The 144,179-nt window shown below is 37.9% G+C and overlaps 2 protein-coding genes and 1 non-coding gene across 3 annotated transcripts; all 3 read right to left on the bottom strand.

Moving 5' to 3' along the window:
• Window positions 1–16,066: 16,066 nt before the first annotated feature.
• LOC140803845 (probable U3 small nucleolar RNA-associated protein 11) lies at window positions 16,067–35,099 on the bottom strand. The gene is made up of 8 exons (XM_073159709.1): window positions 35,044–35,099; window positions 34,846–34,936; window positions 34,650–34,741; window positions 34,432–34,546; window positions 19,071–19,150; window positions 18,469–18,551; window positions 16,254–16,372; window positions 16,067–16,166 (listed from the first exon to the last, which is right to left on the bottom strand). The coding sequence occupies exons 1-8, from the start codon at window positions 35,097–35,099 to the stop codon at window positions 16,074–16,076; spliced, it is 729 nt and encodes a 242-aa protein (XP_073015810.1). The 3' UTR covers window positions 16,067–16,073.
• LOC140804102 (small nucleolar RNA R71) lies at window positions 21,568–21,674 on the bottom strand. Its single transcript, XR_012112061.1, has one exon. It is a non-coding gene; the product is annotated as a small nucleolar RNA R71 (small nucleolar RNA).
• A 17,358-nt stretch (window positions 35,100–52,457) lies between the features above and the next one.
• LOC140803838 (probable U3 small nucleolar RNA-associated protein 11) lies at window positions 52,458–111,396 on the bottom strand. The gene is made up of 8 exons (XM_073159705.1): window positions 111,341–111,396; window positions 94,079–94,165; window positions 93,879–93,974; window positions 93,663–93,777; window positions 93,508–93,587; window positions 63,976–64,059; window positions 52,638–52,740; window positions 52,458–52,550 (listed from the first exon to the last, which is right to left on the bottom strand). The coding sequence occupies exons 1-8, from the start codon at window positions 111,394–111,396 to the stop codon at window positions 52,458–52,460; spliced, it is 714 nt and encodes a 237-aa protein (XP_073015806.1).
• Between the last annotated feature and the right edge of the window lie 32,783 nt (window positions 111,397–144,179).

The raw sequence follows: 144,179 nt of genomic DNA, 5'->3' as shown, positions 1-144,179 counted from the left end.
TCCGTAGTGTCAAGAAACCTAGAGTACACGGACCCTTACCCGGACCTCGACACGGGGTTCGTGCCTTTGTTCTTCCGGAGTGCCTTTTTCCAGAGTCTACACGAACCACTACACGGACCTAAGCACGGGGTCCGTGTCTCCCCTTTTCTGCACACACATTTTACAGTACCTACATTGACCCGGAGCCGGACCTGGGCACGGGGTCCGTGTCTTGCATATTTTGGGGAAAATATTTTAGCATGCTTTGAGGTTTGATGTCATGGTTTAGTGCAAGGATTATCAAGGTCGTGTCATGGGGAATTTTAGAATGTCCTAAGTAATGATTGAACTCGAGAGTAAGTATGATTTCTACGTTAAGTTATGCGAGTTAAGTATGCAAATTCATGTTAGTATGTGCAGCAACGGCCCCAGTCGAAGTCCAACGAATCCCTCAACGCCAAGTAAGTATGTTGACGTGCAAAAAGAAAATATTTTAAGTTTTTGAGGTATGTTAAATGTCTTGTGACCAAATTATGTTTAGGAATGGAAAGCGTTAAATTATGAACGGGGACCAATCCGCCCGTTAAATTATGAACGTGTTAGATCGAGGTTGGAAAGCGTTAAAATATGAACGGAGACCAACCAGCCCGTTAAATTATGAACGGGGATCTCATGTATTTGGCAGTGGATACGTCCCTGTCAGCCCAGTATTGTGGTGTGTCTGATCAGGCGTTCATTATGTATGGGTCACTTGCTTTGAAACATGCATCTATGCAAAATGATGAAGTTATGTATGTTCAAGTATGCAGTATGTTTATGAAAGTTTATGTTGATGGCACGTCTAGTTATGTACGTACGTATGTTCAAGTTTATTATGCAAGTTCAAGTTTCAAGTTACGTATGTCCTATTTTAAAGTTGCATGCGATTTTATTACGTAGTACTCGTTATTCCAGTTTATACGTGTTGAGTCTTTAGACTCACTAGGCTTGATCGATGCAGGTGATTATGTTGATGAGGAGACAGGAGGTGGCGACCAAGGGGCAGGCTTGGACTGAGCGGGAGGCTAAACCCGAGGACCGCCATCTTTATGTTTTTTTTTATGCAAATGTTAATTTACTCTGATTTCATGTTTTGAGGGAAACACTTTGAGCAAACCTTTGTGAGAAAATTTTATTGTAGTTATTTTGAACAACCATGTCTTATGGGGGACTTGGTTGAGATATTTTATGGCAAACTTTGAAGGTTATTTTATGTTTAAGAAAATTTTAAATTTTTCCGCAAATTTTGAGTATGAAAAGTACGGTACGTTACAGTTGGTATCAGAGCCGTGTTCTTGTAAAGGGTTACGCCTACCGCCAGTCGCAAGAAGCTCACGAAGTGACACCTCATTTCTGTAAGTTTTAAAGTTTTGAATTATGTTATGTAGTAAGCATCAAATCATGTTTCAGCATGCTTACATGTAAAGTTCAAAGTACGTGCATCTTATGTTTTTGTATTACATTCATGCATGTTGGGTTTATGTGTTGGGTAATTTAATGGAACAGTATGCCTCCTAGACGTGTGATTAACCGGGAAGCCAGGGAGGAGGACAGAGAGACTCGAGTTGAGGAGAGGGCCAATCCTCCACCACCACCACCACCACCTCCAGATATGCAGGCGCAGATGCTTGCGGGTATGACGCCGTTCTTCGCACAACTTGCGGGGAACCAGGCTACAACAGTAGGTGCAGGGGCGAGGCCCCAACCAGAGGCGGTGTATGAACGGTTTAGGAGGATGAGCCCAAAGGAGTTTGCGGGTACCACTGACCCGATGGTAGCTAAGGGATGGATAAAGTCCATCGAGGTAATTTTTGACTTTATGGAACTGACTGATGCAGATAGAGTCAGGTGCGCCACGTTCCTTCTGACAGGGGACGCTATATAAAGGCCTAAAAATCCTTGCTTGAAAAATTTGCGGAAAAATTAAAAATTTTTCTTTTAAAATAAATGGAGTGCCTCATCCATAAAATCAACTGATGAATCAAGTTCAATGTTTTTTTTTATAAAAAAATTATAGCAGCGGAAGAAAATAAAGTTTGCCAAAAATACCAATTCAAAGAATATCCAACAACTGATAAACATTTTTGATAAATAAAATAATAACTCCTGAACTGAGGTCCTAGGGTGCCACTACTTCCGACCCAAGCTGGCTCACTGGTCCCCGCCCTCGGCCCTGACCTCATCGGTACCTAAAACAATCAAGTCTAGTGAGCCTAAAGACTCATCATGCATATATCGTAGGTAACGAGTAAAATATAATTTGCATGGATAAAATATCATGTCATGAGGCATACTGAAAATAACTTGTACTGAGCAATTATAATACGTGCATGACTGAATTAAAAACCAAGTAAAAATGTTTGCTCCTTGGAGCCCTGTACTGAAATAATTGGTAATAATTTTCTGTTGAGATTATGGTCTACGCCTGTGGCCCCTGCACTGAACTGAACTGATTGGTAACTGGCTACCGGGGGAGTATCAAACTAAACTGAACTGACCGGTCACTGGCGACCGGGTGGTACCAAACTGAACTGATCGGTCACTGGCGACCGAGTAAAATAGTGCTCCCATAATAGTGAATCGACCACAAGCAATATCGCATAAATCTCAAAAATAAACATTTTCTAATTTCATGCACGTAATATAATTAAATGGCATAATGGAAATATCCTGTATATTTTACCAACTAGATTGGATCGTTCCCAGGCTCGCTGCAACCTAAATATTTCATGAAAATATGCAATAGCTTAAACTTGGCCAATTATGTGCTTTAATTTCAAAAATGCGACTATGACGCCTAATGACTTCGTATTTAATCATGACTCCGAACCAACCCGAACCGACACTGAACCGACGTATATTCATGATTAAAATACGCTTAAAATTATGAACTAATGCTCCTAAAATGATGAGGGTACGAAACATAGGTGAAATGGAGGCCAAAACAAGAAACTCTCTTTCGAGATTCAATTTGGCACATCGCACCGTAAATTCTCGTACGACCTCAAAAATGATCCGAATCACGAACGGTCAAAAACATGACCTTCCTAACTCAATGGGGCACTGTCAGTCCAAGGACATAGGATAAAGGCCGACCGAGAACTCGAACGAGCCTCCGAACCGACACAGCAACTTGCTGTAATTTTCCAGCAGCTGTACCATCGCGTATCTTGTGTTGTTTTCGAAACTACCGGCCATTGGGGCGTGAACCACCGACCAGAGACTCTTACCAACATCCCAAGGAATGATTTGAACCATGGCTAAGGGCCATAGGCCAACCAAGATCCACACCAAACCAACCAAAGCCGAACTCATGTGCTGTCAAAAACTGAAAGCCGAGAGGGGAGGGGGCTGTTCTTGTTTTTAAATTGAAAACCGATGAGCCATGGACCAAGCCACCAAAAGGGAGACTTAGTCTCGTCTTAGAAATGCTAGGGGAGTGATCCAACCATGGCTATAGGCCCCTAGGGCAGCCATGATCAGATCCTTACCCTTGGACATCAAAACTGAATTTTTGAAGCTCAATATGACACTCATGGGGGATGTGCTGTCATTGACGAATTATAATGTGTATGGGGCTGGAACCAACGTTCTATCATGACCCTAACAAGTCCTAGTACATGTTCATATGCTGCTTCGAGGCCCTGGAACGAGCCATCCCTGAAATCGAAACAAAACATACCAATCGTGAAGCATGGTAGCACCGAAAATCTGTGCAGAATTATTCCTTGTTCTAGTTGCTTAAAATTTCGGTTTTGCTCATTAAAACATGATCATGTACTGAAAAATAATTGATAATAGGACTTGATTGAGGTTTGAAAGAAATCTAGACATGCCTGGTTACGTTTCGAAAGAAAACGAACGAAACGACGACGACGCGGCACGGAGGAGTGGAACGCTTCTTTCCTTTCTTTCTTGCTCTCGGTTTCTTCCCTCTTTTAGCTATGAGTCCCACGGTTTTTAACACTGAAAATGGCTCTCACTTTCGGTAATAGGGGAGGGGAATAAGTGGTTAGGGGAGTGAGGTTGATGGGTGCAAAATATAAGGGAGAAATCAAGACCAAGTCTCCCTCATTTGAATTTTGAATTTTAGTTTGATATCAAGTGAGTTGATGGATGTATCTAGAAGGTGGTGACCGAATTTTTGCATGCTAGTCTAGGTTAGAATGAGGTTGATTAATAATTTAATGGTGCTCCCAAACAAAAAGAATTATCCTCCTAATTAAATACCAAGAAGGGGTCAAAGGTGATGAGTTGGCAATTGAATCTTCTAGTAACTAAGGGGCCGAAATTCTCACAATTTAATGGAGGGGAATTCTTTTCTAACTAGTAGATTTATAATCCTTAAAAGCCTCACTAATCCTTAATTAATTTAATGAATTAATCCTTTAATTATTGGAACTTAAATGAACTTATTCCCTACTCACCTCAAGTAATTAAAATAAATCCTCAAACCTTCTTACTAATTTAAATGAACTTACTTGCTAGCTAAATTAACTTCTGAAAATATTTATCGAATCTTAAATTCTATCTCAAAGCTCCAACTCCAGTCCGGCCTCACTGAAATAACTGAAAAATCAAACTACTGCATGAAATAATAAAATAATTAACCTCAAAGAAATGCATTGAAATAATCATGCAATGAAGTCAATTTAATTCAAAATACTAGAATTATGCATGGCTTATACGTAGACTGATTTACGGGTTCTACAATCCTTCCCCACTTAAAAGAAATTTCGTCCTCAAAATTAAAACTCACCGAATAACTCGGGGTAACGATCTCTCATTTCCGGTTCAGACTCCCATGTAGCTTCTTCCTCTGAATGGTTGAGCCATTTGACTTTGACTAAGATTTGCAGTGGTCTCTCCTCATAAGACAAGTTCGGAGTAACTCCGGCCAGATTCGGCGGAAGAGCCACACGATAAGCTAGCGTCCCAACTCTGTCAAGGATCTCAAAGGGTCCAATGAATCTCGGACTGAGCTTCCCTTTCTTCCCAAATCTCATGACACCCTTCATAGGTGCCACTTTCACAAAAACATGGTCGCCCACTGCGAACTCTAGGTCTCTCCTTCTCTGATCTGCAAAGCTTTTCTGTCGACTCTGAGCAGTCCTCATCCGATCACGGATCTTGACTACTACATCTGCAGCCTGCTGAACAATTTCTGGACCCAACTCTGCTCTCTCTCCTACTTCATCCCATTGAACAGGAGATCTACACTTACGGCCATACAAAGCTTCATACGGAGCCATACCAATAGAATACTGGAAGCTGTTGTTATAGGTGAACTCAACCAATGGTAAGTTTGACTCCCAACTCCCTGAGAAATCAATGACGCAAGCGCGAAGAAGATCCTCCAAAATCTGAATAACTCGCTCCGACTGCCCATCTGTCTGCGGATGGAAACCTGTGCTAAATAGAAACTTCGTACCCAAAGTCGAATGCAAACTCTTCCAAAATGAGGAAGTTAATCTGGGATCTCTGTCGGATACGATCGAAACTGGAACACCATGAAGTCGGACTATTTCCCGGTTATACAGCTCTGCATACTGAATCATGGTGAATGTCGTCTTAATAGGCAAGAAGTGCGCTGATTTGGTAAGACGATCTACAATCACCCAAATAGCATTCGATCCCCTGGCTGACTTCGGCAATCCGGTCACAAAATCCATGGTAATGTTCTCCCACTTCCACTCAGGAATAGGAAGAGGCTTGAGCAAACCTGCTGGTATCTGATGCTCGGCCTTCACTAACTGACAGGTCAGACACTTGGACACAAATCGTCTGATGTCCTTCTTCATACCAGGCCACCAATACAATAGCTGCAGATCTTTGTACATCTTCGTACTCCCAAGGTGAATGGAGTATGGGGATATATGGGCCTCTGATAAGATGTCTACTCGGATAGAATCACTGCTAGGAACCCATATCCTATCTCGGTATCTCACAATACCGTCGCTGACAGTATACAAGACACTGGCCTTGGCTTCATCTCTCTTCTTCCACTGTGCCAATTGCTCATCTGCTGACTGACCACTGCGAATACAGTCCATAAGGGAAGACTGAATGTTCAAGGTAGATAGACGAGGAACTCTACCTCGAGGATAAGTCGCAAAATCAAACCTCTGCATCTCAAACTGAAGAGGTTTCTGAATCGTCAAATGGGCCATCACTGCGACTTTTCTGCTCAATGCATCTGCAACTACATTAGCTTTACCCGGGTGGTAGCTAATGTCACAATCGTAGTCTTTCACAAGCTCCAACCAACGCCTCTGACGCATGTTCAGCTCCTTCTGCGTAAAGAAATACTTGAGGCTCTTGTGGTCGGTAAAGATCTGGCACTTTTCTCCATACAGATAATGCCTCCAAATCTTCAAGACAAAAACTACGGCTGCCAACTCTAGATCATGAGTAGGGTAACTCTAGATCATGGCTGCTTCTAGGAATGTTTTAGAGTATGTTAGGGTGTTATTGGTCCATTGTTTTACATCCATACACGCACAAACAAAGATATGACAGCAACATTTTTATGAGCACAGAATTTTGGGTTCACAGTTTCTGTCATTGGATTGTTCAAAGGGGTGTTCGAATCTTGGCTGTCCTAGGGACTGTAGCCATGGTTAGAGCCCTTCCTTATCATGTCTAGAATGTGTCCAAATCAGTTTTTATAAGCTTGAGTCACGGATCCATTCGAATTTCACAACCACAAACGAGTTACTTTCGGTTTCTTCAAATTCTGGGTGTATGCATTTCGGGTTTTCAGTGTGGTTTGGATTATGGTTGGCTCCTAGCCCATAGCCATGGTTCATACAACACTACATCATGTCTAGATCAAGCCATGGTTGATGAAATGGCCACTGGAACGACACAAGACAATAAAACAATTCAATACATATCACTACACAGAAATTGAGTTCTCGGTTGGGATGTTTCAGTGTCTTAGGTAATGGCTTGGTTTATGTTTGGCTTTTAGCCCTTAGCCATGGTCCAAGCCATGCCTTAGGATGTTGGTAAGAGTCCTTGGGTGTTGGTTCAAGCCCATAGTCAATTATTTTCAGAGTTTACTACAAATACACAAGCTGCCACTGCTGCACTTTTGACAGCAGCTATGGGATTCAGTTTTTGGGGTTGTTTGAGTTCTTGGTTGGCTTTTCCATGGCCTTGGTCATGACAGTACCTCAATGAGTTAGAAAAGTCGTGTTTTTGGCCGTTTGTGATTTGGTCGAGTTTAGAGGTCGTACGAGAATTTACGGTGAAAGGTGCCAAAATGACTCTCGAAAGAGTGTTTTATGTTCAGTATGTTTTGGGTATTTTTAATCATGGTTAAACGTCGGTTTAATGTTGGTTCGGGTTGGTATAATACCATGATTGAAAATCAAGGGGTTGGTCCTAATAGTTTCATTGTTGGTCATATTGTTAGGTTTTTTTTTGGTTCTATTGTCGAGTTTAGGTCAAGATAATATTATTTGCATGAGTCACATATTAGAATTAAGTCGCAGCGAGCCTGTGAGCGATCCAAATCATCCGGTAAAATAAGGTTATAATTATATTACGTGCATAAAAATATAAAATGTTATTTCTGAGATATATGCTATATGTCTTGTGGCCACGTTATGTTTATGGGTTTGGAAGTCGGTAGGCGCAACCGAGGAACTCTCCACCCAGTGACTTACGACCGGTTTACGATTATGTATGGGTACGGACATCCAGTCCAAGGGCTGTGATTGATCTCTACCACCCAGTATACTGTGGTTTAGTCTGATCAGGCGCTCACGTTATGTTATGTGCCACTAGCTTAGAAACATTATCTCTACCAGAAAATTATGATACGCTATGACAGAGCTCTACTAAGCAAAGATTTTACGTATGATTTTCAGATATGCACGCAGTTATAATTATTCATGATACGATTTTCACCGCACGCTTTACGATACTTTATTTTTACGTTGCATGCGATTTTATGATATATTTACTTGTTATTCACGATATATACATGTTGAGTCTTTAGACTCACTAGACTTTATTGTTGTAGGTATTGATGAGGTCGAGACCGCGGGCGGAGACCAGTGAGCGATCTTGGGATAGCAGTAGTAAACCCGAGGACCTCATGTTTTAGCTTATGCACCTTTTATCATTCAAACACTATTTTAATATGTTGGATTATTTTTAAGTTGTTGTTGAAACACAACGTTGACTTCCGCTGTTATCTTTAAAGTTTAAATTATTTACATGTTTATTTTATAAATGAGGCAAGTTAATTATTTAATTACAAAATTTTTAATAATTCCGCAAAAATACAAATACGAAATACGGACCTTTACATGTTCGCGAACCTCGGTATATATAGAATCATAGCGACGGTTTTTGCCCAAACGGTCGCTATATAGCGACGGTTTTTTCGAAAACCGTCGCTATATAGCAACGGTTTGGCATATACCGTCGCCGATCTAGATCGGCGACGGTTTTTTCATAACCATCGTGGATCTAGATGGGCGATGGTTGATGCATAACCGTCGCTATTATTGCGACGGTTAGCTTGAACCGTCGCTATATAGAGACGGTTTTATGAAAACCGTTGCTTATCAATTTAAGCGACGGTTTATTTAAACTGTCGCTCTATAGCGACTGTTTTGATAAAATCCGTTGTCTTTAAAATTAAGCGACAGTTGATTGAAAACGCTCGCTAACATAGCGACAGTAGAATACAAGACCGTCGCACAATATTAGCGACGGTTGATGAAAAACCGTCGCTAATATAGCGACGGTTTTAATAAAATCTTCTCTATTATAGCGACGGGTGTTATTAAATTGTCGCTAAATTTAATAGGCGATGGTTTTAATAAAAACCGCCGTCGCTATATAGCAACGGTTTAGGAAAAACCGTCGCTATAATAGCGACTAAAACCGTCACTACGCCTTCCGTTTTTTTGTAGTGAACCGCGCTATGAATGACAGTTGTAAGTTTATCCACTCTCAAATCCAAATCACGTTCTAATAACTTCACTACTCTATTCTTCAATTCTAAAGCCATCAATCTTTGTTCCTGAAGTAACAATCAATATCTCATCCAATAATCGGACAACATAAATCTTCAATGGCTTATAAAAAAACATGGTCCGAATCTCTTTCAGCCGATACAAGATCATTTTCCACGAACTTAGGAATCTCTTTGTTTGTGTTTAATAGTAATTCTTGAACTTCCTTATCAAACCCATTAAAGTAAACATTGATCAACATCGAACTCAAGGCAGATTCCTGAGGCAGACCCCTGCCTAAACAAACCCCACCCAATTCAATGTTGATTATCTTACATTTAAACAACCTTTTTATCAAATCTAGAAATGCCTTATCTTCAATTTTCTCACCCAGTATCAAAAACAACTTATCAATATCGCTAGAACTAAATAATTCACGATCAAATTTAACAATAAATCACCAACTTGGGTTCACCACCGAATTCTTTAAATACCAAATCGATGTGTGGCGGCCCAAGTTTGCTCGCTTGTCATAGAAAAAGGTAGCAAACCCAAAAACTTATGCATAAACCATAAAACTTGTTTGAACTCTCTCCAAAGTAATTCTTTTATTACACATATATCTAAATAGAACATATTTTTAAATGTTAGTTTTCTAAATATATATATATATATATATAAACATTCAAAACAACACTCTATTTTCCCACTTTTTTCTATTATATTTTTATGGAAAAGAATTTCGACAATGAAAATATAAGCTATAAACTTTACACACATTATTGTAGTTCATCGCAGTGAAATTTGATGGATCTGAATGCTCTAATGGCAGAGTATTTTTGGGAACTTAAAATTATGAAATATCACTATATCGGTAACTATATCTTTTTCATTATTTATAATATTATATTATTATTTTATATAATATAACAATTTTCGGTCACACGATAAATTCAACATGTGTTTTTCGATTCGATCACCGGTCCGGTTATGAAGGTGATCCGGTTATGAAAACATTGAAGTATACTTTTGTTTCCAACATCAGTCACAGAAAAATTATGTTTCAACGTTTACGGTTGTTCCGATTAAAAAATCACGCAGTTTTCACAGAGTTACGAAAATTGTGCTTCCCATATGACTACAGGATATTGTTGCACATCCCCTCCTCAGGTTCTCATTCAAGAAATCTTCGTTATATAAGTATTCTATTCAACGTTTCCTTTCCTGTCGCCATTTATACACGGGTATTGAAGTGGGACTAACCATTTCATCTTCACGCAGTTTGCGTTTCCTACCCCTTTTCTGCACCATTGTTGCATTAAAATGATTACCCTACAGCGAAACAAGGAAAAAATGAAGCGTATAACGTACTCTCTGAAATATTGATACCTGTAACTCTTTCTGCATAGACATATCCGTGTATATTTTCTCTAGATCTTTTACCGTTTTTTTCTAGCCTCTAGCTCTCGATATGAAGAATTTGTCTTCCTGCATGTTGACCGTGTTTCTATAGACGATTAAACTAAACTCCTCAACCACAAATTCTAGTCTAACTTCCTTGATGTAGAAGAGAAACAAAAGTAATATGTAGGCCTAAAGCCAAGGAGAGACTGAAAAGAAATTTGGAAATCAACCAAAGCAAAACTCATCAAAAGGAAAAGGATTTGTGCACGGCGGACATATAACCAACCATTTGATTCGATGAAGTTATGTTCTACAAGAAACAGAAAAGTCATTTGGAATAAAACTAAATACCCAAAATCAAAGTAGAAAGATACAACATAGAAAAAGGATTAAATTTTAGGAAAATGCAGCAACGATTGCCAACAAGCAAGACCCTTTAGGGAATATGATAGATAATAGTTCATGATACAAGAAACGTCAGTTGGGTGTAAATGATCTAGCACTTGTGCATCAATTCGATTTCTTGAACCAAAGTTCGTCAAGTGGCAAGGATAAATGATGGAGAAAAGTATCATCCCCTAATTCCCATAAAATTTATACAAAGATACATCACTCACAATGACGGGATAGTATTGATCTCTGGGAAGAAATAGAAGCCCAGTAGAAAGTCCAGACAAGACAAAAAGGACACACGGCCATGTGCATTACACGTCAGTTGGGTTTAAATGCTCTAGCACTTGTGCATCAATTCGATTTCTTGAACCAAAGTTCGTCAAGTGGCAAGGATAAATGATGGAGAAAAGTATCATCCCCTAATTCCCATAAAATTTATACAAAGATACATCACTCACAATGACGGGATAGTATTGATCTTTGGGAAGAAATAGAAGCCCAGTATAAAGTCCAGACAAGACAAAAAAGACACACGGCCATAAATATTTATCATTCACGCATAAATGGAATTATAATTAACTCACATAGCATTCGATTGATATTCCCAATTGGTATATATTTGTGACCAACAAATACAAAAAAGTTTTGGACGAGAAAACTCGAACAATAGCAGGGAATACCAAGGAAGTATCAATTGAAAACTAAATTCAATTAGAAAAATAAGATATTATGAAAAGACGCCAAATATCACCATATTCAATCAACAAGTGAGGTATTGATAACTTAAGGGCGTAAAGTATGGGTGGTAAAGAGACAAATGAAAGAGCTGTGAGGATACGCAGACTAAAGAAAATTATTTCTGATTGTCAAGGAAAATTTGTAGTCCACTTCGTTTTTGCAATATAGCTTATGGATTGACGGTAATGATATCATTCGGTACTCTGTAGGGATCTTAATTGTGGGGAGGCAAGTAGAAACAGGTAATCAACCTGGAAATCCAATTTCGTAGGAGGCAATTGACTAAAAAAAATAGCTTTCAGTACCTCAAAATAAATTTAGGCAAGTCTTTAAAAGCTGATGGGTTCCCTTGTTCTGAAACTTTTTTGCGTACTTCTCTTGCCTCCTCCCTAGAAAGAGAATCAACAGCCAGCCAACATACTTCATGAAACACAAAAATATCTACAAAGCTCAAAATGCTATACTACTGAGCAATATTTTCCCTGCACCATTTTATGCATTAATACTTTGTGTGACCAGTACATTACCACCAAATCACTGTCTTGAATGAAAAAAAAAATCTGTCATTTGCAGACACAAAAGTGTAAACATGGAATTCAAGTGATTCAAACAGAAGTTCCAGAGAAGACAGTCTCATTGCCCCTTGGTCATTGAACTTTTGAAATTGGCCTTCGGATAGTTTTATCTTAATTGCCTAGATTACATATTATACGTTCTTTCTAAAGCAGAAGGGAATAAAATGACTTTGAAGAAATAAATTATTTGAGCTATCAGAAGCGACCATATCTAATAATGAGAAAATAATAAACTTTGGTGGTGACATAACTGTTATAACATGAAATTGACTACTCTATAAAATGGGTATGAAAACTATCAAAATCAGCAGAAAAAGGGCTTGATCACTCACCTGTTGTCGGCATAATAAACATGTTTGGATGATGACTGATTGTCAAAAGAATGCATCATACCATTAAGTCTTTCAATTTTATGCATCCAAAAAGTTAAATTTCAGAATAAAGAACCTGCATGACAGCTATCTCGAGAATCCGAGACCCAAAAAACCAGAAACTCTAAAATAAAACCATTTTTTCAGTTTGAAGCTTCTGCAAAATATATCCCATGTCTTGGGTCTTCATCAACATCAGCTCTTCGTTAGTGTACTTATTAGTCTGGCTCCTTTACGAAATCCACATTCAACAGCTGATATTCAAATTACACTCAAATAAATATCCTCAAAAGAGAACAGATAACCTCATAAAAATAAAATTTTCAAGCTTACTCAGGTTTATGGACTCCGCCAACAGTTTTTGTTTTAATCATCTTGAAGTAAAATTCATCTGGGTTTCTCAATGCTGCTTTTCCATAAGTTTCTGTTATAAACACGCAGAAGCGACTTACCATAAAATAAGAAATCGCCAAATTTTGTTCATAAAATGCTACCAAAACCAACAAGACGCAGGGTAGTAGAAATTACCAGTAAAGTCTGCTCCTTCTGGTGATAGGCTCGTGCACGAATGACATAATCTTTATGTTTTTCGAGCGGCCCAAATTTCCTTCTCAAATGCCTGGTACACACAACAAATCATCAATTGAGTGAACCGGAAATATATGTCAAAATATTTCAAAACGGGCAATAAAGAAATTAATGGCCCCAAAAAATAATCACACTTACGGCTGAGCGCGCTACTTGTGAGCTTTTCTGGGAATAGCTTTCCTTAAAGACGACATCTTTATGCTAGCAAAAAAAATTCACAGAACTTTAAAATCAATTTACGCACTTCAGAAAGGCAAAAACCACTACAGAAAACATAAAGGGCTAACAAAAATCTTGAGTTGAAATAATTTAACCGTGAAACAGCGAAGATTATCGGTACAGAAAAAAAACAACGGATTTCTTTCGTATTTACACCAAATTCAAAATAATTATTAAGCACAGAAGACTCGCCTGTGGAAAACGGTGAAGGCTTAGGGTTTAAAGGAGACACCGATGCAGAGAATCTTGATTTGATGAAAAGTATTTTATATTGTGGCAAAAAAATTATTCTAAATTAAGTAAAATTCAATCAAGCAAATTGGCTTCCGGATTGAGTGCAAAAACTTATGTGACATTTTGTGATATGGATCTCTTATTTGGATCTTCCATGAAAAATATTACTTTTTATGCTAAGAGTATTATTTTTTATTGTTAATATCGGTAGGGTTGACCCGTCTAACAGATAAAGATTCGTGAGACCGTCTCAAAAGAGACCTACTCCAGCTTGAGTATACAAATACACACACTACACAAAAATTATGATATCACAGAAATAAAAAAACAAAATCTTGATATTATATTAAAAAATTTAGAAATAATTTTTATAATATTTTCTTATAATTAACTAGAATAATTACTCAAATATGATAGTATTTTTTTATTTCAAATTTATGAAATTGTTAGAGATGATATCATATTTTAAAAGATTAATTTTGTTTATAAAAATAAGAAAATATTTATTAGCATATGATAATTATAGACGAACCACAAATTTTATAAAAATAGGCTTTGGCGATATTTTTTATTAAACAAAATAAAATATTTTATCATTTGTTTGAGCTGATTTTTGTTACATAAAAATTAGATAATGACATTAAATTTAATTACTTCAGGTCTCTTAATTTTTAATAATACTAATATCATTGTGCATGGAATTATTTGATTAGAGTTTCATTAATTTTTAGATTAAACTATGAAGATTGATATTGAAAATATTAATGATTCTTTTGTTATAGTTGGGAATTATTATTTAGATAATGAAAAGGGTAAGGCGACGGTTTTAAGGACGGTTTCGCGATCCGTCACCGGAGGCTGCGTCGCATTCTAGAAGAGACGGTTCTTTGTAAGGTTTTAAGAAACCGTCGTTAATATTAAGCGACGGTTTCTACAAAACCATCGTTAATATTAGCGACGGTTTTAAAAACCCGTCGCTATATTTAACGACGGTTTCGTAAAATCCGTCGCTATATACCGACGGTTTTATGAAAATCGTGGCTTATCAAATTAAGCGACGGTTTATTTAAACTGTCGCTCTATAGCAACTGTTTTGATAGAACCCGTGGTCTTTAAAATTAAGCGACGGTTGATTGAAAACGGTCGCTAACATCGCGACGATAGAATACAAGACTGTCGCACATGGGCGACGGTTTGTGGAATTGTTGCAATATTAGCGACGTTTGATGAAAAACCGTCGCTAATATAGCTACGGTTTTAATAAACCCGTCGCTATTATAGTGACGGGTGTTAGTAAATTGTCGCTAAATTTAATAGGCGACGGTTTTAATAAAAACCGTCGCTATATAGCGACAATTTTTCCACTACCCTATTATTCAATTCTAAAGCCATCAATCTTTGTTCCAGAAGTAACAATCAATATCTCATCCAATAATCGGACAACATAAAACTTCAATGGCTTATAAAAAAAACATGGTCTGAATCTCTTTCAGCCGATACAAGATCGTTTTCCACGAACATAGGAATCTCTTTATTCGTGTTTAATAGTAATTCTTGAACTTCCTTATCAAACCCATTAAAGTAAACATTGATCAACATCGAACTCAAGGCAGATTCTTGAGGCAGACCCCTGCCTAAACAAACCCCACCCAATTCAATGTTGACTATCTTACATTCAAACAACCTTTTTATCAAATCTAGAAATGCCTTATCTTCAATTTTCTCGCCCAGTATCAAAAACAACTTATCAATATGGCAAGAACTAAATAATTCACGATCAAATTTATCAATAAATCACCAACTTGGGTTCACCACCGAATTCTTTAAATACCAAATCGATGTGTGGCGGCCCAAGTTTGCTCGCTTGTCATAGCAAAAGGTAGCAAACCTAAAAACTTATGCATAAACCATAAAACTTGTTTGAACTCTCTCCAAAGTAACTCTTTTATTACACATATATCTAAATAGAACATATTTTTAAATGTTAGTTTTCTAAATATATATATATATATATATATATATATATATATAAAATTCAAAACAACCCTCTATTTTCCCACTTTTTGTATTATATTTTTATGGAAAATAATTTCGACAATGAAAATATAAGCTATAAACTTTACACACATTATTGTAGTTCTTCGCAGTGAAATTTGATGGATCTGACTGCTCTAATGGCAGAGTATTTTTAGGAACTTAAAAGCATGAAATATCACTATATCGGTAACTATATCTTTTTCATTATTTATAATATTATATTATTATTTTATATAATATAACAATTTTCTGTCACACCATAAATTCAACATGTGTTTTTCGATTCGATCAGCGGTCCGGTTATGAAGGTGATCCGGTTAAGAAAACATTGAAGTATACTTTTGTTTCCAACATCAGTCATAGAAAAATTATGTTTCAACGTTTACGGTTGTTCCGATTAAAAAATCACGTAGTTTCCACAAAGTTACGAAAATTGTGCTTCCCAGATGACTACAGGATATTGTTGCACGTCCCATCCTCAGGTTCTCATTCAAGAAATCTTCGTTATATAAGTATTTTATTCAACGTTTCCTTTCCTGTCGCCATTTATACACGGGTCTCGAAGTGGGACTAACCATTTCATCTTCACGCAGTTTGCGTTTCTTACCCCTTTTCTGTACCAATGATGCATCAAAATGATTACCCTACAGCGAAACAAGGAAAAAATGAAGCGTATAACGTACTCTCTGAAATATTGATACTTGTAACTCTTTCTGCATAGACATATCCGTGTATATTTTCTCTAGATCTTTTAACCGTTTTTTTCTAGCCTCTAGCTCTCGATATGAAGAATCTGTCTTCCTGTATGTTGACCGTGTTTCTATACACGATTAAACTAAACTCCTCAACCACAAATTCTAGTCTAACTTCCTCGATGTAAAAGAGAAACAAAAGTAATATGAAGGACTAAAGCCAAGGAGACACTGAAAAGAAATTTGGAAATCAACCAAAGCAAAACTCATCAAAAGGAAAAGGATTTGTGCACGGCGGACAGATAACCAACCATTTGATTCGATAAAGTTATGTTCTACAAGAAACAGAAAAGTCATTTGGAATAAAACTAAATACCCAAAATCAAAGTAGAAAGATACATCATAGAAAAAGGATTAAATTTTAGGAAAATGCAGCAACGATTGCCAACAAGCAAGACCCTTTAGGGAATATGATAGATAGTAGTCCATGATACAAGAAACGTCATGTAATGCCCCAGATTCGACGACTGTCCTCACTGTATCAAGACGGGTCTTTCCAGCGTGCTTATGTCCTCACTCACATGCACCCTGGGAAACTTCCCAGGAGGTCACCCATCCCAAAATGCCCTAAGTCAAGCACGCTTAACTTTAGAGTTCTTATGTGATGAGCTACTGAAAAGAAGATGCACCTTCGTGATATGAGTAGTACAAATCAAATCTTTTAAGTCCTCTTCAACTGTACAGTCCATTACATTGAACAGTCTCGGAATCTCTCTCATTCCCGTGTGGGTCAGTTCATTCGTGTTCCATCCAACTAGAAGCCTGCCAGAAGCCGCTCATTGTCCGTGCAACTGATGGCACCGGCGATAACCCCCCGCCCTCTTCGGCCCCGGGCCTCACATGCCCACCAGTTTCCGCTTGGTTCGTCCCCGAACCACACCGTACTAAGAGAGGTCGGCTCTGATACCACTTGTAACACCCCGGATTCGACGACTGTCCTCACTGTATCAAGACGGGTCTTTCCAGCGTGCTTATGTCCTCACTCACACGTACCCTGGGAAACTTCCCAGGAGGTCACCCATCCCAAAATTGCCCTAAGTCAAGCACACTTAACTTTGGAGTTCTTATGTGATGAGCTACCGAAAAGAAGATGCACCTTCGTGATATGAGTAATACAAATCAAATCTTTTAAGCCCTCTTCAACTGTACAGTCCATTACATTGAAAAGTCTCGAAATCCCTCTCATTCCCGTGTGGGTCGGTTCATTCATGTTCCCTCCACCTAAAAGCCTGCCAGGAGCCGCTCATTGTCCGTGCAACTGATGGCGCCGGCGATCACCCCCCCCCCCCCCCCCGCGCTCAACTGGTACCAGGATTGCTGCTAAGATCTATATAAGTCAAGGAGGTCTTGGGATGGAGAAGTTCTATGAGTAATGGGTAATGGGATAACCGTGAGGGGACTTAAGCCCAAACGGGAACAGCCCATGTGCATTACACGTCAGTTGAGTTTAAATGCTCTAGCACTTGTGCATCAATTCGATTTCTTGAACCAAAGTTCGTCAAGTGGCAAGGATAAATGATGGAGAAAAGTATCATCCCCTAATTCCCATAAAATTTATACAAAGATACAGCACTCACAATGACGGGATAGTATTGATCTCTGGGAAGAAATAGAAGCCCAGTAGAAAGTCCAGACAAGACAAAAAGGACACACGGCCATAAATATTTATCATGCACGCATAAATGGAATTATAATTAACTCAAATAGCATGCGATTGATATTCCCAATTGGTATATATTTGTGACCAACAATTCCAAAAAAGTTTTTGAAGAGAAAACTTGAACAATAGCAGGGAATACCAAAGAAGTAGAAATTGAAAACTAAATTCAATAAGAAAAATAAGATATTATGACAAGGCGCCAAATATCACCATATTCAATCAACAAGTGAGGTATTGAAAACTTAAAGGGGGTAAAGTATGGGTGGTGAAGTGACAAATGAAAGAGCTGTGAGGACAGGCAGACTAAAGCAAATTATTTCTGATTGTAAAGGAAAATTTTTAGTCCACTTCGTTTTTGCAATATAGCTTATGGATTGACGGTAATGATATCATTTGGTACTCGGTAGGGATCTTAATTGTGGGGAGGCAAGTAGAAACAGGTTATCAACCTGGCAATCCAATTTCGTAGGAGGCAATTGACTAAAAAAAGTATCTTTCAGTAACTCAAAATAACTTTAGGCAAGTCTTTAAAAGCTGATGGGTTCCCTTGTTCTGAAACGTTTTTGCGTACTTCTCTTGCCTCCTCCCTAGAAAGAGAACCAACAGCCAGCCAACATACTTCATGAAACACAAAAATATCTACTAAGCTCAAAATTCTATACTACTGAGCAATATTTGCCCTGCACTATTTTATGCAATAATACTTTGTGTGACCAGTACATTACCACCAAATCACTGTCTTGGATGGAAAAAAAAAAATGTCATTTGCAGACACACAAGTGTAAACATGGAATTCAAGTGATTCAAACAGAAGTTCCAGAGAAGACAGTCTCATTGCCCCATGGTCATTGAACTTTTGAAATTGACCTTCGGATAGTTTTATCTTAATTTCCTAGATTACATATTAGACGTTCTTTCTAAAGCAGAAGGGAATAAAATGACTTTGAAAAAATAAATTGATTGAGCTATCAGAAGCGACCATATCTAATAATGAGAAAATAATAAACTTTGGTGGTGACATAACTGTTATAACATGAAATTGACTACTCTAAAAAATGGGTATGAAAACTATCAAGAATCAGCAGAAAAAATGCTTGATCACTCACCTGTTGTCGGCATAATAAACATGTTTGGTTGATGACTTATTGTCAAGAGAATGCAGCATACCATTAAGTCTTTCAATTTTCTGCATCCAAAAAGTTAAATTTCAGAATAAAGAACCTGCATGACAGCTATCTCGAGAATCCGAGACCAAAAAAACCAGTGTTAGGATCGGTTATCGTAATCGTTGAGCTACAGTAGCTCGATTCTCGAAATATTGAACACCGATGAATTAAATCAAGTTTGGTTTTAAACCAAGCGGAAGACACACGAAATCATCCTTCGTATAAACCGATTCAAGATTTTGTAAAGCATTTAAAATATATGCAAGTTGAATGAGTAAAACTATTTTGGTTGAAGCATTTTATCAAACACTTGATATGCAATATTTTTTTATTTGATAGGACTCGTTTTTACGTGTTTTTAGTGTTGGTTTTGAGTCGCATTCATGCATCATATTAGTTTGTTTAGTTTCATTTTGCATCTTTTTAGCATTATTTAGAATTTGACTGATCTCATGTATTTTGTGGTGATTTTGTAGGAATTGAACCAAAAAATGGGAGAAAATTTGGCATAATGTTGAAGAGGATTCGCTAGGGCGGTCAAAAGTGACCGCCCCAGCGAGCATTGTGGTCTGGCAGAGGAATTGTTGCGCGAGTGTCTCGCTAGGGCGGTCAAAAGTGACCGCCCCAGCGAGCATTGTGGCCTGGCAGAGGAATTGTTGCGCGAGTGTCTCGCTAGGGCGGTCAAAAGTGACCGCCCCAGCGAAACCTGGGAAATGATCGAGAAAGTTTATTCGAGGACTACTCGCTAGGGCGGTCAAAATATACCGCCCTAGCGAGAAGCGAGATTGAGAAAGATTTGTTTCCAAATTTTGAGGGACTCTATCCTACACCAAAACCTACACACGAGATCAGGGCCGTTTTTATCATCTTTTATCAGACTTTTCATCTCTATTCTTGGAGAAGAGGCTAGGAGCAAAGGAGATTTCGAAGACCTCGAAATTTCTACGCGTCGTGGCCGTCATCCATCGTCATCTTTAGTATTTTTATTATTCAGTATTTTATTTCTTACATTGATTGTTGGTTTTTATCATGAATTTCAGTAGCTAAACTCTAGATTTGTTGGGATTTGAGGGGATCCTACCCCGTACTCGGTGTTTAACATTATTTCTCGACGTTTTTATTAGTGATTTGTTTATGCTATTGTTCTTTCTTGTTTCAATCGAAGCCTAGCTAACTTCCTTTGATTATTTCATGTTGTTAATGATTTCGATAGAATAATTAACAATACGATCAAATAGTATAAACCACAGATTTACAATTTTAGTAGATATACGAAATTGGGTACGTGTCGATAGTGATAGTTCACCCGGATGAAAGCTAGTGGATTCCATATAATATAATGCAATCTTGAATTGTTAAATACTGGAGGACACTTGAGTACTGCATGTTTATGATTAGTATTAATATAGCTCGACAGAGGATATTAATTAGTCTAGGGAATTTCGTCGAATGCATGAGTAAAAGTCGAGTGTAATTATTTAAACATGAGTGGTAGTGAACTGATAATTCCCAACAAATTCATTTCTCCTTTGATTTAATCCAAATTAATCATTGCGTTCTTGAATACATTTTCTTTGCATTTTAATTATTTTACTTGTTTATTCTACATTAGTTCAATCATCAAATCAATTTATCGTTGCTAAAGAAATTTTACTTGAAAATAAAAAGAGTGTGACGCAGTCCTTGTGGATCGATACTCGTATTCACTTACGTTTATTATAACTTGACTATCGTGCACTTGCGATATTTAAATCGAGCTTTCATTTATAAAATAAATTATGGGACTATTCACTGTGCAAGTTTTGCTCGATCAAGTTTTTGGCGCCGTTGCCGGGGACTGTTGATTCACAATTTTTTATTCTTTATTTAAATTCTTTAGTATTATTTATTTTATTGTTATTTGATACTCTCATTGTGTTGCATATTTTTCTTGTGGTGCATGTGAAGATCACTCGAATTTAAGCTTGAGCCTTTTGACCCCGAGATTGAACGCACAACTAGACGTCGACTACAGCAGCAAAGAGCAATGGAAAGAATGGAAGGCGAGCAACAAAGAGAGGAGCCAAGGCGTATACCGATGTTGGATTATGCACAGCCGTCTCTTGATGGAGCACGTCCAAGCATCGTAAGACCGGCCATCCGAGTTAATCAGTTTGAGATCAAGCCAGCTATCATTCAGATGATTCAGAACACTGTCCAATTTGGGGGAAGTGCACTTGACGACCCTAATTCTCATATAGCTGACTTTCTTGAAATTTGTGATACTTTTAAATTTCATGGCGTTTCTGATGATGCTGTCCGTTTGCGTTTATTTCCATTTTCACTGAGAGATAAAGCTAAGTCGTGGTTAAACTGTTTGCCTGTAGGGTCTATCACTACATGGGAGGATATGGCAAAGGCATTCATGATCAAGTACTTTCCTCCGTCAAAGACTATGAAGCTTAGAGCCGACATTACTACTTTTGCTCAATATGAGAACGAGTCACTTTACGAAGCATGGGAGCGCTACAAGGACTTGTTGAGGAGATGTCCACACCATGAGCTGCCTCTTGGGTTAGTTGTTCAAACTTTCTACTACGGTCTGCTTACTCCTAACCGTACGATGATAGATACTGCTGCCTGTGGTAACTTACTGAGAAAAACGGCGGAGGAAGGATATGAGTTATTGGAGGAGATGGCTGCTAGTAGCTATCATCCTCAGTCTGATAGGCAGAGACGATGTGATGGAGTTAATCAAGTTAATGATTTATCGACAGTTTCAGCCCAGTAAGAGGCGTTGAATAAAAAGATTGATGGGATGAGCATGAGTGGGTCGGCTATGCGTCTGCAAGAAATTTTCTGTGATAAGTGTGGGGGTGAGCATGACGTGCAGGATTGCCAAGATGGAAATCCATTTTATGTGCCTGAGGGAGCACCGGTAAAACAAGTGGGATTCCAGAACCGTCCTAGAAATGACCCTTATTCGAATACATATAATCCGGGATGGAGGAATCACCCAAACTTTCGTGGGGAGGTCAAAACAACCAAAATCGCCAACAAAGAGGTCCGCCATATGGGATGCACCAAGGATTCAAGCCAGAGCCGCCTCAGGAGGAGAAGTCCAATTTAGAGCAAATGATGACTAAATTTATTTCTGCAACAGAGACGAGATTTCAGAATCAAGATGCATCCATAAAGGGGTTAGAGAATCAAATCGGACAATTGGCTAAGTTGATTGCTAATAGGGAGCAAGGAGCTTTGCCAAGCAACACGGAAACTAACCCAAGAGAACATGTGAAGGCTGTGGAATTGCGTAGTGGAAAAGCACTCGAGTCTAATGAGGAAAAGACCAAGCACGGTGAGGATGAGGTGGAAACTCGAGGAGGTAAGTCTTCTAACTCTACATCTACACCTATTGCACAAAATAAAATTGTTATCCCTCCACCTTTTCCTGCATCAATGAAGAAAGCTAAATTAGATGCACAATTTGGTAAATTTCTTGAGATATTTAAAAAATTGCATATTAACATTCCTTTTGCTGATGCTTTATTGAATATGCCAAGTTATGCAAAATTCTTGAAAGATATCTTAGCGAATAAGCGGAAGCTAGAAGATCATATGACGGTGAATTTGACTGAAAATTGCTCCGCTTTAGTTCAAAACAAGATGCCTCCTAAGCTAAAAGATCCAGGGAGTTTCTCTATACCTTGCATTATTGGTGACATCAATTTTCATAAAGCTCTATGTGATCTTGGTGCGAGTATTAATCTGATGCCTTTTTCTGTGTTTAGGAGACTGGGATTAGGTGAACCCAAGCCAACTAGGATGTCGTTGCAGCTGGCTGACAGATCTGTCAAGTATCCACGTGGGATTATCGAAGATGTTTTGGTGAAAGTGGATAAGTTCATTTTTCCTGCAGATTTTGTGATACTGGACATGGAGGAAGATTTAGAGATGTCGTTAATCCTAGGGAGACCGTTTCTGGCTACAGGGAAAGCGCTAATTGATGTTGAAGAGGGGAAGTTGAGACTGAGAGTTGGAGAAGAAGAAATTATTTTTGATGTCTTTAATACTCTCAAGCACACAATGCACAATGATAGTTGTTTTCGTATTGATGTCTTAGATTCTCTCGTTTGTGATTTTATGCAGGATGGATTGAAAGAACCATTGGAGGCCACTCTCACTACTGAAAAGCAGGAGGACGAGCTAGACGAGAAAAATATGGAGATGGTAGCTCACTTGAATGCCATTCCACCTTGGAGAAAGCAAGTGAGGCTTAGACTAGAGGACTTGGGAGACAAAAAAGATTTAATGCCTCAAAAGTCAAGCCTAGAGGAGCCACCTACTTTGAAGCTCAAACCACTACCTCCACATCTCAAGTACGTATATTTAGGAGAAGATAATAAATTGCCTATTATTATTTCCTCTTCTTTGACAGATGATATGGAGAGTAAGCTCTTGGGAGTCCTTAAGGAGCATAAAAAAGCATTCTCTTGGAAGGTTTCGGACATAAAAGGGATAAGTCCTTCGATCTGCATGCATAAAATTCTGATGGAAGATAAATACTCACCTCTAGCACAACCACAAAGGAGACTCAATCCAAAGATGCAAGAGGTAGTAAAAGCTGAAACGATTAAACTTCTAGATGCAGGTATTATCTATCCTATCTCTGATAGTGCGTGGGTAAGTCCTGTACAATGTGTGCCTAAAAAGAGTGGGATTACTGTTATTACTAATGAAAAAAATGAGTTGATTCTCACTAGAACTGTTACGGGTTGGCGTGTGTGCATAGATTATAGGAAATTGAATGATGCAACCCGTAAAGATCACTTTCCCTTGCCATTTATCGATCAAATGATTGAACGATTAGCAGGTCATGAATTTTATTGCTTTTTAGATGGATATTCGGGATGCAATCAAATCACAATTGCACCTGAGGACCAAGAGAAAACTACTTTCACTTGCCCTTATGGTACTTTTGCGTTTAGGCGTATGCCCTTTGGTTTATGCAATGCACCTGCAACATTTCAAAGATGCATGACCGCTATCTTTCATGACATGACTGAAAATTTCCTTGAAATTTGTATGGATGACTTCTCTATTTTTGGCTCCTCATTTAATGAATGTTTAGAGAATTTGAACTTGGTGTTAGTTAGATGTGAGGAGAGCAATTTGGTGTTGAATTGGGAGAAGTGTCACTTTATGGTTCAAGAGGGGATTGTGTTAGGACACAAGGTATCGGAGAATGGAATTGAGGTCGACAAAGCCAAGGTGGAGGTAATCAAAAACTTACCCCCACCTTCATCAATAAAAAGATTTAGAAGTTTCCTAGGGCATGCTGGTTTTTATAGGCGTTTCATTAAAGATTTTTCCAAAATTGCTAAACCTTTATCCTCTTTGTTGATGAAAGATGTTGAATTTAATTTTGATTCTACTTGTCTGCATGCATTCGAGATACTCAAGGAAAGCTTGGTGACAACACCTGTTCTGACTGTCCCTGATTGAGAGTTACCGTTTGAGGTGATGTGCGATGCTAGTGATACAGCTGTGGGTGCGGTGCTGGGTCAAAGGAAGAACAAGGTATTTCATACCATCTACTATGCAAGTAAGACTTTAAATGATGCTCAATTGAATTACGCTACTACTGAAAAGGAATTGCTTGCTATAGGATTCGCTTTCGACAAATTTCATTCATACCTTGTTCTGTCTAAAGTAACTGTGTATACAGATCATTCTGCCCTGAAATACTTGCTTGCTAAGAAGGATGCGAAACCTAGGTTAATTAGGTGGATTTTATTATTGCAAGAATTTGATCTCGAGATTCGAGATAAAAAGGGTGTGGAAAATGTAGTTGCTGACCATCTGTCTAGGCTTGAGCATGTTAGAATTAAGGGCAGTGACGATGATATAGATGACTGGTTTCCTGATGAACAATTGCTCGAGGTAAATGCGTACCCTTGGTATGCCGATTTTGCAAATTTTCTTGTCACTGGCACACCTCCACCTAATTTATTGTTTCACCAAAGAAAGAAATTTTTTTCAGACGTGAAATATTATTTTTGGGAGGAACCGTTTTTGTTTAAAATCTGTGCAGATTATATGATAAAAAGATGTGTGGCGGAGGAGGAAACCAATCAAATTCTGAACCATTGTCATGACCGTGAGGTAGGTGGTCACTTTGGACCCATACGGACGGCATCTAAGGTACTTGAATGTGGTTTCTATTTGCCAACTCTTTTTAAGGATGCTCGTTTGTATGTTCTCAATTGTGATAGATGCCAACGCACAGGTAATATTTCCAACCGTCATGAGATGCCTTTAAATAACATTAATGAGTGTGAAATATTTGATGTGTGGGAGATTGATTTTATGGGTCCTTTTCCTGCGTCTTTTGCAAAATAAATTTATTCTGGTGGCAGTGGAATATGTATCTAAATGGGTGGAGGCAGAGGCTTGTGCCACTAATGATGCACAAGTGGTGTTAAAATTTTTGAAGAAACATATTTTTAATCGATTTGTGCACCACGTGCAATCATAAGTGATGGTGGCCACCATTTTTGCAACAAAATTTTTGATAAACTGTTGGGCAAATATGGTGTCACCCACAAGGTTTCCACTCCATATCATCCCCAAACTAGTGGACAAGTTGAAGTATCCAATCGAGAAATTAAGAGGATTTTAGAGAAGACGGTTAATGTGAACAGAAAGGACTGGTCCATTCGGTTAGATGATGCTTTGTGGGCGTATCGTACTGCTTTTAAAACACCTATAGGCACTACACCATATAGGTTGCTTTTTGGTAAAGCATGTCATCTACCAGTCGAATTAGAGCATAGAGCATATTGGGTGACCAAAGCACTAAACTTTGATTTTTCTCTTGCAGGTGAAAAACGATTGCTGCAGTTGAATCAGTTAGATGAGTTTCGGGGAAGAGCTTATGACCTTGCACTATCTTACAAGGAACGCACCAAACGAGCCCATGACAAACACATTATAAGAAGGGAATTCAAAGTGGGTGAAGCGGTGTTGGTATACAATTCTCGCTTACGACTCTTTCCGGGCAAGCTAAAGTCAAGGTGGTCAGGACCATTCACTATAGCCAAGGTGTTCCCATCGGGTACAGTGGTGCTGCATGATGGCAAGGAAGGGACATTTACTGTGAACGCTCAAAGATTGAAGCACTATATCGGTGGCACAATTGAGCCACAAATTGGAGTCACTCGGCTCCATGACAGTCATTGAGGACGTGGGTAAAAAGTCGAGCTCTAGACTATAAATTGAGAACTACTTCTACTCTTTATATTGATTTTAATTATTTTTTTCTTTAGTTATTAATCGCATCATTTGCATTTAGGTAGTGCATGGAATTGCATTCATTTTTTTAAAAAAAAAGAAAAAAAAACGACAATGTCTCGCTAGGGCGGTCAAAACTGACCGCCCCAGCGGGCACTCGCTTTTTCAAAAACAAAGTCGCCGCAAACTCCTCGCTAGGGCGGTCATAATTGACCGCCCCCGCGAGAGATATTTTTTTCTAAAAAGATTTTAAGTCGAGAACACCTCGCTAGGGCAGTCAAAACTGACCGCCCCAGCGAGAACTCGTATTTTTCAAAACTTTGTCGGCGAGAACCCCTCGCTAGGGCGGACACAATTGACCGCCCTAGCGAGTAGCGCAGATCATAAAATTTTTGTCGGCGAGAACCCCTCGCTAGGGCGGACAAAAGTGACCGCCCTAGTGAGTCGCGCAGATCATAAAAACTTTCCCTTTCTCTTTTCTTCTCCACTTCGAACCCTACTCTTTCCTTTCCAAATCTCGGCGCCCCCCTCCATCTTTTGTGCTAAATCCGTGTTATTTGCTGATTTTTCAGGGTAAAGACTCCATCTTGGTCCATACCCTCCACAAGGAAGCACTTAGGCTACAAGATTTTCTTCTTCGGTCATCTTCCACAGATTCCGGTGAGCTTCTCCGGCGACCTTTAACAATTTTCCGGCGGTTTGATACTTGTGCTCTTCTCAAATTTCCCACAATGGCACCCAAAAGATCTAAGGTAACTCACGGTGCTTCTAGTTCTCGGTCTACTCCGTCTATGTTTATGAATGATAATGCTAGGGAGAGATATGAAAATGCTAGACTACATAGGAAGCCAATCCCTGAGCGAGGATTTAGCTCGTCTATTATCAATCATTTTGCTTTGTTACAAGTAGCGGGAAGAGGGTGGACTGGCTTTGTGGCACAACCGAACGCAGCAGTGGTTCCGGTTGTGCGTGAATTCTATGCCAATGCTCCGGAGGGGAATGAGCATAAGGCATTTGTGAGGGGACATCTAGTCCTGTATGATTCCCATACGATCAATGACATGTTGGGTTTACAGTCGGTGGATGATTCGGTGTTTCAGGCGTGGGTGCTTAACCCAGATTATGATTTGATTATTCGCACACTCTGTTATCCGGGCACCACGTGGAAACAACCGGGGACGTATACGGTTTTTCTTGAAAAATTTTTGAAGGTGGACGCGGCATTGTGGTATGCGTTTTTATCTAAGAGATTGATGTCGGTCAGTCATACGAGTGATGTGCAGCGTGAGCGGGCGTTTGTTCTGTATGCCATCTATACTAGGATGGTGATTGATGTGGGCAGGCTCATTTTCGGACAGCTCAACATGTGTATAAACAGCATCAATTTGGCTTTTTACTTTCCGACGATCGTGACTGAGCTGTGTGCCCGATCGGGGGTGATTTTTGCCGATGATGATGAGTGGTTACCGCCGATGAGAGCCATTGATGAGCCTCTTTATAGATCGAAGAGGGAGAAAAGACAGGCTGAGCTGCCCGAGGAGGTATTTTTCGATTATGGGGGAGCAGCTCAACCACCTCCGGCCTTAGGACATGCACCACCACCTCCGCAGCCACGCCGCCGTGCCATGCGAGATCGCCTCGCCGAATTGGGCGCTTGGGCCACTTATCAGACTGAGTACCATACCGTTAATCAAGCCCACATTGAGAACATCGAATACTTGGTGCAAGGGATCTCCACTCATTTGGGCATCGACACTTCCGGCCGGCCACCTGCACCCGCATACCCGCCACCCTTCCAGTTTCAGTACCATTATCCTATACCCCCAGTAGCTGACGAGGGAGTTGCACCGCCTGAGAATGAGGAGGAGGACGATTTCTGATCAGGGGAGTTTACTGTTTCCCCTTTCTTTTTATTTTTCATATTCTATCGTTGCATTTGCATTCATGAGTTTTTATGTTTTTAGTGTTTGTTTCGTTTTGTGCAATGAGGGCATTTGCACAACTCTAGTATGAGGGGGTGGGTAGATTGTTATGTTTGCGTAGTTATTCGTTGCATTTCTTTTGTTTGGTGTCGTTTATGGTAAGAAGACATAGTTTATGAGCCAGTGATGAGGTTGGATTGATAGTATACAAAAGTATTGATTGGGTCACTTCATGAATGGTACTCTTGATTGTTAAAGCATGAATTTTGGCACAGAGTTTGAACTTTTTGAGCACATATGTGTGGGGACTAGAATTTTGTAGGAATAATAGTGAAATTTGAAGGTTTTGTGTGGTTAACTTGAAAGGCATCATTTATGAGTTGATTTAGCATGTAAGCCCGTGAAAATAAGTCACTGATTGGGACCTTGAATGAGAAAATGTGATTTGCCTTGAACTTTACATATACCTTTTTTTAATGCACTGAATTAAAATATCATACTCCTAACCAGCCGTAATCCAAAGTATATATTCTTAGCCTAGGGAGTACATGTGTGAAAATTGTGCATCAAAAAAAATATATCGAAAAAGAGAAAAAATGGTGGAGATGTAAGGTGAGGGGGAGCCAAAATAAAAGGAATGAAATTCTATTCCTGGGCTAAAAGTTGGAGATGTAAGGAGACGAGGAAAGTCAAACGAAAATTCTTGACGATTGCACAATGAAAATGATCGGTGTACTCCCGACTGTTAGCCACTTGAGCTTATTTTCCTTCTTTTCGACACCCTCCTCTGCACCTAAGAATCGAATAAAGTTCAAATTATGGTGAGTGATAAATGGACACGGGGGTGCATGCTAGTGAGACTTGTATTGAAGTGCTAATTGAGTGACTCACATGATTGGATGATTGATCAATTTGAAGTAAGAATGACTAGACCCATCATGACACACACACACGTTCAAATGAGTGTCAAGATTTATGTGTAGGTGAGAATGAGTATCCGTTTGTGATTTGACTTGATTATGATTTGTATGTGGGAAAGTTCACTGAGGCATGAGCATGAAAATTGTTAACTCACCATGGACATTTACTTGTGTTAGCTATTTCTTGTTTGAGTAATTTTGTGGTTGTTGTGTTTTTTTTAGAATCTCATGCTTTAACCTATTTTGCTCGAGGGCGAGCAAAAGATTAGTATGAGTGGGTTGATAGGACTCATTTTTACGTGTTTTTAGTGTTAGTTTTGAGTCGCATTCATTCATCATAATAGTTTGTTTAGTTTCATTTTGCATCTTTTTAGCATTCTTTAGCATTTGACTGATCTCGTGTATTTTGTGGTGATTTTGTAGGAATTGAACCAAAAAGTGGGAGAAACTTTGGCATAATGTCGAAGAGGATTCGCTAGGGCGGTCAAAAGTGACCGCCCCAGCGAGCATTGTGGTCTGGCAGAGGAATTGTTGCGCGAGTGTCTCGCTAGGGCGGTCAAAAGTGACCGCCCCAGCGAAACCTGGGAAATGATCGAGAAAGTTTATTCGAGGACTACTGCTAGGGCGGTCAAAATATACCGCCCTAGCGAGAAGCGAGATTGAGAAAGATTTGTTTCCAAATTTTGAGGGACTCTATCCTACACCAAAACCTACACACGAGATCAGGGCCGTTTTTATCATCTTTTATCAGACTTTTCATCACTATTCTTGGAGAAGAGGCTAGGAGCAAAGGAGATTTCGAAGACCTCGAGATTTCTACGCGTCGTGGCCGTCATCCATCGTCATCTTTAGTATTTTTATTATTCAGTATTTTATTTCTTACATTGATTGTTGGTTTTTTTCATGAATTTCAGTAGCTAAACTCTAGATTTGTTGGGATTTGAGGGGATCCTACCCCGTACTCGGTGTTTAACATTATTTCTCGACGTTTTTATTAGTGATTTGTTTATGCTATTGTTCTTTCTTGTTTCAATCGAAGCCTAGCTAACTTCCTTTGATTATTCATGTTGTTAATTATTTCGATAGAATAGTTAACAATACGATCAAATAGTATAAACCACGGATTTACAATTTTAGTAGATATACGGAATTGGGTACGTGTCGATAGTGATAGTTCACCCGGATGAAAGCTAGTGGATTCCATAGAATATAATGCAATCTTGAATTGTTAAATACTTGAGGACACTTGAGTACTGCATGTTTATGATTAGTATTAATATAGCTCGACAGAGTATATTAATTAGTCTAGGGAATTCCGTCGAATGCACGAGTAAAAGTCGAGTGTAATTATTTAAACACGAGTGGTAGGTGAACTGATAATTCCCAACAAATTCATTTCTCCTTTGATTTAATCCAAAATAATCATTGCGTTCTTGAATACATTTTCTTTGCATTTTAATTATTTTACTTGTTTATTCTACATTAGTTCAATCATCAAATCAATTTATCGTTGCTAAAGAAATTTTACTTGAAAATAAAAAGAGTGTGACGCAGTCCTTGTGGATCGATACTCGTATTCACTTACGTTTATTATAACTTGACTATCGTGCACTTGCGATATTTAAATCGAGCTTTCATTTATAAAATAAATTCTGGGACTATTCACTGTACAAGTTTTGCTCGATCAGTATTTGAAGAACACATAAGATGCTTCAACAATGCATCTTTAAAAACAGTGTAAATGATAAGTAAATGCAATAAATAAATAGACACAAATTTGTTTATGGATGTTCGGAGATTAACAACTTCTACGTCACCTCTTCTTCCCCTTGGGAAGGATTCACTGGAAGACTTTGATTTATACAACTCATTGTACAAACCCATTCAGCTAGGACTTACCCACTGCCTAAAACTGAACTCCTAGCACTCAAGCTTGTAGGCAGCACCTCACAATCAGCATACTGTTTAATGTCTCATATGCAAAGACTACAACACAATCTTTTACGTCTTTGTGTGAAGACTCTCTCAACTAAACTTTGATGCTCAAATCTCATGTATATGTGTGAGTGATTGTGTGCGAGGAATTTATCCTTTACAGTGTACATCTCAAATGTATCCTCACGCAAGGGCTTGTGCTCTCAACTAGCTGATATATTCATGCTACCTGCCCATGCTTTGAATCCCCTTGGAAAGCTCTTGTTTGATCTTCAATATGTTGTATTTATAAGCCCCAACAATGATATATACGTTAGACACAAGAATATGACCGTTTGAAAAGTTTCTGTACTGTTTCGGGAAATGCAACGGTCAAATTCGTCTTGCTGGAAAATTTCCCGACTGGTCAACTCTGGTCAACTCAACTGGTCAGCAGCTGGTTCAGTTCAGCTAATCAACTTCTGGTTCAGTTCAGTTCAGTTGGTCAGCTGCTGGTTTGGTTCAGTTGGTCTGGTTCAGTTCAACTGGTCTGGTTCAACTGGTTTTCAGCTGGTCTGGTTCAACTGGTCTTCAGCTGGTCTGGTTCAGCTCAACTGGTTCGGTTCAGTTGAGTTTTAGCCCAGTAGTTTCATTGTCATTTATCAGCATCTTAAGCTTCTATTCAGACTTTGACTTTTGAAGATGATTTGTAGATCATCGTCTTATCTTTCCAACGCATACTGAATCGCTTCGTTTCAATAACCGAGCTGAGAGATATGACCAAAATACCACAGCTGCTCAAACCCAACTGATTGCTGTTTTCGTGTCATCAGTTTGGTCATTCAGTGATCAGTTAGACCATGATAACATCCGATTTTGCCCAACTGATGTTAATATGACTTGTCCCAAATTGAGTTTTCTAATCATTTCAATTGGCGGATTGTCATTTGGATTATCCAGCTGAAAGATATCATCAGAACACCGAAGCTCGCCAGAAATTCAGTTTGTGCAGAATTCAGTTTCAGCTTGCTTCTTGTGTTTGCAACTTCACACTTGAGTAAATATGTTAGAAACACAATAAAAAGTTTAGTTAACATCAAAATCCAGATTGCGAACATGAAATGTTCCAACAATCTCCCCTTTTTTGATGATCACAAAACTTGGATAAACAATCAATTCAACTAACATATTTCTCCCCCTTTTTGTGTGAATCAAAAAATCATATTTTCAAAATATTTTGAGCACAAAATTTTCTCCTCCTCATATTTTAAAATAAAAACTCCATTAAAATTTTAATGAGTTCTCCCCCTATATTTTTGAATTTTTGAAAAATATAAAAGAAGAGGGATAACTAAACAATTTTTTCATGGCTCATTTTCTGCCGCAGCACATATGCTCTGCCTTCAACGAATAAACTGTATTTTTTGGTGCATAATTAGGCTGCAAATTTCATATTTCTGCGAACCTCTATGAGTCTAGTTTGCAACGCAAAATCCGGTTCATCATTTGGACACTCGAGCAAGGAGATATGCCATTTTTCCCATGGTCGCTGCAAGCTGCGCGAAAATTCAGTTTTACATATATATGTTTAAAAAATCTGAAATTTTTGAATTTTAAACATCAAAATCAGTTTCAATGTTCTTTCAAGAACAACCCGCTCTGATACCACTTGTTAGGATCGGTTATCGTAATCGTTGAGCTACAATAGCTCGGTTTTTGAAATATTGAACACCGATGAATTAAATCGAGTTTGGTTTTTAAACCAAGCGGAAGACACACAAAATAATCCTTCGTAGAAACTGATTCAAGATTTTGTAAAGCATTTAAAATATATGCAAGTTGAAAGAGTAAAACTATTTTGGTTGAAGAATTTTATCAAACACTTGATATGCAATATTTTGGTATTTGAAGAACACATAAAATGCTTCAACAATGCATCTTTAAAAACAGTGGAAATGATAAGTAAATGCAATAAATAAATAGACACGAATTTGTTTATGGATGTACGGAGATTAACAACTCCTACGTCGCCCCTTCTTCCCCTTGGGAAGGATTCACTAGAAGACTTTGATTTATACAACTCATTGTACAAACCTATTCAGCTAGGACTTACCCACCGCCTAAAACTGAACTCCTAGCACTCAAGATTGTAGGCAGCACCTCACAATCAGCATATTGTTTAATGTCTCATATGCAAAGACTACAACACAATCTTTTACGTCTTTGTGTGAAGACTCACTCAACTAAACTTTGATGCTCAACTCTCTTGTATATGTGTGAGTGATTGTGTGTGAGGAATTTATCCTTTACAGTGTACATCTCAAATGTATCCTCACATAAGGGCTTGTGCTCTCAACTAGCTGATATATTCATGCTAACTGCCATGCTTTGAATCCCTTTGGAAAGCTCTTGTTTGATCTTCAATATGTTGTATTTATAAGCCCTAACAATGATATATACGTTAAACACAAGAATATGACCGTTTGAAAAGTTTATGTACTGTTTCGGGAAGTGCAACAGTCAAATTCGTCTTGTTGGAAAATTTTCCGACTGGTCAACTCAACTGGTCATTCAGTTCAACTGGTCAGCAGCTGGTTCAGTTCAGTTGGTCAACTGCTGGTTCAGTTCAGTTCAGCTGGTCAGCAAGTTGTCAGTTCAGTTCAGTTGGTCAGCTGCGGTTCGGTTCAGTTGGTCTGGTTCAACTGGTTTTCAGCTGGTCTGGTTCAGATCAACTGGTTCGGTTCAGTTCAGTTTCAGCTGTTTCGGTTCAGTTCAGTTTCAGCTTGTGCAGAACCAGTAGCTTCATTTCCATTTATCAGCATCTTAAGCTTTTATTCAGACTTTGACTTCTGAAGATGATTTGTAGATCATCTTCTTATCTTTCCAACGCATACTGAATCGCTTCGTTTCAATAACCAAGCTGAGAGATATGACCAAAATACCACAGCATTGCTGTTTTCGTGTCATCAGTTCGGTCATTCAGCGATCAGTTGGACCATGATAACATCCGATTTTGCCCAACTGATGTGAAATACGACTTGTCCCAAATTGAGTTTTCTAATCAGTCTAATTGGCGGATTGTCATTTGGATCATACAGCTGAGAGATATTATCAAATCACCGAAGCTCGCCAAAAATTCAGTTTGTGCAGAATTCAGTTTCAGCTTGCTTATTGTGTTTGCAACTTCACACTTGATTAAATATGTTAGAAACACAATGACAAGTTTTGTTAACATCAAAATCAAGATTGTGAACATTAAATGTTCCAACAAACCAGAAACTCTAAAATAAAACCTTTTTTTTCAGTTTGAAGCTTCTGCAAAATATATCCAATGTCTTGGGTCTTCGACAACATCAGCTCTTCGTTACTGTACTTATTAGCCTGGCTCCTTTACAAAATCCACATTCAACAGCTAATATTCAAATAACACTCAAATAAATATCCTCAAAAGAGAACAGATAACCTCATAAAAATAAAATTTTCCAGCTTACTCAGGTTTATGGACTCCGCCAACAGTTTTTGTTTTAATCATCTTGAAGTAAAATTCATCTGGGTTCCTCAATGCTGCTTTTTCCTTAAGTTTCTATTATAAACACGCAGAAGCGACTTACCATAAAATAAGAACTCGCCAAATTTCGTTCATAAAATGCTACCAAAACCAACAAGACGCAGGGTAGTAGAAATTACCAGTAAAGTCTGCTCCTTCTGGTGATAGGCTCGTGCACGAATGACATAATCCTTATGTTTTTGGAGCAGCCCAAATTTCCTTCTCAAATGCCTGGTACACACAACATATCATCAATTGAGTGAACCGGAAATATACGTCAAAATATTTAAAAACGGGCAATAAAGAAATTAATGGCCCCAAAAAATAATCACACTTACGGCTGAGCGCGCTCCTTGTGAGCTTTTCTTGGAATAACATTCCTTAAAGACGACATCTTTATACTAGCAAAAAAAATTCACAGAACTTTAAAATCAATTTACGCACTTCAGAAAGGCAAAAACCACTACAGAAAACATAAAGGGCTAAGAAAAATCTTGAGTTGAAATAATTTAACCGTGAAACAACGAAGATTATCGGTACAGAAAAAAATAACGGATTTCTTTCGTATTTACACCAAATTCAAAATAATTATTAAGCACAGAAGACTCGCCTGTGGAAAGCGGTGAAGGCTTAGGGTTTAAAGGAGACAACAATGCAGAGAATAATCTTGATTTGATGAAAAGTATTTTATATTGTGGCAAAAAAATTATTCTAAATTAACTAAAATTCAATCATGCAAATTGGCTTCCGGATTGAGTGCAAAAACTTATGTGAGACGATATCACGAATCGTATTTTGTGAGATGGATCTCTTATTTGGATCTTCCATGAAAAATATTACTTTTTATGCTAAGAGTTTTATTTTTTATTATTAATATCGGTAAGATTGACCCGTCTCACAGATAAAGATTCGTGAGACCGTCTCACAAGAGACCTACTCCTGATTGAGTATACAAATTCACACACAACACACAAAATTATGATATCACATAAATAAAAAAACAAAATCTTGATATTATATTAAAAAATTTAGAAATAATTTTTATATGATTTTATTATAATTAACTAGAATAATTACTTAAATATGATAGTATTTTATTATTTCAAATTTTTGAAATTGTTAGAGTTGATATAATATTTTAAAAGATTAATTTGGTTTATAAACATAAAGAAATATTTATTAGCATATGATAATTATAGACGAACCACAAATTTTATAAAAATAGGCTTTGGCGATATTTTTTATTAAACAAAATAAAATATTTTATCATTTGTTTGAGCTGATTTTTGTTACATAAAATTAGATAATGACATTAAATTTATTTACTTCAGGTCTCTTAATGTTTAATAATACTAATATCATTGTGCATGCAGTTATATGATTAGAGTTTCATTAATTTTTAGATTAAACTATGAAGATTGATATTGAAAATATTAATGATTCTTTTGTTATAGTTTGGAATTATTATTTAGATAATGAAAAGGGTAAGGCGACGGTTTTAACGACGGTTCGCGATCCGTCACCGGAGGCAGCGTCGCATTCTAGAAGCGACGGTTTTTCAACTCCCGTCGCTTATAACGACGGTTCTTTGGAAGAAGACTATCGCTATTTTTGCGACGGTTTTAAGAAACCGTCGTTAATATTAAGCGACGGTTTATACAAAACCGTCGTTAATATTAGCGACGGTTTTAAAAACCCGTCGCTATATTTAGCGACGGTTTCATAAAATCAGTCGCTATATTTAGCTTGAACCGTCGCTATATAGCGACGGTTTTATGAAAACCGTTGCTTATCAAATTAAGCGACGGTTTATTTAAACTGTCGCTCTATAGCGACTGTTTGATAAAACCCGTCGTCATTAAAATTAAGCGACGGTTGATTGAAAACGATCGCTAACATAGCGACGGTAGAATACAAGACCGTCGCACATGGGCAACGGTTTGTGGAATTGTCGCGATATTAGCGACGTTTGATGAAAAACTGTCGCTAATATAGCTACGGTTTTAATAAACCCGTCGCTATTATAGCGACGATGATTATTAAATTGTCGCTAAATTTAATAGGCAGCGGTTTAAATAAAAACCGTCGCTATATAGCGACGGTTTTTCCACTACTCTATTCTTCAATTCTAAAGCCATCAATCTTTGTTCCTGAAGTAACAATCAATATCTCATCCAATAATCGGACAACTTAAAACTTCAATGGCTTATAAAAAAACATGGTCTGAATCTCTTTCAGCCGATACAAGATCATTTTCCACGAACTTATGAATCTCTTTATTCGTCTTTAATAGTAATTCTTGAACTTCCTTATCAAACCCATTAAAGTAAACATTGATCAACATCGAACTCAAGGCAGATTCTTGAGGCAGACCCCTGCCTAAACAAACCCCACCCAATTCAATGTTGACTATCTTACATTCAAACAACCTTTTTATCAAATCTAGAAATGCCTTATCTTCAATTTTCTCACCCAGTATCAAAAACAACCTATCAATATGGCCAGAACTAAATAATCCACGATCAAATTTAACAATAAATCACCAACATGGGTTCACCACCGAATTATTTAATTACCAAATCGATGTGTGGCGGCCCAAGTTTTATCGCTTGTCATAGCAAAAGGTAGCAAACCTAAAAAATTATGCATAAACCATAAAACTTGTTTGAACTCTCCCCAAAGTAACTCTTTTATTACACATATATCTAAATAGAACATTTTTTAAAATGTTAGCTTTCTATATATATATATATATATATATATATATATATATATATAAAACATTCAAAACAACACTCTATTTTCCCACTTTTTTCTATTATATTTTTATGGAAAAGAATTTCGACAATGAAAATATAAGCTATAAACTTTACACACATTATTGTAGTTCTTCGCAGTGAAATTTGATGGATCTGACTGCTATAATGGCAGAGTATTTTTGGGAACTTAAAAGCATGAAATATCACTATATCGGTAACTATATCTTTTTCATTATTTATAATTTTATATTATTATTTTATATAATATAACAATTTTCATTCACACCATAAATTCAACATGTGTTTTTCGATTCGATCACCGGTCCGGTTATGAAGGTGATCCGGTTATGAAAACATTGAAGTATACTTTTGTTTCCAACATCAGTCAAAAAAAAATTATGTTTCAACGTTTACGGTTGTTCCGATTAAAATATCACGTAGTTTCCACACAGTTACGAAAATTGTGCTTCCCAGATGACTACAGGATATTGTTGCACGTCCCCTCCTCAGGTTCTCATTCAAGAAATCTTCGTTATATAAGTATTCTATTCAACATTTCCTTTCCCTTCGCCATTTATACATGGGTCTTGAAGTGCGACTAACCATTTCATCTTCACGCAGTTTGCGTTTCTTACCACTTTTCTGCACCAATGATGCATTAAAATGATTACCCTACAACGAAACGAGGAAAAAATGAAGCGTATAATGTACTCTCTGAAATATTGATACCTGTAACTCTTTCTGCATAGACATATCTGTGTATATTTTCTCTAGATCTTTTAAGCGTTTTTTTCTAGCATCTAGCTCTCGATATGAAGAATATGTCTTCCTGCATGTTGACCGTGTTTCTATACACGATTAAACTAAACTCCTCAACCACAAATCACTACATCAAAAACGCCAAACGACAACGGATAAAATCCGTTGTCGTTGGCCATTTAAAACTGTTTTAAATAAGGGTGTTTTTGAAAGTGTCTTCAACAACAACGGTTTTAAACCGTTGTCTTTTCTATCAACGACAACGGTTTTACAACGGTGTTAAACCGTTGTAATTTCTAGCAACGACAACGGTTTTGCAAGGGTTTTAAACCGTTGTTTTTAACCGTTGTCGTAGCTATTTTAAAACTGTTGTTAAAGTCAGTGTTGTTAAATGGTCCGCTCAAACACAACGGTTTTTGACTGTTGTCGTAGCTATTTTAGCAACAATTTACAATGTACCGTCGCTACATTTAGCGACCGTATTCATGTGCAAAACCGTCTCTATTTAGCAACAGTTAAGAGATTCCGTCGCTAATATTTTAGGTAAAATAAAAAAAATTTAAAAATTTAACTAATCTGTGTTTTCAATTGATACAATCGTCTAAGAGATACAAAATTTAAAAGTCGTGAAGTGATAAAATCGTGTAAGAGATAAAAATTTTAATCGTTTTGAAGTGGTAAAAAAATCGTGTAAGAGATAAAAATTTTAAGTGTTGTAAAGTGGTAAAATCGTGTAAGAGATAAAAATTTTAAGTGTTGTGAAGTTGTAAAATCGTGTAAGTGAGAAAAATTTTATTGTTGTGAAGTGAAGTGGAAGAAATTGAAGCAAATTTGCATGTATTTATAGAGAGTGGTGAAAGAAAATGGGGGGAAGTTTAGGGGGGAAGGAATTTTTTTGAAAATGGCAACAGTTTTAGTTAAACTGTCGCGAAATTATATATTGGCGACGGTTAAATGTAAACTATCGCTAAATGTTGCGACGGTTTTTTTGTAACTGTCGCCAAAGTTAGCAACGGGTTTGGCTAATCTGTCGCTATTTTTAAACATGCGACAGGTTTTTTTTAACAGTCGCTAAATTTAGCGACGGTGTGGATTAAACCGTCGCGAAATTATAAATCGGCGACGGTTGACGTAAAACCGTCGCTAAGTTTAGCAACGGTTAAAGAAAAAATTGTCGCTAAATAGTTGTCGAATGTCTCAAATACACGCTTATTCAAATGTCGTTTACCATTTTTCTTGTAGTGAGAATCCAAAACTGTTGTCTTTAATGATTTTTTCATTAGGTAAAATTTTTGTATTAAATTTCTTTTAATTTATAATATATATAATAATAATTAAACCAAAAAAAACAATCGAAAACAAAATATTTATCACGTTAAATCCGTGACTATGTTATGTTCAAAATCCATCTTCCAAAATATGCCAACGATAAATGTTCGTCATCAACGTGGCAATGTGGCAGTAAAGTCCCACAATATCAACATTTTCCAAACAAAAACCCATTTGTTTGATTCCAAAATGGCGATTCCTTATCCAGCAACATTCATGGTTACTCGTACCTTGTGTTTACTATTTTCCGGTTCATCTTTTTACCTTATTTTTAACCGAGAACCCTTATATTACATTAAATTCCCAAATTCAAATAAATTTATTATTATCTCAATTGTTCTCCAAGCTACAAATAAATATAGATCATGTCATAGTAAGGTTATGATTTAACACGAGTAGTTTAGCCCATCATTCAGGCTATTCTCTTGAAATATAAAAATAAAACAGTAAATAAAAACAAAATAAATGAAAAAAACTTACAAAGTTGTATTCAAAACTTGAAGCTTTTATTTAATTCGTAAGAAGGGTTGTTTACAGAGAGGAAATAGAGGGGAGCAAACTTGACCGTATTCTTCTAAGAACACAATACAACCTATAAATAGATGGAAGAGCCGGACATCAAACCCAGGATTCCAACTAAAAATATAAACAATACAATGCTTTAACCAAGAAAATAGTAACATGGTTACAAAAGTCAAAAAGTCTATAGTGATATTCCACCAACTATATTAAAGAATAATATCCTAATCATCATTAATATTTTCTTTTAATGAATTTATATAATTTTCAAAAATATCACTAATATGGGAAGGAATATCTTCCTTTGGGTCTTGAGCATTTTGCATCTGCATTAGATGGATAAATTGGTTTTCACTTGATTCGGATACCATAGATTTATCTGATTTGGAGTCAGAACATGCAATGTTCTTATAAAGATCTTTCTTCAGTTTTTTAATGTAGACTTTAATCATCTTTTCTTTAGAATAAATATCAGAATATTTCGGAGTAAGAAGTTTGAAAGGACTCATTGAATCCTGCTCTTTTTCTTGTTGTTTATTAAAATCTTTCTGATATAAAGAAATTTTTTCTTCCATATGTTGAAGAATTTCGGAGCCATAGAGCTTTCCTGTATCAGGGTCTTCTCTTAATAATTTGTCCCAAAATTTTGTGAACTAACCCTCCATAAGCAAGGAAATTCTGGTTGTAACCTCCATATCCATGGGCTTCCGAATTCCATAAAGAACAGACATAAAATCTTACCATCGATTCAATGTTCTGAAAATCATTTTTTAATACTTGAGGAAATTTTTAACCGAGTATTCATTGGTTTTATGAAGAATCCAATACAAGAAAAATGCTAAAATCCGTTGTCGTAGACACTCAACAACTGTTAAAAAAGTTAAAAATAGTTTAATGACCAAATTTTAATTTAGCGGCGAATTATAAAACCGTCACTACTTTTAAATCGCTAATGTTGAAACGTCGACAGTTTCAAATACCTGTCGCTATTTTAAATCGGCGACGGAATTTTATAAAACCGTCGCCGATTTAATATTAGCGACGATTTATAATTCGTCGCTACATTAAACTTTGTGACGGTTTTAATAAACTCGTCGCTAATAGCGACGGTTTTTCGTTTAAACCGTCGCTATTTTTAACAACAGCTCTCTAAAACCGTTGTAATTTTTCCGAAAAAACACGCTAATTCAGAACAGTTCACGAAAATCGTTGTCTTTTCCCTAAAAAAAATGCTAATCCACAACGGTTCACGAAAACCGTTGTCGTTTCTCCAAAAAAAACACGCTAATAGACAACGGTTCACGAAAACTGTTGTCGTTTCCCAAAAAAAAACGCTAATCCACAACGGTTCCCGAAAACCGTGGTCGTTTCCAAAAAAAAAAGCGCTAATCCACAACGGTTCACGAAAACCGTTGTCGTTTCCCAAAAAAAACGCTAATCCACAATGATTCACGAAAACCGTTGTCGTTTCTCCGAAAATACACGCTAATCCACAACAGTTCACGAAAACCGTTGTCTTTTAGCGTGTTTTTGAGGGTCAACGACAACGGTTTTACAAAACTGTTGTCGTTTGCTGCTTTTTAACGACGGTTTTCACTAAAACCGTTGTTAAAAAGCAAAAGACAACGGTTTTTTAAAAAAACCGTTGTCTTTTGAGTGTGGTTGAATGCATATTTTGTTGTAGTGAATTCCAGTCTAACTTCCTCGATGTAGAAGAGAAACAAAAGTAATATGAAGGCCTAAAGCCAAGGAGAGACTAAAAAGAAATTTGGAAATCAACCAAAGCAAAACTCATCAAAAGGAAAAGGATTTGTGCACGGCGGACAGATAACCAACCATTTGATTCGATAAAGTTATGTTCTACAAGAAACAAAAAACTCATTTGGAATAAAACTAAATACCCAAAATCAAAGTAGAAAGATACAGCATTGAAAAAGGATTAAATATTAGGAAAATGCAGCAACGATTGCCAACAAGCAAGATCCTTTAGGGAATATGATAGATAGTAGTTCATGATACAAGAAACGTCAGTTGGGTTTAAATGCTCTAGCACTTGTGCATCAATTCGATTTCTTGAACCAAAGTTCGTCAAGTGGCAAGAATAAATGATGGAGAAAACTATCATCCCCTAATTCCCATAAAATTTATACAAAGATACAGCACTCACAATGACGGGATAGTATTGATCTCTGGGAAGAAATAGAAGCCAAGTAGAAAGTCCAGACAAGACAAAAAGGACACACGGCCATAAATATTTATCATCCACGCGTAAATGGAATTATAATTAACTCACATAGCATGCAATTGATATTCCCAGTTGGTATATATTTGTGACCAACAAATCAAAAAAGTTTTTGAAGAGAAAACTCGAACAATAGCAGGGAATACAAAAGAAGTAGAAATTGAAAACTAAATTCAATAAGAAAAATAAGATATTATGACAAGGCGCCAAATATCACCATATTCAATCAACAAGTGAGGTATTGATAACTTAAAGAGGGTAAAGTATGGGTGGTGAAGAGACAAATGAAAGAGCTGTGAGGACAGGCAAACTAAAGCAAATTATTTCTGATTGTCAAGGAAAATTTGTAGTCCACTTCGTTTTTGCAATATAGCTTATGGATTGACGGTAATGATATCATTCGGTACTCGATAGGGATCTTAATTGTGGGGAGGCTAGTAGAGACAGGTTATCAACCTGGCAATCCAATTTCGTAGGAGGCAATTGACTAAAAAAAATAGCTTTCAGTACCTCAAAATAACTTTAGGCAAGTCTTTAAAAGCTGATGGGTTCCCTTGTTTTGAAATTTTTTTGCGTACTTCTCTTGCCTCCTCCCTAGAAAGAGAATCAGCAGCCAGCCAACATACTTCATGAATCACAAAAATATCTACTAAGCTCAAAATGCTATACTACTGAGCAATATTTGCCCTGCACCATTTTATGCATTAATATTTTGTGTGACCACTACATTACCACCAAATCACTGTCTTGGATGAAAAAAAAATCTGTCATTTGCAGACACACAAGTGTAAACATGGAATTCAAGTGATTCAAACAGAAGTTCCAGAGATGACATTCTCATTGCCCCTTGGTCATTGAACTTTTGAAATTGGCCTTCGGATAGTTTTATCTTAATTGCCTAGATTACATATTAGACGTTCTTTCTAAAGCATAAGGGAATAAAATGACTTTGAAGAAATAAATTAATTGAGCTATCAGAAGCGACCATATCTAATAATGAGAAAAGAATAAACTTTGGTTGTGACATAACTGTTATAACATGAAAATGACTACTCTATAAAATGGGTATGAAAACTATCAAGAATCAGCAGAAAAAGGGCTTGATCACTCACCTGTTGTCGGCATAATAAACATGTTTGGATGATGACTGATTGTCAAAAGAATGCAGCATACCATTAAGTCTTTCAATTTTATGCATCCAAAAAGTTAAATTTCAGAATAAAGAACCTGCATGACAGCTATCTCGAGAATCCGAGACCCAAAAAACCAGAAACTCTTAAATAAAACCTTTTTTTCAGTTTGAAGCTTCTGCAAAATATATCCCATGTCTTGGGTCTTCATCAACATCAGCTCTTCGTTAGTGTACTTATTAGTCTGGCTCCTTTACAAAATCCACATTCAACAGCTAATATTCAAATTACACTCAAATAAATATCCTCAAAAGAGAACAGATAACCTCATAAAAATAAAATTTTCCAGCTTACTCAGGTTTATGGACTCCGCCAACAGTTTTTGTTTTAATCATCTTGAAGTAAAATTCATCTGGGTTCCTCAATGCTGCTTTTTCCTTAAGTTTATGTTATAAACACGCAGAAGCGACTTACCATAAAAAAAGAACTTGCCAAATTTCGTTCATAAAATGCTACCAAAACCAACAAGACGCAGGGTAGTAGAAATTACTAGTAAAGTCTGTTCCTTCTGGTGATAGGCTCGTGCACGAATGACATAATCTTTATGTTTTTCGAGCAGCCCAAATTTCCTTCTCAAATGCCTGGTAAACACAACAAATCATCAATTGAGTGAACCAGAAATATAGGTGTAGTGACCCGTTCCAGAATCACCTACTAATCAAGAACTAAGCATGCAATTACCTTAAGTAACAATAATCAGAGATAACATCGGAAATATGGCCAACAATAATAGTTATACAACCCAATCGAAATCGAAGTCTAGACTAATTCAAATGACATAACCAGTACAACCATATCGAATCAAATGGAAAACACTGAAAACTAAACCAACCAGCTACTCAACGTCCTCCTCCTGCTCCTCCTGAGCCATCCAACCTGAGGCCTGCCCCGAGGGAATGGGGTGTCCAAGAATAAACAAAACCGAGGACGTGAGCGATAAGAACGCCCAGTACAAAAGCATGAGTATACAAACCTATATGAAATGCACATGCTATGATATGATACCAGGGTAATCAAGAAACAGGAGTCACAAAGGATCTCAAAATGCTCAGTCTAGAGGCGCCAAGTGGATAGTGCCGCGCGGTCCAACCTCTAGGTCACTGCATCCACTACAAGAACAGACGTGGACCTAAAATGTCCCGGACCACCGAAGCCCTCCCGACCCGTCGGCCACTGTGTACTCTCGGTGTCCATGCGTCCACAAGATAGGGCTGAGCGGCCCCAAGATATATAGCTTATCTCAAAAGAGATACAGCTCAACAGTAAAGGCTATCTCGAAGGAGATACGGCTCAACGTGCAATGCAACATGCATCATAAAACGTGACATAATAGCATGCATCATATGACATATAACAATGCACCACATAATCATGCAACACATATATGAATGTATACTCAACCAGGATATCTCGGATAGTACTTTCGTACCTCTATCACAGCAATCCTAATCCACTGGAACAACCAGACAACAGGTCTAATCCAAGCCTACGCAACAAGAGCATACCCAATGAACAATACTACCATGCTCGACTAGCAAAACCAGTACTCCCTAGTACTACCAAAGGTTTAGGATTTACCTTCGTCCGTCGACAGCCCTTTGATGTCGATTGCCTCGAAACTCCGGCGCTGCTACGCTACCAATCCTGGCAGCTCCTGGCTATCGCTCGAACAACAACTAGCCCTAGAATCCTTCCAAAACTCTCAAAGAGTAGACTCAACTCAAGGAATGGCAAGTCACAAATGAGAAATCCGAGCACTATTTATAGGCCATGTTCGGATCCTCCGAACAACACTTCGGAACGTCCGAACACTACGTGTCCATTGGCTCTTGACAGCTCATGATCGGATCCTCCGATCATACACTTCGGACCGTCCGAACATGCATAGAAAATGACGTGTCGATCAACACTTGACACCTATGATCGGATCCTCCGAACTACACTGCGGATCGTCCGAACTCTTCGGTGCTTCCGAACCATCTTCGGTCCGTCCGATCATGACCCGGTCAAAATTACACCTTAAACCTTCTTAATCACCATTACTCCATTAATTACCCAATTTGGAATTCGGGCTACTACATTCTCCCCCCCTTAAAAGATTTCGTCCTCGAAATCAGGCTTAGAGAATGAACAAAACGAAATAACAACATCATTAATACATCTCAATTGTTGTTAAATCCAACTGATACTTATGATTACAACTGAAAACACAAACGTATACAAAGCACAACTCAAAAGAGCTCTGGATGCTCCGAACGCATACGACTCTCTAACTCCCAAGTAGCTTCTTCAGTGCCTCTGCGCTGCCACTGAACTAAGACAAGAGGAATGATCTTATTCCGCAACACCTTGTCTTTGCGATCGAGAATCTGAACTGGTCGCTCTACGTAAGACAAATCCGAATTTAATTGAACTTCAGAGGGATGCAAGATGTGAGACTCATCTGCTACGTATCGTCTCAACAAAGATACGTGGAACACGTCGTGAATACTGGATAGGTACGGCGGTAATGCAAGTCTGTAAGCCAAATCTCCCACACTTTCCAATATTTCAAATGGACCAATAAATCTCGAAGACAGCTTACCCTTGAGACCAAATCTCAAAATCCTGCGAAAAGGTGAAACTCGGAGAAACACTTTCTCACCTGGCTGAAAATAAAGAGGTCGCCGCTTGGTATTCGCATAACTAGCCTGTCGATCCTGGGCAATCTTAATCCGCTTCTTGATTACTGCAACTTTATCAATAGCCTGCTGGACTAACTCCGGTCCCTCAACATGTCGTTCCCCGACTTCATCCCAGAATAATGGAGTACGACAACGTCGCCCGTACAACGCCTCAAATGGTGCCATACCAATACTACGATGATAGCTGTTGTTGTATGCGAACTCAATCAAAGGCAAATGATCCTGCCAAGCGGGTCCGAAATCCATAACACAGGCTCGCAACATATCCTCAAGCGTACGGATAGTCCTCTCTGATTGACCGTCAGTCTCCGGATGATAAGCAGTACTCAGATTCAGTGTAGTACCCAAAGCTGACTGGAAACTACCCCAAAACCGTGAGGTAAAACGAGGATCTCTGTCACTAACAATACTGACAGGCACTCCATGCAAACGTACAATCTCCTGAATGTACAATCGAGCCATACGATCGAAAGTGAAGTCACGGTTGTAAGGCAGAAAATGAGCAGACTTGGTGAGTCGATCCACCACTACCCAAATAGCATCACTATTCCTCGACGATAATGGCAAGTGAGTAATGAAATCCATCGTGATATGCTCCCACTTCCATTCAGGAATAGGTAGATTCAGCAATAATCCTCCAGGTCGACGGTGCTCTGCCTTAACCTGCTGGCAAACTAGACACTTGGAGACAAACTGATACACGCTGCGCTTCATCCCTTTCCACCAAAATCGTGTCCTCAAATCTTTATACATCTTGTTACTTCCTGGATGAACACTTAACTTGCTTCGATGCGCCTGAGACAATATCTCGTCCCTCAAAGTGTCATCCTCTGGTACTACAACCCGATTAGACAAACACAGAAGACCATTAGACTGATAATGGAAATTACTATCTCCACCAGCCAACCGAGCTAATCTCTGAGTCTTGAGATCAGACATCTGAGCATCTCGAATCCGAGCGAACAAAGCTGGCTCAGATAAAATGGTAGCAACACAAATGCTCTCCATACCTTTCCGATGTTTGAAATTAAATCCCAACGAACAACAATCCTGGATAGTACTAATCATAGCACTGGTCTGAAGTGCAGAGGCTCTCACCTTGCGACTAAGAGCATCGGCTGTGAGATTCGCAGAGCCTGGATGGTACTTGATCTCGCAGTCATAATCTTTCAATAGATCCATCCAACGACGTTGCCTCATGTTCAACTCAGCCTGAGTGAACAGATACTTCAGACTCTTATGATCAGTGAAGATTTCAAACTTAACCCCGTACAAATAATGACGCCAGATCTTCAGTGCGAACACAATAGCTGCCAACTCTAGATCATGAATAGGGTACTTCTCCTCGTGAGATTTCAGCTGCCTGGAAGCGTAAGCGATCACATGACCATTCTGCGTCAACACACACCCTAAGCCTTGAAAAGAGGCATCGGTGTAAACACTGAAACCATCAGATCCTGAAGGTAACGCCAAAACAGGTGCAGAAGTCAGAAGTCGACGAAGCTCTCTGAAACTATCTTCGCACTCAGATGACCACTCAAATGGAACATCCTTCCGAGTAAGTTGTGTCAAAGGTCTAGCTACCTGGGAGAAATTCACGATGAAGCGACGATAATATCCTGCCAGACCTAGGAAACTACGGATCTCGGCCACCGTCGTAGGACGTGACCAATTCAGCACTGCTTCAATCTTGCTGGGATCCACAGAAATTCCTTCCTTGGAAATCACAAATGTAGTGACCCGTTCCAGAATCACCTACTAATCAAGAACTAAGCATGCAATTACCTTAAGTAACAATAATCAGAGATAACATCGGAAATATGGCCAACAATAATAGTTATACAACCCAATCGAAATCGAAGTCTAGACTAATTCAAATGACATAACCAGTACAACCATATCGAATCAAATGGAAAACACTGAAAACTAAACCAACCAGCTACTCAACGTCCTCCTCCTGCTCCTCCTGAGCCATCCAACCTGAGGCCTGCCCCGAGGGAATGGGGTGTCCAAGAATAAACAAAACCGAGGACGTGAGCGATAAGAACGCCCAGTACAAAAGCATGAGTATACAAACCTATATGAAATGCACATGCTATGATATGATACCAGGGTAATCAAGAAACAGGAGTCACAAAGAATCTCAAAATGCTCAGTCTAGAGGCGCCAAGTGGATAGTGCCGCGCGGTCCAACCTCTGGGTCACTGCATCCACTACAAGAACAGACGTGGACCTAAAATGTCCCGGACCACCGAAGCCCTCCCGACCCGTCGGCCACTGTGTACTCTCGGTGTCCATGCGTCCACAAGATAGGGCTGAGCGGCCCCAAGATATATAGCTTATCTCAAAAGAGATACAGCTCAACAGTAAAGGCTATCTCGAAGGAGATACGGCTCAACGTGCAATGCAACATGCATCATAAAACGTGACATAATAGCATGCATCATATGACATATAACAATGCACCACATAATCATGCAACACATATATGAATGTATACTCAACCAGGATATCTCGGATAGTACTTTCGTACCTCTATCACAGCAATCCTAATCCACTGGAACAACCAGACAACAGGTCTAATCCAAGCCTACGCAACAAGAGCATACCCAATGAACAATACTACCATGCTCGACTAGCAAAACCAGTACTCCCTAGTACTACCAAAGGTTTAGGGTTTACCTTCGTCCGTCGACAGCCCTTTGATGTCGATTGCCTCGAAACTCCGGCGCTGCTACGCTACCAATCCTGGCAGCTCCTGGCTATCGCTCGAACAACAACTAGCCCTAGAATCCTTCCAAAACTCTCAAAGAGTAGACTCAACTCAAGGAATGGCAAGTCACAAATGAGAAATCCGAGCACTATTTATAGGCCATGTTCGGATCCTCCGAACAACACTTCGGAACGTCCGAACACTACGTGTCCATTGGCTCTTGACAGCTCATGATCGGATCCTCCGATCATACACTTCGGACCGTCCGAACATGCATAGAAAATGACGTGTCGATCAACACTTGACACCTATGATCGGATCCTCCGAACTACACTGCGGATCGTCCGAACTCTTCGGTGCTTCCGAACCATCTTCGGTCCGTCCGATCATGACCCGGTCAAAATTACACCTTAAACCTTCTTAATCACCATTACTCCATTAATTACCCAATTTGGAATTCGGGCTACTACAATAGGTCAAAATATTTCAAAGCGGGCAATAAAGAAATTAATGTCCCCAAAAAATAATCACACTTACGGATGAGCGGCTCCTTGTGAGCTTTTCTTGGAATAGCATTCCTTAAAGACGACATCTTTATGCTAGCAAAAAAAATTCACAGAACTTTAAAATCAATTTACGCACTTCAGAAAGGCAAAAACCACTACAGAAAACATAAAGGGCTAAGAAAAATCTTGAGTTGAAATAATTTAACCGTGAAACAACGAAGATTATCGGTACAGAAAAAAAAACGGATTTCTTTCGTATTTATACCAAATTCAAAATAATTATTAAGCACAGAAGACTCGCCTGTGGAAAGCGGTGAAGGCTTAGGGTTTAAAGGAGACAACAATGCAGAGACTCTTGATTTGATGAAAAGTATTTTATATTGTGGCAAAAAAATTATTCTAAATTAACTAAAAGTCAATCATGCAAATTGGCTTCCGGATTGTGTGCAAAAACTTATGTGAGACGATATCACGAATCGTATTTTGTGAGATGGATCTCTTATTTGGATCTTCCATGAAAAATATTACTTTTTATGCTAAGAGTGTTATTTTTTATTGTTAATATCGGTAGGGTTGACCCGTCTCACAGATAAAGATTCGTGAGAACGTCTCACAAGAGACCTACTCCTGATTGAGTATACAAATTCACACACAACACACAAAATTATGATATTACATAAATAAAAAAACAAAATCTTGATATTATATTAAAAAATTTAGAAATAATTTTTATATGATTTTCTTATAATTAACTATTATAATTACTTAAATATGATAGTATTTTATTATTTCAAATTTATGAAATTGTTAGAGATGATATCATATTTTAAAAGATTAATTTGGTTTATAAACATAAAGAAATATTTATTAGCATATGATAATTATAGACGAACGACAAATTTTATAAATATAAGCTTTGGCGATATTTTTTATTAAACAAAATAAAATATTTTATCATTTGTTTGAGCTGATTTTTGTTACATAAAAATTAGATAAGGACATTAGATTTAATTACTTCAGGTCTCTTAATGTTTAATAATACTAATATCATTGTGCATGCAATTATTTGATTAGAGTTTCATTAATTTCTAGATTAAACTATGAAGATTGATATTGAAAATATTAATGATTCTTTTGTTATAGTTTGGAATTATTATTTAGATAATGACAAGGGTAAGGCGACGGTTTTAACGACGGTTTCGCGATCCGTCACCGGAGGCTGCGTCGTATTCTAGAACCGACGGTTTTTCAACTCCCGTCGCTTATAGCGACGGTTCTTTGGAAGAAGACCGTCGCTTATTTTGCGATGGTTTTAAAAAACCGTATTTAATATTAAGAGACGGTTTATACCAAATCGTCGTTAATATTAGCGACGGTTTTAAAAACCCGTCGCTATATTTAGTGACGATTTCGTAAAATCCGTCGCTATATTTAGCTTGAACTGTCGCTATATAGCGACGGTTTTATGAAAACCGTTGCTTATCAAATTAAGCGACAGTTTATTTAAAATGTCGCTCTATAGCGACTGTTTTGATAAAACCCGTCGTCTTTAAAATTAAGCGACGATTGATTGAAAACGGTCGCTAACATAGCGACGGTAGAATACAAGACCGTCGCATATGGGCGACAGTTTGTGGAATTTTCGCAATATTAGCGACGGTTGATGAAAAACCGTCGCTATATTAGCGACGGTTTTAATAAACACGTCGCTATATTAGCGACGGGTTTAACTAAATTGTCGCTAAATTTAATAGGCGTCGGTTTTTATTAAAACCGTGTCGCTACGCCTTCTGTTTTTTATAGTGAATCGCGCTATGAATGACAGTTGTAAGTTTATCCACTTTCAAATCCAAATCACGTTCTAATAACTTCACTACTCTATTCTTCAATTCTAAAGCCATCAATTTTTGTTCCTGAAGTAACAATCAATATCTCATCCAATAATCGGACATCATAAATCTTCAATGGCTTATAAAAAAACATGGTCTGAATCTCTTTAAGCCGATACAAGATCATTTTCCACGAACTTAGGAATCTCTTTATTCGTGTTTAATAGTAATTCTGGAACTTCCTTATCAAACCCATTAAAGTAAACATTGATCAACATCGAACTCAAGGCAAATTCTTGAGGCAGACCCCTGCCTAAACAAACTCCACCCAATTCAATGTTGACTATCTTACAATCAAACAACCTTTTTATCAAATCTAGAAATGCCTTATCTTCAATTTTCTCACCCAGTATCAAAAACAACTTATCAATATGGCCAGAACTAAATAATACACGATCAAATTTAACAATAAATCACCAACTTGGGTTCACCACCGAATTCTTTAAATACCAAATCGATGTGTGGCGGCCCAAGTTTGCTCGCTTGTCATAGCAAAAGGTAGCAAACCTAAAAACTTATGCATAAACCATAAAACTTGTTTGAACTCTCTCCAAAGAAACTCTTTTATTACACATATATCTAAATAGAACATATTTTTAAATGTTAGTTTTCTAAATATATATATATATATAAAACATTCAAAACAACACTCTATTTTCCCACTTTTTTCTATTATATTTTTATGGAAAAGAATTTCGACAATGAAAATATAAGCTATAAACTTTACACACATTATTGTAGTTCTTCGCAGTGAAATTTGATGGATCTGACTGCTCTAATGGCAGAGTATTTTTGAGAACTTAAAAGCATGAAATATCACTATATCGGTAACTATATCTTTTTCATTATTTATAATATTATATTATTATTTTATATAATATAACAATTTTCAGTCACACTATTAATTCAACATGTGTTTTTCAATTCGATCACTGGTCTGGTTATAAAGGTGATCCGGTTATGAAAACATTGAAGTATACTTTTGTTTCCAACATCAGTCACAGAAAAATTATGTTTCAACATTTACGGTTGTTCCGATTAAAAAATCACGCAGTTTCTACACAGTTACGAAAATTGTGCTTCCTAGATGACTACAGGATATTGTCGCACGTCCCCTCCTCAGGTTCTCATTCAAGAAATCTTCGTTATATAAGTATTCTATTCAACGTTTCCTTTCCTGTCGCCATTTATACACGGGTCTTGAAGTGGGACTAACCATTTCATCTTCACGCAGTTTGCGTTTCTTACCCCTTTTCTGCACCAATGATGCATTAAAATGATTACCCTACAGCGAAATAAGGAAAAAATGAAGCGTATAACGTACTCTCTGAAATATTGATACCTGTAACTCTTTTTTCTGCATAGACATATCCGTGTATATTTTATCTAGATCTTTTAACCGTTTTTTTCTAGCCTCTAGCTCTCGATATGAAGAATCTGTCTTCCTGCATGTTGACCGTTTTTGTAGAACCCGAAAATCAGATTACGTATAAGCCATGCATAATTTATATTAAAAATGAATTTTTATGAAAATATGAGGTGTTTTATTTATTTTAAAAGTCGATGTTTAGTTTCACCTTTTAAGGATAAATACGCGAGGTCGGACCGAAGTTTGGAGATTTGAGATAAGATTAATAATATGACAAATATTCTTAAATTTAATTTAAGTCAAGAAATAATTTTATTTGAAGAAAAAGAATGTTTTATGATTTATTAAATTAATGGGAGTCAAATTAATAAATAAATTTTATTAGGTTCAATATTTAATTAAAGTTTAAGTAAAATGTGTAAACAATTGAGGATGAACTAATATAGGGTAAATATATTCAAGAAATTAAACATAGCATCTAAACATTTAAATTGAGTTCATGTATGCCATGTCAAAGTTCTAAGCAAGATGCTAAACTAAATTAATTTGTTAATGCATTAAAATAAATATAATGAAGGTTTAAAATCTTAAACAATTAAAATGCAAGGTTTAAATAAAAATATACAATGCAAATTAATAATAATGACCAACATTTAAAATATTTCAAAGGTTGATAACTCTCCATTCAAACTATCTCTAATTACACTTCATGGTGTATTCATGTCCTATTCTAATTCTCTAATTAGTAGGAAATTTAAATGCAATAAAGCACTTCATTTCTCCCCAACTACTAACGGCAATAAGGAGTGAAGGAGAAGCAATTCAAACCCATTCAAATTTACCACTAAATGTTTTTTTATAGTGCATTCATTTTCCACTTTTAAACTCCATAATTAGGGGTAATACATGCATCATAATTCTCTTTGAAGCTCTTCAACCCCTTTATGCTAGCAAATAAACGTGAATAAAAACAAGAATAAGAACAAGTAATCGGCAGAAAGGGGAATCAAAATACATCAGCAAAACAACAGCTAGGAATCGTGCACAGCAGCAGTAACACAAGGAAGAAAACTCAACTCCGTTCCACCGCTCGTATTAGTCGTTTTGATTTGTTTTCTTCAAAACAAATTCCAGGCATGTATATATTATTTATTTGCTCTTCAATCAAGTCATATTAGATATTTGAAACCATTATATATTCATGATATAAGCAGCAATTCGAAATTTCACAGCAAACATTCTGAAAATTTAACACAGCCTTCTCAGCCCTTGGTGTTCTGCCTTACGGGTGAGTTGTTTTGATGAATCTAGGTGGTTGCTTCGGTCCAGGCACACAGGGCTGCTTCAAGGCATGATTTAGAGTGTCTTAGGAAGTTATTGGGTCATTGGTTTCCATCCATACATACACAAATGCAGAAATGACTGCAACTTTTTATTTGAGTGCAGAATGAGACACGGTTTCTGCCATTGAGTTGTTTAAGTGGAGTGTTCGAACCTTGGCTGTCCTAGGGATTGTAGCCATGGTTAGAACCCTCCCTTAACATGTCTAGGGTGTGACCAAATCGGTATTTACAAGCTTGGTTCAAGGAGCCATCAGATTTTTACATCAACAATGCAAGAGTCATTCGGTTTTTCCCTTTTCAGATTCTGTGTGAGTGTGATTTGGGGTTTTTGTGTGTTGGATGAATTGTGGTTGGCTCCTAGCCTGTGGCCATGGTTCATACAACTCTCCATCATGTCTAAATTGATTCATGGCTGCTCAAATGGCCATTGGAACGATACAAGACAACAAAACAATGCAATACATCACACTATACAGAAATTGGCTCTCTCGGTTTTGAGCTGTGATTGTCCTAGGTGTTAGCTCGGTTTGTGCCTGGCTTTTAGCCCTTAGCCATGGTCCAAGCCATGCCTTAGGATGTTGGTAAGAGTCCTTGGGCGGTGGTTCAAGCCCATAGTCATTTATTTCAGGATTTTCACCAAGTAAACTGCTACTGCTGCACTTTTCCAGCATCTTTGAGCTTCGGTTTTGGTGCTTGTTTGAGTTCTTGGTTGTCTTTTAGCCCGTGGCTTTGGACTGTACAGTACCTTAATGAGTTAGGAAGGTCATGTTTTTGGCCCTTCGTGATTTGGTCGAGTTAGAGGTCGTACGAGAATTTACGGTGAAAGGTGCCAAAATGACTCTCGAAAGAGTGTTTTATGTTTTTGGATTCCTTTCACCTATTTTCGTGTTTTGAAGTTCTTATGCATATTTTTCAGTATTTTTGGGGTATTTTAATCATGGTTAAACATCGGTTTAATGTTGGTTCAGGTTGATACAATACCATGATTGAAAATCAAGTGGTTGGTCCTACTCGTCTCGTTTTTGGTTCTATTGTCAAGTTTAATTCAAGATAATATTATTTGCATGTGTCACATATTAGAATTAAGTCGCAGCAAGCCTGGGAGCGATCCAATTCATCCGGTAAAAATAAGTTTATAATTATATTACGTGCATAAAAATATAAAATGTTTATTTTTCAGATATATGCTATATGTCTTGTGGCCACCTTATGCTTATGGGTTGGAAGTCGGTAGGCGCAACCGAGGACCTCTCCACCCGGTGACTTACTACCGGTTTACGATTATGTATGGGTACGGATATCCAGTCCAAGGGCTGTGGTAATCTCTACCGCCCAGTATACTGTGGTTTAGTCTGATCAGGCGCTTACGTTATGTTATGGGCCACTAGCTTCGAAACATTATCTCTACCAAAAAATTATGATATGATATGACAGAGCTCTATTGAGCAAAGATTTTACGTATGATTTTCAGATATGCACGTAGTTATAATTATTCATGATACGTTTATCACCGCACGCTTTATGATATGATATTTTTAAGTTGCATGCGATTTTACGATATATTTATTTGTTATTCACGATATATACATGTTGAGTCTTTAGACTCACTAGACTTGATTGTTGTAGATATTGATGAGGCCGAGACTGCGGGCGGAGACCAGTGAGCGATCTTGGGACAGCAGTAGTAAACCCGAGGACCTCATGTTTTAGTTTATGCACCTGTTATCTTTCAAACTCGATTTTAATATGTTGGATTATTTTTAAATTGTTGTTTGAAATATTACGTTGACTTCCGCTGTTATTTTTAAAGTTTAAATTATTTACATGTTTATTTTATAAATGAGGCAAGTTATTTATTTATTTAGAAAAAATTTAATAATTCCGAAAAATTATGAATACGAAATACGGGCCTTTACAGTTGGTATCAGAGCCAATGTTCTTTTAAAGGGTTGTACTACTACTGATCTCGAGAAGCTCATGAAGTCACGTCTTCGGTCTGTAAGTCTTACATTTCAGTATTTTACTTAAAGTATGAATTATTTTAACAGCATGATATCATGAAATATTCTACGTTCAAATTTTAATTATTCAGTAATTACTTATATTTAAAAATAAATTATGGAATTATGCATGTTGGTTAAGTATGGGTTATGTATGGAACAGTATGCCTCCTAGACTCCTTGTTGGACGCCCGAGGGGTGGGGGTGGGCGCCGTCATGAGGACGATGAGGATCAGAGACAGGAGAGGAACGCACCACCACCCCTCCCACCGGACATGAACGCCCAGATGTTAGCGGGGATGACTCAGTTCTTCGCACAGTTCGCGGGGAACCAAGCTGCTGTAGCCAGACCGGCGGAACCAGAGGCAGTCTATGAGCGGTTCGTGAAGATGAGACAGAAGGAGTTCACAGGGACGACAGATCCCATGGCTGCCGAGGACTGGATTAAGTCCCTCTAGGTTATCTTTGAGTTCATGGGGCTTGAAGATGGAGATAGGGTTCGATGTGCGACCTATCTGTTCGGAGGAGACGCTCGCCTATGGTGGGAAGGAGCATCAGTGGCTTTGGATTTGACTACTTTGAGCTGGGAGCGCTTAACTGAGGTATTCTACTCTAAATATTTTACTGAGGAAGTGCGTTCCAGGTTGACCATGGAGTTCATGACCTGAGGCAGGGAGACATGACTGTTACGGAGTTCGTCCGTAAGTTCGAGAGGGGTTGTCATTTTGTACCCCTGATTGCAAATGATGCGGGATCCAATATGAGGGAGTTTCTGAATGGTCTACGGCCGATCTTACGCCATGATGTTAGGGTGGCTGGTCCTACTACCTATGATGTCGCAGTTTCCAGAGCTCTAACTGCAGAGCAGGACCAGCAGGACATTGAGAGGGATCGCAATGGTAAGCGACCATTTCAGGCACCGCACCGCCCTCCACCGCAGCATCACCAGAATAAGAGGCAATTCCATGGCCCACCCAAGAGCAGAGGGCAGCATCAGCAGCAGCAGGGACGGGCAGTCCCGAGGACATTGGAGTATCCAGTCTGTGCCAGGTGCTCACGTCGTCATGCGGGGAATTGTATGTATGGTTCGGGAAAGTGTTACAAATGTGGTAATACTGACCACATTTTAAAGAATTGTCCTCAGAAGGATCTGCCTACCCAAGGCAGAGTTTTTGCACTTCATGCCGTGGAGACTAACCCGGAGACGATGCTCTTGACAGGTACCTTAAATCTTTAAATTGTATTTGAAATTTAGTGTTTTGGGTTAAGATTTTGAAATTAGAATTTGTGAAGTTCTTGTAAAACTATTGGGTTTATCATGATATTCCAATCTTTCAGGGAGAATTTTTATAGCCGATTCCGCTACGAATGCCTTGATAGATTCGGGGGCTACTCATTCATTCATTTCTGAGGTTTTTGCAAATTTCCTCAATATCAAGGCCATTGGGCTAGATATAGCGTATTCCGTAGTTCTGCCTTCCGGAGAGGAGATGACGGCGACTAATGTGATCCGAGACATAGACCTCGAACTTCATGGTAATCTTGTTTATGCAGATCTTATCGTGTTGCCGATGCCAGAGTTTGATATCATTCTGGGTATGGATTGGCTAATCTGGAACAGAGTTCTAATTGACTTCCAGCAGATATCTGTTCTAGTCCGACCACCTGGAATGGAGCAATTCTTATTCGAACCAGACAGGTATTTTAATTTACCGTGCATGATATCCTATGTACAGGCTAGGAAGCTCATTAATAGAGGGTGCCAAGAATTTTTAGCTACTCTTGTATCCGTTCCCGAGACTCCCAAACAGTCAGCATCCGATGTTCCTATCGTCAAGGACTTTCTAGATGTTTTTCCTGACGACGTCACCGGTTTACCACCTGCGCGAGAGGTGGAATTTTCTATTGAGCTTATGCCGGGTACTGCGCCGATCTCAAAGGAATCGTATCGATTAGCACCGACAGAGATGACAGAACTCAAGAAGCTGATTCAGGAACTTCTTGACAAGGAGTTCAATCGCCCGAGTTTTTCTACATGGGGCGCGCCAGTCTTATTTGTGAAGAAGAAGGATGGGTCGATGAGGCTTTGCATTGATTATCGGGAGTTGAACAGAGTTACAGTGAAGAACAAGTACCCACTCCCTAGGATTGAAGATTTATTTGATCAGTTGCAAGAAGCCTCAGTATTCTCCAAGATAGATTTGCGTTCCGGCTATCATCAGTTGCGGGTGAGAGATGCCGATGTTCTCAAGACTGCTTTTAGGACTCGTTATGGTCACTTAGAGTTCCTTGTGAGGTCGTTCGGTTTGACGAATGCGCCAGCGATCTTCATGGATCTCATGAATCGCGTATTTCAGCCGTATCTTGATCAGTTTGTGATAGTATTCATAGACGATATTCTCATCTACTCAAAGAATGAAGAGGATCACAGCAGACATCTGACCACAGTATTGCAGACCCTACAAAAGCACAAGTTATTCGCGAAGTTTAGCAAGTGCGAGTTCTGGTTAGAGAAGGTGGCGTTCTTAGGCCACGTTGTTTCTAGCAGTGGTATTGAGGTAGACCCAGCAAAAGTTGCAGCAGTCAGAGATTGGGTTGTGCCGCAAAATGCATCAGAGATTCGTAGTTTCCTTGGGTTAGCAGGATACTATCGGAAGTTTATTCAGGGATTCTCCTCTATCGCAGTTCCACTCACGTCGTTGACAAGGAAGAATGCTAAGTACGTGTGGATCGAGGAGTGCCAGAAGAGCCTCGATACTTTGAAGCAAGCTCTTATTTCAGCGCCAGTATTGGCCATGCCTTCAGGAACCGGAGATTTTGTTTTGTATACTGATGCTTCGAAACTCGATTTAGGCGCAGTATTGATGCAGCATGGGAAGGTGATAGCATATGCTTCTCGTCAGTTGAAGATTCATGAGAAGAATTATCCTACCCATGATCTAGAGTTGGCAGCCGTAGTATTTGCATTGAAGATTTGGAGGCATTATTTGTACGGAGAGAAGTGCCAGATCTTTACCGACCACAAAAGTCTCAAACACTTCTTTACACAGAAAGAGTTGAATATGCGGCAGAGACGTTGGTTAGAGCTAGTGAAGGACTATGACTGTGACATTAGCTATCATCCTGGCAAAGCTAATGTAGTTGCGGATGCGTTGAGCGGGAAAGTTGCAGTGATGGCTCATTTGAGGATTCCGAGACCTCTTCAGTATGAGATGCAGAGGTTTGATCTAGAGACATATCCTCGAGGTAGAATTCCTCAGTTATCTACTTTGACGATTCAGTCTTCTCTTCTAGACCGTATTCGTAGTGGACAGTTAGCAGACGAACAGTTGGCTAAGTGGAGGCAGAGAGATGAAGCCAAGGGCAGTATCATGTACACAGTTAGAGACGACATTGTGAGATATCGAGACAGAATGTGGGTTCCTAGCGGCGATTCGATTCGAGAGGATATTTCATCTGAGGCCCATATGTCATCGTACTCTATTCATCCGGGGAGAACGAAGATGTACAAAGATCTGCAGTTATTATATTGGTGGTCCGGAATTAAGAGGGATATCAGACGTTTTGTATCCTAGTGTCTGACATGTCAACTAGTGAAAGCGGAGCATCAGAGACCACCAGGCATTCTTAAGCCTCTTCATATTCCCGAGTGGAAGTGGGAGAATGTTACGATGGACTTCGTTGTCGGCTTGCCGAAGTCAGTCAGAGGGTCGAATGCTATATGTGTGATTGTTGATCGTCTTACGAAATCAGCCCATTTCTTGCCTATTAAGACGACTTTCTCCATGATATAGTATGCAGAGTTATATATCCGAGAGATCGTCAGATTTCATGGTATTCCCGTTTCTATAGTGTCTGACCGATATCCTAGATTTACTTCATCATTTTGGAAGAGTTTGCATTCAGCTATGGGTACGAAGTTGTTGTTTAGCACGACTTTTCACCCACTGACAGATGGTCAGTCCGAGAGAGTCATCCAGATTTTGGAGGATATTCTCCGTGCATGTGTTCTTGATTTCTCCGGGAGTTGGGAATCAAAGTTGCCATTGGTGGAGTTTACCTATAACAACAGTTTTCAGTCGTCTATAGGGATGGCTCCATACGAAGCACTGTACGGTCGTAAGTGTAGATCTCCTATTCATTGGGATGAAGTAGAGGAGAGATCAGAGTTGGGTCCGGAGATTGTGCAGCAGGCCGCAGATTTAGTAGTCAAGATCCGTGACAGTATGAGGACTGCTCAGAGCAGACAGAAGAGTTATGCGGATCAGAAGAGGAGAGATCTAGAATTTTCTGTTGGTGACCATGTTTTCGTGAAGATAGCACCGATGAAAGGCGTCATGCGGTTCGGAAAGAAATGAAAGTTCAGTCCGAGATTCATTGGACCATTTGAGATCCTCGACAGAGTTGGGACATTAGCATATCGTGTTGCTCTTCTGTCGAATCTGGCCGGAGTACACAACGTGTTCCATGTCTCTATGTTGAGAAAGTATATGGCGAATCCATCGCAGGTATTGAATTTTGAACCGTTGCAGCTCACTCCGAACTTGTCTTATGAGGAAAGACCAGTGCAAATTTTAGTCAGGCAGGAGAAAAAGCTTCGGAACAAAATGGTCAAGCTAGTGAAAGTAAAATGGCTCAATCATTCGGAGGAAGAAGTTACGTGGGAACCAGAGCCAGAAATTAGGAGTCGTTATCCCGAGTTATTCGGTAAGTTTGAATTTCGGGGACGAAATTCCTTTAAGGGGGTAGAGTTATAGAACCCGAAAATCAGATTACGTATAAGCCATGCATAATTTATATTATTTAAATTAAAAATGAATTTTTATGAAAATATGAAGTGTTTTATTTATTTTAAAAAGTAGATGTTTAGTTTCACCTTTTCAGGATAAATACGCGAGGCCGGACCGGAGTTTGGAGATTTGAGATAAGATTAATAATAAGACAAATATTCCTAAATTTAATTTAAGTCAAGAAATAATTTAATTTGAAGAAAAAGAATGTTTTAGGATTTATTAAATTAATGGGAGTCAAATTAGTAAATAAATTCTATTAGGTTCAATATTTAATTAAAGTTTAAGTAAAATGTGTAAACAATTGGGGATGAACTAATATAGGGTAAATATATTCAGGAAATTAAACATAGCATTTAAAAATTTAAATTGAGGTCATGTATGCCATGCAAAAGTTCTAAGCAAGATGCCAAAATAAATTAATTTGTTAATGTATTAAAATAAATATAATGAAGGTTTAAATCTTAAACAATTAAAATGCAAGGTTTAAATAAAAATATACAATGCAAATTAATAATAATGACCAACATTTAAAATATTTCAAAGGTTGATAACTCTCCATTCAAACTATCTCTAATTACACTTCGTGGTGTATTCATGTCCTATTCTAATTCTCTAATTAGTAGGAAATTTAAATGCAATAAAGCACCTCATTTCTCCCCAACTAATTACCTAGCAAATAAACGTGAATAACAACAAGAATAAGAACAAGTAATCGTCAGCAAGGGGAATCAAAAGCATTTCAAAATCCATTCCACTTCTTGACTTGTAACTCCCAAACTAAATGCATATTATAGCACCTTTAACATCTCATTTATCATTCACCTTCATCATCTACACTTCCTATACCCCCTTACCTTCAAAATATATCAGCAAAACAGGAGCTAGGAATCGTGCACAGCAGCAGTAACACAAGGAAGAAAACTCAACTCCGTTCCGCCGCTCGTATTAGTCGTTTTGATTTGTTTTCTTCAAAACAAATTCCAGGCATGTATATATTATTTATTTTCTCTTCAATCAAGACATATTAGATATTTGAAACCATTATATATTCATGATATAAGCAGCAATTCGAAATCTGACAGCAAACTTTCTGAAAATTTAACACAGCCTTCTCGGCCCTTGGTGTTCTGCCTTACGGGTGAGTTGTTTTGATGAATCTAGGTGGTTGCTTCGGTACAGGCACACAGGGATGCTTCTAGGCGTGATTTAGAGTGTCTTAGGAAGTTATTGGGTCATTGGTTTCCATCCATACACACACAAATGCAGAAATGACAGCAACTTTTTATTTGAGTGCAGAATGAGACACGGTTTCTGCCATTGAGTTGTTTAAGTGGAGTGTTCGAACCTTGGCTGTCCTAGGGATTGTAGCCATGGTTATAACCCTCCCTTAGCATGTCTAGAGTGTGACCAAATCGGTATTTACAAGCCTGGTGCAAGGAGCCATCATATTTTTACATCAACAATGCAAGAGTCATTCGGTTTTCCCTTTTCAGATTCTGTGTGAGTGTGATTTCGGTTTTTGTGTGTTCGATGAATTGTGCTTGGCTCCTAGCATGTGGCCATGGTTCATACAACTCTACATCATGTCTAAATCGAGTCATGGTCGCTCAAATGGCATTTGGAACGAATCAAGACAACAAAACAATGCAATACATCACACTATACAGAAATTGGCTCCCTCGGTTTTGAGCTGTGATTGTCCTAGGTGTTAGCTCGGTTTGTGCCTGGCTTTTAGCACTTAGACATGGTCCATGCCATGTCTTAGGATGTTGGTAAGAGTCCTTGGGCGGTGGTTCAAGCCCATAGTCATTTATTTCAGGATTTTCACCACAAACAAGTAAACTGCTACTGCTGCACGATATATACATGTTGAGTCTTTAGACTCACTAGACTTGATTGTTGTAGATATTGATGAGGCCGAGACCGCGAGCGGAGACCAGTGAGCGATCTTGAGACAGCAGTAGTAAACCCGAGGACGTCATGTTTTAGTTCATGCACATGTTATCTTTCAAACTCGATTTTAATATGTCGGATTATTTTTAAATTGTTGTTTGAAATATTACGTTGAATTCCGCGGTTATTTTTAAAGTTTAAATTATTTACATGTTTATTTTATAAATGAGGCAAGTTATTTATTTATTTAGAAAAATTTTAATAATTCCGCAAAATTATGAATATGAAATACGGGCCTTTACATTGTTTCTATACACGATTAAACTAAACTCTTCAACCACAAATTCTAGTCTAACTTCCTCGATGTAGAAGAGAAACAAAAGTAATATGAAGGCCTAAAGCCAAGGAGAGGCTGAAAAGAAATTTGGAAATCAACCAAAGCAAAAATCATCAAAAAGAAAAGGATTTGTGCACGGCGGACAGATAACCAACCATTTGATTCGATAAAGTTATGTTCTAATGGAGACAGAAAAGTCATTTGGAATAAAACTAAATACCCAAAATCAAAGTAGAAAGATACAACATAGAAAAAGGATTAAATTTTAGGAAAATGCAGCAACGATTGCCAACAAGCAAGACCCTTTAGGGAATATGATAGATAGTAGTTCATGATAAAAAAACGTCAGTTGGGTTTAAATGCTCTAGCACTTGTGCATCAATTCGATTTCTTGAACCAAAGTTCGTCAAGTGGCAAGGATAAATGATGGAGAAAAGTATCATCCCCTAATTCCCATAAAATTTATACAAAGATACAGCACTCACAATGACGGGATAGTATTGATCTCTGGGAAGAAATAGAAGCCCAGTAGAAAGTCCAGACAAGACAAAAATTACACACGGCCATAAATATTTATCATGTACGCATAATAAATTCAATAAGAAAAATAAGATATTATGACAAGATATTATGACAAGGCGCCAAATATCACCATATTCAATCAACAATTGAGGTATTGATAACTTAAAGGGGGTAAAGTATGGGTGGTGAAGAGACAAATGAAAGAGCTGTGAGGACAGGCAGACTAAAGCAAATTATTTCTGATTGTGAAGGAAAATTTGTAGTCCACTTCGTTTTTGCAATATAGCTTATGGATTGACGGTAATGATATCATTCGGTACTCGGTAGGGATCTTAATTGTGGGGAGGCAAGTAGAAACAGGTTATCAACCTGGCAATCCAATTTCATAGGAGGCAATTGACTAAAAAAAATAGCTTTCAGTACCTCAAAATAACTTTAGGCAAGTCTTTAAAAGCTGATGGGTTCTTTTGTTCTGAAACGTTTTTGCGTACTTCTCTTGCCTCCTCCCTAGAAAGAGAATCAACAGCCGGCCAACATACTTCATGAAACACAATAATATCTACTAAGCTCAAAATGCTATACTACTGAGCAATATTTGCCCTGCACCATTTTATGCATTAATACTTTGTGTGACCAGTACATTACCACCAAATCACTGTCTTGGATGAAAAAAAATCTGTCATTTGCTGACACACAAGTGTAAACATGGAATTCAAGTGATTAAAACAAAAGTTCCAGAGAAGACAGTCTCATTGCCCCTTGGTCATTGAACTTTTGAAATTGGCCTTCGAATTGTTTTATCTTAATTGCCTAGATTACATATTAGACGTTCTTTCTAAAGCAGAAGGGAATAAAATGACTTTGAAGAAATAAATTAATTGAGCTATCAGAAGCGACCATATCTAATAATGAGAAAAGAATAAACTTTGGTGGTGACATAACTGTTATAACATGAAATTGACTACTCTAAAAAATGGGTATGAAAACTATCAAGAATCAGCAGAAAAAGGGCTTGATCACTCACATATTGTACGCATAATAAACATGTTTGGATGATGACTGATTGTCAAGAGAATGCAGCATACCATTAAGTCTTTCAATTTTCTGCATCCAAAAAGTTAAATTTCAGAATAAAGAACCTGCATTACAGCTATCTCGAGAATCCGAGACCCAAAAAACCAGAAACTCTAATGCTGCTTTACAGCTATCTCGAGAATCCAGCTTACTCAGGTTTATGGACTCCGCAAACAGTTTTTGTTTTAATCATCTTGAAGTAATATTCATCTGGGTTCCTCAATGCTGCTTTTTCCTTAAGTTTCTGTTATAAACACGCAGAAGCGACTTACCATAAAATAATAACTCGCCAAATTTCGTTCATAAAATGCTACCAAAACCAACAAGACGCAGGATAGTAGAAATTACTAGTAAAGTCTGCTTCTTCTGGTGATAGGCTCGTGCACGAATGACATAATCTTTATGTTTTTCGAGCAGCCCAAATTTCCTTCTCAAATGCCTGGTACACACAACAAATCATCAATTGAGTGAACCGGAAATATACGTCAAAATATTTCAAAACGGGCAATAAAGAAATTAATGGCCCCAAAAAATAATCACACTTACGGCTGAGCGCGCTCCTTGTGAGCTTTTCTTGAATAGTATTCCTTAAAGACGACATCTTTATGCTAGCAAAAAAAATTCACAGAACTTTAAAATCAATTTACGCACTTCAGAAAGGCAAAAACCACTACAGAAAACATAAAGGGCTAACAAAAATCTGGAGTTTAAATAATATAACCGTGAAACAGCGAAGATTATCGGTACAGAAAAAAAACAACGGATTTCTTTCGTATTTACACCAAATTCAAAATAATTATTAAGCACAGAAGACTCGCCTGTGGAAAGCGGTGAAGGCTTAGGGTTTAAAGGAGACACCAATGCAGAGAATCTTGATTTGATGAAAATTATTTTATATTGTGGCAAAAAATGTATTCTAAATTAACTAAAATTCAATCATGCAAATTGGCTTCCGGATTGAGTGCAAAAACTTATGTGAGACGATATCACGAATCGTATTTTGTGAGATGGATCTCTTATTTGGATCTTCCATGAAAAATATTACTTTTATGCTAAGAGTATTATTTTTTATTGTTAATATCGGTAGGGTTGACCCGTCTCACAGATAAAGATTCGTGAGACCGTCTCACAAGAGACCTACTCCTGATTGAGTATACAAATACACACACAACACACAAAATTATGATATCACAGAAATAAAAAAACAAAATCTTGATATTATATTAAAAAATGTAGAAATAATTTTTATATGATTTTCTTATATGTAACTAGAATAATTACTTAAATATGATAGTATTTTATTATTTCAAATTTATGAAATTCTTAGAGATGATTTCATATTTTAAAAGATTAATTTGGTTTATAAACATAAAGAAATATTTATAAGCATATGATAATTATAGACGAACCACAAATTTTATAAAAATAGGCTTTGGCGATATTTTTTATTATACAAAATATAATATTTTATCATTTGTTTGAGCTGATTTTTGTTACATAAAAATTAGATAATGACATTAAATTTAATTACTTCAGGTCTCTTAATGTTTAATAATACTAATATCATTGTGCATGTAATTATATGATTAGAGTTTCATTAATTTTTAGATTAAACTATGAAGATTGATATTGAAAATATTAATGATTCTTTTTTTATAGTTTGGAATTATTATTTAGATAATGAAAAGGGTAAGGCGACAGTTTTAACGACGGTTTCGTGATCTGTCACCGGAGGCTGCGTTGCATTCTAAAAGCAACGGTTTTTCAACTCTCGTTGCTTATAGCGACGGTTCATTGGAAGAAGACCGTCGCTATTTTTGCGACGGTTTTAAGAAACCGTCGTTAATATTAAGCGACGGTTTATACAAAACCATCGTTAATTGTCGTAAAATCCGTCGCTATATTTAGCTTGAACCGTCGCTATGAAAACCTTTGCTTATCAAATTAAGCGACGATTTATTTAAACTGTTTCTCTATAGGGATTGTTTTGATCAAACCCATCGTCTTTAAAATTAAGCGACGGTTGATTGAAAACGGTCGCTAACATAGCAACGGTAGAATACAAGACCGTCACACAGGGGCGACGGTTGGTTTTATTAAAACCGTCGCTACGCCTTCCGTTTTTTTGTAGTGAACCGCGCTATGAATGACAGTTGTAAGTTTATCCACTCTTAAATCCAAATCACGTTCTAATAACTTCACTACTCTATTCTTCAGTTCTAAAGCCATCAATCTATGTTCCTGAAGTAACCATCAATATTTCATCAAATAATCGGACAACATAAATCTTCAATGGCTTATAAAATAACATGGTCTGAATCTCTTTCAGCCGATACAAGATCATTTTCCACGAACTTAGGAATCTCTTTATTCGTGTTTAATAGTAATTCTTGAACTTCCTTATGAAACCCATTAAAGTAAACATTGATCAACATCGAACTCAAGGCAGATTCTTGAGGCAGACCCCGGCCTAAACAAACCCCACCCAATTCAATGTTGACTATCTTACATTCAAACAACCTTTTTATCAAATCTAGAAATGCCTTATCTTCAATTTTCTCACCCAGTATCAAAAACAACTTATCAATATGGCCAGAACTAAATAATTCACGATCAAATATAACAATAAATCACCAACTTGGGTTCACCACCGAATTCTTTAAATACCAAATCGATGTGTGGCGGCCCAAGTTTGCTCGCTTGTCATAGCAAAAGGTAGCAAACCTAAAAACTTATGCATAAACCATAAAACTTGTTTGAACTCTCTCCAAAGTAACTCTTTTATTACACATATATCTAAATAGAACATATTTTTAAATGTTAGTTTTCTAAATATATATATATATATATATATATATATATATATATATATATATATATATATATATATATATATATATATATATATATATATAAAACATTCAAAACAACACTCTATTTTCTCACTTTTTTCTATTATATTTTTTTGGAAAAGAATTTCGACAATGAAAATATAAGCTATAAACTTTACACACATTATTGTAGTTCTTCGCAGTGAAATTTTATGGATCTGACTGCTCTAATGGCAGAGTATTTTTGGGAATTTAAAAGCATGAAATCACTATATCGGTAACTATATCTTTTTTTTATTTATAATATTATATTATTAGTTTATATAATATAACAATTTTCAGTCATTCCATAAATTCAACATGTGTTTTTCGATTCGATCACCGGTCTGGTTATGAAGGTGATCCGGTTATGAAAACATTGAAGTATACTTTTGTTTCCAACATCAGTCACAGAAAAATTATGTTTCAACGTTTACGGTTGTTCCGATTAAAAAATCACGCAGTTTCCACACAGTTACGAAAATTGTGCTTCCCAGATGACTACAGGATATTGTTGCACGTCCCCTCCTCAGGTTCTCATTCAAGAAATCTTCGTTATATAAGTATTCTATTCAACGTTTCCTTTCCTGTCGCCAATTATACACGGGTCTTGAAGTGGGACTAACCATGTCATCTTCACGCAGTTAGCATTTCTTACCCCTTTTCTGCACCAATGATGCATTAAAATGATTACCCTACAGCGAAACAAGGGAAAAATGAAGCGTATAACGTACTCTCTGAAATATTGATATCTGTGTAACTCTTTCTGTAACGACCCGAAAATCAGACTACATATAAGCCATGCATAATTATTACTATTTAAATTTAAAAATGATTTATATATATATATATATATATATATATATATATATATATATATATATAATATATATATATATATATATATATGAAGGGTCTAATTCATTTTGATATTTGACAAGTCATAACTATTTATTTTAAATGCAAAAGTTTAGTTTTATCCTTTCAGTTTAATACGCGAGGACGGACCGGAGTTTGGAAATTAGAAATAAGATTAATAATAAGAAAAATATTTCTAAATTTAATCGAAGTCAAGGAATAATTTAATTTAAAGAAAAAGAATGTTTTAGGATTTATTAAATTAATTGGAGTCAAGTTAGTAAATAAATCCTATTAGGTTCAATATTTAATTAAAGCTTAAATTAAAATATGTAAACAAGTGAGGATAAATTAATCTAGGTATAATATAGTCAAGAAATTAAACATAGCATTTAAATACTTAAATTTTAAACCATGCAATGCCATGCAAGATTTCATTCTAATTTAATTTGTTAATTCACTAAAACATAAAATGGTTATTTAAAATACTAAGAATTTAAAATACAAGACTTAATCAACATTATACCATGCAATATTAGTAGAAATTTAATCAACTCCTTTAGCAAATTCAAATGCTTAGTAAATCCCATTCAAGCCACCCTTAAATAGCCTTGAAGGTGAATACAATTCCTCACCTTTAACCCATTATTTATTAGTGAATTCAAATACAATAATACACCTTGATTCTTCCTTAACCCATCATGCTAGCAAATAAACGAAATCATGCAGAAAAAGGGAGGAAAAGAATCGGCTAGCAAGGAGGAATGAAAAACCATTCAAAGTCCCTTCCACTGCTTCACTTGTAACTCTCATTTTAAGGCATATAATATCACCTTTAACACCTATTAAATCATTCACCTTCCTCACCTACATTCCCCACAACCTCACCTTCGAAATTTCAGAAGAGAACATCAGCAAAATAATCATGAACATCAGCTGAAACAAGAAGAGGAACCCAACTCCGTGCCGTCACGTAGTATTCATTGTATTGGTTTGTTTTCTTCAAAACAAATTCCAGGCATGTATATGTTGTTTCTTTTCTCTTCAATCAAGTCCTATAGATATTTTTAAACCATTATATATGCATGATTCTAGCAATAAATCGAAATTGACAGCAACATTCCAAGCAATAAGCTGTATAGAATTTTTTCAGCTCCCTTGTTTTTCCACTTCACGGTTTGCTGATCTTTGTTGCTTACAAGAGGTTTCTCGATTCCAGGCACTCAAGGCTGCTTTTAGGTATAATTTAGAGTGTGTTAGGGTGTTATTGCTCCATTGGTTTTAATCCATAACCTCACAAATACAGAAATCACAGTGAAATTAAATCTTTCTTAAGTGCAGAAGTGAGTCTCGGTTTTGGTTCTTTCAATGGTTAAGGTGTGTATTCGAATCTTACGTGACCAAGGTGTCTTTTCCAAGCTTGGTTCACGGATCCATCAAAATTTTTAAATCACAAAACAAGTGAACATTTCGAATTTTCATTTCCTGTGCTAGGGGATTTCGGTTTGTAGTGTTTGTATGGATGATGGTTGGCTCCTAGCCCGTGGCCATTGTTTATACAACACTACATCATGTCTAGATCGAGCCATGATCTCTCAAATGGCCATTGGAATGATACAAGGCAACAAAACAATGCAATTCATCACAATATACAGAAAGTGGCTCTCTCGGTTATGAGCTGTGAGTGTCCTAGGTGTTTGCTTGGTTTGTGGTTGGCTTTTAGCCCTTAGCCATGGTCCAAGCCATGCCTTAGGATGTTGGTAAGAGTTTCTGGTTGGTGGTGCAAGCCACAATGGTCATTAGTTTCATAAATTGAGCAAAACAAACACCATAGTTGCTGCTGTAATTTGACAGCAACTTGCTGTTCGGTTTTGAGGTTGGTTTGAGTCCTTGGTTGGCTTTTAGCACGTGACCTTGGACTGGACAGTACCTTAATGAGTTAGGAAATTCATGTTTTTGGCCGTTTGTGATTTGGTCGAGTTTAGAGGTCGTACGAGAATTTACGGCGAAAGGTGCCAAAATACCTCTCGAAAGAGTGTTTTATGTTTTTAGATTCCTTTAACCTATTTTCGTGTTTTACAGCTATTATACATAATTTTCAGTATGTTTGACGTATTTTAATCATGGTTAAACGTCGATTTAATGTTGGTTTGGGTTGGTACGAAGCCATGGTTAAAAATCAAGTTGTTGGTCCGAATCGTCTCGTTTTGGTTCTATGGTTAAGCTTTTGTCAAGTTACGATTTATTTCATGTGTCACATATTAGTAGTAAGTCGCAGCAAGCCTGGGAACGATCCAACTCATCCGGTAAAAATAAGATTATAATTATATTACGTGCATAAAAATATAAAATTTTTATTTTTGAGATATATGCGATATGTCTTGTGGCCACCTTATGCTTATGGGTTTGGAAGTCGGTAGGAACAACCGAGGACCTCTCCGCCCGGTGACTTACGATCGGTTTATGATTATGTATGGGTAGTGACATTGTGAAAGCCCGAAAATCCTCGCTTGAAAATTTGGGGAAAATTAAAAATTTTCTTTTTAAATAATTAAAATGCCTCATTCATAATTAAACCGATAAACAAAGTTTGATATCCAAAATGGCAGCGGAAGAAAATATTTGTTTGCGAAATAACAATTTAAGAATATCCAACAACTGATAAAAATTGTTTGCGGAATAAAATAATAAATGCTGAACTGAAGTCCTCGGGTGCCACTACTGCCGACCCAAGCTGGCTCACTGGTCCCCGCCCTCGGCCCTGACCTCATCGGTACCTACAACAATCAAGTCTAGTGAGCCTAAAGACTCAGCATGCATATATCGTAGGTAACGAGTAAAATATAATTTGCATGGATAAAATATCATGTCATGAGGCATACTGAAAAATAACTTGTACTGAGCAATTATAATACGTTCATAACTGAACTGAAAATCATAGTAAAAATGTTTGCTCCTTGGAGCCCTGTACTGAAATAACTGGTAATAATTTTCTGTTGAGATTATGGTCTACGCCTGTGGCCCCTGCACTGAACTGAACTGATCGGTAACTGGCTACCGGGGGAGTATCAAACTGAACTGAACTGACCGGTCACTGGCTACCGGGTGGTACCAAAATGAACTGATCGGTCACTGGCGACCGAGTAAAATAGTGCTCCCATAGTAGTGAATTGACCACAAGCAATATCGCATAAATCTAAAAAATAAGCATTTTCTAATTTCATGCACGTAATATAATTAAATGTCATAATGAGAATATCCTGTATATTTTACCAACTGGATTGGATCACTCCCAGGCTCGCTGCAACCTAAATACGTCATGAAAAATATGCAATAGATTTTTACTTGACCAAGCTATGCAATTAAGTTTGAAATGCGACAATTACGTCTAACTACTTCGTATTTAATCATGACTCCGAACCAACCCGAACCAACACTGAACCGACGTATAGTCATGATTAAAATACGCTTAAATTATGAACTAATGCTCCTAAAATGATGAGAGACGAAATCTAGGTGAAATGGAGGCCAAAACATGAAACTCTCTTTCGAGAGTCAATTTGGCACAACGCACCGTACATTCTCGTACAACTTCAAAAATGATCCGAATCACAAACGGTCAAAAACACGACCTTCCTAACTCAATGAGGCACTGTCCAGTCCAAGGCCATATGTTAAAAGCCAACCAAGAACTCAAAGGAGCCTCCAAACCGTCACAGCAAGTTGCTGTGAAATTCCAGCAGCAGCAACTTCGCTTGCATCGCGTCGTCTGCGAGACTTTTGGCCATTGGGGCTTGAAACACCGACCAGAGCCTGTCAAAAGCATCCCAAGGAATGATTTGAACCATGGCTAAGGGCCCTAGGCCAGCCACAATTCGAAATATTCTAGCAACCACTCGAAGGGTCCAACCGAGAACACAAAATCTGCTCGTCGGGCATTGTTCTTGTTTTTCTTTCCCGGATCGTTCCAGTGGCCATTTGATTGACCATGACACAATCTAGGACTCTAGGGACATGGTATGAACCGTGACTAAGGGCCCTAGGCCAACCAAGATCCATACCACTCCACAAACTCGAAACACAAGTGCTGAAAAATGGAAGGGGCGAAGGCGAGTAGGGGCTGCTCTTGCGTGTTAATTAAAAACCGATTCACCATGGATCAATCCACCCAAAGGGCAACTTAGTCACGTCTTAGACATGCTAGGGAAGTGATCTAACCATGGCTATAGGCCCTTAGGGCAGCCAAGTTCAGATCCTTTCCTCTTGACAGAAAACAGAATTTTCGAACCACAAAAATGGCAACAATGGTGAGTTGCTGTCATCTTTGGTTTTTGTCATGAATGGGGGCTGAAATAATGGACCAAATTGGTCCTAATCCATCCTAGAAAATGTCTAGATGTAGCCTTGGGAGCCTGGGACCAAACCAATTCCTGAAACTCACAAAACCAATGAAACCGTGAAGCTTGTCATGAAACTGAAATCTGCATGTTTTTGTTTTTCTGAAACTTTCTTGCCATGTTTCGATTTTTGCATATAAAAGATGATCATGTAATGTTAAATAAATGATAATAGGATATGATTGAGGTTTGAAAGAAATATAGACATGCCTTGGTTCTCGTTTGAAAGAAAAACGAAAAGAAGAGACGATGCGGCGCGGAGGTGGTGGAGCACTTTCTTTTCTACCTTTCTATACACTCGATTTTTCTCTCCTATCTCCCACTGAATTCTCATGTTTTTTACACTCTGAAATGGCTCTGATTTTGAGATTAGGGAGAGGGGAAATTGGTTAAGGGAGTGAGGGAAGTGGGTGAAAAATATAGGGAACAAATCAATATCAAGTCTCCTTTTTTGAATTTTGAATTTTTGTTGCTAACAAATATATCTAGGAGGGATCTAGAATGTGGTGGCCGAATACTCATGCCAACCTAGACTAAGATTATGCTTATTAATTAATTAATTAAATGTGGTTAATAATTAAAAAGGTTGGCATGTTAAAATAACAAAGAATGAGTCAAAAGGGTGAGTTGGCATAGAAATGTTGCATCTCCAAGGGGTGGCCGAATTTCAACAAATAATTGGAGGGGAAATATTAATTATTTAGTAAATTTATAACCCTTAAAAGCCTTACCTATCTTTTAAATAATTTAGTGAATTAATTCCTTAATTAAGAAACTTAAATGAATTTATTTTCTACTCACCTCAAGTAACTTAAATAATTCTCTAAACCTCCTTTTAACTTAAATTAACTTATTTGCTAGTTAAAAATAAATTCTGGAAATATTTTCTAAATCTTAAATTTTAACTCTAAACTCCGAATCCAGTCCGGCCTCACTGAATTAACTGAAAAGAAACAAAAATTAAACTGCTGACTAAAATAATTAACTTCAAAGAAAAGCATTTAAATAATCATGCAATGAAGTCAATTTAATTTAAAATACTAGAATTATGCATGCCTTATACGTAGTCTAATTTACGGGTTCTACAATCCTTCCCCCCTTAAAATAAATTTCGTCCTCGAAATTAAAACTCACGGAATAACTCTGGGTAAAGATCTCTCATCTCCGGCTCAGACTCCCACGTAGCTTCCTCCTCTGAATGTTTGAGCCATTTGACTTTGACTCGCTTAACTAACTTGTTCCGAAGCTTCTTCTCCTGCCGGTCTAGGATCTGCACTGGTCTCTCCTCATAAGACAGGTTGGGAGTAAGTTGCAACGACTCAAAGTTCTGCACATGTGAAGGATTCGCCATGTACTTTCTCAGCATGGAGACGTGGAACACATTGTGTACTCCGGCCAGATTCGGCGGAAGAGCGACACGATAAGCAAGCGTCCCAACTCTGTCAAGGATCTCAAACGGTCCAATGAATCTCGGACAGAGCTTCCCTTTCTTTCCAAATCGCATAACACCTTTCATAGGTGCTATCTTCACAAAGACGTGGTCGCCAATGGCAAACTCTAGGTCTCTCCTTCTCTGATATGCATAGCTTTTCTGTCGACTCTGAGCAGTCCTCACCCTATCACGGATCTTGACTACTACATCGGCAGTCAGCTGAATAATCTTTGGACCCAACTCTGCTCTCTCTCCTACTTCGTCCCAATGAACAGGAGATCTGCACTTGCGGCCATATAGTACTTCGTACGGAGCCATACCAATAGAAGACTGGAAACTGTTGTTATAGGTGAACTCCATCAATGGCAATTTCGACTCCCAACTCCCAGAGAAATCAATGACGCAAGCACAGAGAAGATCCTCTAGATCTGAATAACTCGCTCTGACTGCCCATCTGTCTGGGGATGGAAAGCTGTGCTAAATAGCAACTTCGTACCCATGGTCGAGCGTAAACTCTTCCAAAAAGAGGAAGTGAATCTAGGATCTATGTCAGATACGATCGAAACTGTAACACCATGAAGTCGGACTATCTCCCAGTTATACAACTCTGCATACTGAACCATGGTGAAAGTCGTCTTAATAGGCAAGAAGTGCGCTGTTTTGGTAAGACGATCTACAATCACCCAAATAGCATTCGATCCCCTGGCTGACTTCGGCAATCCGGTCACAAAATCCATGGTAATGTTCTCCCACTTCCACTCGGGAATAGGCAGAGGCTTGAGAAAACCTGTTGGTCTCTGATGTACGGCCTTCACTAACTGGCAAGTCAGACACTCGGATACAAATCGCCTGATGTCTTTCTTCATACCAGGCCACCAATACAACAACTGCAGATCTTTGTACATCTTTGTACTCCCAGGGTGAATAGAGTACGGGGACATGTGGGCCTCTGTTAGAATATCTGCTCGGATAGAACCACTGCTAGGAACCCACATCCTGTCTCGGTATCTCACAATACCGTCGGTGACTGTATACAAGACACTGCCCTTGGCTTCATCTCTCTTCTTCCACTGTGCCAATTGCTCATCTGCTGACTGACCACTGCGAATACGGTCAAGAAGGAAAGACTGAATGGTCAAGGTAGATAGACGGGGAACTCTACCACTAGGATAAGTCTCAAGATCAAACCTCTGCATCTCAAGCTGAAGAGGTCTCGAAACTGTCAAATGAGCCATCACTGCGACTTTTCTGCTCAATGCATCCGCAACTACATTAGCTTTACCCGGGTGGTAGCTAATGTCACAATCATAGTCTTTCACAAGCTCCAACCAATGCCTCTGACGCATGTTCAGCTCTTTCTGTGTAAAGAAATACTTGAGGCTCTTGTGGTCGATAAAGATCTGGCACTTCTCTCCATACAAATAATGCCTCAAAATCTTCAAGGCAAAGACTACTGCGGACAACTCTAGATCATGGGTGGGGTAATTCTTCTCGTGGATTTTCAACTGTCGAGAAGCATACTCTATCACTTTCCCATGCTGCATCAAAACTGCGCCTAAACCGAGCTTCGAAGCATCGGTATAAAGGACAAACTCATCGGGCTCTGACGGCATGGCCAAAACTGGTGCTGAGATGAGAGCTTGCTTCAAGTATCGAAGCTCTTCTGACAATCATCGCTCCACACAAAATTCACATTCTTCTTTGTCAATGATGTGAGTGGAACGACAATGGAGGAGAATCCCTGAATGAATTTCTTGTAATATCCTGCTAGCCCAAGAAAACTGCGGATCTCATATGCATTCTGCGGCACAACCCAATCTCTGACTGCAGCGAATTTCGCTGGGTCTACCTCAATGCCACTGCTAGAAACAATGTGGCCTAAGAACGCCACCTTCTCTAACCAGAATTCGCACTTGCTGAACTTCGCGAACAACTTATGCTTCTGCAAGGTCTACAACACTGTAGTCAAATGTCTGATGTGATCCTCCTGATTCTTGGAGTAGACGAGAATGTCGTCTATGAATACTATCACAAACTGATCGAGATACGGCTGAAATACGTGATTCATGAGATCCATGAATGTCGCTGGCGCATTCGTCAGACCGAACGGCATCACAAGGAACTCGTAGTGGCCATACCGAGTCCTAAAAACAGTCTTTGAGACATCAGCATCTCTCACCCTCAACTGGTGATAACTGGAATGCATATCTATCTTGGAGAAAATCGAAGGTCCCTGCAACTAGTCAAACAGGTCCTCAATCCTCGGAAGTGGGTATTTGTTCTTCACTGTAACCCTGTTCAACTCCCGGTAGTCAATGCAAAGCCTCATAGAGCCATCCTTCTTCTTAACAAACAAGACTGGCGCGCCCCAAGGTGAAAAACTCGGGCGAATGAACTCTTTGTCCAAAAGTTCCTGAATCTTCTTCTTAAGCTCTGCCATATCTGTCGGTGCTAATCGGTACGACGCTTTGGAGATTGGAGCCGTACCTGGCATAAGCTCAATGGAAAACTCCACCTCTCTCTCGGGTGGCATACCAGAGACGTCTTCGGGAAAAACGTCTAAGAAATCTCTGACAATCGGAACATCTGAGGCTGACTGATTGGGTTCCTCGGGAACCGATACAAAGGTTGCTAGAAACGCCCGACACCCTCTATGCATGAGTTTCCTAGCCTGAACATACGGAATAATGCGCGGAAAAGGAAATTACATGTCCGGCTCAAATAAGAACTGCTCCATTCCAGGAGGTCGGACAAGAACAGATCTCCGCTGGAAGTCTATCAACACTTTGTTCCTCAATATCCAGTCCATCCCTAGGATGATGTCAAATTCTGGCATCGGTAGCACAATCAGATCCGCCTAAACAAGATTACCGTGCAGCTCAAGGTCTATATCTCGGATAACATTGGTAGCTGCCATCTCCTCGCCTGACGGCAACACTACTGAAAAGGCTATATCTAGCCCAATGGTCTTGATCTTGAGAAAGTTTGCAAAGACCTCCGAAATAAACGAGTGAGTGGCCCCTGAATCTATCAAGGCCTTGGTAGCGGAACCAGATATAAAAATTATCCCTGAAAGATCGGAATTCTAAGTTGAACCCAATAGTTACAAGAACTAAACTTATAGACATGCAAAGGCCAGAGTTCTTCTAACTTAAATCCCCAAAATAATACTGAGTAGAGCATCCAATCCTATCGCAGTTCTAAGTTCAAATCTTAATCCCGATTCCCAAAACACGGAAATTCAAATAATAACTTAAAGCTTAAAGGTACCTGTCAACAACATAGTCTCCGGGTTTGTTTCCGCGGCATGGAGAGAAAAAACTCTGCCTTGGGTAGGCAGATTCCTTCGAGGGCACTACAGCAACATGTGGTCTGGACTGCCACACTTGTAACATTTTCCTGAGCCAAACATACACGCTCCAGCATGGCGGCGTGTGCACCTAGGACAGACTGGGTGCTCAAAAGTCTTCGGGGCTGGGCGTCCCCGCTGCTGCTGCTGGCCTCTGTTTCTAGGCGGCCCATGAAAAAGCCTCTTGTTCTGCTGCTGATGCTGATGAGGAGGAGGGCGGTGTGGTACCTGGACTGGGCGCTTGCTCTGGCGATCCCTCTCGATATCCCGCAGATCCTGCTCTGCGGCTAGAGCTTTGGAGACTGCGACCTCATAAGTAGCAGGGTCAGACACCCTAACATCCTGGCGCAAGATCGGCTGTAGACCCACCAGGAAATGCATCAATTTGGCTTTGGCATCATTCGCGATCGGGGGCACAAAGTGACAACCCCTCTCGAACCTACGGATGAACTCTATATCCGTCATAATACCCTGTCTCAAGCTCGTGAACTCAGTGGTCAACCGGGTGCGCACTTCCTTAGCAAAATACTTGGAGTAGAAAACCTCCGTGAAGCGTGCCCATGTCAGTGTAGCCAAGGTCAGGGCTACTGACGCTCCTTCCCACCATAAGCGGGCATCTCCACTGAACAGATAAGTGGCACATCGGACTCTGTCTGCATCTCCAAGCTCCATGAACTCGAAGATAGCCTCGAAGGATTTGATTCATCCCTCGACAATCATGGGGTCAGACGTCCCAGAAAACTCCTTCGGGCGCATCTTCATAAACCTCTCATAAACAGCCTCGGGCCCTGTCGGCCTAGCTACGGCTGCGGCTGCGGAATTGTTCCCCGCAAACTGTGCGAAGAGCTGCGTCATCCCAGCTAGCATCTGGGCATTCATATCCGGCAGAGGAGGAGGAGGAGGAGGTGGAGGTGGAGGTCCCTGCCTCTCTTGTCTCTGATCATCACCGTCCTCGCGACGGTGCTCGACACCACCTCTCGGGCGTCCGACTTGACGTCTAGGGGGCATACTGTTCCAAACATAACCCATACGTAACTAACAAGCATAATTCCATAATTTATTTTAAATGAACACTGAATTACTGGAAATCTGATCGAGACTATTTCACGGAAGCATGCTGTCAAAATAATTCATGCTTTGAATAAAATATTGAAATGTAAAACTTACAGACCGAAGACGTGGCTTCGTGAGCTTCTCGTGGTCAGTAGTAGTGTAACCCTTTACAAGAACCTGGCTCTGATACCAACTGTGAAAGCCCGAAAATCCTCGCTTGAAAAATTGGGGAAAATTAAATTTTTTTTTTTTAAATAATTAAAATGCCTCATTCATAATTAAACCGATAAACAAAGTTTGATATCCAAAATGGCAGCGGAAGAAAATATTTGTTTGCGAAATAACAATTTAAGAATATCCAACAACTGATAAAAATTGTTTGCGGAATAAAATAATAAATGCTGAACTGAGGTCCTCGGGTGCCACTACTGTCGACCCAAGCTGGCTCACTAGTCCCCGCCCTCGGCCCTGACCTCATCGGTACCTACAACAATCAAGTCTAGTGAGCCTAAAGACTCAGCATGCATATATCGTAGGTAACGAGTAAAATATAATTTCCATCGATAAAATATCATGTCATGAGGCATACTGAAAAATAACTTATACTGAGCAATTATAATATGTGCATAACTGAACTAAAAATCATAGTAAAAATGTTTGCTCCTTGGAGCCCTGTTCTGAAATAACTAGTAAGAATTTTTTGTTGAGATTATGGTCTACTTCTGTGGCCCCTGCACTGAACTGAACTGATCGGTAACTGGCTACCGGGGGAGTATCAAACTGAACTGAACTGACCGGTCACTGACGACCGGGTGGTACCAAACTGAACTGATCGGTCAGTGGCGATCGAGTAAAATAGTGCTCCCATAATAGTGAATTGACCACAAGCAATATCGCATAAATCTCAAAAATAAGCATTTCCTAATTTCATGCACGTAATATAATTAAATGGCATAATGAGAATATCCTGTATATTTTACAAACTGGATTGGATCGCTCGCAGGCTCGCTGCAACCTAAATACGTCATGAAAAATATGCAATAGATTTTTACTTGACCAAGCTATGCAATTAAGTTTGAAAATGCGACAATTACGTCTAACGACTTCGTATTTAATCATGACTCCGAACCAACCCGAACCAACACTGAACCGACGTATAGTCATGATTAAAATACGCTTAAATTATGAACTAATGCTCCTAAAATGATGAGGGACGAAATCTAGGTGAAATGGAGGCTAAAACATGAAACGCTCTTTCGAGAGTCAATTTGACACATCGCACCGTAAATTCTTGTACGACTTCAAAAATGATCCGAATCACAAACGGTCAAAAACACGACCTTCCTAACTCGATGAGGCACTGTCCAGTCCAAGGCCATAGGCTAAAAACCAACCAAGAACTCAAACGATCCTCCAAACCGTCACAGCAAGTTGCTGTCAAATTCCAGCAGCAGCAACTTCGCTTGCATCGCGTCGTTTACGAGAATTTTGGCCATTGGGGCTTGAAACACCGACCAGAGCCTCTCAAAAACATCCCAAGGAATGATTTGAACCATGGCTAATGGCCCTAGGCCAGCCACAATTCGAAATATTCCAGCAACCACTCGAAGGGTCCAACCGAGAACACAAAATCTGCTCGTCGGGCATTGTTCTTGTTTTTCTGTCCCGGATCAATCCAGTGGCCATTTGATTGACCATGACACGATCTAGGCCTCTAGGGGCATGGTATGAACCGTGGCTAAAGGCCCTAGGCCAACCAAGATCCATACCACTCCACAAACTCGAAACACAAGTGCTGAAAAATGGAAGGGGCGAAGGGGAGTAGGGGCTGCTCTTGCGTGTTAATTAAAAATCGATTCACCATGGATCAAGCCACCAAAAGGGCAACTTAATCACGTCTTAGACATGCTAGGGAAGTGATCTAACCATGGCTATAGGCCCTTAGGGCAGCCAAGATCAGATCCTTTCCTCTTGACAGAAAACAGAATTTTCGAAGCACAAAAATGGCAACGATGGTGAGTTGCTGTCATCTTCGGTTTCTGTCATGAATGGGGGCTGAAATAATGGACCAAAGTGGTACTAATCCATCCTAGAACATGTCTAGATGTATCCTTGGGACCAAACCAATTCCTGAAACTCACAAAACCAATGAAACCGTGAAGCTTGTCATGAAACCGAAATCTGCATGTTTTTGTTTTTTTGAAAATTTCTTGCCATGTTTCGGTTTTTGCATATAAAAGATGATCATGTAATGTTAAATAAATGATAATAGGACTTGATTGAGGTTTGAAAGAAATATAGACATGCCTTGGTTTTCGTTTGAAAGAAAAACGAAAGAAGAGACGATGCGGCGCGGAGGAGGTGGAGCGCTTTCTTTTCTACTTTTCTTTACACTCGATTTTTCTATCCTATCTCCCACTGAATTCTCACATTTTTTACACTCTGAAATGGCTCTGATTTTGAGATTAGGGAGAGGGGAAATTGGTTAGGGGAGTGAGGGAAGTGGGTGCAAAATATAGGGAACAAATCAATATTAAGTCTCCCTTTTTGAATTTTGAATTTTTGTTGCTAACAAATATATCTTGGAGGGATCTAGAATGTGGTGGCCGAATACTCATGCCAACCTAGACTAAGATTATGCTTATTAATTAATTAATTAAGGGTGTTTAATAATTAAAAAGGTTGGCATGTTAAAATAACAAAGAATGAGTCAAAAGAGTGAGTTGGCATAGAAATGTTGCATCTCCAAGGGGTGGCCGAATTTCAACAAATAAGTGGAGGGGAAATATTAATTATTTAGTAAATTTATAACCCTTAAAAGCTTTACCTATCTTTTAAATAATTTAGTGAATTAATTTCTTAATTAAGAAACTTAAATGAATTTATTTTCTACTCACCTCAAGTAACTTAAATAATTCTCTAAACCTCCTTTTAACTTAAATTAACTTATTTGCTAGCTAAAAATAAATTCTGGAAATATTTTCTAAAGCTTAAATTTTAACTCTAAACTCCGACTCCAGTCTGGCCTCCTTGAATTAACTGAAAAGAAACAAAAATTAAACTGCTGGCTAAAATAATTAACTTCAAAGAAAAGCATTTAAATAATCATGCAATGAAGTCAATTTAATTTAAAATACTAGAATTATGCATGGCTTATACGTAGTCTAATTTACGGGTTCTACAGACATCCAGTCCAAGGGTTGTGATTGATCTCTACCGCCCAGTATACTGTGGTTTAGTCTGATCAGGCCCTTACGCTATGTTATGGGCCACTTGCTTAGAACATTATCTCTACCAGAAAATTATGATATGATATGACATAGCTCTATGGAGCAAAGCTTTTACCTATGATTTTTAGATATGGACGTAGATATAATTACTCATGATACGAGTTTCACCATATGCTTTACGATTCCATATTTTTACGTTGTATGCGATTTTATTGTATATTTACTTGTTATTCACGATATATACATGTTGAGTCTTTAGACTCACTAGACTTGATTGTTGTAGGTATCGATGAGGTCGAGACGGAGGGCGTAGATCAGTGAGCTATCTTGGGCAGCAGCAGTATACCCGAGGACCTCATGTTTTAGTTTATGAATTTTTATTATGTTTAAACTCAGTTTTAATATGTTCGATTATTTTTAAGTTGGTATTTGAAACAATATTCCTTCCGCTGTTATTTTAAAGTTAAAATTATTTACTTGTTTATTTTGAAGCAAATTATTTATTTATTTAGAAAAATTTTAATAATTCCGCAAAAAAAAATATGAATACGAAATACGGGCTTTCACAGTTGGTTTCAAAGCCTGTGTTCTTGTAAAGGGTTGTACTACTACTGACCTTGAGAAGATCACGAAGTCACGCCTTCGTTCTGTGAGTTTTACGTTTACGTACTTTGTTTAAAGCATGAAATATTTTAACAGCATGTTTTCATGAAATATTTAACGTTCAGATTTTGATTATGCAGTATTTATTTAAATTTAAAGAAATAATGTAATTATGCATGTTGGTTACGTTTGGAATTGGAAATGTCTAAGAATTCGAATATTGGGCTTTAGGAGAAGTTGAAAATGATTTGACTATATTAATTTTTTTGGGTCAATAGTACTGATGTCCTCCTTATGGGTCATAAGTTAATCTTGAAACTTGTGAATGCTTTTGGGACTTGTAGAATTTCTAAGAAATTATTGATGGTTCTTGGTTGCTAGTTGAGTAAATTTTTGAGGATTTCATATAACCAATAGCGATTCGAAGACTACGCCAATCTTTAGGATTATAAATGTACAATTTGAGGATTTTAAGTATCTATGAAAATGTAAGATTAATTATGAGAATTTATTTAGGATGCATGCTCTACATAGTTGGATTTAAGGATTGAATTGCAGGAATTGAGAATTTTAAAGACCTAATTGTAATTACAAATAATTTGAGGACCTAAGTGCAAAACAAAATTCTAATGGACTATTTTCGAATTTACCAAATTTTGGGGATTAAATTTTGAGTTCGAGAATTTAAAATTTTAATGAGGTAAAGATGGAAAATTTTATGGGGACAATAATGCAAATTTCGAAGAGTTATAGGACCAAAATGTAAATTTTAAGAACTGTAATGGCCAGATTGTAATTTTTAAAAATTTTAAGGATTAAATGCGAACTTTTGAGGAACACTTGGGATTTTGAGTATTTATAGAAATGTAAGACGTGTTATGGGAATTAATTTTGGGTTTAATAAAATTAAGGCTATTGAACCTTATGATACGGGAAATCTATAAAATGAAATTGGGAATACTGAGAATTCATGGGTAATTGTGGAATTTTCGGGATTTTAAAAAAAAATTCTTGAGATGAAAATTGAAAGGTTTAAATGATAAGAATTTTAGGTAATTTAAGCTTGGAAAGATGATTAGAACCTCGAAATAGCTGGATTATAATGTTATAAGGAATGACAATCAAGGACACTGTAGGATGAATAAATCTTGGGCTTGAAAATTTAAGCGTTGGTGATATAACGTCGAGGCAAATTAAGAATTTAAAGTGACGACAGGTTAAAGTAAAAACTTATCGGTTAGCTAAGTTAAAAGAGTAAACATTGAGTTAGCGAAATTTTTTGGGAATTTAAGTTTGATGTGTCGTAATTTTTAACCAGGATCTTAACAGTTAGAATTATACCTTTGGGGGAATTTGATTTTTCTAGAAAGTTGAGTATGATGGATGGTTAGGTTACTCGATAGACGCATGTAAGAATTGAATTAGACACCTTATCTTGAGGAATTTTGAAAGTCATTAAGAAATTTGGTACTAAGCGGATATGTGGGCTGGAGTTATACTATCAATTATTATTTGGGTTGCATAAGCTTGAATTTCAAGATTTATAAGATAGGTGTTCATACATAAGTTTTGGGTGAAATAAAAACAAAAAGAGAATTAGAGGCGTTCAACATAGAGTACCAATGAACTAACATTAAGATTTTAATTGAGTAAGAAATCCGAAATCTTGATATGGGAATTTTAGAACTCTATGGGTGATATGAGCGAAGTTGAATTATTAGAGTAAGTTTATCGCTAACATGAGATAACTTATTAAGTTTTATACACTAGACTTAATTAAGCATTGATGATACTTAAGAATGCGACATTTGTTTCAATGAGGAAAGTCCAGAGTCTTAGGCCTCAACTATGTTGTAATTGGAAAGAAAATGGTTTAAGCATATAATTGAGACTTGAAGAGCTTTAAAATATTGGTAGAAGTTCGATGTTGTATAATTGGGTTTAATGGATTAACGTTATTTGAAGTTTAAGATTTGCAACAATTTTATATTTGGGGTATACTCGTAAATAGTTAAGTTATATAAGTTTGGGCTATAAGATAAAGATTTGATTCAAGGATCTTAGACTAATTTTGTTATGGAGCTGAGATAAGATTTAACTTTTAAGTGTATCACCGAGGATAGAAGTTGATCAGTAACCTTTGGTGCTAAGAGTCTTTAAATTGAACTGCGTAAATGCTAATGTAATAGGTCGTTGAACATTACGGATATAGTATAAGGAAGGTAAGACATGATAAGTTTGAACCACCAATTCTAATATTGGGAACGATGAGAAAAGTCAGAATTCGAGGTCATAGTAAAGTAAAGCTAAGTTACCATAAGTCGTTTTAAGTTGCGATTCGCAAAAGAGTTTTGGTAGGCTATCTAATTAGGATTGAAGAAACGTAAGGACAGCCTATGACTTAATTTTTATCATAGTAGCGCAGCGGTAGCGTGGATTGTTGGGATAATAGAATTAAGAATCTAAACTTTTGGATTATCGAGGATTAGCGAATTTCGGGGACGAAATTCAATTTAAGGGGGGAAGATTGTAACGACCCGAACAGACTACGTATAAGCCATGCATAATTATTACTATTTAAATTTAAAAATGATTTATATATATATATATATATATGTATATATATATATATATATGAAGGGTCTAATTCATTTTGATATTTGACAAGTCATAACTATTTATTTTAAATGCAAAAGTTTTGTTTTATCCTTTCAGTTAAATACGCGAGGACGGACCGGAGTTTGGAAATTAGAAATAAGATTAATAATAAGAAGAATATTCTTAAATTTAATCTAAGTCAAGGAATAATTTAATTTAAAGAAAAATAATGTTTTAGGATTTATTAAATTAATTGGAGTCAAGTTAGTAAATAAATCCTATTAAGTTCAATATTTAATTAAAGCTTAAATTAAAATATGTAAACAAGTGGGGATAAATTAATCTAGGTATAATATAGTCAAAAAATTAAACATAGCATTTAAATACTTAAATTTTAATCCATGCAATGCCATGCAAGATTTCATTCTAATTTAATTTGTTAATTAACTAAAACATAAAATGGTTATTTAAAATACAAGACTTAATCAACATTATGCCATGCAATATTAGTAGAAATTTAATCAACTCCTTAAGCAAATTCAAATGCTTAGTAAATCCCATTCAAGCCACCCTTAAATAGCCTTTAAGGTGAATACAATTCCTCACCTTTAACCCATTAGTTATTAGTGAATTCAAATACAATAATACACCTTGATTCTTCCTTAACCCATCATGCTAGCAAATAAACGAAATCATGCAGAAAAAGGGAGGAAAAGAATCGGCCAGCAAGGAGGAATGAAAAACCATTCAAAGTCCCTTCCACTCCTTCACTTGTAACTCTCATTTTAAGGCATATAATGTCACCTTTAACACCTATTAAATCATTCACCTTCCTCACCTACATTCCCCACAACCTCACCTTCGAAATTACAAAAGAGAACATCAGCAAAATAATCGTGAACAACAGCTGAAACAAGAAGAGGAACCCAACTCTATGCCGTCACGTAGTATTCATTGTATTGGTTTGTTTTCTTCAAAACAAATTCCATGCATGTATATGTTGTTTCTTTTCTCTTCAATCAAGTCCTATAGATATTTTTAAACCATTATATATGCATGATTGCAGCAATAAATCAAAATTGATAGCAACATTCCAAGCAATAAGCTGTACAGAAGTTTTTCAGCTCCCTTGTTTTTCCACTTCACGGTTTGCTGATCTTTGTTGCTTACAGGGGGTTGCTCGATTCCAGGCACTCAAGGCTGCTTTTAGGCATAATTTAGAGTGTGTTAGGGTGTTATTGCTCCATTGGTTTTCATCCATAACCTCACAAATACAGAAATGACAGTGAAATCTTTCTTAAGTGCAGAAGTGAGTCTCGGTTTTGGTTCTTTGAATGGTTAAGGTGTGTATTAAAATCTTGGCTGTCCTAGGGACTGTAACCATGGTTAGAACACTTCTTTAACATGTCTAGGACGTGACCAAGGTGTCCTTTCCAAGCTTGGTTCATGGATCCATCAAAATTTTAAATCACAAAACAAGTGCACATTTCGAATTTTCATTTCCTGTGCTAGGAGATTTCGGTTTGTAGTGTTTGTATGGATGATGGTTGGCTCCTAGTCCGTGGCCATTGTTTATAAAACACTCCATCATGTCTAGATCGAGCCATGGTCGCTCAAATGGCCATTGGAATGATACAAGGCAACAAAACAATGCAATTCAACACACTATACATAAAGTGGCTCACTCGGTTTTGAGCTGTGAATGTCCTAGGTGTTTGCTTGGTTTTTGGTTGGCTTTTAGCCCTAAGACATGGTCCAAGCCATGCCTTAGGATGTTGGTAAGAGTCTCTGATTGGTCGTGCAAGCCACAATGGTCATTAGTTTAATAAATTGAGCAAAATAAACACCATAGTTGCTGCTGTAATTTGACAGCAACTTGTTGTTCGGTTTTGAGGTTGGTTTGAGTCCTTGGTTGGCTTTTAGCTCGTGACCTTGGACTGGACAGTACCTTAATGAGTTATAAAATTCATGTTTTTGGCCGTTTGTGATTTGGTCGAGTTTAGAGGTCGTACGAGAATTTACGGCAAAAGGTGCCAAAATGACTCTCGAAAGAGTGTTTTACGTTTTTGGATTCCTTTCACCTATTTTCGTGTTTTACAGCTATTATGCATAATTTTCAGTATGTTTGAGGTTTTAATCATGGTTAAACTTCGATTTAATGTTGGTTCGGGTGGGTCCGAATCCTCTCGTTTTGGTTCTATGGTTAAGCTTTTGTCAAGATACGATTTATTTCATGTGTCACATATTAGTAGTAAGTCGCAGCAAGCCTGGGAACGATCCAACTCATCCAGTAAAAATAAGATTATAATTGTATTACGTGCATAAAAATATAAAATATTTATTTTTGAGATATATGCGATATGTCTTGTGGCCACCTTATGCTTATGGGTTTGGAAGTCGGTAGGAACAACCGAGGACCTCTCCGCCCAGTGACTTACGACTGGTTTATGATTATGTATGGGTACTGACATCCAGTCCAAGGGCTGTGATTGATCTCTACCGCCCAGTATACTGTGGTTTAGTCTGATCAGGCGATTACGCTATGTTATGGGCCACTTGCTTAGAACATTTTTGTAAAGGCTCGAAAATTCGTTCTTGAAAATTTGCGGAAAAATTTAAAATTTTCTTTTTAAAATAATCAAAATTGTCTCATTCACAAATTAAATTGATAAATCAAGTTTAATGTTCAGAATTTGCAACGGAAGAAATTATTACTCGCCAAAATAACAAGTTAAAGTGGCCAACAACTGGTAAAAAAAATGTTTGAGCATAAAAATGGCAAGTGTTGTAAATGAGGTCCTCGGGTGCCACTACTGCTGACCCAAGCTAGCTCACTGGTCCCCGCCCTCGGCCCCGACATCATCAGTACCTACAACAATCAAGTCTAATGAGCCTAAAGACTCAGTATGCATATATCGTAAAAATCGAGTAAATAATATAGTAAAATTTTGCATGGGATAAAAATATCATGTCATGAGACATAATGTGAAAATAACTTATCATGAGCAATTATAATATGTGCATAACTGAACTGAAAATCATAGTGAAAATGTTTTCTCCTTGGAGCCTTGTAATAAAATAGCATGTCATAAATTTTCTGTTGAGATTATGGTCTACGCAAGTGGTCCCTGAACTGAACTGACCGGTAACTGGCGACCGGACCGGTAACTGGCGACCGGGTGAAACTAACCGGTAACTGACAACCAGACCAATAACTGACGACCGGGAACTGAACTGAACTGACCGGTAACTGACGACCGGGTGAAATAATACTCCCAGGATAGTAAAGTGACCCCAAGCAATATCGCATAAATCTCAAAATGAATATTTTGCACGTGATATAGTTAAATAACATCATTAAATATGAACAATTTCGATCTTCTTGCATTAAAATCATGTACTTGCGATATTTAAATATACCTATATGGCTTTATTGAAGAGTGAAAGAAGATATAAACATGCCTTGGTTTGTTTTGACAGAAAACAAACGAAATAACGACGCGGTGCGGGGGAGACGGAGTGTTCTTCACTTTCTCATTTTTTCTCTCTTAATTCCTTTAAACCAAGCATGCACCATAATTATTATAATAGCGTAAAAATCGTAAACGTGATGCATGAACATTAAAAAAATATCACGATTTGTGCTCAGGACGCTGCTAGGACCAAAATCTCACCTTGGGTACAAAATGACCATTTTGCCCCTGAAAACCCGAAAATTATCGTTTCACCCTGGACCTCTAAAATTGACCCGAAGCTTATCAAACTCCTTAAAATAATCCAAAATATATTTAAAAGTATTCCTAGACATAAACTTGAGCCCAAACTCAAACTTAATCAATTCGCTTTAAAACTTGGACCGAGGTCCCGTCTTTAGCCCGAATCGACCTGAAACTTAACCAAAATTTTACCAAACTTAAACCATGACTTAAAAACAATTAAATGACTCTAAAGATACCAAAACCCATCTTTTTAAGGCATTCGAATCCCCCTGGGCAGCCGCTGAAAGATCCAGCAGCTCGCCCCTCACCTCTAACCAAACCACTAGCACACAAACCCCACTCTTACACTCAAGCCGATGGCTCCAGCCCCTAGCCAGCCTATTGTGGACTTAGACCAGACCCCAAGGAGTCTACCAGCACCAAGAACCCAGCCCCATACAACCTGCACTACCCGCCTACACGCTAGAAGCAGTAACGCCAACACCGCGAGTTCCCTCAAGCTAGGTTCGATCGTGCTTGCTCGAGAGTTCGGACCAGAGGGGTTAGAGCTCTCACAGGTCGTGGTTCATACCCCTCGGGGGCATGTCCAACGCCTGGAATAACGCTGACATCGGTGGCCTCTCTCCCCAACTCACGATCTACCCGATACCCTTCCAAGCTCGCCGATCCAGCATGTATTCTCACCCTCTCGACCAACCACGCCTCCAGCAGCTACACTACTGGAGCCCTTGATAGAAACGACTCTGAAACACTACACCAACAGCCCCTTTACAACACAGATTACAGAAAACGTGAGTAGTGAACACATGATGCATGTATTTGAAAAAAAAGGTGAAAACTCCCCTGCACATGGCTAGATCAAAAAACCCTCATACATATACATACACACGATAGTATAAGGCTTGGATGATGCAGAAATAAAGGTACAAATGCGTGCCTTAAGATTGGAGGAGCAAGAACAAGACAAAACCAATGGGGACCTCTAGTTGCAAATAGTGAAACCGATGGGTCCTCAAGCTGAATGAATTCAGAAGGGTGTCGGCTGGTTGGGGAGTAAAAGATTAGGTTTAGGGTTAAGTGGGTTATTAGAGGTATAATTATATGGATATTAATTAGTTAATGGGTCACAAATTGCATCTTAAAGGTTTTAAAAAGGGTTTAAACCCGACAAGCTTAAACGTAGTCCCATTAAGTCCAAACGCATTCCCGAAAAATAATTCGTGTTGGAAGCTTTTGAAAATATTCGACGAACCCTCAAAAAGTTCCCCGAATCGATAAAAGTTGCACACCGCTACGGGTAAAATACCCAATAAATCCAAATTCTTCAAAAATACCTTTAAGACATCTTATATTAATTAATAAAAATTAATCTTGTAATAAAAATAATTTTCTTTATTGCTCGTTTGGACGAGAAATGCAACTTAAAAATCTATAATTCAAAAATCTTTAAAATTTCATGAAATAATTTCTATCATGCATGAATTATGCATAAAATGCATAAAAATAATTAGACACATAATTTATAAATAAACATGGATTTAATGCTTTAAAACAAATTAATAAAATACCAAAGAATTTAATAACTTGCATGCATGTCAATTTTTTTTTTAAAATATATTTACTAACATGCTAAATTACTACTTCTTAAATAAGTCTTTATTAACTTATCTCAATACTCCATCTCCAGTCCGGCCTCACTTATTTTACTGAAAAGATAACAACTAAACTACTACGTAAAATAAATAAATTTAAAGATAAGAATTTAAATACTCATACAATAAAAATCATTTTAATTTTAAATACTAGAATTATGCATGGCTTATACGCAGTCCAATTTACGGGTTCTACAATTATCTCTACCAGAAAATTATGATATGATATGACAGAGATCTATGGAGCAAAGCTTTTACGTATGATTTTCAGATATGCACGTAGATATAATTACTCATGATACGATTTTCACCATATGCTTTACGATACCATATTTTTGCGTTGCATGCGATTTTATTGTATATTTACTTGTTATTCACGATATATACATGTTGAGTCTTTAGACTCACTAGACTTCATTGTTGTAGGTACCGATGAGGTCGACACAGAGGGCGTAGATCAATGAGCTATCTTGGGCAGCAGTAGTATACCCGAGGACCTCATGTTTTAGTTTATGCATTTTTTTTATGTTTAAACTCATTTTTAATATGTTGGATTATTTTTAAGTTGGTATTTGAAACAATATTCCTTCCGCTGTTATTTTAAAGTTGAAATTATTTACATGTTTATTTTGAAGCAAGTTATTTATTTATTTAGAAAAATTTTAATAATTCTGCAAAAAAAAAAAAGATGAATACGAAATACGGGTTTTCACAGGATCACCTTCATAACCGGACCGGTGATCGAATCGAAAAACACATGTTGAATTTATGGTGTGACTGAAAATTGTTATATTATATAAAATAATAATATAATATTATAAATAATGAAAAAGATATAGTTACCGATATAGTGATATTTCATGCTTTTAAGTTCCCAAAAATACTCTGCCATTAGAGCAGTCAGATCCATCAAATTCTACTGCGAAGAACTACAATAATGTGTGTAAACTTTATAGCTTATATTTTCATTGTCGAAATTCTTTTATATAAAAATATAATAGAAAAAAGTGGGAAAATAGAGTGTTTTTTTGAATGTTTATATATATATATATATATATATATATATATATATATATATTTAGAAAACTAACATATAAAAATATGTTCTATTTAGATATATGTGTAATAAAAGAGTTACTTTGGAGAGAGTTCAAACAAGTTTTATGGTTTACGCATAAGTTTTTAGGTTTGCTACCTTTTTCTATGACAAGCGAGCAAGCTTGGGCCGCCACACATCGATTTTGTATTTAAAGAATTCAATGGTGAACCCAAGTTGGTGATTTATTGTTAAATTTGATCGTGGATTATTTAGTTCTGGCCATATTGATAAGTTGTTTTTGATACTGGGTGAGAAAATTGAAGATAAGGCATTTCTAGATTTGATAAAAAGGTTGTTTGAATGTAAGATAGTCAACATTGAATTGGGTGGGGTTTGTTTAGGCAGGGGTCTGCCTCAAGAATCTGCCTTGAGTTCGATTTTGATCAATGTTTACTTTAATGGGTTTGATAAGGAAGTTCAAGAATTACATTTAAACACGAATAAAGAGATTCCTAAGTTCGTGGAAAATGATCTTGAATCGGCTGAAAGAGATTCAGACCATGTTTTTTTATAAGCCATTGAAGATTTATGTTGTCCGATTATTGGATGAGATATTGATTGTTACTGAAGTAACAAAGATTGATGGCTTTAAAATTGAAGATTAGAGTAGTAAAGTTATTAGAACGTGATTTGGATTTGAGAGTGGATAAACTTACAATTGTCATTCATAGCGTGGTTCAATACAAAAAAACGGAAGGCGTAGCGACGGTTTTATTAAAACCATCGCTATATTAGCGACGGTTTTTCATCAACCGTCGCTAATATTGCGACAATTCCACAAACCGTCGCCCATGTGCAACGGTCTTGTATTCTACCGTCGCTATGTTAGCGACCGTTTTCAATCAACCGTTGCCTAATTTTAAAGACGATGGATTTTATCAAAACAGTCGCTATAGAGCGACAGTTTACATAAACCGTCGCTTAATTTGATAAGCAATGGTTTTCATAAAACCGTCGCTATATAGCGACGGTTCAAGCTAACCGCCGCAATAATAGCGATGGTTATGCGTCAACCATCGCCCATCTAGATCTGCGACGGTTATGAACAAACCGTCGCCGATCAAGATCAGGGACGGTATATTCCAACCCGTCGCTTTATAGCGACCGTTTGGGCAAAAACCGTCGCTATGATTCTATATATACCGAGGTTCGCGAACATTTCCTTGAACGATTTTTCATCTATCTCAGGTAGTAGCGAAACTCTATCAAATTTTTCGAAGCTTCGATTTTTTTTATTTCGTACTAACATTTTTTCCTATTTATTTCGTAGATTTCCTCGTCGGTGCGATCTTCCAGCGTTACGTGAAGTTGCATATCTTCGCGCAAATCAGGTTTTAAAGTTTTTTTTTACAGAAAAATTTAATACATAATTTTAATTTTTGCTTAGTAGTTATTTTTTATGGATTTTATTGATAAACACCGTCGCTTCTCAAACGACGATTTTTTTAAAAAACCGTCGATAAATATAACGACGGATTTTACGAAACCGTCACTAAATATAGCGACGAGTTTTTAAAACCGTCGCTAATATTAACGACGGTTTTGGAAAAACCTGTCGCTTACTAATGAGCAATATTCGCCCTGCACCATTTTGCCCTGCACCATTTTATGCATTAATACTTTGTGTGACCAGTACATTACCACCAAATCACTGTCTTGGATGAAAAATAATCTGTCATTTGCAGACACACAAGTGTAAACATGGAATTCAAGTGATTCAAACAGAAGTTCCAGAGAAGACAATCTCATTGCCCCTTGGTCATTGAACTTTTGAAATTGGCCTTCGGATAGTTTTAACTTAATTGCATAGATTACATATTAGACGTTCTTTCTAAAGCAGAAGGGAATAAAATGACTTTGAAGAAATAAATTAATTGAGCTATCAGAGGCTACCATATCTAATAATGAGAAAAGAATAAACTTTGGTGGTGACATAACTGTTATAACATGAAATTGTCTACTCTAAAAAATGAGCATGAAAACTATCAAGAATCAGCAGAAAAAAGGGATTGATCACTCACCTGTTGTCGGCATAATAAACATGTTTGTATGATGACTGATTGTCAAGAGAATGCAGCATACCATTAAGTCTTTCAAATTTCTGCATCCAAAAAGTTAAATTTCAGAATAAAGAACCTGCATGACAGCTATCTCGAGAATCCGAGACCCAAAAAACCAGAAACTCTAAAATAAAACTTTTTTTTTCAGTTTGAAGCTTCTGCAAAATATATCCAATGTCTTGGGTCTTCATCAACATCAGCTCTTCGTTAGTGTACTTATTAACCTGGCTCCTTTACAAAATCCACATTCAACAGCTAATATTCAAATTATACTAAAATAAATATCCTCAAAAGAGAACAGATAACCTCATAAAAAAAATTTTCCAGCTTACTCAGGTTTATGGACTCTGCCAACAATTTTTGTTTTAATCATCTTGAAGTAAAATTCATCTGGGTTCCTCAATGCTGCTTTTTCCTTAAGTTTTTGTTATAATCACGCAGAATCGACTTACCATAAAATAAGAACTTGCCAAATTTCGTTCATAAAATGCTACCAAAACCAACAAGACGCAGGGTAGTAGAAATTACCAGTAAAGTCTGCTCCTTCTGGTGATAGGCTCGTGCACGAATGACATAATCTTTATGTTTTTCGAGCAGCCCAAATTTCCTTCTCAAATGCCTGGTACACACAACATGTAAAGGCCCGAAAATTTGTGCTTGAAAATTTGCGGAAAAATTTGAAAATTTTCTCTTTAAATAAATAAAAGACCTCATTTATGATTAAATTGATAAATAAAGTTTAATGTTCAAAATGGCAGCGGAAGTATTTAATGTTTGCAAAATAACCGTAAAAAAAATATAATCCAACGACAGATAAAAATATTTGATCATAAAATAATAAATGCTGAAAAATGAGGTCCTCGGGTTCCACTACTGCTGACTTGAGCTGGCTCACTGGTCCCCGCCCTCGGTCCTGACATCATCAGTACCTACAACAATCAAGTCTAGTGAGTCTAAAGACTCAGCATACATATATCTTAAATAACGAGTAAATAATATAGTAAAATTTGCATGGGATAAAAATATCATGTAATGAGGCATAACGTGAAAACAGCTTATCATGAGTTGTAAAGGCCCGAAAATTTGTGCTTGAAAATTTGAAAATTTTCTCTTCAAATAAATAAAAGACCTCATTCATGATTAAATTGATAAATAAAGTTTAATGTTCAAAATGGCAGCGGAAGTATTTAATTTTTGCCAAATAACCGTAAAAAAAATATAATCCAACGACAGATAAAAATATTTGATCATAAAGTAATAAATGCTGAAAAATGAGGTAATCGGGTTCCACTACTGCTGACTCGAGCTGGCTCACTGGTCCCCGCCCTCGGTCCTGACATCATCAGTACCTACAACAATCAAGTCTAGTGAGTCTAAAGACTCAGCATGCATATATCTTAAATAACGAGTAAATAATATAGTAAAATTTACATGGGATAAAAAAAATATCATGTCATGAGGCATAACGTGAAAATTGCTTATCATGAGCTGTAAAGGCCCGAAAATTTGTGCTTGAAAATTTACGGAAAAACTTGAAAATTTTCTCTTTAAATAAATAAAAGATCTCATTCATGTTTAAATTGATAAATAAAGTTTAATGTTCAAAATGGCAGCGGAAGTATTTAATGTTTGCTAAATAACCATAAAAAAATATAATCCAACGACTGATAAAAATATTTGATCATAAAGTAATAAATGCTGAAAAATGAGGTCCTCGGGTTCCACAACTGCTGACTCGAGCTGGCTCATTGGTCCCCGCCCTCGGTCCTGACATCATCAGTATCTACAACAATCAAGTCTAGTGAAACTAAAGACTCAGCATGCATATATCTTAAATAATGAGTAAATAATATAGTAAAATTTTCATGGGATAAAAATATCATGTCATGAGGCATAACGTGAAAATAGCTTATCATGAGCAATTATAATACTTGCATAACTGAACTGAAAATATCATGGTAAAAATGTTTGCTCCTTGGAGCCTGTACTGAAATAACTTGTAATAATTTTCTTGGTGAGATTATGGTCTACGCAAGTGGTCCCTGAACTGAACTGACCGGTAACTGGCGACCGGGCCGGTAACTGGCGATCGGGGGAAACATATCGGTAACTGGCGACCGGGTGAAATAATAATCCCAGGATATTAAAGTGACCCCAAACAATATCGCATAAATCTCAAAATGAATATTTTTGCACATGATATAATTAAATAAAATCATTAAATATGATCAATTTCGATCTTCTTGCATTAAAATCATGTACTTGCGATATTTAAAAATACCTATATGGCTTGATTGTAGAGTGAAAGAAGATATAAACATGCCTTGGTTTGTTTTGACAGAAAACAAACGAAATAACGACGCGGCGCGGCGGAGACGGAGTGCTCTTCACTTTCACTTTTTCTCTCTTAATTCCTTTAGACCAAACATGCACCATAATTATTATAATAGCGTAAAAAAAATCGTAATCGTGATGCATAAACATTTAAAAATATCATGATTTGTGCTCAGGGCACTGCCAAGACCAAAATCTCATCCCGGGTGTAAAATGACCATTTTGCTCCTTGAAAAACCAAAATGATCGTTTTGTCCCTAGACGTAAAATTTCATTTCTTTGACATTTTCTTAATTACATTGACTCTAACATGTCCCAAATAATTATTTAAGCCTACATAAACTTTTCCATATTTTTATTTGGCTTAAATCTATGACTTTTAAATTAATCTTTAAATATAACATATTACGACGTTTTAATCTCGAATTAAACCAAACCTTTGCATAAAATTTCCCAAATAAAAAAAAATTACACTTCTAATAATTATTTGAGCTTTAATATAATTTTTCATAATTTTATCAAGCTTAAATCTAGGCGTTTCAATTAATTCTTTAATTAACCTTTCATGAGGCGACTAAATCCCAGATAAATCTAAAACTCATTATTTTGATCCGAAACTTACCAAACTCCTTAAAATATCCCAAAACATTTTTAAAGGCATTCCTAGACGTAAATTCCAGCCTAAAGCTAAATTTAACCGATTCATTTTAAAACTTGGACCGGTGTCCCGATTCTAATCCGAATCGACTCGAAACACGACCAAATTTTTCCCATCTTTTTAACACTCCTTAAAACCACTATAAAGCTCCTAAAACTTTCACCTCAGCACCTTAAACTCACGGCTGATAACCCACGCTTACAGCTCCATGCACTAACACACCCCACCCGATCGCTACCCCAAGAAGAGAACCAACCCATGGCTGTTCACACGATCGCCTACAGCTCCATGCCTAGCTATGTTCGGGCCATCCAAGGCCACGTCTAAGACCCACCAGAGTTTGATCCGAGGGTTAGGAGCAGCCCTTGCACCACATCATACTTCTAAACTCTCGGCATTACCAACCTCGAAGCACAACAAGAAAAGAAAAACGAGACCAGCGCTCGGTTCCTCCCCGATGGCAGCTCCTACGTAACACCAGCCCCTTGACAGCATAAATCCCAACATATTATGTCCCTAAACAACAAAACACGCAGCCCCTTGCACATCATAAAACAAAACATGAGTTGTTGATGGGAAAAAATGACGAAATGCAACCCAAATCGTTCGATCTCCATGCATGGTGTTGGATCGAGATTTTTACACACAAAGAAACATCTAACAGCATGTATACAGCGTATGTGATGCAAAAACGAAAGTACAATGCGTGCCTTAGATGAATTCCACACAAGAACGGCGAAGAGATGGGCAACGGGGAAGCGCCAGAGAATTTTGTTGCAAGAAAAAAAATGCTAAACCGAAGGCCCTTGTTGCTGAAAGCTCTGAAAACGAGAGGGGAAGGAGAGGGGAGGTGGTGTCAGCTGATATAATTATAAGGTTTAGGTTATTGTAGTTTAGGTGATATATTATATAGTTAAATAATAGGTAATGGGCCTAAATTGTTTAATTAAAGATTAAAAAGATAATTAAGTCCTATAAACTAAAAAATAGGCCCATTAAGCCCAAACTAACTGCCGAAAAATATTTTGTGTTGAAACGATTTTGAAAATAATAGCCGAACCATTAAAAAGTCTCCCGATTCAATAAAATTTGTGTATCGTTAAAAATAAAATCATGTGAGTAAAAATACCCAAATAAAATCCCATTTTTGAGAAATACCCTTAAAAATACCTTAACTTAATTTATAAAAATAAATCGTATAATAAAATAATTTTTCTGAAAATTCTCCGGTCTCCGATCCTCGTATGCATCTAGAAATTCTAATGCATGAATTTCATGAATTAAATCATATCATGCATGAATTATGCCTAAAATGCATTAAAATAATTAAACATAAATTAATGAAATAAACATGCATTTAATGATAAAAAAACAATTAAATAAAATACCAAATAAGTTTAATAACTTGCATGCATGTCAACTTTTTAAAATATATTTACTAACATGCTAAATTACCACTTCTTAAATAAGTCTTTATTAACTTATCTCAATACTCTATCTCCAGTCCGACCTCACTTATTTAACTGAAAAGATAACAATTAAACTACTGCGTAAAATAAATAAATTTAAAGAAAAGAATTTAAATACTCATACGATAAAAATCATTTTAATTTTAAATACTAGAATTATGCATGGCTTATATGCAGTCCAATTTACGGGTTCTACAATTCTTCCCCCCTTAAAAGAAATTTCGTCCTCGAAATTCGCTTATCCTTGATAAACAAAAAGTTTAGACTCTTAATTCTAGAATCCTAATAATCCACGCTTCCATTGCGCTACTCTGAATAGATAAATATTACTGTCCTTACATCTTCTCAATCCTAAATAAATTTGTCTACCAAAGTCTTCGTTTTTGAATCGCAACTTAAAACAACTTATGGTGACTTAGTTCTATTCAACTATAGCCCCGAATTTTGACTTATCTCGCAGTTTCTCATACTAGAGATGGATGTCTAAACTTATCGCACCTTAGTTTTCTTATACTATACTCGTAATATTCATCGACTTATTATATTAGCATTTATGCAGTTCGACTTAAGAAACCTTTGTACCAAAATTTACTGATCGACTACTATTCTCAGTAGAACTCTTAAAGGTTACACCTTATTTCAACCTCATAGTAGTATTAGCCTAAAATCCTTGAATCGAATCTTTATCTTACGGCACTAAACTTATGTAACTTATTATTTACAAGTGCATCCCGGGTGTGAAATCGTTGTAAATCTTAAACCTCGAATAACGTTAATCCATAAAAACTCAATTATACGACATCGACCTTCTACCTTAATAACAACACTTCTAGCATCAATTACCTGTTTAAACTATCATCTTCCCAATTACAATCTAGTTGAGGCCTATGACTCCGGACTTCCTCATTGGAACAAGTGTCGCATTCTTATGTATCCTTAATGGTTACTTAATTCTAGCATATAAACTTAATAAGTTAGCCCATGGTAGCATTAGACTAACTTTAATAAATCAATTTCACTTATAACCCATAGAATTCTAGAATCCTCATATCAAGCTTTTAGATTTCTTACTTGATAAAAAAAAATCTTAATATTCATCAATTGATAACTTATATTGAAAACAACTAATTCTCTTTTGTTTGTATTTAACCCAAGATTTTCGTACGAACGAATATCCCATAAATTCGAAATTCAACTTACCTAATCCAAATAGCTTTGAATAGAATAATTCCAATGACTTCCAAAAATTTTCAAGACAAGGTGTTCACCTCACCTCTTACGTGCGTCTACCAATTAAACTAACCATCATCGTACCCAACTTTCCTAAAATAAATTTAAATTCTCACAAGGTATAATCTTAACTGTTAAGATCATGACTAAAACTTGTGACACATCTGTGGGGACCCGGACGCTAATTCGTTCCTTAATCGTTTTTAAGAATAATTCAAACAATTATAATAAACAGGGTCTAATTTTTTTTTTTAAAATACAAAGCGGAAACGTAATGTAATTTACTTCAATTACATATTAAACATAAACATACAAATCTTGTGTTATCTACAAGAATTCAACTAGGTTCAACTATATCTCAGTGCTGAATCCTAAGTTGTTTGAAAGCACGGATCTCCACGCTATCTAGTCCAGCCTCGTTCTCTTCTTGACCCTGATCCTATCCCACCTGCTGCAATGCACACATACAAACAAGACAACAGCCGGATAACTCCGGTAAGAATTATATTCCCAGTATAAATCAACGAAACATGCAACCATATAAATAATCTAAAGCATGTAACAGACATTCATAACATGTATCCAAATCAAAACATAATTCATATCAAGAATAAATTCTATTCTAAACATGTACCATCATCAGGAACATAAATCAATATAAACTGTTAATTAGACTCGTGACTCCACGACTCAGACTAGACTCAATCCTAGACTAGGGATCCCGGTTTCCAGATGTGGCATTCCTATATCGCCCAATAGTAATAGAAAAGACTCCAGTTATATCCAAGTCGATATAACCAGACATCCAGTGTCATGACATATCCGTCATAGACTGTGGTCTATCGCCAATACACTATCTTGTGACATCGTGCAATGTACCTGTGGTTACCCCGTCACTATCAAGTACCTCTGTCACAAGATTACTCGTCTAATGCATGCTTCTATAAATCCATAGAACAAGCATTTAATCAAATCATTAAACATAATGATAAACAATTAATAAGTATGTGATTTAGGGAAACTCAAGTACATCCTACTTGAGTCGATGTTCCAATACCACATTGACTTATACCTTGCGTTTGTAGTCTCGGTCTAAAGAAATCGAAGTTCTGAACTCAAGACTGTCTCTGTAAATCTGAAACGATATATCAAGAATCATAATATCAATATTCTATTCCCAATTCAACACTGAATCTGGTCAATCTGAATTTAATTCAAAATCAACAGCAAAGCGGAACAATCTCGATATCCCCGTCAATACAATATCAACAGATATCAATTACAAATCATAACTCATACCCGCTACAATCTGTAATCAATCAATAATCCAAATCTGACCAATCTCAATCAATATAATCAGAAAATCATAACAATTTCATAATCAATCTGTTCTTCGATCTGACTTCGATTCTACGATGTCTAGTATATCAAGAACACTATATAATGATCAAATAATAATTCCTCCAATATCATAATTTCAAATGATAACAGAACTCAATAAAACTTATGTCCAGTTGTAGCTGTCGACGAGAGGAGTACGGTACTGTGTCCGGATCGAAAATCGGATAGACGGATCTTTAAAAATCACAATTTAAAAGTTACGAAGCAATTTGAGAATTCTTCATACTCTTCCCTCGATTTCTTGGCCAACATGTGAAGGAAAATGTTAATTTTATATATATAACTCATGCATGGTGTGACAAGTGTCACTCAAGTGCTAATTGCACTTTATCCCCTCAACTTTTCACTATTTGCAAATCGGCCCCCGCTTAATCTTTTAATTCAATTTCAATCCTAATTAATTACAAAAAATCATGGAATTTAATTCATTATTCCAAGATTCGTAAATTAAATAATCTCGGATTAAAGTGATATAATCTCGGGCCTTACAATTCTCTCCCTCTGAGACATAATTTCGTCCTCGAAATCATAGGCAATCCAATCAGATAAAGAAGAAATGTATATTCAAATTGATCAGAATACCCGTATCGGTGAATAAACCCTGGACATGGCTACCTCATATCAGACTCTGTCTTCCAAGTAGCATTTTTCAATATCCTGAAGATTTTACTGTAATTTCAACAACGGAATAGTCTTCATTCATAGATATTATTCGTTCTTGGAGTTCTTGTTTTCAATCTGAAATCATAATAAATCGAGATGAATAGTATCGTAATACTATTCAAAATAACTCTAGTAAAATCAATTTCCAAATATTGGCTATACAACATCCGTATATACCAACCAACAGCTCATAATCGTCAATACCATCATCTGCTATCAATCTGTTCCATTTCAGGTACCACCGAGATAAAATCCCCATACGAAGAAAATATGCAGTCTTCACTGTACAAGACCTCGAATAATACTATTTCACTACTCCTCTGATAATTATTGTTAGACGATAATTTACAATTGACAATAGATCATGTCAACTAGTGCTAAAATCCAGCACTATAGTTCCTGGATATCTCCCAGTATTAAGATAGTCCGCTCCAACTATCCTTCAATCTATAAACCATAGATAAAAAATCATGTTATACATCCTGCCAAAAGTTTAAAATCCACCAAAATCACGGTATGATATAATCAACTCTGGCATTCAGTACAATCTGACCCCTTTTCTGACATACCTCTCAGTCATCTGATACTGTCTGTACATCTTCCTGTACAAAATAATATATATCCAGTTTTTGAGCAATCTATCAATCATAATCAGATCACATCACAATCGTGAAAATACTGCGATAATTCCATCACAAAATCCATAGAAATGTACTCCCATTTCTATTCAGGAATCGATAATCTGTATAACCAATCTCCTGGTTTCTATCTTCATGTCTTCATCTGTCAACGATTTAGACATTTCAATACAAATTCTGACATAACTGATTTCATTTGTTTATATCAAAACTGTCCATTCGAATTATCACACATTTCCTGTTCCCAGAATAATACTGAATCTACTACTGTGTGCATCTGACAATACCTGTCATTTCAAATTTGAAATATCTGACACGAACAAATCAGCTAATTATATAAAATAAATCATTACCTACCTGATATTCTGATTGACACACTGTTCTGACTATCGATAATCAAGTTCTGAACAGTCTGATCAAACTTCTGAACTGCTGTAATTTTTCAAAATCAGCTCTGAGTCGGCTTGAACTGTATATAATCCCGACGATTCATACCAATCGGTATCACATACGGATTCAGAATAACAGCAATATCGGATCAGATTCAAAATACCAATCATTTACACTGATCTAGTAAACTCATAAAACACAATTTCTGACATTCTAAAGTTCTTCCATTTGGAATGTCGTTTTCAGCCACTGATCACAATCTTAACTGTGCTACAATCAATCATACGCTGCGAATATATCAAAATATCATAGATAACCCGAGCATAAAGTCATCAGAGCACTTCTGAAAACAAGATTTATCAACCCATAACTGAACTGATAAATAGAACTGAAATATTTTATCGAAAATCCCCCAATCAGATGTAATTCTAATTCTCGAGTAGTAAATCTTCTGACTGACATTTCAATTCTTTCAATTCAATCCCTATCATTCGGTACAAAATTCTGAAAAGAATAACAGTACCTGATATCGAGTCAAGGCTGACATAAATCTCCCTGGCTAGAATCAAATCCCCGGAATCTAATCTGACGACTTTAGCAATGCTTATGTCACTAGCAATTCAGTCAACAATAAATTTCATCTCAGTAAATCCACTGAATACGTAAGGAATTACTCTATTCCTTTCGATAATCCTTGAGTCATAAATAATATGGATATCAAAGGAGTTTTACATCCACAATCCTTATCGCATATTATTTATTATTCGGCCATTTCAGGTCCGAATCTTACTATTTCCTGGCAAGAATCTACAATAATTCTGTACTTGCTAACACATCAATATCAGTAATGTGGTCAGAATCAGACAAAACAAGTATCACCTAATATAACTCAATTTTATTCTCATTTTATTGCAGTATCTGGTATTCACAGAATTCACTGATAACAATCTTTCCTCCAAGAGATAAAGAACTCAATACTACAGTACACACATACCCAACAGAATAAAGCATTTATCAATGCAATTCATACAAAATCATGTATAGGATGTATGAGTATTTCACAATACATACTCAAAATAATCATAAGAGAACAGTTACATGTTGCTATCCCATCAAGTGCATCCTAGGTCTGTCTCCTGGTCCTTACAACCAGATGATTCTGCTCCATGAGATCTCCGGGAGCTTTTCTGTGGACAAACTCTAGCAAAATGTCCCTGTTGTTTACAGAAATTGCATCTACTAGTCACTCCATGGCATTGCTCTGTGAGATGTTTTCCTCCACAGATTCTACAATAAGTCCCCGTATAACTCGGGCTAGAACTGCTGGAGCTAGATGAACCGCTCCCTAACTTCTTGAACTGCTTCTATTGAACTTTCAACTGCTCTTTCTTTCCACCACTGCTGCTGCCAATCTCGACTCCGGAAGGCAGTTGTTGTGGTATAGGTGTTGGAAGAACATATGAAGTTTCCTTTTGTCTCATCAAGACGGTTTCTGCTCTTCTGGATCGATTCAGAGTATCGGTAAAGTTACTCGGTTGTTTCACATTCACCAATGTGCGTATCTCCGGATTCAATCCCTGGATAAACTGATCAGATACAGTTGTATCATTTCTACCCACTTAAGGAGCAAAATTTAACAAGGTGAAGAACTGGACCAAATACTCATCGATCTTCAACTGACCCTGTCTCAGATTTGCAAACTTTGCACTTTCGTCCTCTCTATATGATAGAGGTACAAATCTTTGATAAAATTCGACTTTGAAAATTTTCCACGTAATCATGGAACCACGCTGTGCTATGGCTTCCCTAGTTACCAGCCACCAACTCCTAACGGCTTCCCTTAGTTGATTCCCAACCAGTTTAACTCTCTGTTCATCTGTACAACCAAGTAAATCGAACAGTATTTCTATGTCATCAAACCAGTTCTCACAATCTTCAGACGTCTCGGTACCACTCAGAATCGGCGGCTGAAATAACTGAAATTCTTTCAACTGTATTTCCATCTGAGTTTCTGACACATCCATCTGTTCAGTCGAAGTACTACCTCGTTCTGGAATTCTTCTAGGACGAATATCTGATAGTCACAAGCATTAGTAGTAACAGGAGACAAGTCCATCTCAATCTCAATGCTGATCAGCTTACCTCTGATCAAGAATTGGTTCTGATCCAGTTTCAAATAATACATATTACCAAATCAACTCAGATATTCAGGTAACATGTAGCTTAATATACAGTAAAAACATACTGAAATCTTAGCATATACAATGTAATTTCAACATTATATCAATCACATGCTAACAATCACATGCAAGGAAAGAAAATTCATTCTACCCCGCTCACTCTTCTCTATCTCAATCTAAGGAACCTGCTGTTCTAGGACCTAATGCTCTGATACCACCTGTTGTGGGGGCCCGGACGCTAATTCGTTCCTTAATCGTCTTTAAGAATAATTCAAACAATTATAATAAACATGGTCTCATTTTTTTTTTTTAAAATACAAAGCGGAAACGTTATGTAATTTACTTCAATTACATATTAAACATAAACATACAAATCTTGTGTTATCTACAAGAATTCAACTAGGTTCAACTATATCTTAGTGCTGAATCCTAAGTTGTTTCAAAGCCCGGATCTCCACGCTATCTAGTCCAGCCTCGTTCTCTTCTTGACCCTGATCCTATCCCACCTATTGCAATGCACACATACAAACAAGACAACAGCCGGATAACTCCGGTGAGAATTATATTCTCAGTATAAATCAACGAAACATGCAACCATATAAATAATCTAAAGCATGTAACAGACATTCATAACATGTATCCAAATCAGAACATAATTCATATCAAGAATAAATTCTATTCTAAACATGTACCATCATCAGGAACATAAATCAATATAAACTGTTAATTAGACTCGTGACTCCACGACTCAGACTAGACTCAATCCTAGCCTAGGGATCCTGATTTCCAGAAGTGGCATTCCTATATCGACCAACAGTAATAGAAAAGACTCCAGTTCTATCCAAGTCGATATAACCAGACATCCAATGTCCTGACATATCCGTCATAGACTGTGGTCTATCGCCCATACACTATCTTGTGACATCGTGCAATGTACCTGTGGTTACCCCGCTACTATCAGGTACCTCTGTCACAAGATTACTCGTCTAATGCATGCTTCTATAAATCCATAGAACAAGCATTTAATCAAATCATCAAACATAATGATAAACAATTAATAAGTATGCGATTTAGAGAAACTCAAGTACATCCTACTTGAGTTGATGTCCCAATACCACATTGACTTATACCTTTCGTTTGTAGTCTCGGTCTAAAGAAATCGAAGTTCTGAACTCAAGACTGTCTCTGTAAATCTGAAACGATATATCAAGAATCATAATATCAATATTCTATTCCCAATTCAACACTGAATCTGGTCAATCTGAATTTAATTCAAAATCAACAGCATAGCGGAACAATCTCGATATCCCCGTCAATACAATATCAACAGATATCAATTACAAATCATAACTCATACCCGCTACAATCTGTAATCAATCAATAATCCAAATATGACCAATCTCAATCAATATAATCAGAAAATCATAACAATTTCATAATCAATCTGTTCTTCGATCTGACTTCGATTCTACGATGTCTAGTATATCAAGAACACTATATAATGATCAAATAATAATTCCTCAAATATCATAATTTCAAATGATAACAGAACTCAATAAAACTTACGTCCAGTTGTAGCTGTCGACGAGAGGAGTACGGTACTGTGTCCGGATCGAAAATCATATAGACGGATCTTTAAAAATCACAATTTAAAAGTTACGAAGCAATTTGAGAATTCCTCATACTCTTCCCTTGATTTCTTGGCCAACATGTGAAGGAAAATGTAAATTTTATATATATAACTCATGCATGGTGTGACAAGTGTCACTCAAGTGCTAATTGCACTTTAGCCCCTCAACTTTTCACTATTTGCAAATCGGCCCCCGCTCAATTTTTTAATTCAATTTCAATCCTAATTAATTACAAAAAATCATGGAATTTAATTCATTATTTCAAGATTCGTAAATTAAATAATCTCTGATTAAAGTGATATAATCTCGGGCCTTACAACATCAAAGTCATGTTCCCAAAAATTTACTAACTCAATGTTTATCCTTATAACTTAACTAACCAATCAAATTTACCTTAAATCGTCATCACTTTAAATTCTTAATTTGCCACAACATTATTTCACTAACGCTTAAATTTTCACGCCTAATATTGATTCATCCTACAATGTCCTTGGTTACCATTCATTATAACATTATAACCCAAATATCTAAATATTCTATATTTCCTTCGAGCCTAAATAACCGAAAATTCCTACCATTTAAATCGTTCAATTCTCACTTACTACTAAATAAGTTCTCAAATTACCTAAAATTGTAAAATTAATTCTTATTTTCCTCGAATATCATCCAAATTTTTTTCCAAATCTCGAAAATTCCATAATTACCCATGAGTCCTCAGTATTCCCAATTTCATTTTATAGATTTCCCGTATCATAAGGTTCAATAGTCTTAAGTTTATTAAACCCAAAATTAATTCCCATAACACGTCGTACACTTCTATAAATACTTAAAATCCCAAGCGTTCCTCAAAAGTTCGCATTAAATCCTTAAAATTTTGAAACTTGCAATATGGCCCTTACAGTTCTCCAAATTTACATTTTGGCCCTAAAACTCTTCGAAATTTGCATCATTGTCCCCATAAAATTTTTCCATCTTTACCTCATTAAACTTTTAAATTCTCGAACTCAAAATTAAATTCCAAAATTTAGTAAATTCAAAAATAGTCCCTTAGAATTTTGTTTTGCACTTAGGTCCTCAAATTATTAGTTATTACAATTAGGTCCTTAAAATTCTCAATTCCTGCAATTCAATTCTTAAATCCAACTATGTAGAGCATGCATCCTAAATAAATTCTCATAATTAATCTTACATTTCCAAAGATACTTAAAATCCTCAAATTGTACATTTATAATCTTAAAGATTGTCGTAGTCTTCGAATCGCTATTGCTTATATGAAATCCTCAAAAATTTACTCGACTAGCAACCAAGAACCATTAATAATTTCTTAGAAATTCTACAAGTCTCAAAAGCATTCATAATTTTTAAGTTTAACTTATGGCCCATAAGTAGAACATCAGTACTACTAACCCAAAAATTAATATAGTCAAATAATTTACGACCTCTCCTAATGCCCAATAGCAAAATTCTTATTTATGTCCGGTGGGGGTGGAGGTGCATTTCCCTCCTGCCTCTGATGCTCTTCGTCCTCATGACGGCGCTCATAATCCCTCGCGCGCTCAACAAGGCGTCTAGGAGGCATATTGTTCCATACATATAACCCAAACGTAACCAACATGCATAATTCCCTAATTTCTTTAAATTTAAGTAAATACTGAATAATAAAATCTGAACGTAAAATATTTCATGAAATCATGCTGTTAAAATAATTCATGCTTTAAATAAAATGCGTAAATGTAAAACTTACAGACCGAAGACGTGACTTCGTGAGCTTCTCATGGTCAGTAGTATTGTAACCCTATACAAGAACATAGGCTCTGATACCAACTGTAAAGGCCCGAAAATTTGCGGAAAAATTTGAAAATTTTCTCTTTAAATAAATAAAAGACCTCATTCATGATTAAATTGATAAATAAAGTTTAATGTTCAAAATGGCAGCGGAAGTATTTAATGTTTGCAAAATAACCGTAAAAAAAATATAATCCAAAGACAGATAAAAATATTTGATCATAAGGTAATAAATGCTGAAAAATGAGGTCCTCGGGTTCCACTACTGTTGACTCGAGCTGGCTCAATGGTCCTCGCCCTCGGTCCTGACATCATCAGTACCTACAACAATCAAGTCGAGTGAGTCTAAAGACTCAGCATGCATATATCTTAAATAACGAGTAAATAATATAGTAAAATTTGCATGGGATAAAAATATCATGTCATGAGGCATAACGTGAAAATAGCTTATCATGAGTAATTATAATACGTGCATAACTGAACTGAAAATATCATGGTAAAAATGTTTGCTCCTTGGAGCCCAGTACTGAAATAACTTGTAATAATTTTCTTGGTGAGATTATGGTCTACGCAAGTGGTCCCTGAACTGAACTGACCGGTAACTGATGATCGGGAACTGAACTGACCGGTAACTGGCGATCGGGTGAAATAATAATCTCAGGATAGTAAAGTGACCCCAAACAATATCGCATAAATCTCAAAATGAATATTTTTGCACGTGATATAATTAAATAACATCATTAAATATGAACAATTTCGATCTTGTTGCATTAAAATCATGTACTTGCGATATTTAAAAATACCTATATGGCTTGATTGAAGAGTGAAAGAAGATATAAACATGCCTTGGTTTGTTTTGACAGAAAACAAACGAAATAACAACGCGGCGCGGCGGAGACGGAGTGCTCTTCACTTTCACTTTTTCTCTCTTAATTCCTTTAAACCAAACATGCACCATAATTATTATAATAGCGTAAAAAAATCGTAATCGTGATGCATGAACATTTAAAAATATCATGATTTGTGCTCAGGGCGCTGCCAGGACCAAAATCTCACCCCGGGTGCAAAATGACCATTTTGCCCCTAGAAAACCCAAAATGACCGTTTTGTCCCTAGACGTAAAATTTCACTTCTTTGACATTTTCCTAATTCCATTGACTCTAACATGTCCCAAATAATTATTTAAGCCTACATAAACTTTTCCATATTTTTATTTGGCTTAAATCTATGACTTTTAAATTAATCTTTAAATATAACATATTACGACGTTTTAATCTCGAATTAAACCAAACCTTAGCATAAAATTTCCCAAATAAAAAAAAATAATTACACTTATAATAATTATTTGAGCTTAAATATAATTTTCCATAATTTTATTAAGCTTAAATCTAGGCGTTTCAATTAATTCTTTAATTAACCTTTCGTGAGGCGACTAAATCCCAGATAAATCTAAAACTCATTATTTTGATCCGAAACTTACCAAACTCCTTAAAATATCCCAAAACATTTTTAAAGGCATTCCTAGACGTAAATTCCAGCCTAAAGCTAAATTTAACCGATTCATTTTAAAACTTGGACCGGTGTCCCGATTCTAATCCGAATCGACTCGAAACACGACCAAATTTTTCCCATCTTTTTAACACTCCTTAAAACCACTATAAAGCTCCTAAAACTTTCACCTCAGCACCTTAAACTCACGGCTGATAATCCAGCATATCCTTGGACTCTAATCCCCCTCCCCCAACAAGACACGTACACCCTTACTCACCCCTCTACATTTTTGTGCTAGCCCTTCTCCACCGAAAACAGCCCTCAACCAATCACATTTCGGCTAATCTAGGCTCTCCTGGACTAAAATAACGTAACCCTCGCTTACATCTCCATGCACTAACACACCCCACCCGATCGGTACCCCACGAAGAGAACCAACCCACGGCTGTTCACACGATCGCCTACAGCTCCACGCCTAGCTATGTTCGGGCCATCCAAGGCCACGTCTCAGACCCACCAGAGTCTGATCCGAGGGTTAGGAGCAGCCCTTGCCCCACAGCATACTTCTAAACTCTCGGCATTACCATCCTCGAAGCACAACAAGAATAGAAAAACGAGACCAGCGCTCGGTTCCTCCCCGATGGCAGCTCCTACGTAACACCAGCCCCTTGACAGCATAAATCCCAACATATTATGTCCCTAAACAACCAAACACGCAGCCCCTTGCACATCATAAAACAAAACATGAGTTATTGATCGGAAAAAATGAAGAAATGCAACCCAAATTGTTCGATCTCCATGCATGGTGTTGGATCGAGATTTTTACACACAAAGAAACATCTAACAGCATGTATACAGCGTATGTGATGCAAAAACGAAAGTACAATGCGTGCCTTAGATGAATTCCACACAAGAACGGCGAAGAGATGGACAACGGGGGAAGCGCCGGAGAATTTTGTTGCAAGAAAAAAACTGCTAAATCGATGGCCCTTGTTGCTGAAAGCTCTGAAAACGAGAGGGGAAGGAGAGGGGAGGTGGTGTCGGCTGATATAATTATTAGGTTTAGGTTAATTGTAGTTTAGGTGATATATTATATAGTTAAATAATAGGTATTGGGCCTAAATTGTTTAATTAAAGATTAAAAAAATAATTAAGTCCTATAAACTCAAAAGTAGGCCCATTAAGCCCAAACTCACTCCCGAAAAATATTTCGTGTTGAAACGATTTTGAAAATAAAGCCGAACCATTAAAAAGTCTCCTGATTCAATAAAATTTGTGTACCATTAAAAATAAAGTCCTGCGAGTAAAAATACCCTTAAAAATATCTTAACTTAATTTATAAAAATAAATCGATAATAAAATAATTTTCCTGAAAATTCTCCGGTCTCCGATCCTCGTTTGAACCTGAAATGCATCTTGAAATTCTAATGCATGAATTTCATGAATTAAATCCTATCATGCATGAATTATGCCTAAAAAGCATAAAAATAATTAAACATAAATTAATGAAATAAACATGCATTTAATGATAAAAAACAATTAAAAAAATACCAAAGAAGTTTAATTACTTGCATGCATGCCAACTTTTTAAAATATATTTACTAACATGCTAAATTACCACTTCTTAAATAAGTCTTTATTAACTTATCTCAATACTCCATCTCCAGTCCGGCCTCACTTATTTAACTGAAAAAATAACAATTAAACTACTGCGTAAAATAAATAAATTTAAAGAAAAGAATTTAAATACTAATACGATAAAAATCATTTTAATTTTAAATACTAGAATTATGCATGGCATACGCAGTCCAATTTACGGGTTCTACACAACAAATCATCAATTGAGTGAACCGGAAATATACGTCAAAATATTTCAAAATGGGCAATAAAGAAATTAATGGCCCCAAAAAATAATCACACTTACGGCTGAGCGCGCTCCTTGTGAGCTTTTCTTGGAATTGCATTCCTTAAAGACGACATCTTTATGCTAGCAAAAAAAATTCACAGAACTTTAAAATCAATTTACGCACTTCAGAAAGACAAAAACCACTACAGAAAACATAAAGGGCTAACAAAAATCTTGAGTTAAAATAATTTGACCGTGAAACAGCAAAGATTATCGGTACAAAAAAAAACAACGGATTTCTTTCGTATTTACACCAAATTCAAAATAATTATTAAGCACGAAAGACTCGCCTATGGAAAGCGGTGAAGGCTTAGGGTTTAAAGGAGACACCAACGCAGAGAATCTTGATATGATGAAAAGTATTTTATATTGTGGCAAAAAAATTATTCTAAATTAACTAAAATTCAATCATGCAAATTGGCTTCCGGATTGAGTGCAAAAACTTATGTGAGACGATAACACGAATCTTATTTTGTGAGATAGATCTTTTATTTGGATCTTCTATAAAAAAATATTACATTTTATGCTAAGAGTATTATTTTTTATTGTTAATATCGGTAGGGTTGACCCGTCTCACAGATAAAGATTCGTGAGACCGCCTCACAAGATACCTACTCCTGATTGAGTATACAAATACACACACAACACACAAAATTATGATATCACAGAAATAAAAAAACAAAATCTTGATATTATATTAAAAAATTTAGAAATAATTTTTATATGATTTTCTTATAATTAACTAGAATAATTACTTAAATATGATAGTATTTTATTATTTCAAATTTATGAAATTGTTAGAGATGATATCATATTTTAAAAGATTAATTTGGTTTATAAACATAAAGAAATATTTATTAGCAATAATTATAGACGAACCACAAATTTTATAAAAATAGGCTTTGGCGATATTTTTTATTAAACAAAATAAAATATTTTATCATTTGTTTGAGCTGATTTTTGTTACATAAAAATTAGATAATGACATTAAATTTAATTACTTCAGGTCTCTTAATGTTTAATAATACTAATATCATTGTGCATGCAATTATTTGATTAGAGTTTCATTAATTTTTAGATTAAACTATGAAGATTGATATTGAAAATATTAATGATTCTTTTGTTATAGTTTGGAATTATTATTTAGATAATGAAAAGGGTAAGGCGATGGTTTTAACGACGGTTTCGCGATCCGGCTGCGTCGCATTCTAGAAGCGACGGTTTTTAAACTCCCGTCGCTTATAGCGACGGTTCTTTGGAAGAAGACCGTCGCTATTTTTGCGACGGTTTTAAGAAACCATCGTTAATATTAAGCGACGGTTTATACTAAACTGTCGTTAATATTAGCGACGGTTTTAAAAACCCGTCGCTATATTTAGCGACGGTTTCGTAAAATCCGTCCCTATATTTAGCTTGAAACGTCGCTATATAGCGACGGTTTTATGAAAACCGTAGCTTATCAAATTAAGCGACGGTTTATTTAAATTGTGGCTCTATAGCGACTGTTTTTGATAATACCCGTCGTCTTTAAAATTAAGCGACGGTTGATTGAAAACGGTCGCTAACATAGCGACAGTAGAATACAAGACCGTCGCACATGGGCGACGGTTTGTGGAATTGTCGCAATATTAGCGACGGTTGATGAAAAACCGTCGCTACCATCGCTATATAGCGACGGTTTTATTTAAACCGTCGCTACGCCTTCCGTTTTTTTCTAGTGAACCGCGCTATGAATGACAGTTGTAAGTTTATCCACTCTCAAATCCAAATCACGTTCTAATAACTTTCACTACTCTATTCTTCAATTCTAAAGCCATCAATCTTTGTTCATGAAGTAACAATCAATATCTCATCCAATAATCGGACAACATAAATCTTCAATGGCTTATAAAAAAACATGGTCTGAATCTCTTTCAGCCGATACAAGATCATTTTCCACGAACTTAGGAATCTCTTTATTCGTGTTTAATAGTAATTCTTGAACTTCCTTATCAAACCCATTAAAGTAAACATTGATCAACATCGAACTCAAGGCAGATTCTTGAGGCAGACCCCTGCCTCAACAAACCCCACCCAATTCAATGTTGACTATCTTACATTCAAGCAACCTTTTTATCAAATCTAGAAATGCCTTATCTTCAATTTTCTCACCCAGTATCAAAAACAACTTATCAATATGGCCAGAACTAAATAATTTACGATCAAATTTAAAAATAAATCACCAACTTGGGTTCACCACCGAGTTCTTTAAATACCAAATCGATGTGTGGCGGCTCAAGTTTCCTCGCTTGTTGATGTGATCCGGATAAAATGGATGAGCAGGGTCGGGTGCTCCACCGGGTCAAATCAAGAATTTATAGTGTTTGGGAAAATGAACAAGGTAGATGGCTTCGATCGTGACCTGCAAACAATGAAAGGAACTCGTGAATGGGCGCCGGGAGGGTGTCCGGCGTGACCACTCCGATGCTTAAGTCAGCAGGTTTGTTGAGAGAGAAGCTTAAAGCAATATGTATGAATGCTTGAGAGTGAAGAAATTTCAGACCTGTAAAATGTCAACGATACCTGCTATTTGAAGAGAAGCCAGGGTTACCTTGATGCGCGTGCTCACCTACTACTTGTACCCTCGGATGTTGACGGCCTGTCGGGTCCCTTTCTACCCGATAGCTTCGTGGGTACTTCAAGAATAAGGGACGTTGACTGCATGTCCAGTCCCTTTCTCCTCCATATTTTCGGGGATACGTTCAGGTGAAAGACGTTGACTTCCCGCCCAGTCACTTTCTTCCCTATAATCTATAAGATCCTCTGAACAAGTTACTTCGAGTATTGAGCCCTCGGCTTTAGCATGAAAGCCCGGTCCCTAGTTACCCGGTCATGCATGGAGTGCCCAGTCAAATAAAACTTCCCGGGTCATTCGAGACCCGGGCCCTTATAGGGGTATCACCACCCATCCCTAAAATAGTCGGGCTAGAGTCTCACTCGCTGTCCCGATTGGTGTGAAATAATTCACGGTGTATAATAGCATTGGAGCCTTTAAATATCCCGTAGAAGAGATGTCACGCCTGGATGATTGGTCTCCTGGACCCGAATGAATTGTTATCCAACCTCCCTGGATATTGCATTCGTTATAATGAGATACACCCACAATTAATTCCTTCTTGAAAACGCTCCACATCTCGAGAAATGGATAAATCTGACACCTCGACAGCTGTGCACGTCTTTTCACCTCCCGGCACAATTTCCAAAACTTATCTCAACCGTTCAGGCATCTTGAAGATCGACGGTCACTATTAATTCGTTCTTATTATAAATAGTGCCTTACCGATCCGCCATCATACCAGCAGAGTGTTGCTAGAAATATATAATGGCAGGTACTAGCGGTCCTAGCGTCCCCGATCTGGCGGAAGAGTTCAGAAATGCGTCTGCGGAAAGGCAAAAAACGGAAATAGAGGAGGAGGTCTTTCACAAGATTCTTGCCTTCTGGGAGGCACTGCAGGAATTACAACTTCTCTACTACTGTGGTGAGGCTAATACTCCCCGGCTGCTGGCAAAATTGGAGAAGTATCGGGAGTACTTAAACATTTCCGAGTTGGGGGATCCTTTTGAAGAAGATCGCATGTACGAACTGATGCTCCGTAAAGAGAGGAACACTCTCAACGATATCACTGACACCAAGAGTTATGAAGGAAGGGCTACACGAGAAGTGAGAAGTTGGATGCATCTGTGGAAAGCCTTCGTAGAGGAGGCATATTTTGATGTAATCCGAAATAATTTCGTTAAATAAAATTATTATCCGAGTTTACTGTCTTTGTACCATTTTACCTGACGCATATCCCACGGGCTGCATAACTCGACTGACAAGATTAACTAATAATAAGTAACAACCGGAGATGTGATGATTTCGTATTTCTAACAAAAAGGATGCCCGAGCTCCGCGTCTTTCGGGCGTAAAAAACGTTAATTCTTACTCATTAGTGTTGATGATTCACGTCTAATCCACCCAACTATCAACATCGTTTATTATTTTAAGAAGGATTGTTTAGGATACCTCAGTATGCTCGATTCTAGTATATCCGTTGGCCTTAAAAGGAGCATGCCGGGGCGTCGTACCTCCCGGGTTTATAATAATATGCCGGGGCCTGGAACCTCCCGGTCTCCAGAGAGAGTGTCTGGGCCTCAAACCTCCCGGACTCAATGCAAATGTTACCCCGCTCATCGGGATGCCCTGATTGTCACGTTGACAGGTGTCAGCCTTAATTCCTTCCTGGTGACGCTTCGTATTTCGGGGAATGAATGAGAGCCGACGCCTCGATAATCGCGTGTGTCCTTTCCCCTTCTGACGACTGGTATTCTAATACCTTGATATTCGTACCAATCTCTTCGCCCACCTGGGTAATAAATGTTACGTGCCTATAAATACAGGAAGGCATGAGGAGGTAAGAGATAACACCTTCGTCATGGCAAGTTCGAGCGAATCTACAGCACGCAGTGGCATATACGTCCCAGCAGCCACTATCTTGTATCCTCATATGGAGGGTCTGAAGAGGACCATCGAGGAATTGGTCCTGTCAAAGGTAATGTCTCGGTGGAATAAGATCCAAGATCTTGATGCCTCGCTTCAGGAGGGTTTGGCCTTCACCCGGGCACAAAGAGCCGTGGCAAGGAGGTACAAACGAGAACTTGAGGTGAACCATGTTGCAGAACAAGCTACTGATGAAGTTCTGCTTCATGCGATGCTGCTGAAGGAAGGGCGTCAACTGGAGAAGATTTCATCCTCTGAGTCTTTTAACATCGCCCAGTCTCCTGAGCTAACCCACTGGATCCATGAGTGGCAGCATGTCGTAGCTGTACTGATAGTTGGTGCTAGGCATGAACGATTTCTTTATGAATAAAATCTGCTTATTTATTTCACTTTTTTCTTCACACGTTAATTCAATGATAAACCGAATATAATTCGTAAATACGCGACTAAATCATCCAGAACAAAAATCTCATTTACCTTAAATAAAGTATTAGGGTTCCGTTTGGAATAAAACGCCGGGGCCTTGAATTTCCCGGATTTAAAATAATTTTCCGGGGCCTGAAACCTCCCGGCCTCAAAATAAGGTGCCGGGGCGTCAGACCTCCCGGACTTGAAATAAGGTGCCGGGGCCTCAGACCTCCCGGACTTAAAATAAGGTGTCGGGGCCTCAGATCTCCCGGACTTAAAATAAGGTGCCGGGGCCTCAGATCTTCCGGACTTACCCACGTGGCATCGGGACGATATACAACTCATCATTAAAACTTTTACCGAAGGAGAGCGTTTTCGGATTCCCAGTCAGGCACCTTGGTAACCGTCCATGCCCCTTCACCTTCTTAGCACAGTTTTTAAGGGACATCCTAACCGCCCACGTGTCTAGATTCGACGGTCTTAATCGACTCCTGCTCCGAAACAATCAGAGGAAACGCTTCGACTGGTTGGGACGCTTTGGCTTCCCCATATTTGAGAGACACTCATCTATAAATAAAACGGTAGCTAACCACAAGGTGATTATTAGTCCGGTATGTCTAGTTCAAGTGGATCCACTGCTTGCAGCAGCACTCACGTCTTGGTGACGGACGCTATGCGTCCTCGTCTAGAGGAACTGAAGAGAAGACTTGAGCTCCGCGTGTGGGTGAAGGTTATGGCGGTGCGGGACAAAGTTTACGATCTGGACCTTACCTATCGTAACGGTCTTGTCCCTACTCAGGCACAAAGAGCAAGAGCAAGGACGTATGTCCGAGAGTTTGCAGTGGCCCGAGTTACAGACTTGGTTACTGACCACGTTCTGCTGCACATGATGCTTCGGGAGGAGTGGCGTCAGCTGGAGAAGATAAGGACTTACGAGTTTTTCGTCAATCTTCGGATTCATGAGTTGACCAACTGGATAATGGAGTGGCAAGATGAAGTATCTGCCAGAATTACCATTGTAACAACTCGCTGATGTTCCTCATAATGGATATTTTTATTGCCGTACATTGCCTTTTTACTATCCCTTCAAAACATACCTCCAAGGTCCGATACCTTCGAAATTCAGATCATAAAAATGCCGGGGCCTTAAACCTCCTGGACTTAAAATAATGTGCCGGGGCCTAAAACCTCCCGGACTTAAAATAATGTGCCGGGGCCTAAAACCTCCCGGACTTAAAATAATGTGCCGGGGCCTAAACCTCCCGGACTTAAAATAGTGTGCCGGGGCCTAAAACCTCCCGGACTTAAAATAATGTGCCGGGGCCTAAAACCTCCCGGACTTAAGCCGGGGCCTAAAACCTCCCGGACTTAAAATAATGTGCCGGGGCCTAAAACCTCCCGGACTTAAAATAGTGTGCCGGGGCCTAAAACCTCCCGGACTTAAAATAATGATAACACTTCATACCCCTAGGCGATCGACGCAGGGTTAAAATGATATGGGTCCTACTGAACAACCGTCATAATCGGTTTGCATTCCGAGTAAATAAGCCATCATGACGCCTCGATCTGCGTAACCGTCCTTTCATTCTGCCCGTTGTGGTTTTCGAGGCGCATCGAAACCGCACACGTGTTCCCTCAATCGACGGTCCCGATCATTCCCCGTCTCCTATATATAGCGACCTTAGGTTTTCCCAAAAAATCACTTTCAAATCAGCATTCTCGGCGAAGCCCTTGCAAATTCTTTTCTCGCAATTCTGGCATTAAAAGTTTCCTTGCTCCGTCGATCTTCCACCGCATCTGTAAGTTCTTTCTTTCCATCATGTCTAACTCTACTTCTTCCACCTCTGGGGCCAATGCACGAGGCTCGGCGGGGTATGAATCTGCTGCTCTTCGTTCTGATTCGTCTCCTTCTCATACTTCTCGCCGCCCTTCTATCCACGCCGTCAGCAAACCTATAAGCTTGAAACCCCCATCTTCTTCGAGACCTTCTAAACCTTCTTCTTCGGGCATATCCCAGGTCCCCAAAAAAGATAAGGGTAAGGGTAAAGCCCGGGTACCTGACCAACCTTCAGCCGACCTCCCAGAGATTCCCTGGTTTTCCTCTCTGCCAAGCTCCTTGCGTCCAGGAGCAGAAGAAGAACTTCGAAACCTGGGGGTCATTCCTTCTTCACATACCATTCTCATACCCAAACCTTCTGACCGGGCTGATCAACCTCCCTCGAGTTATATTACTTTTTTCCGGGACCAGCTTCGAAATGGTCTCCGATTTCTTGTTCCCTCATTCTATATCGAGGTTGCCAAATTCTTTGGTGTACCTCTTAACCAATTCCATCCCAACTCTTTCCGGATTATGGCTTCGGTTTTTGTCCTCTTCCGAATGCATAACCTGGTAATGAATTCCAAAGTTCTTCATTACTTTTTTATCTGTAGATTAGGTGATAATGCTTTTTCCCTTTCCGCTCGGCTTAATGCCCGCTTCCTTGATGATATCCCCTCTTCTCAAAAGGGATGGAAAGGCAGATATTTCTTTATCAAACTCCCGGCTGGTCTTGATTGTCCGATCGGGTTCATTCCTTCTCTTCCTCGTCAGCCAGAACTTCCTCAAGCGTATAAGTTTGAGGAGTTTTATACCCGAAGCCTGGCCTTGGTGGAGGGTCAAAAGTTCTCTTCCTCCACCCTTATAACCCAAGAGAATCTGGCCACCTATCATCTGAGTAACCGGGCTGAAGATCCGATTAACCGAGTAGTTGACGAAGTTGCTGGCTCGGGCCTTCAGCCCGGTAATTCTCATTTACCTGTTATGCCATCATCTCCTTTATTGATATTTGCACCTGGATTTTAACCTCACTTGCCTTATATGCAGATTTAATGGAAGAATCTTTTGCTAGGAGATGGGCAGCCGAGAAGGCGACTAAGGAGAAGAAGAAGGCATCCCGAAAGGCTGCTGCTGAAAAGAGAGCGGAGGATGCGGCTGCTCGGGCGAAGGAGACGGCCCGGGTGCAATTCGAACTTAAGAGAGCGGCGCCTGAATCCAGGGAAGAGGATGAGGACCTCCTCCCTCTTAGCCAAAGGCCAAGAAAAGTCATGACCATCCCGGTGGTGACTCTTAGCGAGGATGATCAAGCGGGAGGCCAGGCTTCCTTTCAAGCGATTCAATCAGACACGCCTCCCCCTCTGCGCGATGACCAGGCACCCCTCCAAGAACCTTCCCAGGAACCTCTCCAAGGGCCTGTCCAAGAATCTTTCCAGGGGTCTCTCCAAGAGCCTGTCCAAGAATCTTTCCAGGGGCCCTTGCCGGGGCCCCTCCTTCCTTCGCAGCCCAGCGGGTCTGTCTTCTCCGCCGGAGGAGTTTCCCGGGTCGGGGCAGACTTCCTCAAACAAATGCTTCTTCCTACTGATCAGGCCTTCCTGAAGAGCATGCCGCCAACCCCTAGATGCCTGGATGGCTTGAACAAACTTCTGGCTGTATGCTTCTTTCTTCCCCTCTCTTCTCTTCTTCTTCTTCTTTTTTTTTTTTTTTTTACTACCTTGCCAACCCTGCCTTCTCTTTGAAAAAATAGGGTGCACATATGTTAATGTCAGCCTATGAAGAGCTGTCCTCCTTAGCTAACCACCAAGCTCCCCAACTCCGGGCCTTCCAAGAGACGCACGAGCTTATTCGAGCGGAGCTTGCTCATTTGAAGAGATTCCATTCAGAGACAGTGGCAACCCTTCAGGGTTCTGTGGAATCTGCTCAGGCGGAGTTGGCCAAAGCCCGGGAGGAACTAAAGGAAAGTCATATCAGGGAGGAAGCTCTTCAAAAGCATCAATCGGCTCTTGATCGCAAGAACGCCTCCCTGGTAGATGCCGTAGAAGCACAAATGTCCCGGGCTGAAAGAGCGGAGAAGGCTCTAGCCGAGTCTAAGAGCCAAAAAGAGCAACTGCGGACTTCCTTCCTGGAATCCTCAGCATTCAAGGCGGCAGTTGAGGATTGAGCCTATCCTTTCTTTAAGACCGGCTTCAAAAGATGCCTTCAACAATTCCAGGAAGCCGAGCTTATCCCCAAGGATAGAGCCAACTTTCCAGATTTCGGGCTAGCCATTGCATCTCTTGCAGGAGCCGGGGTGGGAGACGATGAAGGTTCGTCCAAAGAGGAGGAAGGGGAGGAACCTGTAGAGGAGGAAAAGCAGGAGAAGTCTGTAGAGGGGGAGGAAGAAGAAAAACCTGGAGAGGGAGAAGCAGAGCAAATAGAGAAGCCGACAGAGGAGGAGAAAGAACCAGAAAACAGCCCTGCTGATATAGAATAGGCTTGTAATCTTTTTATTTTTAAGTTCACTCCCTGCCTTCGGGCTTCGTAGTAATGAAATATTTTCCTCTTATCCCTCTTCGCAATATTTACAAAAATTCAGTACTCGATCCTTATATGACCAGGATATTCTTATTCTAACAAATATAACAATTTTCCAAGTGTTGAGAACTAACTAAGATACCAAATTATGTGAACGGGTATTAGCTTTCCGCACTTTAAATGGATATCTGTGATGTAAATGCTTGGAACGAATGGACACTTAACGGGGTGTAGTGCCCTGGGTTTATGAAGAGCTAAGGTGCGGAACCTTAGGCCGGGGAACAGGTCCCGGGACTTTGGAATGGTCGAGGTACGGAGCCCCGAGCCAGGGAGTAGTACCCTGGGCTTATGAAGAGCTAAGGTGCGGAACCTTAGGCCGGGGAACAGGTCCCGGGACTTTGGAATGGTCGAGGTACGGAGCCCCGAGCCAGGGAGTAGTACCCTGGGCTTATGTAAGACTAAGGTGCGGAACCTTAGGCCGGAGAACAGGTCCCGGGAGTTTGGAATGGTCGAGGTACGGAGCCCCGAGCCAGGGAGTAGTACCCTGGGCTTATGTAAGACTAAGGTGCGGAACCTTAGGCCGGGGAACAGGTCCCGGGACTTGGGAATGGTCGAGGTACGGAGCCCCGAGCCAGGGAGTAGTACCCTGGGCTTATGTAAGACTAAGGTGCGGAACCTTAGGCCGGGGAACAGGTCCCGGGACTTTGGAATGGTCGAGGTACGGAGCCCCGAGCCAGGGAGTAGTACCCTGGGCTTATGTAAGACTAAGGTGCGGAACCTTAGGCCGGGGAACAGGTCCCGGGACTTGGGAATGGTCGAGGTACGGAGCCCCGAGCCAGGGAGTAGTACCCTGGGCTTATGTAAGACTAAGGGGCGGAACCTTAGGCCGGGGAACAGGTCCCGGGACTTTGGAATGGTCGAGGTACGGAGCCCCGAGCCAGGGAGTAGTACCCTGGGCTTATGAAGAGCTAAGGTGCGGAACCTTAGGCCGGGGAACAGGTCCCGGGACTTTGGAATGGTCGTGGTACGGAGCCCCGAGCCAGGGAATAGTACCCTGGGCTTATGTATCTTCAGTTTTACGTAATATCACTTATAGTAGACAAAAGTATGAGAAAAACGATCCTTTATTATTTCTTCCAAGTGAAAATTACATCTGCGCATTGGCTAAGCATAATATTTCTTCAAATGAAGTACATTCCAAGGTCTCTTAAGAAGTTTACCCTGAGCATCTTCTAGGTAAAAAGATCCTAAACTGACTCTCCTAATGATTTTGTAAGGCCCCTCCCATCGAGCTTCGAGCTTTCCCACGTCCCCTGCTGGATTAACCTTCTTCATCACCAAGTCCCCTATCTGCAAGTCTCGAACTCGGACCTTTTTGTTGTAGGATTTCATGACCCGGTTTCGATATGCCTCCATCCGGATCATGGCTTGGTCCCTCTTTTCTTCTAATAGATCCAGCTCCATTGCACGGCTATCCTCATTGTTGCTCGGGTAAGATTCTACCCGGGCAGATGTTTGACCGATCTCAACAGGAAGGATGGCCTCAGATCCATACACCAGGCTGAACGGAGTTTCTTGAGTAGGTGCACGAGGAGTAGTCCTGTATGCCCATAGTACACTGGGTAATTCTTCTACCCAGTCCTTCCCTTTGCCTTGCAGTCTGGTCTTTAAAGCCTGCACAATGATTCTGTTTACAACTTCTCTCTGCCCATTGGCCTGAGGGTACGCAACAGAAGTGAAGGACTGGGTGATCATCATTTCCTGGCACCAAGATGTTATTTCTTTTCCTTGAAACTGTCTCCCATTATCCGAGATCAATCGCCGGGGTATGCCGAAGCGACATACTATATTCTTCCATAAGAATTTCAAAACCTCTTGCTCAGTGATTTTAGCCAAGGCTTCGGCTTCCACCCATTTGGAGAAATAATCAACAGCCACCAACAAGAATTTTTTCTGGGCTCGAGCAACTGGAAATGGGCCGACTATATCCATACCCCACTGATCAAAAGGGCAAGATGCCCAAATAGGCTTCATAGGAGTGGCTGGGCTGTGTTGAAAGTTTGAATGATGTTGACAGCTTTCACAAGTTCGGACCACTCGAGCCGAATCATGGTGAAGAGTTGGCCACCAGAAACCGGCTAGCATCGCTTTCCGAGTTAAAGATGTTCCCCCCAAATGCTCACCACAGCATCCTTCATGAATCTCTTGAAGGACATAAATCTCTTCCTTCCCGCTCAAGCACTTCAACAATGGTCCCTGGAATGATCTCCTGTATAAGATATTATTTAAGAGAACAAACCTGGGGGCTTGTCTTTTTATTCTCTGTGCTCGAGCTCTTTCCTCGGGCAATTCATTGTCCCGGATGAATTTGATCAGAGGGGTCATCCAAGAATCCTCGGGTACTGTCAACATTTCTTCTTCTTCAATAGTTAAAACTGCTCGGGAAACAAATAAAACCTCCCGGGTGCTGTCTTCAGACAAAGAAGCAGCCATTTTTGCTAGGGCATCAGCCTCTCCATTTTCTTCTCGGGGTATCTGTTCGATGCTCCAATCCACAAATACGACTGTCTGGGCTTTGATGAGATGCAAATATTTGAGCATTTTGTCGTCCTTGACCTCATACACGCCCTTGATCTGCTGAGTAATCAGTTGTGAATCGGAATACAGTATAATCCTAGCCGCTCCAATTTCTCGAGCAGCTCGAATGCCGGCTAGAACAGCCTCATATTCTGCTTCATTATTTGTTACCCGGGAAGCAATTTTGACTGCCAATTTAATCTTCTCTCCCGATGGGGAGATTATCACGACTCCGACTCCACATCCAACCAGGCAAGAAGCCCCATCTACAAACACCCTCCATCTCTCTTCCTCAGCAGGTTGAATCATCTCAGATAAGAAATCGGATAAAGCCTGCGCTTTTATGGCCAACCGGGGCTTATACTCAATATCGTATTCCCCTAATTCCACATTCCATTTGATCATCCGCCCGGATACTTCAGAGTGAGTCATAATTCTTCCAAGCGGGCTGTTAGTAAGAACGATAATAGGATGTGATAGAAAATAAGGCCGCAATTTCCGGGCAGTCACAACTAAAGCCAGGGCCATCTTCTCCACTTCACTATACCGCAGCTCGGGACCTCTTAGGGCGTGACTGACATAATAGACAGGCTTTTGATCCGAGCCTTCTTCCTTTATTAAGACAGAGCTGACAGCATATTCAGTAGTGGATAAATAGACAAACAATTTATCCCCGGGCTTAGGCTTTACCAGAACTGGAAGCTCGGCTAGATGCTTTTTAAGATCTGGAAAGCCTGCTCGCACTTGTCATCCCATCCGAACTTTTGGGCTTTTCTGAGAACCTGAAAGAAAGGATAACTTCTGTGGGCTGACCGAGATATAAACCGAGATAGGGAGGCAATCCTCCCGATCAGCTTCTGCACTTCTTTGACAGATCGGGGAGAAGGCATACATAAGACGGACTTCACTTTTTCTTGGTTGACCTCGATCCCCCGCTCTGTCACTATAAAGCCCAAGAACTTACCACTCTTGACTCCGAAAATATATTTAGCAGGATTGAGCTTGATTCCATAAGATGTCAGAGTGGTAAAGGTTTCTTCCAAATCAGCAATAAAATCCATCACCTCTTTTGACTTTCCCAGAATATCATCCACATAAACCTCCAGATTCCTTCCCAGCTGCTTCTCAAAGACTTTATCCATTAAACGCTGATATGTGGCCCCTGCATTTTTCAACCCGAAAGGCATCACAACATAACAAAATGTACCTCCCGAGGTGATGAAACTGGCCTTGTCTTGATCATTTTTTGCTAAGGGAATTTGATGATATCCCTGATAAGCATCCATGAAACTGAGCAGCTCGAAGCCTGAGGTGGAATCCACCAACTGGTCAATCCGGGGCAAGGGGTAATGATCCTTGGGACAAGCTTTATTGAGGTCCCGAAAATCAACACACATCCTCCATTTCCCGGCAGCTTTGGGTACCAACACCACATTCGAGAGCCATGTAGGAAATTGTACCTCCCGGATGTGGCCGGCTTGCAGCAACTCTTTCACCTGTTCATCAATAACTTTGTCTTTCTCGGGACCAAAGTGTCTCTTCTTCTGTTTCATCGGGTGAGCTCCCGGGAGAATGTTTAATTGATGCTCAGATACCAGGGGTGAAATCCCTGTTAGTTCCTGCTGGGACCAGGCAAACACATGAATATTAGTCTTTAAACAGTTAAGTAAACTGACCCGGGTGGATATATCGAGGTCTCGGGCCACCCGGATCTGTCGGCCTGGTCCTATCTCCACAGCTTCCTGCTCTTCCTCTGCCACAAAATGGACTTCTCCTTTCTCCACTCCACCCTTCCAAACTTCCTCCACCCTGGGTTTCTTCCCCTCCTTTTTTGACTTGGCCTGATCGGCCCGGATACCTTCCACATAGCACTTTCGGGAAGAGGGTTGATCTCCACGAACTTCTCCCACCTGGCTTCCCACTGGAAATTTGATCTTTTGAGGATAAGTAGATGCTACTGCCCTCAACTCATTCATGGCCGGCCTCCCCAGAATAATATTGTAAGATGATGGGGAGTCCACCACTGTGAAGGTGGTCATGACCGTTTTCTTGATGTCCCGGGAGCCTAGAGTGAGTGGCAGAACAATCTCTCCCTCCGGATAAACTGCATGCCCGGCAAAACCAAAAAGGGCAGTCTCCACAGCTTCCAACTTAAACCCTTGCAAATCCATCTGCACTAAGGCATCTTTGAAAATCACATTGACTGAACTGCCGGAATCCACGAAAACTCTCAGAATGTCGTAATTGGCCACCCGAGCTTGGATAACCAGAGCGTCATTGTGGGGCATGTTTATTCCCTTTAGGTCCTCCGGGCCAAAGCTGATCACAGCCTCGTTCCTCCTAGATCCTTCCACCTCCAGACACTCCCGCCTACTTCTTGATTTCCTGGCCCGATTCGAATCTCCATCGGTGGATCCTCCCGATATCATCTTAATCAATCCAGCAACAGGAGACGAAGGGCTCCTCTTCTCAGGTTCTGGCTCCCTCCTCCTACCCATATGGTTTCCCGGGTTGTTTCTTGAGTCTACTCGAGCATGAGATACTGGTGGCCGGGGGGTCCAAGGTGGACCTCTCGACCTCTTGGTGTACTGGTCGTGCCCCTGATTGGTGGGTGGGACATAACTTCTTTTCAAAGCTTTACAATTCTCGGATCTATGCTGACACACACCATGCCTGGTGCAAAATCCACTTTTCCCGGGTTGGGACAACTGATGACTGGGAATTGGATCCCTACTGCATTCCTGCACTTGTCTTTCACGGATAATTTTCAAAGGCACATGCGGGGAAAAGTGTCTTGGATTACCCCGCCGTGGTCCCCTCTCCTCGGGCTTAGGTGCCCGGTCCCCTCTTTTCTTCCTGATGGCTTCCCTCTTCTGTCTCTGGGCTTCTTCCATATTGATATATTTCTCTGCCCGAGACAGCAAATCCTCAAAATCTTCAGGCACTTTTTTCGTTAATGACTTGAAAAACTCACTCTCTTTTAGGCCTTGAGTGAAGGCAGTAGTTTTTGTTTCTGCAGCACAAGTTGGCACATCCAAGGCTACTTTGTTGAACCTCTTGATATACATCCTCAAACTTTACTCCGGCCCCTGTCTCACTTCGAACAAACTGAAAGCAGTTTTCTTATACTTCTTACTGCTGCTGAAATGGTGTAAGAAGGCTTTCTGGAAATCCTCAAATGATTTAATACTCAATGGAGCCAATCCATCAAACCATCTCTGAGCTGAGTCCACCAGCGTGGTCAAGAACACTTTACACTTGATCCTATCGGTGTAACAGTGCAGCATAGCCATATTCTCGAACCTAGCCATGTGTTCTTCCGGGTCCTCATTTCCATCATACGCCTTTACTTTAGCAGATTTAAAGTTTCCAGGAAGAGGTTCCCGGATGATAGCCTCAGCAAATGGGCGTCCTTTGACAGACGCTCGAGAAGTTCCACGATTTTCCAGCCGTCCTTCCAAGACTTTCATTTTCTGTTTTAACTCCAGCATCTCCTCGACCATCGTTGGTGACTTAGAACCAGCAGAGGATTCCTCCACTTCTCCCCTCTTCTCCTCCTCCCTCAATTCCTACTGCTGCTCCTGCTCTTTTTCTGGTTCCTTCTCGAGTGGTATATCATGGTGGGAAGCTTCCCGCCTAGCCATAGCTCTTTCTACGGCTTCATTAATGCGTTTATCAAACTCCGTTGGAGTCATAGTGATAAGATCGGGAGGAGCGTCCTCTTGTATTGAATGATTCGCGTCAACTCCTTGGACCCGGGAAGTGTTCTGGTTAGTTTTCCTCGTGTGAGCCATATCAACGCCTTAGTCTCAAGTTTCCCACAGACGACGCCAATGATGTGATCCGGATAAAATGGATGAGCAGGGTCGGGTGCTCCACCGGGTCAAATCAAGAATTTATATTGTTTGGGAAAATGAACAAGGTAGATGGCTTCGATCGTGACCTGCAAACAATGAAAGGAACTAGTGAATGGACGCCGGGAGGGTGTCCGGCGTGACCACTCCGATGCTTAAGTCAGCAGCTTTGTTGAGAGAGAAGCTTAAAGCAATATGTATGAATGCTTGAGAGTGAAGAAATTTCAGACCTGTAAAATGTCAACGATACCTGTTATTTGAAGAGAAGCCAGGGTTACCTTGATGTGCAGTGCTCACCTACTACTTGTACCCTCGGATGTTGACGGCCTGTCGGGTCCCTTTCTACCCGATAGCTTCGTGGGTACTCCAAGAATAAGGGACGTTGACTGCATGTCCAGTCCCTTTCTCCTCCATATTTTCGGGGATACGTTCAGGTGAAAGACGTTGACTTCCCGCCCAGTCACTTTCTTCCCTATAATCTATAAGATCCTCTGAACAAGTTACTTCGAGTATTGAGCCCTCGGCTTTAGCATGAAAGCCCGGTCCCTAGTTACCCGGTCATGCATGGAGTGCCCAGTCAAATAAAACTTCCCGGGTCATTCGAGACCCGGGCCCTTATAGGGGTATCACCACTTGTCATAGCAAAAGGTAGCAAACCTAAAAACTTATGCATAAACCATAAAACTTGTTTGAACTCTCTCCAAAGTAACTCTCTTATTACACATATATCTAAATAGAACATATTTTTAAATGTTAGTTTTCTAAATATATATACATATATATATATATATATATATATATATATATAACATTCAAAACAACAATCTATTTTCCCACTTTTTTCTATTATATTTTTATGGAAAAGAATTTCGACAATGAAAATATAAGCTATAAACTTTACACACATTATTGTAGTTCTTCGCATTGAAATTTGATGGATCTGACTGCTCTAATGGCAGAGTATTTTTTGGAACTTAAAAGCATGAAATATCACTATATCGGTAAATATATCTTTTTCATTATTTATAATATTATATTATTATTTTATATATTATAACAATTTTCAGTCACACCATAAATTCAACATGTGTTTTGATCACCGGTCCGGTTATGAAGGTGATCTGGTTATGAAAACATTGAAGTATACTTTTGTTTCCAACATCAGTCACAGAAAAATTATGTTTCAACGTTTACGGTTGTTCCGATTAAAAAATCACGCAGTTTCCACACAGTTACGAAAATTGTGCTTCCCAGATGACTACAGGATATTGTTGCACGTCCCCTCCTCAGGTTCTCATTCAAGAATTCTTCGTTATATAAGTATTCTATTCAACGTTTCCTTTCCTGTCGCCATTTATACACGGGTCTTGAAGTGGGACTAACCATTTCATCTTCACGCAGTTTGCGTTTCTTACCCCTTTTCTGCACCAATGATGCATTAAAATGATTACCCTACAGCGAAACAAGGGAAAAATGAAGCGTATAACGTACTCTCTGAAATATTGATACCTATAACTCTTTCTGTAACGACCCGAAAATCAGACTACGTATAAGCCATGCATAATTATTACTATTTAAATTTAAAATTATTTTTATATATATATATATATATATATATATAAATGAAGGGTCTAATTCATTTTGATATTTGACAAGTCATAACTATTTATTTTAAATGCAAAAGTTTAGTTTTATCCTTTAAGTTAAATACGCGAGAACGGACCGAATTTTGGAAATTAGAAATAAGATTAATAATAAGAAAAATATTCTTAAATTTAATCTAAGACAAGGAATAATTTAATTTAAAGAAAAATAATGTTTTAAGATTTATTAAATTAATTGGAGTCAAGTTAGTAAATAAATCCTATTAGGTTCAATATTTAATTAAAGCTTAAATTAAAATATGTAAACAAGTGGGGATAAATTAATCTAGGTATAATATAGTCAAGAAATTAAACATAACATTTAAATACTTAAATTTTAAACCATGCAATGCTATGCAAGATTTCGTTCTAATTTAATTTCTTAATTCACTAAAACATAAAACTGTTATTTAAAACACTAAGAATTTAAAATACAAGACTTAATCAACATTATACCATGCAATATTAGTAGAAATTTAATCAACTCCTTAAGCAAATTCAAATGCTTAGTAAATCCCATTCAAGCCACCCTTAAATAGTCTTTAAGGTGAATACAATTCCTCACCTTTAACCCATTAGTTATTAGTGAATTCAAATACAATAATACACCTTGATTCTTCCTTAACCCATCATGCTAGAAAATAAACGAAATCATGCAGAAAAAGGGAGGAAAAGAATCGGCCAGCAAGGATGAATGAAAAACCATTCAAAGTCCCTTCCACTCCTTCACTTGTAACTCTCATTTTAAGGCATATAATGTCACCTTTAACACCTATTAAATCATTCACCTTCCTCACCTACATTCCCCACAACCTCAGCTTCGAAATTACAGAAGAGAACATCAGCAAAATAATCGTGAACAACAGCTGAAACAAGAAGAGGAACCCAAACTGTGTGCCGTCACGTAGTATTCATTGTATTGGTTTGTTTTCTTCAAAACAAATTCCAGGCATGTATATGTTGTTTCTTTTCTCTGTAATCAAGTCCTATAGATATTTTTAAACCATTATATATGCATGATTCCAGCAATAAATTGAAACTGACAGCAACATTCCAAGCAATAAGCTGTACAGAATGTTTTCAGCTCCCTTGTTTTTCCACTTCACGGTTTGCTGATCTTTGTTGCTTACAGGGGGTTGCTTGATTCCCGGCACTCTAGGCTGCTTTTAGGCATAATTTAGAGTGTGTTAGGGTTTTAGTGCTCCATTGGTTTTCATCCATAACCTCACAAATATAGAAATGACGGTGAAATCTTTTTTAAGTGCAGAAGTGAGTCTCGGTTTTGGTTCTTTGAATGGTTAAGGTGTGTATTCGAATCTCGGCTGTCCTAGGGACTGTAGCCACAATTAGAACACTTCTTTAACATGTCTAGGATGTGACCAAGGTGTCCTTTCGAAGCTTGGTTCACGGATCCATCAAAATTTTTAAATCACAAAACAAGTGCACATTTCGAATTTTCATTTCCTGTGCTAGGGGATTTCGGTTTGTAGTGTTTGTATGGATGATGGTTGGCTCCTAGCCCGTGTCCATTGTTTATACAACACTCCATCATTTCTAGATTGATCCATGGTCGCTCAAATGGCCATTGGAATGATACAAGGCAACAAAACAATGCAATTCATGACACTATACAGAAAGTGGCTCTCTTGGTTTTGAGCTGTGAGTGTCCTAGGTGTTTGCTTGGTTTGTGGTTGGCTTTTAACCCTTAGCCATGGTCCAAGCCATGCCTTGGGATGTTGGTAAGAGTATCTGGTTGGTGGTGCAAGCCACAATGGTCATTAGTTTCATAAATTGAGCAAAACAAACACCATAGTTGCTGTTGTAATTTGACAGCAACTTGCTGTTCGGTTTTGAGGTTGGTTTGAGTCCTTGGTTGGCTTTTAGCCCATGAACTTGGACTGGACAGTACCTTAATGAGTTAGGAAAGTCGTGTTTTTGGCCGTTTGTGATTTGGTCGAGTTTAAAGGTCGTACGAGAATTTACGGCGAAAGGTGCCAAAATGACTCTCGAAAGAGTGTTTTATGTTTTTGGATTCCTTTCACCTATTTTCGTGTGTTTACAGTTATTATGCATAATTTTCAGTATGTTTGAGGTATTTTAATCATGTTTAAACGTCGATTTAATGTTGGTTCGGGTTGGTACGAAGACATGGTTAAAAATCAAGTTGTTGGTCTGAATCGTCTCGTTTTGGTTCTATGGTTAAGCTTTTGTCAAGTTAAGATTTATTTCATGTGTCACATAATAGTAGTAAGTCGCAGCAAGCCTGGGAACAATCCAACTCATCCGGTAAAAATAAGATTATAATTATATTACGTGCATAAAAATATAAAATGTTTCTTTTTTAGATATATGCGATATGTCTTGTGGCCACCTTATGCTTATGGGTTTGGAAGTCGGTAGGAACAACCGAGGACCTCTCCGCCCGGTGACTTAAGACTGGTTTATGATTATGTATGGGTACTGACATCCAGTCCAAGGGCTGTGATTGATCTCCACCGCCCAGTATACTGTGGTTTAGTCTGATCAGGCGCTTACGCTATGTTATGGGCCACTTGATTAGAACATTATCTCTACCAGAAAATTATGAGATGATATGATAGAGCTCTATGGAGCAAAGCTTTTACGTATGATTTTCAGATATGCACGTAAATATAATTACTCATGATACGATTTTCACCATACGCTTTACGATACCATATTTTTACGTTGCATGCGATTTTATTGTATATTTACTTGTTATTCACGATATATACATGTTGAGTGTTTAGACTCACTAGACTTGATTGTTGTAGGTACCGATGAGGTCGAGACGGAGGGCGTAGATCAGTGAGCTATCTTGGGCAGCAGTAGTATACCCGAGGACCTCATGTTTTAGTTTATGCATTTTTATTATGTTTAAACTCAGTTTTAATATGTTGGATTATGTTTAAGTTGGTATTTGAAACAATATTCCTTCCGCTGTTATTTTAAAGTTGAAATTATTTACATGTTTATTTTGAAGCAAGTTAATTATTTATTTAGAAAAAATTTAATAATTCCGCAAAAAAAAATATGAATACGAAATACGGGCTTTCACAGTTGGTATCAGATCCTATGTTCTTGTAAAGGGTTGTACTACTACTGACCTTGAGAAGTTCACGAAGTCACGCCTTCGGTCTGTAAGTTTTACGTTTACGCACTTTGTTTAAAGCATGAAATATTTTTACAGCATGTTTTCATGAAATATTTTACGTTCAGATTTTGATTATGCAGTATTTATTTAAATTTAAAGAAATAATGTAATTATGCATGTTGGTTACGTTTGGAATTGGAAATGTCTAAGAATTCGAATATTGGGCTTTAGGAGAAGTTGAAAATGATTTTACTGTATTAATTTTTTTGGGTCAGTAGTACTGATGTCCTCCTTATGGGTCATAAGTTAATCTTGAAAATTATGAATGCTTTTGGGACTTGTAGAATTTCTAAGAAATTATTGATGGTTCTTGGTTGCTAGTCGAGTAAATTTTTGAGGATTTCATATAAGCAATAGCGATTCGAAGACTACGACAATCTTTAGGATTATAAATGTACAATTTGAGGATTTTAAGTATATATGAAAATGTAAGATTAATTATGAGAGTTTATTTAGGATGCATGCTCTACATAGTTGGATTTAAGGATTGAATTGCAAGAATTGAGAATTTTAAAGACCTGATTGTAATTACTAATAATTTGAGGACCTAAGTGCAAAACAAAATTATAAGGGACTATTTTCGAATTTACCAAATTTTGGGGATTAAAATTTTGAGTTTGAGAATTTAAAAGTTTTATGAGGTAAAGATGGAAAATTTTATGGGGACAATAATGCAAATTTCGAAGAGTTATAGGACCAAAATGTAAATTTGGAGAACTGTAAGGGCCTGATTGCAAATTTCAAAATTTTTAAGGATTAAATGCGAACTTTTGAGGAACACTTGGGTTTTTGAGTATTTATAGAAATGTAAGACGTGTTATGGGAATTAATTTTGGGTTGAATAAACTTAAGGCTATTGAACCTTATGATACGAGAAATATATAAAATGAAATTGGGAATACTGAGAACTCATGGGTAATTGTGAAATTTTCGAGATTTAAAAAAAAATTCTTGAGAAGAGAATTGAAAGGTTTAAATGATAAGAATTTTCGGTAATTTAAGTTTGGAAAGATGATTAGAACCTCGAAATAACTGGATTATAATGTTATAAGGAATGACAATCAAGGACACTGTAGGATGAATAAATCTTGGGCTTCAAAATTTAAGCGTTGGTGATATAACGTCGAGGCAAATTAAGAATTTAAAGTGACGATAGGTTAAAGTAATAATTTATTGGTTAGCTAAGTTATAAGAGTAAACATTGAGTTAGCGAAATTTTTTGGGAATTTAGGTTTGATGTGTCGTAAGTTTTAACCAGGATCTTAACAGTTAGAATTATACCTCTGGGGGAATTTGATTTTTCTAGAAAGTTGAGTATGATGGATGGTTAGGTTACTTGTGGGGACCCGGACGCTAATTCATTCCTTAATCGTCTTTAGGAATAATTGAAACAATTATAATAAACAGGGTCTAATTTTTTTTTTTTTTAAATACACAGCGGAAACATAATGTAATTAAAATCAAATTACATATTAACCATGAACATACAAATCTGATGTTATCTACAATAATCCAACTAGGTTCAACTACATATCAGTGCTGAATCCTAAGTTGCTTCTGAAGCCCGGATCTCCACGCTATCTAGTCCAGCCTCATTCTCTTCACGACCCTGATTCTAGCCCACCTGTTGCCATGCACACATACAAACAAGACAACAGCCGGATAACTCCAGTGAGATATAAATATCCCAGTATAAATCATGTATACATGCAGTTATATAAATCGTATAAGAGCATATAATAGACATCCATAACATGTATCAAAATCAGTACATGAACCAATATCAAGAATAATTCCAATTCTAAACATGTACCACAATCAGGAACATAATCAATATCATGAATAATTCCTATTCTAAACATGTACCAATATCAGGAACATAAATCAGTATCAAGAATAACTCCTATTCTAAACATGTACCAATATCAGGAACATAAATCAATATCAAGAATAATTCCTATTCTAAACATGTACCAATATCAGGAACATAAATCAGTATTACTCAATACCATTCAATCTAGCTGTCACTCAGGCTAGTGACTCTACGTTTTAGACTAGACTCAATCCTAGTCTAGGGATCCCGGTTTCCAGATGTCAGCATTCCATATCGACCAACAGTAATAGAAAAGACTCCAGTTCTATCCACGCCGATATAGTATCGATTAACAGTAATAGAAAAGACTCCAGTTCTATCCACACCGATACAGTATCGATTAACAGTAATAGACGAAGCCCTGATTCTATCCACATTGATATATTATCGATTAACAGTAATAGAGCAAGCCTTGATTCTATCCACATTGATATGATATCGATTACCAGTAATAGAACAAAGTCCGACTCTATTCACATCGATATAACATCGATTAACAGTAATAGAAGGAACGATGAATCTATCCACATCGATATAATATCAATTAACAGTAATAGAAGAAGCTATACATCTATCCACATCGATATAATATCAACCAACAGTAATAGAAGAAGCTATCAATCTATCCACATCGATAACAAAACATCCAGCGACAGTCTTTGGCACATCCGCCAATACACAATCTTATGACATCGTGCAATGTGCCCGTGGTGATCCCACCACTAACGGCACTTCTGTCATAAGACTACTCGTCTAATACCTGTAATCTATAACTCCAGAAAACAAGTATATCAATCAACTCAATGCAAATATCAATGCAATAAGTAAAGTATGTGATTTAGGGAAACTCGAGTCAAACCTCCCTCGAGTTGTGCAATCCCAACTCAACATTAATTTATACCTTTATCTTCTCGCTCAGAAGAAGAAGAAGTCCCGACTCTGTCTCGGTCCATTCCCAATCTGGTAATAACAGTTGAATAGGTATAATATCAATAAACAACTCAATTCAATACCTGTTCTGATCAATATTCAAATCGAAATATATGCTGATCGATATCAAATCAAGATACAATCTAATCCATATCGACAATATCACGATATAATCGAAATCGCTACTGAATCCGATCAATATCAATTAACTGATGTTTCGAAGGTATAACAATACAGTCTCGATAACCCCGTCAGTCCGAACATCACAGATATAATACCAGAACTCATAATCAACATCGATACCAGTCATAATCTCAATCACCATACAGTTATGATATGAATTCTCAGTCAAATTGAATCCAAAAATCATAACAATTCCATAATCAAGCCGTTTCTCAATCTGACTTCGATTCTATGATGTCTAACATGACAAGAACATCATATATGAATCCTATTTAATTCTGACAATAGTCTAATTTCAAAACATGTCAAAACGTAGCAAAACTTACGTCCAGTTGTAGCCTACGTTGATAGGAATACAGTACTGAAGTCGGATTCAAAATCGAACGGACGGATTTCTCACGAATCGAATTCTAAAATCAAAGAATCAAAGTTTCCTCTGAATTCCGTTTCTTTCTGATTATTTACGTTTGTACATATATATATATATATATATATATATATATATATACATACACGTTTGCATGCAAGTGACCAAGTGGCAACTTTTCCTTCTGCATGTTTCTCGCTAGGGCGGTCAAAATCTACCGCTAGGGCGAGTCAGTTTCGGTCGAGATCCTCGGCTGAACATCTCCTCTCGCTCGAGCGGTCAGAAGTTGCTCGCTAGGGCGAAGAACTCTCGGCCCTCACAAATTATACCTGCGCGCTCGGGCGGTGCTTTGCTGCCGCTCGGGCGCGAGATGTTCGGCCTAACATCTTGAGATGTTCGGTTCAACATCTCACCTTAACATAAACCAACGCCCGGCTTCGTCTCTTGAGCTCCTATAACCACAATCATGTCGATTGATCAATAAATCTTTCTAGATTAATCTTAAATTACGGTAATTGTACTCAAATCTTTTGAGATTACGGTAATTTAATTCTTGGGCCTTACATTTCTCCCCCTCTAAGATATGATTTCGTCCTCGAAATCACAAGCAATCACTCCTCATATATCATGGTAATCATATCAGATACCAAATCGTACTCAAGAAAGAGATATATATAACTACAATAACTTCGTATCAACGAAATCACTCGTGATAAAATCAATCTCAGAACAATGGCTATACAACATCCGTATATACCCATCAACAACTCATAACAATCAATATCTCAATCAGAGATATACTCAATCTTCTGTTTCACATACCAACAGTCATCGTCCGACATTGGCTTATCAGTCTATGTATTCTGAGCTATCCTCCTTTCTTCTGAATCAGTTTCATTTTCTTGATCAGATCACTGATCTTATCAAATCCAATCTCAGGTATCATTGCAATATCATTCCCATACGAAGGAAATTCTCACTTCTCACTGTACAATACTTTGATTAAAGCTATTTCGATATTCATCTGATAGCGATTATTGTACAATATTTCACAAGTGACAATGAGTCATGTCAATTAGTGCTAAAATCCAGCACTACATGTCCTGGATATCCTCCAGTATCTAGATAGTTCACTCCGAATATCCGTCAATCTATAAATCATAGATCAAAAATCATGTCATACACTCAGCCAAAAGTATAAAATCAAACGAAAATCACAGTCTGATAAAATCAACTCTGGCATCTAATACAATCTGACCCCCGTTTCTGACATACCTTTCAGTCGTCTGGTCATATTTATACGTCATCCTGTACAATCTAACATAGGCAGATTTGAACAATCGTTCAATCATAACCACCTACTGGTACAATGTTGGCAAAATTTCGGTGATTCCATCACCAAATCCATAGAAATGTACTCCCATTTCTATCTAAGAATCAATAATCGATATAACCAATCTCCTGGTTTCTATCTTCCTGTCTTCATCATTCAACGATTTAGACATTTCAATATAAATTCTGACATAACCGATTTCATCTGTTTATATCAAAACTGTCCATTCGAATTATCACACATTTCCTGTTACCAGAATAGTACTGAACCTACTACTGTGTGCATCTGACAATACCTGCCATTCCAATCCGAATATCTGATACAAACCAATCAGCTAATCATATAAAATAAAATATTACCTACCTGGTATTCGGCTCTGACACACTGTTCTAACTATCAAAATCAAGTTCTGAACAGTCTGATTCAACTTCTGAACTGCTTTAATCTTCAAAATCAGTTCTGACTCGACTGAACTGTATATAATCTCAACGGTTCATAACAATCGGTATCAAACACAGACTCAGAATGATAATAATATCGGATCAGATTCAGAATATCAGTACGCAATGCTGATCTAATAACTGCATAAGACGCAATTTCTGACATTTCTGATATCTCTGACATTCTGCCATATCAATGTCATTCTCAGTCACTGATCCCTGTCTCAACAGTACTATAATTCAATCAGTATACTATCTTCAGATATCCTAGACTTTGAACAAAATCTGTTACAATCCTGATTCATATCCGAACAATTCTGTATACCACAATCTCAGTTCCCAGAATATTCAATTCAATCATACGCTGCGAATATATCGAAATGTCATAGATAAAACGAGCATAATGTCTTCAGAATATTGCTGAACACAGGATTTATCAATCCATTATTGGAACTGAAGTACTTTCCAGAGGAACATATAATCCAATGTAACTCTAACTCTCGGGCAATAATTCTTCCAACTGATATCTCAATTCTTTCAGTTCAATCAGTATCAGTCTATAAGAAATTCTAAAATGAAACCAATACCTGGAATCAAATCAAGGCTGAAATCACTCTTCCGGATACAGGACAACCTGAAATCTCCTCTGAAAGACTATAGCAAACTTCCTGCTATTAGTAAGTCAATCCCTGATAGGCCCAACTTCAGTCATCCACTGAATACATAAGGAATTATTCCATTCCTTTCGATAATCATCGAATCATACATAATACGGATATCAAGGAATTCAAAATCTAAATCCCTTACCGTATATCATTCATTTCGTGGCCATTTCAAGTTCGAATCTTACCATCTCCTGGCAAGACTCTATAATTTCTCTGTACTTGTTCGATATATCAATATCAATCACATAGTCATCATCAGACAATACAAGTACAATCTATCTTAATTCAATCATATTCTCAACTTACTGCAGTATATAATATCCCACAGAATATCACTGATATCAAATTCTTTCCCAAAAAGGTATAGAACCAATACCACAGTAGATACAGAACCAACAGGTAAAGCATATATCAATGCCACCCAATCAAGTATAATCATACCGATTGCATTAGTATATATCAATACATATGCACCATAATCATAAAGGAACAATACCTGCCACTATATCATCAAGTGGGTCCTGGGTCTGTTCCTTGATCACCATATCCAGATGATCCAGCTCCCTGAAATCCTCGGGGACCTCTCAGTTCTAGTACTCTTTTGGTTGTAATCCACCAACTTCTGGCAGTTTCTCGTAACTGAGGGAATACCAGTTTAATTCTCTGTTCATCTGTACAATCAAGTAAATCGAACAGTATTTCTATGTCATCAAACCAGTTCTCATACTCCTCAGACATCTCGATACCACTCAGAATCGACGGCTGAAATAACTGAAACTCTTTCAATTTAATTTCCATCTGAATTTCTGATACATCTATCTGATCAGACGAAGTACTACCCCTTTCTGAAATTCTTCTACGAGGTATATCTGATGATCACAGGAATCATTAATCACAAGAGATAATCAATCCCAATCCTTTTCTGATCAGCTTACCTTCTGATCAAAATTGGTTCTGATTTATTTTCAAATCAGATATATTACCAAATCAATTCAGATATTCAGGTAACATACATTTAAACGCAATAAAACATGCTGGCATGCTAGCATACTCAATGTAAATCAACATAATACTATATCACATGCTAGCAATCAAAAGCAGGAAAGAAAAACTCAGTCTACCCCGCTCACTCTTTTCTATATCAATGCTAAGGAACCTACAGTTCAAGGACCTACAGCTCTGATACCACCTGTTGTGGGGACCCGGACGCTAATTCATTCCTTAATCGTCTTTAGGAATAATTGAAACAATTATAATAAACAGGGTCTAATTTTTTTTTTTAAATACACAGCGGAAACATAATGTAATTAAAATCAAATTACATATTAACCATGAACATACAAATCTGATGTTATCTACAATAATCCAACTAGGTTCAACTACATATCAGTGCTGAATCCTAAGTTGCTTCTGAAGCCCGGATCTCCACGCTATCTAGTCCAGCCTCATTCTCTTCACGACCCTGATTCTAGCCCACCTGTTGCCATGCACACATACAAACAAGACAACAGCCGGATAACTCCAGTGAGATATAAATATCCCAGTATAAATCATGTATACATGCAGTTATATAAATCGTATAAGAGCATATAATAGACATCCATAACATGTATCAAAATCAGTACATGAACCAATATCAAGAATAATTCCAATTCTAAACATGTACCACAATCAGGAACATAATCAATATCATGAATAATTCCTATTCTAAACATGTACCAATATCAGGAACATAAATCAGTATCAAGAATAACTCCTATTCTAAACATGTACCAATATCAGGAACATAAATCAATATCAAGAATAATTCCTATTCTAAACATGTACCAATATCAGGAACATAAATCAGTATTACTCAATACCATTCAATCTAGCTGTCACTCAGGCTAGTGACTCTACGTTTTAGACTAGACTCAATCCTAGTCTAGGGATCCCGGTTTCCAGATGTCAGCATTCCATATCGACCAACAGTAATAGAAAAGACTCCAGTTCTATCCACGCCGATATAGTATCGATTAACAGTAATAGAAAAGACTCCAGTTCTATCCACACCGATACAGTATCGATTAACAGTAATAGACGAAGCCCTGATTCTATCCACATTGATATATTATCGATTAACAGTAATAGAGCAAGCCTTGATTCTATCCACATTGATATGATATCGATTACCAGTAATAGAACAAAGTCCGACTCTATTCACATCGATATAACATCGATTATCAGTAATAGAAGGAACGATGAATCTATCCACATCGATATAATATCAATTAACAGTAATAGAAGAAGCTATACATCTATCCACATCGATATAATATCAACCAACAGTAATAGAAGATGCTATCAATCTATCCACATCGATAACAAAACATCCAGCGACAGTCTTTGGCACATCCGCCAATACACAATCTTATGACATCGTGCAATGTGCCCGTGGTGATCCCACCACTAACGACACTTCTGTCATAAGACTACTCGTCTAATACCTGTAATCTATAACTCCAGAAAACAAGTATATCAATCAACTCAATGCAAATATCAATGCAATAAGTAAAGTATGTGATTTAGGGAAACTCGAGTCAAACCTCCCTCGAGTTGTGCAATCCCAACTCAACATTAATTTATACCTTTATCTTCTCGCTCAGAAGAAGAAGAAGTCCCGACTCTGTCTCGGTCCATTCCCAATCTGGTAATAACAGTTGAATAGGTATAATATCAATAAACAACTCAATTCAATACCTGTTCTGATCAATATTCAAATCGAAATATATGCTGATCGATATCAAATCAAGATACAATCTAATCCATATCGACAATATCACGATATAATCGAAATCGCTACTGAATCCGATCAATATCAATTAACTGATGTTTCGAAGGTATAACAATACAGTCTCGATAACCCCGTCAGTCCGAACATCACAGATATAATACCAGAACTCATAATCAACATCGATACCAGTCATAATCTCAATCACCATACAGTTATGATATGAATTCTCAGTCAAATTGAATCCAAAAATCATAACAATTCCATAATCAAGCCGTTTCTCAATCTGACTTCGATTCTATGATGTCTAACATTACAAGAACATCATATATGAATCCTATTTAATTCTGACAATAGTCTAATTTCAAAACATGTCAAAACGTAGCAAAACTTACGTCCAGTTGTAGCCTACGTTGATAGGAATATAGTACTGAAGTCGGATTCAAAATCGAACGGACGGATTTCTCACGAATCGAATTCTAAAATCAAAGAATCAAAGTTTCCTCTGAATTCCGTTTCTTTCTGATTATTTACGTTTGTACATATATATATATATATATATATATATATATATACATACACGTTTGCATGCAAGTGACCAAGTGGCAACTTTTCCTTCTGCATGTTTCTCGCTAGGGCGGTCAAAATCTACCGCTAGGGCGAGTCAGTTTCGGTCGAGATCCTTGGCTGAACATCTCCTCTCGCTCGAGCGGTCAGAAGTTGCTCGCTAGGGCGAAGAACTCTCGGCCCTCACAAATTATACCTGCGCGCTCGGGCGGTGCTTTGCTGCCGCTCGGTCGCGAGATGTTCGGCCTAACATCTTGAGATGTTCGGTTCAACATCTCACCTTAACATAAACCAACGCCCGGCTTCGTCTCTTGAGCTCCTATAACCACAATCATGTCGATTGATCAATAAATATTTCCAGATTAATCTTAAATTACGGTAATTGTACTCAAATCCTTTGAGATTACGGTAATTTAATTCTTGGGCCTTACATTACTTGATAGACGCATGTAAGAATTGAATTAGACACCTTATCTTGAGGAATTTTGAAAGTCATTAAGAAATTTGGGACTAAGCGGATATGTGGGCTGGAGTTATACTATCTAATATTATTTGGGTTGCATAAGCTTGAATTTCAAGATTTATAAGATAGGTGTTCATACATAAGTTTTGGGTGAAATAAAAACAAAAAGAGGATTAGAGGCGTTCAACATAGAGTACCAATGAACTAACATTAAGATTTTTAATTGAGTAAGAAATCCGAAATCTTGATATGGGAATTTTAGAACTCTATGGGTGATATGAGCGAAGTTGAATTATTAGAGTAAGTTTATCGCTAACATGAGATAACTTATTAAGTTTTATACACTAGACTTAATTAAGCATTGATGATACTTAAGAATGCGACATTTGTTTCAATGAGGAAAGTCCAGAGTCTTAGGCCTCAACTATATTGTAATTGAAAGAAAATGGTTTAAGCATATAATTGAGACTTTAAGAGCTTTAAAATATTGGTAGAAGGTCGATGTTGTATAATTGGGTTTTATGGATTAACGTTATTTGAGGTTTAAGATTTGCAACAATTTTATATTTGGGGTATACTCGTATATAGTTAAGTTATATAAGTTTGGGCTGTAAGATAAAGATTCGATTCAAGGATCTTAGACTAATTTTGTTATGGAGCTGAGATAAAATTTAACTTTTAAGTGTATCACCGATGATAGAAGTTGATCAGTAACCGTTGGTGCTAAGAGTCTTTAAGTTGAACTGCGTAAATGCTAATGTCACCTTTAACACCTATTAAATCATTCACCTTCCTCACCTACATTCCCCAAAACCTCACCTTCGAAATTACAGAAGAGAACATCAGCAAAATAATCGTGAACAGCAGCTGAAACAAGAAGAGGAACCCAACTCCGTGTCGTCACGTAGTATTCATTGTATTGGTTTGTTTTCTTCAAACATATTCCAAGCATGTATATGTAGTTTCTTTTCTCTTCATTCAAGTCCTATAGATATTTTTAAATCATTATATATGCATGATTCTAGCAATAAATCGAAATTGACAGCAACATTCCAAGCAATAAGCTGTACAGAATTGTTTCAGCTCCCTTGTTTTTCCACTTCACGGTTTGCTGATCTTTGTTACTTACAGGGGGTTGCTCGATTCCAAGCACTCAAGGCTGCTTTTAGGCATAATTTAGAGTGTGTTAGAGTTTTATTTCTCCATTGGTTTTCATCCATAACCTCACAAATACAGAAATGACGGTGAAATTAAATCTTTCTTAAGTGCAGAAGTGAGTCTCGGTTTTGGTTCTTTGAATAGTAAAGGTGTGTATTCGAATCTTGGCTGTCCTAGGGACTGTAGCCACGGTTAGAACACTTCTTTAACATTTTTAGGACGTGACCAAGGTGTCCTTTCCAAGCTTGGTTCATGGATCCATCAAAATTTTTAAATCACAAAACAAGTGCACATTTCGAATTTTCATTTCCTATGCTAGGGGATTTCGGTTTGTAGTGTTTGTATGGATGATGTTTGGCTCCTAGCCCGTGGCCATTGTTTATACAACACTCCATCATGTCTAGATCGAGCCATGGTCGCTCAAATGGCCATTGGAATGATCCAAGGCAACAAAACAATGCAATTCATCACACTATACAGAAAGTGGCTCTCTCGGTTTTGAGCTGTGAGTGTCCTAGGTGTTTGCTTGGTTTGTGCTTGGATTTTAGCCCTAAGCCATGGTCCAAGCCATGCCTTAGGATGTTGGTAAAAGTCTCTGGTTGGTGGTACAAGCCACAATGGTCATTAGTTTCATAATATGAGCAAAACAAACACCATAGTTGCTGCTGTAATTTGACAGCAACTTGCTGTTTGGTTTTGAGGTTGGTTTGAGTCCTTGGTTTGCTTTTAGCCCGTGACCTTGGACTGGACAGTACCTTAATGAGTTAGGAAAGTCATGTTTTTGGCCGTCGTGATTTGGTCGAGTTTAGAGGTCGTACGAGAATTTACGGCGAAAGGTGCCAAAATGACTCTCGAAAGAGTGTTTTATGTTTTTAGATTCCTTTCACCTATTTTCGTGTTTTACAGCTATTATGCATAATTTTCAGTATGTTTGAGGTATTTTAATCATGGTTAAACGTCGATTTAATGTTGGTTTGGGTTGGTACGAAGCCATGGTTAAAAATCAAGTTGTTGGTCTGAATCGTCTCGTTTTGGTTCTATGGTTAAGCTTTTGTCAAGTTACGATTTATTTCATGTGTCACATATTAGTAGTAAGTCGCAGCAAGCCTGGGAACGATCCAACTCATCCGGTAAAAATAAGATTATAATTATATTACGTGCATAAAAATATAAAATGTTTATTTTTGATATATATGTGATATGTCTTGTGGCCACCTTATGCTTATGGGTTTGGAAGTCGGTAGGAACAACCGAGGACCTCTCCGCCCGGTGACTTACGACCGGTTTATGATTATGTATGGGTACTGACATCCAGTCCAAGGGCTGTTATTGATCTCTACCGTCCAGTATACTGTGGTTTAGTCTGATCAGGCGCTTACGCTATGTAATGGGCCACTTGCTTAGAACATTATTGTAAAGGCCCGAAAATTCGTTCTTCAAAATTTGTGAAAAAATTTAAAATTTTCTTTTTAAAATAATCAAAATTGCCTCATTCACAAACTAAATTGATAAATCAAGTTTAATGTTCAAAATTTACAGCGGAAGAAATTATTACTCACCAAAATAACAAGTTAAAGTATCCAACAACTGGTAAAAAAAATGTTTGAG

This window comes from Primulina eburnea, chromosome 10 (genome assembly GCF_022965805.1).
Source record: "Primulina eburnea isolate SZY01 chromosome 10, ASM2296580v1, whole genome shotgun sequence".
Taxonomy (NCBI): Eukaryota; Viridiplantae; Streptophyta; class Magnoliopsida; order Lamiales; family Gesneriaceae; genus Primulina; species Primulina eburnea.
The sequence above is the reverse complement of the archived record's forward strand: the minus strand, read 5'-3'. Positions and strand labels throughout refer to the sequence as shown.

Coding starts and splice junctions, on each gene's coding strand:
- LOC140803845 (XM_073159709.1), bottom strand. CDS start 35,099: ATGTCGTCTTTAAGGAATGTTATTCCAAGAAAAGCTCACAAGGAGCGC. Junction 34,742..34,845: donor AGAAGGAGCAGACTTTACTG/GTAATTTCTACT, acceptor TGTTTATAATAG/AAACTTAAGGAAAAAGCAGC. Junction 34,547..34,649: donor GGCGGAGTCCATAAACCTGA/GTAAGCTGGAAA, acceptor GATTTTGTAAAG/GAGCCAGGCTAATAAGTACA.
- LOC140803838 (XM_073159705.1), bottom strand. CDS start 111,396: ATGTCGTCTTTAAGGAATGCAATTCCAAGAAAAGCTCACAAGGAGCGC. Junction 52,741..63,975: donor TTGCCTAAAGTTATTTTGAG/GTACTGAAAGCT, acceptor GTCAACATGCAG/GAAGACAGATTCTTCATATC. Junction 52,551..52,637: donor TGCAGAAAAAAGAGTTACAG/GTATCAATATTT, acceptor TCATTGGTGCAG/AAAAGGGGTAAGAAACGCAA.